The sequence below is a fragment of the Mastacembelus armatus genome, chromosome 22, assembly GCF_900324485.2.
Source record: "Mastacembelus armatus chromosome 22, fMasArm1.2, whole genome shotgun sequence".
NCBI lineage: Eukaryota > Metazoa > Chordata > Actinopteri > Synbranchiformes > Mastacembelidae > Mastacembelus > Mastacembelus armatus.
This window is the reverse complement of record NC_046654.1, coordinates 15,395,550-15,539,728: the sequence shown is the minus strand read 5'-3', so window position 1 is coordinate 15,539,728 and position 144,179 is coordinate 15,395,550. Positions and strand designations below refer to the sequence as shown.

At 39.5% G+C, this 144,179-nt stretch overlaps 8 protein-coding genes across 10 annotated transcripts; 6 read left to right on the top strand and 2 right to left on the bottom strand.

Annotated features, from left to right (window-relative positions):
- Positions 1-57,936: 57,936 nt before the first annotated feature.
- On the bottom strand, positions 57,937-63,578 carry LOC113129212 (semaphorin-4E-like). The gene is made up of 14 exons (XM_026305083.1): positions 63,373-63,578; positions 62,819-62,967; positions 62,249-62,311; positions 62,038-62,133; positions 61,592-61,691; positions 61,376-61,486; positions 61,034-61,182; positions 60,751-60,926; positions 60,474-60,624; positions 60,148-60,370; positions 59,924-60,042; positions 59,626-59,792; positions 59,495-59,544; positions 57,937-59,295 (listed from the first exon to the last, which is right to left on the bottom strand). Exons 1-14 carry the CDS (start codon positions 63,464-63,466, stop codon positions 58,697-58,699), a joined length of 2,247 nt encoding a protein of 748 aa, XP_026160868.1. The 5' UTR covers positions 63,467-63,578; the 3' UTR covers positions 57,937-58,696.
- Positions 63,579-65,309: 1,731 nt separating this feature from the next.
- LOC113127723 (serine palmitoyltransferase 2-like) lies at positions 65,310-83,678 on the top strand. Of its 2 annotated transcripts, none has more exons than XM_026302450.2 (12): positions 65,310-65,675; positions 67,824-68,018; positions 68,914-69,068; positions 70,378-70,526; positions 72,077-72,201; positions 72,720-72,813; positions 73,497-73,602; positions 74,315-74,534; positions 75,372-75,498; positions 77,239-77,374; positions 78,019-78,148; positions 80,852-83,678. In XM_026302450.2, the coding sequence occupies exons 1-12, from the start codon at positions 65,511-65,513 to the stop codon at positions 80,969-80,971; spliced, it is 1,722 nt and encodes a 573-aa protein (XP_026158235.1). In that variant the 5' UTR covers positions 65,310-65,510; the 3' UTR covers positions 80,972-83,678. The 2 variants fall into 2 exon arrangements, with proteins under 2 accessions (XP_026158235.1, XP_026158244.1); XM_026302459.1 differs by having other exon boundaries at positions 65,549-65,675; positions 67,796-68,018.
- A 2,317-nt stretch (positions 83,679-85,995) lies between these two features.
- On the top strand, positions 85,996-91,052 carry LOC113128613 (alcohol dehydrogenase 1). The gene is made up of 9 exons (XM_026304072.1): positions 85,996-86,191; positions 87,135-87,236; positions 88,076-88,217; positions 88,392-88,479; positions 88,962-89,181; positions 89,391-89,651; positions 89,794-89,926; positions 90,469-90,607; positions 90,744-91,052. The coding sequence occupies exons 1-9, from the start codon at positions 86,174-86,176 to the stop codon at positions 90,775-90,777; spliced, it is 1,137 nt and encodes a 378-aa protein (XP_026159857.1). The 5' UTR covers positions 85,996-86,173; the 3' UTR covers positions 90,778-91,052.
- Positions 91,053-92,638: 1,586 nt separating this feature from the next.
- LOC113128622 (alcohol dehydrogenase 1-like) lies at positions 92,639-98,146 on the top strand. 2 transcript variants are annotated; one of them, XM_026304094.2, is made up of 9 exons: positions 92,639-92,856; positions 93,494-93,595; positions 94,173-94,314; positions 94,448-94,535; positions 94,759-94,978; positions 95,402-95,662; positions 95,785-95,917; positions 96,025-96,163; positions 97,840-98,146. In XM_026304094.2, the coding sequence occupies exons 1-9, from the start codon at positions 92,839-92,841 to the stop codon at positions 97,871-97,873; spliced, it is 1,137 nt and encodes a 378-aa protein (XP_026159879.1). In that variant the 5' UTR covers positions 92,639-92,838; the 3' UTR covers positions 97,874-98,146. The 2 variants fall into 2 exon arrangements, with proteins under 2 accessions (XP_026159879.1, XP_026159870.1); XM_026304085.1 differs by lacking the exon at positions 97,840-98,146 and adding an exon at positions 96,271-96,452 and having other exon boundaries at positions 92,640-92,856.
- A 1,584-nt stretch (positions 98,147-99,730) lies between these two features.
- Positions 99,731-103,533, top strand: LOC113128636 (alcohol dehydrogenase 1-like). Its single transcript, XM_026304107.2, has 9 exons — positions 99,731-99,956; positions 100,593-100,694; positions 101,152-101,293; positions 101,427-101,514; positions 101,738-101,957; positions 102,369-102,629; positions 102,866-102,998; positions 103,106-103,244; positions 103,352-103,533. Exons 1-9 carry the CDS (start codon positions 99,939-99,941, stop codon positions 103,383-103,385), a joined length of 1,137 nt encoding a protein of 378 aa, XP_026159892.1. The 5' UTR covers positions 99,731-99,938; the 3' UTR covers positions 103,386-103,533.
- A 5,941-nt stretch (positions 103,534-109,474) lies between these two features.
- LOC113128643 (alcohol dehydrogenase 1-like) lies at positions 109,475-118,791 on the top strand. Its single transcript, XM_026304120.1, has 9 exons — positions 109,475-109,599; positions 110,551-110,652; positions 110,881-111,022; positions 111,283-111,370; positions 111,766-111,976; positions 112,168-112,428; positions 112,584-112,716; positions 116,308-116,446; positions 116,559-118,791. The coding sequence occupies exons 1-9, from the start codon at positions 109,582-109,584 to the stop codon at positions 116,590-116,592; spliced, it is 1,128 nt and encodes a 375-aa protein (XP_026159905.1). The 5' UTR covers positions 109,475-109,581; the 3' UTR covers positions 116,593-118,791.
- A 5,875-nt stretch (positions 118,792-124,666) lies between these two features.
- Positions 124,667-135,398, bottom strand: metap1 (methionyl aminopeptidase 1). The gene is made up of 11 exons (XM_026328548.2): positions 135,236-135,398; positions 134,081-134,132; positions 133,741-133,850; positions 133,158-133,218; positions 129,887-129,978; positions 129,712-129,795; positions 128,752-128,890; positions 127,898-128,029; positions 127,316-127,459; positions 127,137-127,202; positions 124,667-126,711 (listed from the first exon to the last, which is right to left on the bottom strand). The coding sequence occupies exons 1-11, from the start codon at positions 135,350-135,352 to the stop codon at positions 126,548-126,550; spliced, it is 1,161 nt and encodes a 386-aa protein (XP_026184333.1). The 5' UTR covers positions 135,353-135,398; the 3' UTR covers positions 124,667-126,547.
- Positions 135,381-143,464, top strand: eif4eb (eukaryotic translation initiation factor 4eb). Its single transcript, XM_026328648.2, has 7 exons — positions 135,381-135,508; positions 136,655-136,758; positions 138,716-138,811; positions 138,925-138,988; positions 140,062-140,175; positions 142,574-142,713; positions 142,813-143,464. The coding sequence occupies exons 1-7, from the start codon at positions 135,491-135,493 to the stop codon at positions 142,925-142,927; spliced, it is 651 nt and encodes a 216-aa protein (XP_026184433.1). The 5' UTR covers positions 135,381-135,490; the 3' UTR covers positions 142,928-143,464.
- The last annotated feature ends 715 nt before the right edge of the window (positions 143,465-144,179 follow it).

Here is a 144,179-nt window from a genome sequence, read left to right as displayed (position 1 = left end):
AGACACATAGATAAACTTCTCAGGATTGTACAATTGCAAAGGAGAACATAAAGCCATTAGGTATCAGTATATTAACAAAAAATGCATCTGCCAGTTTTTTTCAGGCACATTTTGATGTGACATCATCAAATAGGGGGCAGAAAACAGCCCAAAGATGATTCAGAGCTTATGAGGACATCAACAGAAAACTCTGTTCATGTGCCTTAAACTGCAGGAATCACAGAGGTAATGAGTGGGAAATGTTCATTACCTCAAGATGGAAATCTGCCTGCAAGCTCAGAGTGAAGAATTAGCTGTTACCTCCAATGATGTGGCCAGAGCCGTGAAGCTTATGAAATGGTTGGATGGTTTTACACTCAGATTGTAGGAATAAACATCAGTTTTAATATGAGACAGTTATTGCATGTTCATGGCATTTTAATGGCATTTTTCAGGCTCTGTGTCTGACGTGTTTTCATCGATTACATTTGGGAATTGTTAACAGCTAACTTTGTGTATATCCTCAATTAACATTATCACTATTAGTAGCTACCTTTTGTCACTGGAATATATGCCACAGTACCATCATAGCTGACAGATGTCCATCAAAAGTATCATACAGAAAGTCATACAAAAGGATGTGCAATGCAAGGGTGTGTGCTGCATATACAGTGGGTACGGGAAGTATTCAGACCCCTTTAAATTTTTCGCTCTTTGTGTCATTGCAGCCATTTGCCAAAATCAAAAAAGTTCATTTTATTTCTCATTAATGTACACTCAGCACCCCATCTTGACAGGAAAAAACAGAAATGTAGAAATTTTTGCAAATTTATTAAAAAAGAAAAACTGAAATATCACATGGTCATAAGTATTCAGACCCTGTGCTCAGTATTGAGTAGAAGCACCGATTTGAGCTAGTACAGCCATGAGTCTTCTTGAGAATGATGCAACACGTTTTTCACACCTGGATTTGGGGATCCTCTGCCATTCTTCCTTGCAGATCCTCTCCAGTTCTGTCAGGCTGGATGGTGAACGTTGGTGGACAGCCATTTTCAGGTCTCTCCAGAGATGCTCAATTGGGTTTAGGTCAGGGCTCTGGCTGGGCCAGTCAAGAACGGTCACAGAGTTGTTCCGAAGCCACTCCTTTGTTATTTTAGCTGTGTGCTTAGGGTCATTGTCCTGTTGAAAGGTGAACCTTCGGCCCAGTCTGAGGTCCTGAGCACTCTGGAAGAGGTTTTCTTCCAGGATATCTCTGTACTTGGCTACATTCATCTTTCCTTCAGTTGCAACCAGTCGTCCTGTTCCTGCAGCTGAAAAACACCCCCACAACATGATGCTCCCACCACCATGTTTCACTGTAGGGATTGTATTGGGCAGGTGATGAGCAGTGCCTGGTTTTCTCCACACATACCGCTTAGAATTAACACCAAAAAGTTCAATCTTGGTCTCATCAGACCAGAGAATCTTATTTCTCATAGTCTGGGAGTCCTTCATGTGTTTTTTGGCAAACTCTATGCGGGCTTTCATGTGTCTTGCACTGAGGAGAGGCTTCCGTCGGGCCACTCTGCCATAAAGCCCCGACTGGTGGAGGGCTGCAGTGATAGTTGACTTTGTGGAACTTTCTCCCATCTCCCTACTGCATCTCTGGAGCTCAGCCACAGTGATCTTTGGGTTCTTCTTTACCTCTCTCACCAAGGCTCTTCTCCCATGATTGCTCAGTTTGGCTGGACGGCCAGGTCTAGGAAGAGTTCTGGTCGTCTCAAACTTTTTCCATTTGAGGATTATGGAGGCCACTGTGCTCTTAGGAACCTTGAGTGCTGCAGAAATTCTTTTGTAACCTTGGCCAGATTTGTGCCTTGCCACAATTCTGTCTCTGAGCTCCTTGGGCAGTTCCTTCGAGCTCATGATTCTCATTTGCTCTGACATGCACTGTGAGCTGTAAGGTCTTATATAGACAGGTGTGTGCCTTTCCTAATCAAGTCCAATCAGTTTAATTAAACACAGCTGGACTCCAATGAAGGAGCAGAACCATCTCAAGGAGGATCAGAAGAAATGGACAGCATGTGAGTTAAATATGAGTGTCACTGCAAAGGGTCTGAATACTTATGACCATGTGATATTTCAGTTTTTCTTTTTTAATAAATTTGCAAAAATTTCTACATTTCTGTTTTTTTCTGTCAAGATGGGGTGCTGAGTGTACATTAATGAGAAATAAAATGAACTTTTTTGATTTAGGCAAATGGCTGCAATGACACAAAGAGTGAAAAATTTAAAGGGGTCTGAATACTTTCCGTACCCACTGTATATTCACCTCGGAACAGTAATTCTGTAAAGTCATCCTCAGCACAGCTGTAGTGCTGAGATGAAGTAGCTCTGTACAGAATGTGCTATGCACTAAGATCAAAGCGACTGATGCGTCTCGCTCTGGTCTTGTGTAGAATATGCTACACTAAAGAGACAAGACTGAACAGAACTGCAGGGCGTAAAAATGGGATGTGACAGCATCAAATACCTTGCTACTAAAGTGTGAGAGTAAACTGTTATCAAGGCATTGCATCAAACTGCTTTTGCTGAAATATAATAAAATTGCTTCACACCTAACAGACACTTGTGAGAACCAAATACAATAAGCACTAATATAAAATACACTGAAAATAAACAGGAGCAGGATGGTTCTTACAAATGTAGGATGAGTGACTGGGAACACAGCACAGTGCCCATGTCAGTTCTATGCAGTGTTAAAACTCATGCTAGACTCTTATTGCCTCTCTGCTTTGTTTGTATAACTGGTAGAAATGTCTTATTAAAAAAATCTAACTGCTAATGAGGGCAGAGGCGTTACACCATGTTGATGCTGCCCTTTGTATTCAAGCATAAAGAGCCTCATCCATGATGTTTACTGAAACACTTGACAAGTTTTAATTATAATACTTGGCTCACAGTTTTTTTCCACTGGTGGAAGAGTGGATATTGGGGAATCAGTGTAAATAGTGAAATGTGAAATGGTTGGAGAGTTAGAGATACAGCTATGAACACTCTTTGAATTCAGAAAGCAACTTTCTGGAGCCTATTACTAGACCTGGTGCCAGAGTCTTTTCCAGTCACTTTTAATGGCACAGTTTAAAATAATTGAGGTCTTTCATTTTCATTCCATGAAGTATTTCATAGCCAGCATTGAAGATTAGGGAAATATTCTACTCTGAGTAATGAAACACTTTTATTATCATTTCATGTAAAACATTATTTCGCTAACCTTAACCAAAATGCTCTTTGTTACAAGACCTCTGTGGTTACAATAATAAAGCTATGGTTAAGGTAAAGGTAGGGTCTAGGTTTGACTGAAACATCCAGTGTTTCATGGATCCATCCATCACTTACTTTACTCCTTTATAATTACCATCATCACTAAAGCACTTTTGTCATTTAAAAATAAATAAGTCATTTGTTGTCGTCACTGTCGCTTTTCAATAGAGCTGAACCACAAGTTGTAATAAGATGTGTGCAAAATGACTTAGAGTGTGTTTTTCACCTGGTTTCCTTCAAGCTACTGCTGTGTGTGTTTTTAGATAAGCAGCTAATACACCTGCCAGACTGATTTATGACACTAAGTCAAAAAGCTCATTGTTTAACTGAAGATTAATTCACAACTATTTTAATTGTCCACTAATTCATCTGAGTCTTACCTCAAATATGAATATTTTATGTTTTCCTGAGTCCTCCACAATTCTATACTGAACATCTTTGGATTTTGGATGGTTGGCCCCACAATTTTCTGACCATACTAACAAGATATCAACAGATTAATCAATGAATTTATACCTTCATCCATCATCTATACCCAAATATTCCTCTTTAGGGTCACAGGAATCTGATGGAGTCTATCCCAGCTCTCTTTGGGTGAAAGGCAGGGGTACACCTTGGACAGGTCACCAGTCCATCACAGGGCCATTAATTTATGAATTAATAAAAATGAATAGTTAGTTTCAGCCCTAAAATTCATGGAAATGGGCGAATAGAATGAGGTGTATCAAATACCATCATATTATTTATTAGTTAAGAATAACACACTGACACCAGAAGTTTGGTGTTAGCTTGACTTCCATTAAAGTGACTGGCTACTTTTCGCTGGCGCACTGGGACTCGACTGTAAAAAGCTCCTTAAAGGACACTTCACGAAGCGGAACCAACCAAGGCAGAGAGCCAGGTGTCAAAGTGCAGTGGTGTTCAGATCGACTGAACGATCGAGACAGCGGAGCAGAGGCAAGCAGCAGCCTGTAAACTGGAGCAGACAGTAAGCTGAACGCAACTGACACATACCTGACTAAACGTGACTGGTAGCTGAATACAACAGGAGTGAACAGCATGTGACTTATCACCTGTAACACCCACCCACATACAGACCCCAGGGAGACATGTACCTTGCTCTTTCAAAGGCTTCTTAATATCAGATTAGCAGATCACTTAAATATGATTCAGTCACCAAGTACCTCCACGTTGTCAGATGTCTCTAAAGTGAGTTTCTTATGAAGCACCTGTTCTGTGTCTTTAAGTGAAAATTAGCAGTAATACAGAATCCAGAAGAGAGACGCTGCAATTAAATATCAGGGTGAGCTTTTAATGACAAATTTAATATAAACATACAGGGAAGCTGTTAACTTCATTTTAAATGCAGTTTGAGTGCATGCACAGGAATATATGGATTTTTAATGATTATGCATTAAAACATCATGCTAATTTTTGAGTTCATTAAATCCCAGTAGCAACGTTGCCACCATTCATTTAATTCTGAGAGTTCATTTAACACACAGAGGGTTTATATACCTCCATATCCAGCTGAGCTCATATAGTCACGCCAGAATTACACCAGCTTCTGGATTATTTGTCAACAAAGTCAAAAACTGAAAATAGACAACACTGCCCAATGAAAATGGAAATCTTGTCAAATACAAATGGAGTCAAACCCTTTGTCGGTTTGTGTAAAGTTACTGAGATATTTGTAGGTTCAGGGAGCCTCATACACACACACACAAAGACACACACACACACACACACACACACACACACACACTGTGGGATATACTGTATGTGGAGCATATTTACAAAATTCTAAGCTAAAACAGTGCTTTGTTATGTGGACAACACTGTTTGAAGGTTTTGTTCTGGCAAAAGCTGAACCACAAAAACAAAAAACCTTCATAGAAATAAATGAGGATATGGCATCTATGATTCACTGATGTATTATTTCTTTTATTTCGACTGACTGAATGTGACAACAATAATATGTCTAAAGACCATGCGGGGCTTTACGGGTAGCTTATTATTTTTCACATTACTTTAACTTTCTGCATCCCTCTGTGGCCTTCTGCTCTAATTTGTGTTTCTTCTAGAAATTAATGGCTCACAACAGGACCTTTCCAGTGCATTATAACTAATCCACACAATCATTATGAAGGCCTATTGGGTTTTTAGTCATGCTAGCTGTATGGATCTTCCCCCAGGTCTGATATCTGCCCAATAAAAATAAAAGATTTTTGTGGATTTGGTGGACCTTGCTTTATTCGAGCTTTGAAAAAACATTTCAGTGAGCCCATTTCAGTCAGTCCATGGCTTTGGTGCAGACATGAAACATCTCAACAACTACTGAATGGATTGCCATAAAAAAAAAAATTGTAGAGACATTCATGGTCCCGAGTAGATGCATCCCAATGACTTTGGTCATCCTCTGAGTTTTTCTTTATCAGCACCTGCACTGCAAAGCTTTGACTTAACCTATAAATTATCTCTGTATCTACTATCTATACTGGCACAAACCCTTGCACAGAGATTCATGGTTCTCAGCTGATGTATCCTGTTGACTTTGGGTTGGTTTAGACTGGATAGATTACAATGTCTTTGTGCATCAAGTGGTCTGAGCACCCAAGGTACATTGGATTTCAGTGAATCTGTTAAAACAGAAAATAATCATATATATGCAGTAAATTATATTATGTCAGATGGTACTGCCTGTAAGAATTAGTGTTAATAATGTCACAGAGGGGCTTGATTAAGATACAGTTACATAAATCTAGACTGTAATTGCAACTGTGGATAACTTCCACTGAAATGTGAGAGAAGCAGGGCATGAGGTTACACTCTGGCTTTAACTCATGTCCAGTCCACAACTGTGCTCTCTGTCTCTGTCTGCCTCCCTCTCTGTCTCACTCAGACACACACACACACACTAAAATCTCAGCGTAATTATCATGCCTCTCCTTCTTTCTGTCACCTTCTGTGCATATCCATTCCTCCTGTCTACTGATGCGAATTAACTAAGAGCCTAAAAATATATGTGCGAAGTACATGTGTGCACTGAGACATATCCTGAGATACCCTTGATGAAGCAGCGTTGGCAGCTTCATCAGTCTGATTTGCGTGACCCAAGTGATAAAAGCCTTTTTAACTTTTTACACATAAAAGAGCATTTTGACTTTTTTTTTTTTTTTAACTGAGTCCGAAGCTGAACACTCAGTTGTACTAACAGCTGCAGTTAAGAATCAACATGCAACAGGCCTGCTGGAGACAATAAACAATATGAGCACTAAATTTTTATGATATATAACAAAACAGTTATTAGTTTTGTTAAATATAAACAGTTAGTCGCTATATTGACATCTCTTCTAGATCACTTCCTTTGTGTTATTTTCATAGTCTCTTTTCAAAACCACTCAAACTGCTATAAAATGAATAAATAAAGGCACTTTTAAAATTAGGTGAATAAAAGTTGTGGTCAAGTGCCTATTTTCTTTCTCTTTACAGTGTGCAAATATAAGAGTCCCAGCAGTTTCAGTAGTTGTAATACTATCCTATAGCTAGAAAAAAACTCTGATATTCTTTGGAAAAACTGTCCAGTGTAAACATTATCTGCACGTGCAATTATGGTATGGTTAAATTTAGAGAAAGACCATGGTTTTGATTAGGGAAGACAGTAGCTATGGGTTCGAACAAAAACATTAATTATTGGACTTTAAAAGGATGAAAAAAAAGTTTATCCATGATCCAGACATGCACGGCACATACATATCATCCCTGCTGGATAAAAAATATTTTCGTTATCTAAGCATAACCAGTTTTATCTTGACCACAATGAATTTTGGACTCCGCCCAATGGATTTGAAAGGGTTTTATGTGCCCACAGGTCGGAGACTTTGTCACAAACCATAGAGCCATATAATCCTTCCACTGAATGTTAAACAGAACGCACTGAAAACTGAACAGGAAAAAGGAGTTCATTTGCTATCTACCTGTAAAGTGTCTGTTTGTTTATCCACTAGCATCAGGTCGCACGCAGTGGATGTGTTTGACATTGGCATGGTTTAATGATCACCCACCACACTGCAATCAAGTGACAGCATCACTTTGAATCATTTATGAGGTCAAGCTTACCGTAATCACATCTGTGATTATGTTTCACCTTCGCTTGGTCCTGGGAAACCAAAACCATTAAAACAGGTGAAGAACTATTTAGCAAAGGTCATCGAGTGGACAACTTCAATCTACCTGCATTTACAGTTAAATAATGGACAGCAAATTTAAATACCTCAGTGTCAAGACACATAGCCGGGCACAGAGATGGTAATTTACATGTCATTTCCATGACTATAATCTATATGTAATAAAATGTCATTGACATGACCTTCAATCAGAGAGATGCCTTCGCTGTGAGAGAGTGAAGAGAGAAGGAAAAAACCGAAGATAAGAAGAAGATAAAAACAGGAAAAACATCTATCGAAATACCAGATAAACTAATGAATAGGAATCAGGGCAGATGAGAATTTCAACACTTAATAAGCTTAATTCAGTATGTGCTTGCTTTGAAGATCCAGCAGTAACCAAACTGAACTCTGTCAGAATGCATAAGATTTCTGAATGTCAAGGTATTGCTAAATAATAATTGTTTTTCACAGTTTACAGTATGTGGTAGAAATAAAAACAAAGATTCAGTGGCACTGCCTGCTGAACAGAGCCCAGTAATTGAAGACCAATGGAGACCAGAGACTAATCTTTCTACCAGATACTGCAAGAGCCAGTGCAACAGCAGGCCTACTTTCATGGTATAAATCCTAGAAACTACCTTCATCATTGAGCTTACGGTGCCTTGGTTATGATGTAGGTAAAAAGCCCAATTTGGCGCCAGAGGGAGCAAGACATGGATCAAAGATTTGAGAGCAGCAAGCTGAAGGTCAGGCCTCTGGAGGAGGTGGGAATCAGATGCCAGACTCAAAGAAAAGCCATCAGGTCCCCTTCTGAAGCAGCAGATATAACAGCCATTAGCTCTGGCTGTAAAGCAAAGACTCTACCTGGCCACGTAAACAACTATCTGATAAGGGGCAAACTGAATCTGGAGATGTACTGGGCTCATCAACACAACACAGAAGAAATATCAGTTTTAAATATCAACCCAACTACAACAGAACAGAAACCTACAGCACCGAATCCAAGCAGAAATAACATCAACCATAAATGAATGATCACACTTTTAACACTGACCTCGTAACTGGTTTCTGATGTACACCTGACATTAAAGCAGCATTCACTGATTTTTTTTTTTTTTTTTTTTTTGGCAACTTGGTGGCAGCAACTTTAAAGGTGATGACAGTTTATCTTATAAAGTTGTTGTCATTCTGTGAGCAGAAAAGTTCACAGACAGACAAAGCAACTGTCATGTCTGGCTCTAATGTCTAGCTGCTAATCACAATGTTCACCAAGTACTTACCAACTTTGTCTGCCTGTTGTTTAGTGCTTGACCAGGTACGAAGCAGTGTTGGTCTTCGAAAACAGCTGCTGGCTACAGCTGGAAACAAGGCTGATGAGAGTGTGAACACAACAGTAAAGTTGTGAGCCATGACACCAAAACAATTAGCTAAAAGATGTTCTGGAGAGCTGGAGGCAATGGAAGAGTCAGTATATTTCTCAGTGGTGTCATTATTTCGAGCAGAAACTTTTATTGTCAATATAAAAACATTATGTAATTCAGCTTTTAAGAGTAACTATGCAAGGCTAACAATTGTGTTTATACTGCTGTCTAGCACAGAATGAACATTAGTGGCATGTAAGTATATACATTTACTTAGGTAAAGTACTTCTAAGTTTAAAATAAGTACATTTGGGCTAGGGGTAGAACATATACTTCATATACCTCTGCAGTACGTCACTACATTTCAGAGGGACATACTGCATCTTTTACTCCACTAAATCTTTCTTATGGCTAATTGCAACTTCCTAGATTAATGTTTTATGTGTAACACCTAAGGCTCCAGCAGATCCCTGTGACCCTGGTTAATGAATAAGCGGGTATAGATAATGGATGGATGGATGGATGGATGGATGGATGGATGGATGGATGGATGGATGGATGGATGTGTAACACCTATGATCAGTTTAGAAAATATTCATTATAAATTAGAACAGACCACAGCCCATTGTTAATATTAGCTTTTCCATGATAACATTAAAATGCGGATCACTGTCATGTAACACTGAATGTAGCCAATTTGCTGTATATTCAAATGTTTTATAGCTGCTGCAGACACATGCACTGTAGCAAGATTGTGAATGTGGAACATGTACTTGTTTTTCCTTATGTTAGATTGTTGACTTAAGTAAGAAAACATTGCACCTTTGTGTATCTGTTAGTATTTGTGTTTTAAATGAGTGAAAACGAGGCAATAACTAATGTCTCATTTTCTAACACTCGTCATTTCTTTGTGAATGATTGACAGCACTGAATTTAAGGTACTTCTACTTCTCAACAGTTTCCTCTAAAAAGGCAACGTGACATTTTGCTGCATCTTTAAAGTTTTCTCAGTGTAAAAATGTGTGTCTGATAGAGAAAGAGAGAGAGAAAGAGAGAGAGACTACACAAGTAAAGGCATGATTTATCACTTCTCCCAGGAAGATTAGAAGATTTATCAGTTGTGCTTTATTTTTTTGCTGTAACACAATCTTGTACATATGGCAGAAGTGCCCCCACCCCCCACACACATTAATCACTGATTAATTATTCAGCTTTCAGTTTATGTAGTTGTGATGATTCATCTTAACAAGCTGCTTTCTGAACACATATCTGCTGTTATTTGTATAAGCCCCCAACACTGAACATATTTTCCAGGCTTGTTAGTTTACAGTAATAAATGAATTCCAGTTCGCTGCTTTTTGGGAGTAACAAGTTAGATTGCCTAAAAATTTTTGTTGTATTTTTCTTGGCATACTTTATCTTAATTGGATCATTTTTTGGAAGGCTAAATAGTCCATTTGTTGTTTTTGAGTGTGTTTAGAGAATTTCATCTTCATAGAGAAAAGCTGAAAACCTGTTTTCTGAATTTGATTTGTAAACATTTACTCCGCAGCATGCATGGAGAATCAGCATATGATCACATTTAACCGTTGGGTTTTTTTTTTGGCAGCAGAACAGAGCCACGACATCAAAATATTATTCCTTGACACCAGTTTATTCTCAGTGTAAATTTTCACATTCGGTAAGTGAACTGCCTGACAGAAGTACAAAGGAAGCATGAAAGTTATTGCTCACTCTCTTTCTCACCCAGTCTTCACTTTGCTTGACTCTCTGTGTGGATCACACCCATATCTCTAGATGAAGGCAATGGTTCAGTTAAAATAATGCGCTAAATATGCCACCCTTCCAGGCAGGAAACTGCGATATGGTAAGAATTCACTTAAACTGAAGTAACAATAGAAAGGCAGCTCTTAATGACATGATTAAGGAAGCAGAGCCTGTTTCAGTGTCCATATGGAGACATCCTATTGTTTAAAGACAAACTTCAAAAAAATGTGAAGCTGTGAACCTATTATTTAATGCTATCGTTTAACGAATCTCAGTAAACACAGACACCAAACACTGCTCAAGGTTTAGAGCCTGCAGTAAAAGAAAATTGCTGTTTGTGATGGGCACAGCAAAATGTCCGAAGGGGCTGGTCTGCTTTATGCCCTGTTAGTTAGCTGTGGGCTGCAAATTGAGACCCTTTTTCTTTTTTTAAATTTCTAAGCATTTTTTTATGTTTATTCATGATGGACACTGTAGATAATGACATCCTCAAGTAGTGTCACAATAAATCTAAACATATATAAACAATCTAAATGTATGGCATATCTGTGTGTTCAGATTTGATTCAATCCCTGAGAAGGAGTAGGAACTTTGATGCATCTGTACCTTTCACCTCATAATTTCTTTGCTCTACATTTTTCCAACTCTGTTAACCAGGTAATAATTACAATCTGACTGACTAGATGTTATTTTCTTGCACTCACCCCATACAATACCACTCTTCCTATCAACTCTGGCATTAAACAATCAGGAGACATAGTAGCTTTAATAAAACACTTTTGTTGTACAGAGATAAGGTGTGATGCGAGTTGTCAGGTTAATAGCAGGGTTCTAGATAGAAGATAACACAGCATGACTTTGAATAAACAGTCTGATTAATTTCATTGATTTTTTTTTATTGTTTCCTGTACTTGAAGAGAAAACCTTTAAATATCAAAGCCAAAGAGAAAAGTGAGGAGCAGAGGTATGTGCACTGCGCTCAAAGGATTCCTGTGTTTCAGAGCTTCACTAACAATGTAGAGACTCAGTTCAGCCCCTCTGACTGACTCAAATGTCTTGACAAGCAGAGGAAGATGACAGGAATCCTCAAAAGCGAGTTCCTTACTCACACACACAAAGAAAATTTGAAAAAGATCCAAGTCTGGTCTCATTTGTTTATGAGAGTACTCGTGGTTTCCAGTGGGTGTGCACTATAAGTTTTTGAGGTATATGTCACAGAGATGGACAAAAAAGATGCAGAAATGAAAGAGAAGAGACCGTGAGAGGGAGAGAATGACATAAATAGAAAGCATGTAAGTGCAAGCCAGCAGAGACAGAGAATGGAAGAGAAAACAGAAACAGACACAGAGAGGATGTCTTGGGCTATGCTCTCGGTTTTAGGGCAATTTCCTGTTTCTCAATTTTCTATTTCTTGTCTGTAGGCTTGGCTGACTGATAGATGATATACACACACACGAACAAAGAACAAATCTAAGTATGAACTGTCCCTGGCGCTCAGTCCTGACTACCAGCAGATGAAACGCACACATACACACACGCACACACATACTCAAAACCAGATCCTGCCTTCTAGGCATTGATATTTTCTTCAATAACAGAACTGTGAAAAAAAAAAAAAAACTCAAGGTTTGCAATGCCCTCTCATATTTTTCAAAACCTATCTTAATATTAGTTTGCAAAAAGTCCAAAAATAGGAGCGTGGCAATGTATCTTTCACTTTGACAGCTGTCAGCTTTAGTGTAGGGTATGATGTCTGGCTGAATGTAAAGGCAATGTGGGTAAAATCCTGCACAGGACTTAAAGAATACATATCTAGTTGCGTATTTAAACTGTTAATTTAATTCATATAATAATTATTAGCAGTCTGTGCACAATGCATCAATTTAAAACCACCCATGCAAAGCAATAATGTGTTAATACTGTGTTGATGTCATACAAGATTGTTAAACTGCTGAAACAAACGCTGTTACCACAGGTGCAATTTTGCATCTTTGCAGTTCATTGTCATGGAGGAATTCATTAAACATTGATGTAAAAAAAAACTGTTATGTGTTTTAAAATGTTCACACATGACTTTGTACGTATTTATGCAAGTGTGACAAAATTAACAAGTAGAGCAGTAGAAACGATGAGGGGCAGCAAAGATGCTTCAGATAAGTGGTCTTGCTCTACATGCACAGGCTCATTGCAGCCATGTTATATTCTACTAAACAAGGTAAAACACCATTAACATACAATAACCCGACTACGATACTGGATGATGAGGCCATAGGAGAACAGATATGTCTTTGGGGCCATTAGATCAGTTTTAGCGTTTTGTCAGTTTTGTTGAGTTTAAGATTTGAGCACATCCAGAGTGCTGAATATTACACTCCAACATTTGAGAGAGCACTCTCTTGTTGCGCTTGGTTTGTGTTTCACTTGGAAGTTTGAATTTGTCCTGTCTTGTTCCTGCCAGAGCTGACACACAGAACTGCACGTCTTAGTTATCAAAGCATACACAGGGAAAATGCTAAAGCCGCTCCTCAGAACTGTCTGTACAAACAAGTAAGCTTGTATTTACACAAGCATATAAATCAGACCACTCCATGTACATACAGTATATATCCACTGGCATGGGCATATATAGGTTTACAAGCATCCAACAAGTCCACATATGGTCAGTTTCCTTTTTGAAAATCCCAATAGCAGAAAGAGATGACAGCAAACATTGAGGTTTAGGTTCCTACTGTGGAGCAGGCATGCATGAAAGTTTCCTAGCATGCACTGGTGCAATGGCCTCATGGACACGTTTCCTTTTACATGTGATCCGGCATTGTTACTGGTGTTACCGTATGCTGCATAGCTGAGAACCCAAGATTGCCTTGGAGTTCATGTCAGTAATTATCAATTGGCCTACCTGTGTACTCTACTCAGTAATGTTGTTGCTAATGTTAGTTAGCTAACGCAAGCTGTTAGCTTATTTCAGCTGCTACTAAAGCAGCAAAAAGTCAATTTAGACATTAATGTTAACAGATACTGCTTCTTTCTGAATAAACAATGGCAGAGAGCACAGACTCGTTTGTGGTTTAGGAGCTCCAGGAGAACTTGTACATGAAGTGTAAGTGCAAGTTGACCGCTTCTTCTTTGGTTACTCGGTGGACCATGGTCCATGGTTGTAAATGATATGTAAATCATGGTCTCATAGCCCCTCCCCTTGAAGCCCCCGGGTCAAAACAGTGTCAGAAAGTTGGAACTGAAAAACAGTCATTGGCATTGTAAAAAAAAAAAAAGCGGCATCATACAACAAAGAACATCATCGAAAAAAGAGTTGTCATTGGAAAAAAAACAGCAAGTGTCAAGATTATCACTGAAAAACACACAATAATGCGAAAAGATACAAAAATAAAATAATATATTTTTAATGTCCATTTGCAAAAAAGGTGTTTCAATGCCAAACTTTATTTTCAATGCCAAAACTTAAAGACATCGAGTTGGCTCCATAGAAGGACACATTGTTGGTGAATCAGAGAGGTCACATGAGTCCACCATTAGATCCTAATGACCCTCACCTGAGCTCACTTCTTTTGTTCACCTAACGAGCCTATTCAGACCAAGTGTGAAGTGAAACCAACTCAGGAGTGTGAGTCTAAAGACTCTCAGCTGATTTACATAGTTCACCTAATGAGCCTATGGGACTAGGGGGTTGTGAAAATAAATCGGAGGTTCCATACCAGCTTTTTCTCAGACTAATGAATCCACTTGGATGGGTGGTGAAACGTTTCGACTTCAAAACCAGTCCAGTTGCCATCACTCAACCTCTAGATAAGTTCCCCTGGATGACTGAGAATCTTAACAGACATCTTCCATATGTCATATAAACAGGATTGAATGTATTTCACTTTTGCTGCTCTTGGAGATATTTCTTTGCAATTTCTATAATTTTTCTTGACCCTGTGATCTTGTAGCACCTAATTCTGTGTTGTGGTGAACAATGTAGGCTCTTGGCTGCTCAGTTACATGAAGTCTTGATTGCAAAGCCAGCCAACTTGCTCTGGTTGCAGTGTTTCACTCAGTAATTTAGAGTAGAAACGTTATTTATTAAAAATTAACAACCAGACATTATGAATAGAGATGAAACTGTGACACAATGCAATGTGATTGCACTTTATTTCTATCTCTACTAGAGGAAATTGCACTGTTACGGCTCTCTGGATATTTTCTGGGATATGTTTTTATAAGTAAAATGATTAAATTTGTATGAAAAGCAAAAATGCTTTTTTAAGTAAGTTTCCCACAAGGGCCAGGAAAAGGACAGAAGCACTTAGACTTTGTTATTTCTCCTGCCTCTGCTTTAAACACCGAATGGGCTGGAAGAGAGTCAAACAAGAGGATAACAGAATAAATATAATAAATAAACCTAGATTTGTATCTTGGCAACAGTGAGGACTATTACATCAACATAGATACTTTTAACATACTTTCTGCAGTTCTTTCTAATTAGGCCTCCTCTCAAAAGTCATTCTGGTTCACTGATTGAAGGGACAAGAAAAAAAAATTGCATTGTTCTTATTGTGTTCAGTGGTGTATACAGTAATGTTGTGAGTCAAAAAAAGCAGTGAGTGTGACCCAATAACACTGCCACAGCTGTTCAGATATTACTTTCCCAGCCACTGCACCACTTCTGCTCTCTCACTTCAGGGAAAGAGACAAAGGTGAAGTTGTGTAATTGAACAAAGACGAAAGAATAAAAGAAGAGGAATCCTATATATGTCTTTATCTGCAGCTGCTCTATAAAGATATGGTGCACCTTTGGTATTGCGGATGGATTTATGACTAACAGCTGACATCACCTGGAGATGCTGATTAGCGAAACTGAGCAGGAAACATAAAGAGCTGTCAACTCTCAAAGGCAGTGGTGTGATGTTTCTTTGATGCTCTTGGTACTGTAGCTTAGCATATTCAGACTCACACATGGCTTTTTTTTTTTACTGTGTATGAGATAAACACTCCATTTAAAGATTTTAAGGTACTGTGGCCTATGTTTTGCCTGCGGTTATACTGAAGCCTTTCACTCCCTTAACCATTTTTACATCTGCATGGTTAATCCAAGGCTGAGGAACACAAATTGTATGTATGAGAGCGTCTTTCCATCTGGCAGCAACATGCATTTTGGATGAATGGATTAGAGTGCCATACATGAAGCATAAAATGGGCGTAATACTTAAGATAGCTCTGAAGGTGGTAGAAAAAAAAACTTGGAGCAAATAAAAAAAATTGAAACCTAACAAATCAAACAGTAAGATACCTGTATGTCAAAAGGAAAATAATGCAACATTGGGTGGGGTATATGACAGCAAGGGTCTTAAAAACGCAGTAAAATAATGCTGCACTATGGGGTGTGTGCAGTAGTCAAAAATCAATATGTGTATAAGACAGCACATATTGCACTGTAAAGCTGCAGAAATCCGTAATGGTAAAATAACCATTAATCAAATTTCTGTGTGAAGTGACAAATGGGACACAATTTGTGCCAAACCCACAGAGAATTATCAGTCAACTCTGCATTTCCCCTTAGCTATAATAAACATCATCATCTCACTGTCTTAGGTTTACAGCCTGCAGCTATGATGTTATAGTTCAGTCTAACTGTGCTCATAAACACAGTTTCCAGCAGTAGCAGCAGGTAGGTGTTTTCAGTAAAAATGCTCTGATGGACCCAGTGAGGCAGTACCTGCTCAGCTTCGATCAGCAGAAAGATAAACTTGGCAACCGGCTGGTCAGTATTTTTCAGCCAAGGAGCCAGATAGTTCCTTCTGGAGTTGGAGATGAAAAGAGCGTAAAATATAGGACATCCATTCACCAGGTAGCCAGAAACATAATGTCTGTAAATACACCTTTTGCTAACATGTTCCCTGTAACAGCTTTACGTTTGTGTTGCTGACCTTATGATTGATTTCCATTTTGTTCTGTATGTGGAAGTCAACTTCTTGGGTTATGTAATATACCTACAAATAAATTCTCAAAAAAAACTATGTTAAAGAACAACCTAAAATCTGAGATTTAAGAATATTCACTGCTCTTGTATGATATACAGTATGGCTTGTTGCATCTTATGACTTATTTCTGTAGCTCTGACTATCAGTTCTACTTTTTAGAGTAACACGGCACTAATCAACAGGCCCAACACAGTGACAAACAGTAAAGTTACTCAAATCTATAATGAAGAGAAAACAGGTAAAATCATGATCTCACACTGAGCGAGTATTGGTAAGGCATGGTCGCCTCTCCTGTTATACAATTTAAATAACTCAAGTGAAATCAGTAAAATATCACTGCTAAGAGATACATACTCTTATGTTGATTTTTCCTTTAGAATCCTCAGATATTCAGCAGCTAAAGGAAGTGTGTGCATTTTACATTTTAAGTGTTTGATAGAGAATATCTACATATGTAAGAGGATGAAATCAAAGGTTTCACTCCTAGTGTTAGACATAATACTCAGAGAGAAGCTCGGGGAGAGTGGAGGAATCAAAGTGAAGTAGATAAAGAGGCGATGGACACTCAGACACCTCCATACTCACAAAAGGGTCATTTATAGTGTTATTACAGTGTCTAGTAGGGTCCATCTAAAACGCTGTGGGCCACCGAAATGCTGTTGATACCCAAGGCAACCTAACCAGTAGGTGGGCTATCAAGCAGCTGCTACGGAGAGATAATGGAAACTGTGTGTGTGTGTGTGTGTGTGTGTGTGTGTGTGTGTGTGTGTGTGTGTGTGCGTGCATGTGTACATGTGGGCATTTTTGGACTTTTCTATAAAAATGTAGATACCACAGGAAAAACCTTTACCTTATGTCAGTCCTGATTTCTTTTCCTTCCCACATAGGACCAAAGATTCTTTATGTCACTGAAATATTTTCACCTGGGGCAGTGGATGTTGGAAAAATAGGGTCTGAATTCTCGGACTGGCTGAAGACGTGAAATATGAAGAAAAAGTTCTCATACCAAAACAAATAACTAAGATGCCATTGCCTGTGAAGGGTGCAAGTCATACATATGTGTAATTTTTAGTCTGCCAAGTCAGTTGCTAAGTTTCAGTTGCAGATTTTCTTTTCATTGTCATTAGTGCCAAAGCATCATTGGATATGTTTTTTCGACACATTACACAAGCAAATCCCAAGAGACGAGGACAGCTTTTCCGTTCTTGTCTCAAAGTTTCCATAAATAGAAACTTTGTTCAATGAGTTGAAACTCTGTACAGCAGAAAAAGAACTTAGTGAAAGTCTTTATTTTTCCAGTACTACAAAGACTAGAAATTAATAGCAACTAACCACACCCACTGACCACAGGAATGATAATGAGGAAGCATTTGTGAAATGTATAAAACACAAGTTCTAACAAAAACACCAGGTCAGGTGAAGGTTAGATGCAACTGAAAACACAGGATCTTCCCACAGAAAGCTGCTGTATAGCTCCTGTGCAAAATGTTTTTTTTGGTTTTTGTTTATTTGCTATTCTGAAGCAGGACCAAGATCAAAAAGTAGCACTTGCCACTTTATTGTACAGAAATATGAAACCGTCTCCTACGTGGCGCATAACGAGCACCCTAAAAGTGAGGAATTATTAGGGGACCAAAGTTCTGTGAAAATAAAGCAGACTGAGTTCAGAGGCTGCAAGATTTAACCTCATCTGACTAAAGACAAAATATAGTTGCCTACATGTATATTTCAGTTTTTCGAGTATTGCATTGTAAAAGATGGACATACTGTATGTTTGTAGGGAGTTGGCCTTGCAGTGATCTGGAGGCAACATAAACAGTTTCTCTCCCTAAAGCTCAAATGAAATCTGTCCTCCTGCGGGTCAATATATTTTTATGAAGGTAAAGGCCTTCAACGGCCATTTTCCCAGAATGAAGTGCTCCCTGTTCTACCACGTTCCAACTTCTCCTGCAGGTACAGCTTGTTAGCCCTAATGGTCAGCCATATTTTTCTCAAAGGTTTTCAGCTGCACCCGTGTAAGCTCTGCTCCAAGGCTGTTGCTATTTCTGTCAAAAGCTCTGCAGCCATCTACAGTATGCCGTAAAGGCCGTAAGGACTCACACCCACCCTCTGTCTTGTGATGTCCCTCCCTCCTTCCCTCACTTTCCTCTCCTTTAACTTTGTCTCATTCGATCTCCCTCTTCTTGTGTTTTCAACCCCACTCATTAATTCACAACCTGCAGCCATGTGGGCGAGGGAGATCAGAGAACAAAAAAGCAGAAAACAAGAAAAGCTAAAATGACAGAAAGGTCATGAGCTAAGGGTACATCACTGCGCCATTATGTATTTCTTCTGTGTGTATATGCATGTGTGTTAGAGACATCTGATTCAAATTAATAAAGCGTAAGCTTTTTTGACACTTTCGTGAATGACCACTCATGTGGAAAGTCTCCCAGCCTCAGGATCATAATGCACTGCAAATAAAATGACAAAATACACCACAATAATTAAATGATGGTCATTGAGAGCAAAAATGAAATGAAATATTGTGCATAACACAACACAAGTTATGTGACATGATCTGTAAATGAAGTTCAGACACATTAACACAAGTTGAAGATGCATAATGATTCAAGCGTATGGCCAAACTATACTATCCAAGGAATTGCTTGGCTGGCTTTATGGGGGGCAGGTAGCACAAAAATAATGTTCAGCATCACTCAGGAAAGCTCCCTAGGATGTGTCTGAATTTGAGGTCAAGACAGAAACAAACTCTTGGTCTATATTTGCCGTTTCAATAATGTACTGTCCTTTGGAGGATGGCTAGGGAGTAAACAGTCTTGAGTTGTGGTGAGTTGGATCAGTGGGTGGGAATGAAGACATTAGGATGTATTGTGGTGTGTTTATAACTGTATACATGGCTTTGTGGTCAAAGTCTATGTGGTCCCTAAATGAAGCAGGGATACAGCAGCACACAGGGAGTAGAACAGAAAGTGAACTTATTTGGAGTTTATGTTTCTCCTATCACTGATTGCTGTCTGTACACACCAGGGTTGGGCCTTCCTCTTATGAGGCCAATACAATATGTATCTCAAAACACTGTCAGTGAATTGTTACATTTAAGATATATGTGCAGAAACTACCTGTGTGATACAGTACAATTCAGGTGCAAATTCAATAGAGTGCAATTCAATGCAATACGATGTGATTAGACAATGCAAAGGAAGGATGCTATGCAATTCAATGAGTGTAATGTTCACTAATCAAAAAAATTTGGACCTTTCGCAAACGGGCCTTTTTTCACAAGTTGTGTACAAGTGTTTTCTTTCTGTTTGACGTTTGCATTACAGTGCACTTTAATACATCTGGCTCACAAAACACAAAGAATTAAACTGAATTAAATGCAATATGAAAAACTATGTGCTTAACACTGTTTAAGCAGCAAGTAGGGTAACTTACCAGTCCATAGCAATTTCTATTATATGAAAAAAAAAACCTTACCTGCGTGCAAATAGAAAAAATGTGTAGTATTAGCAGTCACATGCTAATAAACATCTTGACTTTGCTGAGAACTTGAAAACAGAAAAATGAAAGAAGACAATGCCATCAGTTATCAATATCTTGCTCACCACTCATGGGGGTGGAAACCAGAGAGAAATCTGAGCCTGAGGCAGGGATACCAAGGCACTGGCAGACTGCACACATACAGTAGTATTCATCCACATGGTACATACAGTCATGCTTAATCCAAAGATTTTCATCCTCAAAATGTTTGTGTTACCAGATGATTTAAAGATGATTTTTTTTTAGAGTTGATGCTTGTGAAATTAATTCAGAACATCATTCACAATTGATTATTCTGTACCCTGAGAAGTAAATTCGCTGGCTGAAGTTCTGAAAGCAAGAAAGGCAGTGGGGGAAAAGCTTCCTGGTTAAAAGCAAAGTTTTTCTGAACACAGCGTCTTATTCTGTCATGGAGAGATATGTTGACATGCAACACTGTAGTGGCTGATTTGATGCCACCAAAATGTACCACCGAATGTGTAGCATTTATAATAGATTTAAGAATCCATGTGAGCTATAGGAGGCGTCCATGAGCACATGACAACTAATCAAGTTGTTAATTAAAAAATAATCAGCAGTTGCAGCCCTTCATTTCTTTTTGATATTTGATTTGGTCTTACAGATCTTTTTTCATTTATTTTTCCCTTTATATTTGCTCAGCTATAAGTGTTTGGAAAGCAAAGCCAAAAATCAGAGTGTCGAGCTGTGGTTTTTAAGACCAAGGGAAAAAACATACTCTCAAACCCACAATTTTATCTCGTCACACATATTTTCACAAGCTTTTCTTAAATGTGAAAATCTTATAGACACCAGCTACTTACAGGGTAAACATTGTAAATACTGCCACTGAAACTGAAAGCAACTTTCAACTTGTACATTCTCCCTGAAATAAGCTTTGCATACACTAATAACATATCATCATGTACACTTACTTATACTGCCATGTGAAAACTACAAGTTACACTTTATGGACAAAAGGTCTTTTTTCCCAGAAAGGATGTTTTGACTTGTCCTACAGTTTATTAGTAACCACAGGACTTACTAATAAACATTAACAATATCTGATGGCAGCGTGACAGTGAGTCAGCCTGAACAATACCAGGGCCCTGAAACCGGAGTGGCTGAATGGAAATCAAAACTGCTCATTTTATTATTTGCACCTTTGTCCATCCATTAGCTTTACTCTACCTGCTTATTACTGAGGGGTAAGGGGAGGCTGCAGTCAATCTCAGCTGTCACTGGAAAAAAGCCATGGTGCTGTACATGTTGAAGGAGCAGACCATCTACAGAACATCTGCCTCTGGCCTTTTTTTTTTTTTTTTGTAAAATGCCACTGATTTTATGGCCCAGTCCAATTTATTTACTGATTTTATGGTCCAGTCCAATTTATTGCCCAGGTGTCTCCCAGGTATTAGTATTCCACCTCCTCAACCTGGATAGACAGAGCAGTGACTGGAGTTTTGAATCTCCTGAAGTCCACAACTAGTTCCTTTCTTTTATTGAAGCTCAGCTGGAATTGATTGAGCCCAGTCAACAAAGCTGTCCAGTCCGATGGGCTGGTACTCCCTGGTGTCTCCACCCTGTATGCATCCTACAACTGCAGAGTCATCAGAGAACCTCTGAGTTCTGAGTTATATCTGAAGTCTGTGTTATACACGTGAAGAGGAACAGAGACAAAACTGTCCCCTGTGGTGCCCCTGCACTGCAGACCACAGTGACATACTAAGGACTGGGAATGTTGTTCAAATTTCACTCTTTAAGCTGTGTTTTGGACCAGCTCCTAAGGGAAATAGCTGGCTTCTTAGCAGCTATGCAGACACTCTGTCTGGCTACCGTTTGCATAGTTATTTGTAAAGTACTGATTAGAGCAGCTTGAGATCAGTTCAGTTTGCTAGGACACTCCTGGAACCCCTTACTTTTGGAACCACTAAAAAAAACAAAACAATAAAAGCTCGTTTCTGTCACTGTACCCTTCTTTTACATTTGCTGCACATTTACTGCTTTCCAGATTTAGCTCTTAGGGTACATATTTCCAAAATTAGCAAACAGTGCAGAGAGTAACATTGACAGTACAGTTATTTGTAGTCTTCAGAGCCTGAACACACCTCCAGGGTAACTGTGCATAATTTACAGACAGAAAAATGGAAGTGTCATTAAAATGAACTGAAAATCTTGCCTCATGTACCTTACTAACTGCACATTTTGAACTTATACAACCCTGTTTACCAGCACTGAAGACATTAAACTAAAGGTTTAAGATATTATGTATGGTTCCAGACACAGCTTTGGAACTCATCCTACATAAAGCTATGAAGAAGTGTATTGTTACAAAACCTGACTAGTCTCATTTAAACTCATTTTCACTCTGTACCTATAATTGTCATTTTTGTTAGGAGACAGCATGAGTCAAAAACGCTGTGTACCCATGTTGCCAATGATTTGTTGAGTAAACTCAAATATTGACCCGGTGTCTGTCCCCACAGCTGTTTATTGACTGAACTCTGCTGTTTCTGATTTAGAATTGATTGTTCTTGAGACTGTCTGAGCTCCAAAACTCCTCGACTCTTAGCCCTTCGTGTAGACAACCAAACCAAGCAGAATGTTGCAGCATTTTGAAAAAATAAACAAAAAAAAGACCTGCAATATGAAAATATCCTTTTTATGCATCATAATCATGATTCTCTCAATTCAGGTTTATCTGAAAGTCACAAGTGAATCCCTGAAGTATTTAAAAAGCTCTAAATCTCTTTGAGGGTTTATATCTTAAGTCTTAAACTTGGCATGGCATGTCGGCAAAGTCACTGGCAAAAACAGAAAGTGACTAACTCGGTGCAAAGCTGGTATTTCATGACATGGGAAAGCCTGCAGCTTACCTCCAGCACCAGAAATGTGTGTGTGCATGATTTCTGTCAGAATATACTTAAATATGCTATTTTTAACTTTTATAAAATTATGCATTTTTAAACATAACCATGTGAACCTGTACCTCAGTGTCATTAGATGAGATTTTTCAGTTTGTGGCCAGATGATTGATGCTCTGGATTTATCTGTAGCTCCAAACAGAAACTGATTTGACTTGGAAATTAACCTCACAGTAGATTTTCTTTTCTCTGTGGTTTAAGCCTCAAATTACTCATTCAGAATGCAAATTGGCACTTATCAGCTCTTATCCGTCCTTCTGGCTTTTCAAAATAGGAGCATGCAAAACAGGACGGGTAGAGGTGAGAAGTACAAGAGTCCTCTGTGGTTTGTTTATTAAAAATTTGGATGACACAATTATTAAGTGTCAAAACATCCACTGCTATTTCCAGTCTCAATTGTGTTTTAAAAGCACTGAGGGCCATCAAATCTGAGATTCTGAGAATAAGCTCAGCAAAACGGCTAAAACAGAAGATTGATAAGATATTTATTAGTATTAGTGAGATTTTTTTTATTACCTTATTTACTACTACCTTATTTATTACTATACTGTAAGTCGCACTGTAATATTCACTTTTAGCAAAACAGGGACTTGTTGGACAGAAAAACACATAACTCGCATTTCTATGGTATATGTCTATTTACTTCTGGTTGCAAAGTCAAACGTCATGGACCTTATTGGTTCTCACAACCAACTATACATTTCCCAGTTTAATACGTTCACAGTTTAAGGCAGTCACATGACCTGACACTGTCACACAGAGATCCACAGACTGGTAGTTCTCAGATTTCATCCTTAGGGGGGCGTAGCCCTCACTATTGTTACTGATGTATGGACAGCTAATTTGAGATGCGAAATATCCGTAGACACATTGAATGCACAAATAAAGGCAAAACAATTTAAAAAAACGATAGAAAATACCTTCTATTTTAAAACTTTTTTTAATTTGACATGTCCTGCATTTCTTAGTTATTCTCATTTTTATTTTAAAAATTAAAAATTATACTTTCAATAAATTTTGATAGTTTGATGTACTGCCATAGGATCATTTTACGGGGGTTTAAATGACAGAAAGGGGGGCTAAAGCCCCACTAAAAAGGGTCTAGAACCACCCCTGTCCACAAATAAAAAAAAGATTATCTTTGGTGCAATATAAAGTTCAGCATTAACTATCTCACAACTACTTACTTGTGCTTTTGTTGCAGTGGCAAATCAATGTTTTCATGATGAAAATCATCAAGATTTAGTTATTCATTTATTCATGAGAGGTTAGTAAACCAGATAATATTTACATAGAAAAGTCATCAATTTATGTTACAGTTAATTATACAAAAATAATGAAAAGTTGGACCATATGTAGGCAAATGTGTTTCCACTGTGCACACCCATACTTTGTGTTTTATTAAACTGCAGAACATAAACTAATATTTTAAGTTGCATTGCTATGATTGATATGCATTGCATTGCTATGAGTTTAAAATGTTCATATGTAAACTTCTATTTGAATAACTGCAACTTTGCACTACAGAAAGAACCAGCACTTTAGCTGCTTAAAAACATCTGACATTTGTCACACACACCTGTTTCTTCCATCTACCACATCTGTTGTCTTGTCCAATTTGCAGAGTTTATTGCTTTCTGTCTAAACCTGTCCTCTGCTTCCTGTCCATTGCACTTCATCCCAAAAATACCTGCAGAACCTGCTGTCTTCTCCTTGTTTTTATATATTCTGTCATTCATACTAGTTCTGGCTCAGCTCTTCAGTCTCTTCATATTTTTCTTCACCACCTTTCTCTCCCCTTCTCTGAGCATTTCAAGGTTTAATTTCCCTCTAGCACTCCTTCCTGTATAATGTTTTTTATTTTGGTTTGGTCCTGTCTTCCTCTCCCTCTCTCTTGTGCTTTCAGACAGTTTGTTATACGCCTCATGTTATTCAACCATTCATCACCTTTCCCCCCACTTAATATTCCTTTCTTTTTGTCTTCCTCTGCTGATTCATTCTTATATATTCTTTCATTGAAAATAAAGAGTGAACAGAATAGTTTCTTATGAAGATCTTCCCCAAGGACACATAACCTTCAGTTTTGTTATTCGATATGCTAAAGTGTCAGGAAACTTTGCCAAGCTCAAAGCACGTTCGTCAAACTCTGTCTCAACATTCACAAAACTAGCTTCCGTGTTTAGTCTCTGATTTAAAAGAAACATAATCTGACTCATCCTTCATTTCTTATCTGAGCCTTAATCAAAATAACACTGCAGGCTTTATAAGAAGCACAGTGAGCTGAAAGATGCTTAAACTCTATTGTTAAGGGGAACTAGACTCAGGCAATAACCTTTTGTGAGGTTGTCATGGTAAACTACAGTACCCTTACATCATGTTTTTATAAAATATTGTTTAGAGCAGCTTTAAGCCTCTGGTTAACATTTTACATTTAGACATTTTACATAGTACTCTGTATATATCCAACCACATATTCATTCTCTAATCAGCTCATTCTGTTCAGGGTCAACAGGTACAGGATGAAAAGAAGTGTACCACACACTATGTACTGGCTAACTCACTGTGGGCCATTTAGAGTTTCCACTTAATCTGACCTGTATGTACGATGTTATGATTTCACCTGAGGAAACCACTACCGACACAGGGTTACCATTAAAACATACAGTACTATGCAAAAGTACTGCACCAAAAGTAAAAATACACAGGGGATGCTTTTAATATACATAAAGTACATAAATAGTGTCTTTTTTTTATTTATCAACTTCATAGAACGTGCAGTAATGAGAACCAAACCTAAATCTAATCAGTATTAGCAGCTCTCCCCTTACACCAGCAGCAGTTCTCTCACCTGATGGCGTGTGATGAAAATCTAAAACATTCAAAGTGCCTAAAACTTCTGCACAGTACTTTAAATGCACCACCACAGCAAAACTAACTAATGATGATAGTCATGTTTTTTCAGTGGTGTACTCACTTCAGCATAGTATGGGTACTAATGTAATGATGGCTTCTGTGGATCTTCTCTACCGAGCTACCCTAATGTAGGCTAGGTTTGGTTTTGAGTTTTTACAAAATGGATGAAAAGAAACCACAAATTTGTAGAAAACACTGAAATGTAGAAGGAGCTGACTACTCATGCTCTTCCTCACCACCACCACCTCCTCCCCCTCCTCCTCTCCACTCACACTCCTACAAAGTCTGCTTCCTCTGATTAATGAACTCTCCAGCTCAAGGATACATTTATGTAACACACAAATTTATCTTTATGCAGCAGTGCTCTAACCCGAGCAGAGCACATTTCCTGCGTTCCCCGTCTTCCTCATTAAATAGTTAGGTTTTTCCCCATCAGTCATGGCAAACAAGATATAATCCATAACATCAATCACAATCTGCTGTGTACACTAACGTTTCTTAATCAGAGCCAGTTCCAGGTTTATTACAATAGGTCATGTCTTTATTATTGCATCATACATACTCACCATAACATCAATCATGGTGTTGTATTCAATTTAAATTATGCTAAGTCTTTATCATGTATTTGCATTTATTAGATATTTCATTAATCATGGCTAAGTGTATGTACTTTAAAGTAATGCAACCACAGGGGGCAAATGCCACCACAGGGGGGCACAATCCAGTGTCTTCATGTGCCAGTCCCAAGTCCGGGTAAATGCAGAGGGTTGTGTCAGGAAGGGCATCCGATGTAAAATTTAAGCCAAATCAAACATGCGAATCACAAATATGACTTCCATACTGGATCAGTCGTGGCCCAGGTTAACAACAACCACCACTGGTGGTGTTGACCTACAGGGTGCCAGTGGAAATTGGACTACTGTTGGTCGAAGAAGGAGAGGAGGAAGGCGTGTTTGTGGGCAAAGAGAGAAGAGGAAGGGCAGGAGTGTAGGACTTAGTGTAGGGACTCTGAATGTAGGGACTTTGTCAGGGAAAACTAGAGAGTTGGCTGATATGATGGAGAGAAGAAAGGCGGATATCTTGTGTGTTCAGGAGACCAGGTGGAAAGGTAGCAAGGCCTATAGATTAGGAACAGGGTTCAAGCTGTTTTATCATGGTGTGGATGGAAAGAGGAATGGAGTAGGAGTTATCCTGAAGGAGGATTTTGCTAGTAATGTTCTGGAGGTGAAGAGAGTGTCAGACAGGGTGATGAGTCTGAAGCTGGAAGTTGAAGGTGTGATGTTGAATGTTTTCAGTGATTATGCTCCAGTTTGGTATGCAGGACAGGAATGCAGAAGGACAGATGGTGGTAGACTTTGCAAAAAGGATGGAAATGGCTGTAGTGAACACATTTTTCCAGAAAAGGGAGGAGCATAGGGTGACATATAAGAGTGGATGCAGGAGCACACAAGTTGATTACATCTTGTGTAGACGTTCCAACTTGAAAGAGATCAGTGACTGCAAAGTAGTGGCTGGGGAGAGTGTAGCCAGACAGCATAGGATGGTGGTGAGTAGGATGACTCTGGTGGTGAGGAAGATGAAGAGGACAAGGGCAGAGCAGAGGATCAAGTGATGGAAGTTGAAAAAGGAAGAGTGTTGTGTGGCTTTCAGGGAGGAGCTGAAACAGGCTCTGGGAGGTCCGGAGGTTCTTCCAGATGACTGGACAGCTACAGCTAAAGTGATCAGGGAGACAGGTAGGATGTACTTGGTGTGTCATCTGGAAAGAGGAAAGCAGATAAGGAGACTTGGTGGTGGAATAAGAAAGTTCAGGAGTGTGTTAAGAGGAAAAGGTTAGCTAAGAAGAAGTGGGACACTGAGAGGACAGAAGAGAACAGACAGGAGTACAGGGAGATGCAGCGTAAGGTGAAGGTACAGGTGGCAAAGGCCAAACAAAGGGCATATGAGGATTTGTATGATAGGTTGGACACTAAGGAGGGAGAGGTGGATTTGTACAGGTTGGCGAGGCAGAGATGGGAAGGATGTGCAGCAGGTTAGGGTGATTAAGGACAGGGATGGAAATGTGTTGACAGGTGCCACAAGTGTGATGGAAAGATGGAAGGAATACTTTGAAGAGTTGATGAATGAGGAAAATGTTAGAGAGCACAGAGTAGAAGAGGTAACTGTTGTGGAGCAGGAAGCAGCAAAGATCAGTAAGGATGAAGTGAGGAAGGCGGTGAAGAGGATGAAGAGTGGAAAGGCAGTTGGTCCTGACGACATACCAGTGGAGGTATGGAAGTGTTTAGGAGAGGTGGCAGTATAGTTTTTGACTGGGCTACTTAACAAGATCTTGGAGAGTGAGAGGATGCCTGAGGAATGGAGGAGAAGTGTACTGGTGCCCATCTTTAAGAACAAGGGAGACGTGCAGAGTTGTGGAAACTACAGAGGAATAAAGCTGATGAGTCACACAATGAAGTTATGGGAAAGAGTAGTGGAGGCTAGGCTGAAGTCAGAAGTGAGCATTTGTGAGCAACAGTATGGTTTCATGCCACGAAAGAGAACCACAGATGCAATATTTGCTTTGAGAATGCTGATGGAGAAGTACAGAGAAGGCCAGAAGGAGCTGCACTGTGTCTTTGTAGATTTGGAAAAAGCGTATGACAGGGTGCCGAGAGAGGAGCTGTGGTTTTGTATGAGGAAGTCTGGAGTGGCAGAGAAGTATGTTCGAGTGGTGCAGGACATGTATGAGAGCTGTAAGACAGTGGTGAGGTGTGCTGTAGGGGTGACAGAGGAGTTCAAGGTGGAGGTGGGACTGCACCAAGGATCGGCTTTGAGCCCCTTCTTGTTTGCTGTGGTGATGGACAGGCTGACAGATGAGGTTAGACAGGAATCTCCGTGGACCAGGATGTTTGCAGATGACATTGTCATCTGTAGTGAGAGCAGGGAGCAGGTGGAGGAAAATCTAGAGAGGTGGAGGTTTGCTCTGGAAAGGAGAGGAATGAAGGTTAGCCGCAGTAAAACAGAGTACATGTGTGTAAATGAGAGGGACTCAAGTAGAATGGTGAGGTTACAGGGAGTAGAGGTGAAGAAGGTGGAGGATTTTAAGTACCTAGGGTCAACAGTCCAGAGCAACGGAGAGTTGTGGGAAAGAAGTGAAGAGACATGAGCAAGCAGGTTGGAACGGGTGGAGGAAAGTGTCAGGTGTGATGTGTGACAAAAGAGTGTCAGCAAGAATGAAAGGAAAGGTGGACAAGACAGTGGTGAGACCAGCAATGTTGTCTGGTTTAGAGACAGTGGCACTGAGAAAAAGACAGGAGGCAGAGCTGGAGGTAGCAGAGCTGAAGATGTTGAGGTTCTCTCTGGGAGTGACGAGGATGGATAGGATCAGGAATGAGGACATCAGAGGGACAGCTCATGTTAGATGTTTTGGAGAAAAAGCCAGGGAAGCCAGATTGAGATGGTTTGGACATGTTCAGAGGAGGGACAGTGAATACATTGGTAAAAGGATGCTGAGGTTAGAGCTGCCAGGAAGAGGCCTAGAGGAAGACCAAAGAGGAGGTTCTTGGATGTATTGAAGGAGAACATGAGGATAGTTGGTGTGGGTGAGGAGGATACAGAGGATAGGGTTAAATGGAGGCAGATGATTCACTGTGGCGACCCCTGAAGGGAGCAGCTGAAAGGAGAAGAAGAAGGAGTGTATGTACTTAACGTGTATATATGTAAAGGATTTTTTTTCATACAATATGTGCTATGCTGGATTCAACATAACTTTATTATAAACCAATAAGCCATTAAATTTATTTGTTTCATCAGTGATAATGCCTGCAAGGCAGCCCTTGTTCTATGTTTTGCCTTGAGGGCAAACTCTATCAACTAAATTATGGCATGGTAATATTTAAATTTTTAAATTTATCGTTGTTTCTCTGAAGGCCTGTAGAGCACTCAGTGTGATGCACAATAATTATCATCAAGTTCTGGGGTCAAAAAGCATCTTTTTCTACATTTTTCAGGCAGATTTATGGACATTCATTTGTGACTGACAAAGACTTGATTATCTTAATGATCACCAGTGTTTTATTAATGCTGTAGCTCCCTGCTATATGACACTTTATTAAAATTATACACATCTACACATTTCACCACACCAATATGTTCTGAACAGGGTTTTTTAAGTTGACTAGGACTATCATGCGGATGAGGTAGCTTTGGATTTCCATACCCTGTTCTCATGTACAAGCCATGATTCATGATATTTCTCTGATGCCTTAGCTGCTCTATGGCCTGGTCATAAAGAGCTAGAGCACACATGATTTATCATCCCTGTGTGGAAGCAAAAACAGTATTACAGAAGAGTATTGCTCACTTTGCCAATAGCACAGATGGAAAAAAGAAATCACAGAAAAAGGTCTTAGTGCTTGATAACATCAGATGGTCACTCAGGGTAATATTGGCACAGCTTAAATGAAATAAAATACATGGTGCTTAGCTAACATGCTCAAACTCATTGTTTTTGAAAAGGTTACAGACCTACAGGTTAAGGTGCAGGTGGGGACATAAATATATAAGATCAAGTGCACATTTTTCTATGTTGTGTATATCAGTATGTTCTGTGTTAAATATGTATGAACAAAACAAATTATGTCTTAATTGAGACAGATTGAACAGATACTGGCCTTTGTGGGAGATCAGACCATTAACTAGACTGGGTTTATGTGTTTCCAAACTTTGATGTTTCAGTTGCAACAAAGTGATCACTATCAATCAGCAATACATACAATCTTTCAATTTCAATATAAGCTGTGTTTATTCTATGCAAAACTTATTTTGCAGTACCTTTTAAGATAACATTTTATTGTATGTTTCTATTGCAGTGGTATATGTGAAGTGTGTGAGAATTTATTATAGAAAGTATTTGTATTACAGTGACATTTCATGACACTTTTTCTTTATTTTCAATTATATCACATTCTCATATATGTCTTAAAACATCCGAAATGCAGTTTTAGATGCTGGGTGCTCATTTTCTTTATTTATTTTTGTGCTGTTGAGACACTGGAAATCCCAGTCTGTTTCCTTTCTGATTTGCAATGTAAATTAACTGTGAAATGAAGATTTAAGCAGAAAAATAAAGCATCTGTGATAAATCATCTACTCGCTGTGTCCTTGTGTCAATGTCATTCCATTGCACACACACACACACACACACGCACACACACACATTCATTTATCATGCTGTCAGAGAGCACACATGTTTATGACGTGTCTAACAGAGCAGCAGTGGGACAAACGTGTTGAACAAGGTAATTACAGAAATGTCACATAGATGACATGCAATTATAAAGGTGGATGCCTGTGTGTGTGTGTGTGTGTGTGGTTGTAAGTGAGAATATGTGATCTACAACATCCACTGAGGATTAGACTCACTTTAACTTGATATTATGCTGTACTACATGTAACAACATATAAGGGAAAGACATAAGAAGAGGATGATAAGAAAATAGGTTTTCAATATATTCCTGTCTCTACCATAGTTTTTCCTTTTGCTCTCTGACTCACACTTACAATTAATCAACGAGACAGAGTAAAATCATCATAATCATCATCACAGTCGCACCCAGGAATGGCTATTATGGATCGTTATTAGCATAGAAGAGTGATAGAGTGATGAAAATGTACTGCAATTAGAAAATAAAATCTGAAAAAGAGCAAAAAAAAAAAAAGTTTTTATTTTCACTTGACTTGTTCATTCTGGGAATAACTTCATTTCTGTCAATTTATCAGACTGAAACTGGAAGTGTTTAAATGATGGTAATTCATGAAAAGTTTTTTAAAGTTTCTTTTTAATGTTTTAACAGCATCTTAGAGGTCAGATAAAAGTTGGTTTTATTGAAAACATTCATTTTTATTATGTAATACTTTTTTGCAATCTTGACAGCTGCAAAAGCAGTCTGATGTATAGAAAATGTTTCCATTAGTCTGTGACATAATAAGTGTTATGTTTTTCCATTTTGTTTGGTTGGGCAGAACACAGTGTATTGCAGATATTTGATATCTTTCTTTTTGACAGTTTATTAGGAGACAAGAAGTCAAGCTACTGATGCATTTTAGCTCAAGCATTTTTATATCACCCTGATCCTAGCCTTTTATGAACAATCAGATGGTGTCCAGCCAGTGTCTGCCATATCTGATATGCTGGAGCTGAGCAAAGCTGGGTGATATATTTTATCATTTTTATATTTTATATTTTTCATATCAGATCACTGAATAGAGACATCACTTATTGAGGTGTACTATAGGGGGATTTTACAAAACACCTTGCAGCAAGACACTGTGCTGCCTTGAGAACAGTCCTAACTAACTGAATAACAATTCATTAACCTGTTTCAAGGGCTTTTGCACCTCATCAGGAGTTGTGCAGTGAATACTGTATCTTTGTCAATTGAATGTCTAATGTTATGTTAAGAAATACTGCAGGGAATTTACTGTTTTCTCTGAGATTTAACTTAATCTAATTAAAACCCAAAATAGCAAGACAGGCCTATGCCTCACTGAGGCTGTACCAATGTACGGTGGTGCTTCACACTAAGTGTGCATATCAGTATGCTACATGGACACAATGATAAGCAAGTTGAACAAATTCACCCTTTGACCAAAAGCTGTGGAAAATATACAAAAGAAAAATCATGTCTGTCTCATGGTGTCAGATATAGAAAAGGAGAGAGGATCTCTAAGAACACATACATTGAGCAAGTACACAAAGTATGCCATGATCACACAGATGGTGCAGATGGGTAAACTGTTGGTGCTAAAGGAGAGGTTAGAGGATCACCAAAGTTAGTTGCATTTTCTATTTAGTAATAATGTCTTTTCAAAATTTCATTTCATCCAAAAATTTGTCAGGATTAAACACTGAACAGAAGAGGTCGAATCAACATGGGTAAAGAAAAAAAAAAGATTTACACTAATATTGCAGTTTTAATGTTTACCATCTTAGTTTCATGCAATAGGATTTGCTAATCAACAGTAAAACCCAATGCACTGCTGAGGCTGAAATGTAATTAATTTTCAAGATATTTAATAAGTTGCATATCAGGCCACTCAGGAATTTTTATTCACATGCCCAAAACTCATTTGTCTTCTCCATGACTAAAAAAGCCCCAGGTCCATCTAAAATCAACCGAGCTCAGACTTTGATAAACTGATTAAGTGAAAAGTCATTTTTGATAATCAATCATTAGTCAGCTTGTCTAATGTCAAGGATCATTTTCCTCTTGTTATTTTTGCTTTTTTTTTTTTAAAAATTACTCTAAACCAAATTTCAGACAGACAAAATTAAATTTCAGACATCACTCTGAGCCCAGGGAGATTCAAAATTAAAATGAGACAAGTACTAATTTTACCCATTGTTACATGCATTTTCAAATTCCTTAGACAAAATTATAACTAAAACCAAGAAGGCGAGATGTTGGGAACACATCAAGTTGTCAAATGACAAACCTGTAATTTCTTTTCTTCTTCATCTCAGTCTTTTCTCCCTCCCTCTGCTGTTTCTCCATCGCTTTCTCTCTCTACACTGTGTTAATTTCAGTGACATGAAAGGTTCTCTGCAGAACAAAGTCACTCTTGTTTCTTGACATCAAAGGGTCAGCTTTTAAGCAGACTGATGGCCTGATGAAGCTTTAAAGGACAGAGGAGGGTGGGCTCAGCTGAAGAACAGAATGCAGAGTTGACAGAGGGAATAGATGAGAAACAATGCTCCCTTCTCCTCTCCACCTCTTCCTCTTCATTTCACTTCTCCGCGTCATGAGGAGCTTTGTGATGTCAACATTAAATTAATAGGAGCTGCAAGTGAGAAAGAGATCAAAAGGCAGACAGATGGAGGGGAAGATACGCTGTACAGGAACTGTTTATCTCTGTTTATGCCAAGATGAAGTACACTTAAAACCTAGCATCATGTTCCAGAAAAGTCTGGAGATTAAAAGCTGTATACCCACAGCTTTGGTTTGTCATAGAATAAAAGAAGGAAGCTGTGGAAAAAGCTAAATTCTTGCTGATTCTATGCAGATCATCCAAAAGGCCCTGAATCAAGTGACTGGTCGTACTTAGACGTGGTGGTAAGTGATATTTCAAGCACACTATTGATTTACATTAGTAAAACACGTCTTCAGTCATTCAGACGATTTAAATGGAGGAACGTTGTCACTGTGGTATTATTGTGTGCAATCACACTCAACGTGGACAAGAGAAAGAAAACAGGAGAGCTGTCTGAGGAGATAAAGAAGAAAATAACTGACAAGCACAGTCAAGGTAAATATTACAAGACCAGAAGAAGCTGCATGTTGCTGTGACCACAGCTGCTATTATTGATAAGACATTTAAGGTCCATGGGACAGATGCCAAGCTGTGGATGTGGCCACAAGAGGAAAATTGACTCCAGACTGACGAGAGCAATAGTTCAAATAGTGTAAAAAAAGAACTAAACTTTTAAAACAGATACAAGCTGACCCCAAAGATCAAGATACAAATGTGTCCAGTCACACCAAACATCACAGTTTGGATAAAAACTGAAGAAGACTGAGGAACAGCCAACTTTTCAATGAGAACCATAAAAACTGGAGTTAAATGCATGTTGACAAGCTACCAACAGTTTGTGAGAAAATGTCCTCTGGACAGATGAAACAAACTGTGTTGTAGTAAGTCACATTAGTTTGATGCTTACAGAGAAAACAAATGAAGCTTTCAGTGAAAAGAAAATCCACGCCCACTGCGAGACATGGAGCAGCCGCTGTGATGTTAGAGTGTGCTCTGCTGTGTCTGGCACAGGGCACCTTGAAACCAGAGCAGGGCACAATGAAGCTGGAAGATGCTCAAGGCATTCTGCCCAGTGTCAAAGAGCTCAGTCACAGCCATAGCGCACAGCTCCTCCAACAGGATAATGACCCAAAACACTGGTGGGTAGTGAAGATGCCTGCTAAGAGTCCTGATCTCAATCCAGTTCAAATCGAGGGAAAGAACTGAAACTCAGTTAGGAGAAGGAATCCATCAAGCCTGAGAGAACTGGAGCAGTTTGAAATGGGTGTGCTACAAAATATTAGGTTTAGGGATTCTGTATTTGTATCCATTTGATTTTCATTTGTTGTGTTATGTAGGACATTACAATAGAATAAAAACTAATTTAGCATAACAACCAAGAGAGTGAGGACACTGTTGCTGTATAAAGGTGGACCACTATGCAAAAGTTGAAGCCAAAATATCACCAATACAAGGGCCACCATCTTGCTTTTATGACGCATTTTGCAACTGGATTCCATGCAGTAGCAACAAAAGGTGGAGCTGCAGTATCACGCCACCAGTCAGAGCTGTCAAATAACTTATTAATCACAAACCTATCAAAAAATGATCACAGCTACACAAAAATCAGTGTTATTATATACAATGAAGGAAATAACCTATAGGAAAAAAAGTATAATGTAGAGAGGCATTATGTCAGTGAGGGTCCTCATTTCAAAAATGTGTCCAAAAACTGCCGTTGTTCTGGAAAGAAACTCTCTCTCACACATACGCAATGAGCAAAGTCCTAAGAAGAGTTGCACACTGGAATACCAAAAATACAGTGACACAAACAGGCCCTCCCACCTAGCACACACACACACACACACACACACACACACCCTCACACACACACACACACACAGCTTACTTCACCTTGATAACATGGCACTTATCAGTGTTCCCTCATATCGCTGTTTCTCTAACTGTTTGCTCACAAATCTAGTTTTAATACTGTAGTGGAGGTTTTACAGCTCATTAAAATGTAGTGAGGGCATAACTGTCTGGGCTCACTGCTGGGACTAAGTTGTGTGTGTCCAAAATTCAGTTTTACAGTTTTTATCTTAATAATGAAGAGCAAAGATCATGGAAAAGTTGCCCGAAATCCATTTGAAAGCCATATTCTTCTTTAAAAGTAGAATATATATAGATAAGAGTACTTTACTTTTCCAAAAGGGAAATTTCAGTGTGCAGCACACTTCATAAGTCACAAAATAATGAGGGATGTAAGAAGACATAGAATTAAAGGCAAACTATATACAAAGGTTAAACATACATAAATAGACTACTGTGGGCTGAATATAGAATCATGGATTACAAAAGTAGCTGCAAATGTAAAATAATCATCACTAATTATGACAGTTTACACTACTTATTCAAAATATACAACCCATTTCGTCTTTTATCCATTTTTGCTCAGTTTGAACAAAGTGACAGAATTACAAATGGTTTCAATGGAGTCTATCTCTCTCTCCTCCCATTTATTTACACACCAGTGAGATATAAACTGTGTAACCACATGTGGAATCAGCATATACTAATTTCTATAAAGGGTCATTTTAATTTGACTACAATGGGAGAAATGACATAATGTTAGATATATTGGATCCAGATTGCACAAGTCATTATTGCACATAATGAGGGGAGAGAAAGATGGAGCATCAACAGCAAAGGTCCATTAGCCTCTGGGTCAACCTGGATTTAATCTAAATTTAAGCCAAGTCACATACTGTTGAACGTGTGTCGGTGTATACACAGCAACAAAGGGACAATATGTAAATATGGGTGTTATGGGTAAAACATGAGACTCATTGCTGACACAGGAGTTACAGCAGATTAGTGAGGAGCACTTGCTGTGTACTGTATAGTAGGTGGGCTGAACTGACACAGACTGAGCAGGGAAGTGACTGATTGATTTGTCATATATTTCTCATATCTGTACGCAACATGCACAGAGGAAAAGACATTAATAAAAATGTTCAGTGTTTATAAAAAGATAAATACCAGAAGCTCTGGGCAATAATTCTGGACCTGTTCTGAAGAGTATCTGAAGGAGACAGTGACAGTTATGTATGGGTTTGCTTGTTACACCTCAAAGATGAAGTCTGAAATACAGACCATAACTCAGCACCTCTGTAAGATTTTCTCCTTGAATAATCACTTCATTTAGACAGACTGAATGTTGATTTTTAGCTTGGCAGTCAATATTAAGATGTATGTTTAGAATTTCTGTTATTGTGCCAAGTTTGAGGGTGCTACAATCTGTTTTCACTTTGCGAGAGTCAATGAGGCCATACTTTTGCATACTTCCATCAGTGAACTGGAAAGTGCTAATTCAAATGTGATAAAATGAGTAAATGATGGGTGAATTAGGCGTCTGTTAATAATCGAAAATATAGAAATGTTTTCAAGTGCCGCAGGTCACTAATTTCACTTACACAGCGTGGCAATATCCTTAATTACTTTGAGCCATTTACCCAACATAATTTCTCTAGTGCACATATGTTTGTAATGGAAGGTAACCCAAGTAAAACTTCACGTGAAAGAGAGCTGAAATGATTTGAGTGCTACAAAGCAAAAGGATTTAACAAGCAAAAAAAAAACAAAAACAAAGGCAGTTCTAATAATTTCTGTCACTGTCACTGCATCCCCAATGAATGCAGGCTACAAGAAGATGTTGAATCCTGTAAGACAGAAAGGCTTAAGAATGACTTTCACACCTGAGCAAGTCATCTTCTTTGTCTATTTCTTTCTTGGTTTCCGCCTTTTTTTTTTTTTTTTGCCATGTGTCACATTCTCTCTCTTCAGCTCAGTAATAATATAGCACTCTAATGTATCAGCAGTATCTGTGTATTATGGTTTAATGCAACTTACAAGGATATAACTGTCTCTTTTCTAGCCATCTACCAAATTGGATTTCATTCTCATTTTGTATTGCCTTTCATTTGAGCATTCACACAGCATGTGAGTGCTGTTCCCTAGAGCAGAGGACATGACTGCTACATGGCAAAGGCTAATTGAGTTTAGGATGGGTAATTAGAAGCACAACTTGAAATTACATGTTGTTGACATTGTATACAATCTGAATAACGTACAGATTATGGTAATTTTCGGTGGTTGCACAAATTCAGCACCCGTCCTTTTAATCACACAGCACAGAACACAAAGCCTCCTACTGTGTTACAGCTGATTTCGGCTTCACATTTAACCTGCTATTTCGAATTACATGTTGATCAAATCATCAAACCCTGGTGAAACGTTTCTTTCATCATACAATCAACAACCGTTTTGCAAAAACACTGGAATCAGAACAACAGCAAAGACATCATTGTGATGTTTGTGTCTTAAAAGATTTTGGTTTTTACAGGTTGCAATTCAAAATGGGGTGGAGGGGGTATGGGGGTGCTTTCTGTTACCGATTCAGTTTCTCAAGCACGCACACACACACACACACACACACACACACACACACACACACACACACACACCTATGCAGGTGCACATTAATGGACAGTCGAGATTTGTTGAAATTGAATGAGGGCAGCTAGATTGGATTTCCAGGGGAATCTCATTTCAGTCAACTCTAATCTGGGGGGTAGGAGGTTTAAAGTATGTACTGGCCATTACTGTGGTTGCCACAGTGACATGTATAAGTGTGTGATGGGAAATGCAGTTCAGGGGATGAAACTTTCCACAGTAGTGCTTTTTAATTCCGCCACTTGGAGAGTCTATATCTGAGAATGTGTGCCTCTGCCTCTTTTATTGACACTCTGGGGACTGAAATCTGTTTACACACTCGGCCTTCCTTGTGGAGACCAGATGCTAGTCCCCACCATGTAGATCACTGAATCTTGTCTGATGACTTGGCTTAAGGTTAGGGTGAGGCAGGTAGTGTACAGCCAGCTTTTTAATGACTGCCCACTGCAAATGGAACAATTCAAGATGATAATGACAGCAAAATTAAAAAAAAAAAAAAAAAAAAAAAAATCTGGAAAAGTAACAAGAGCTGTAGAGCTGAAAAGCAACTGCAGCTGTAGGTGATGATTATCCATAGGTTTGTCACTTTGCACAGTAATATCTTATCAAATATTAATGGATATTTTAACCAAACATCATACAGCTCAAGGAAACTCAAGGATATGTCATCTGGGAGCCAAAAATTTCTTAGATGTTTACATGACAATCCATTTGGTATTTCTAAATATAACTCAAAAGCAACCAAAGTGGCAGCCCAACCAGGCGTGAATTGATAGTCATAGCACTAATACGGCTATAAAGGTGATTTTAGAAAGATTAAGAAATGTCTACACCCTGGCACTACACTGATAATAATTTTGGTTATATGTCCTGTGGTTCTCTGGTCAAAACCAGGTAACACTCCTGACTTCCTCAACAGGTTGCCACTTCGTTTAAGGTTATCATTTTTTGGTTAAAACTGTATGATACTAGACTGCATGTTTGCTCATATGAATGTGTTGTAATTGAATGAATGTGTACCTTTCCAAATGATCCAACATCAAACCCCAAATTAACTTCAGAAACCTGTGATGTCTACCAGTATTGTTAAGGTCAGTTTGACAGCTAACAAAGATAAAAGACTCTGCTTCCAGAGCACCTTCAATTTTCACATGCTTATGTCCAGAGAGATTACTTTTGTTCTTAAAGCTTTATTTAAACCAGGCCAAACAACATTAAGACACACTCACCAGAAGAATACACAACTAAAGCTGACAAGCAAAAAGATAAAAACAGCCAAGCCTTGATTTCAACTAAATGGATTTGAGACGCAAAGAAATAGAAATTTGGAGATAGAGATGAAAAAAGGAGCGGCGGAAAAGTAAATTTTAGCAGCAACACAGAAAGGCTCTCAACATCTTTGCAGCTGTTTGATGAAAAAGTACAGAGGAAGGCGGAACACATGAAAAGAGAGAGGCAGGGAGGGAGAGTGGTTGAGCAATAGAAAGCTATAAAAGTCCCATTAAGCTCTCAGCCTTGATTGCTCTACAATTAAATGTCCATTTTCTTTGCCTACATAGACAAGGTTGGCAACTTCACTTGAGCAGTTGGTTTACTCTGTGTGCATGTGTGTCTGTGTATATATATATATATATATGTGTGACGGTGTGTATGTGAGGGGGAGGCCACATGCCCGGGTGTAAAAGGGAGCCATTAGTTGTTGAGTCAGAGTGGTGTTGCTAGACACTCACACATCAGGGTGCCAAGCTCCAGTAGCCTGCCAAATTGATTTCAGGTCAAAATCAGTTAATTGAATAAAGACTCAAACAGCTCCAGAGTCCAGTCTCTGTAATCGCAGCGTGTTTACCCCCGGAAGTTCACACGAGCTGTTAAACAATCTTATTGTGTGACAGGGTGTAAAATAAATCAGCAGTAAAGCTTTCACATCAAATTTGATCAACCCAAAGCACTGTTCTGGATTCTAAAAGGATGACATCAAGAGGAGTGTGTGTTGACAAAGCTGCAGACGGTGGAAAACAGTTAATGTCACCATCAAATTGTGTACTTGCATGCAAGGAACTTCACAGAGGGAAGATACTCCATTCAGAAAGCGACATCCCTTCCTCTCTGTTTAATGGACAGGAGGGGTCATGGTCGCGAGATAACTTCCTGGCGAGGGGCACCATCTGATTTTAGATAAATCTGTACAAGATGATAAAACCAACAATGAAAAATTCTGTTTTTCTGTTTGTAAAATACTGGATAGGTTGACCTAATATAATCAAGAAATTCTTAAAATTACACAATCTAACACACACACTGCTCTCTCAGGAACAAAATAACCTGATCATAAAATGAAAAAGGGGAGGAAAGCAACTGCAACTATAATCTAAAAATCAACTTTGTGAGCAAATATCTAAGTCTCAAGAGCAGTCTTATCAATCAATTTAATTAGTAAATTAATTAATAATCAAATTCACCCTTTCAGATGGGGAAGGAGCCAGATGTGGTAAAGCCTGATACATACTCTGCGAGAAGCGAGATTTTTTTCTCGCAGCCCTGGGAGAGAGAACAAATTTCTCATTTCTTGCGGAGTATGCATAGGCCTTTAGGGGGGACACTCAGGAGCCCCCAGCTGAGCACTGCAGTGTGGGTGTTCTGTGCAGAGAACATGAAGGCTGTCCTAATGTGCTGGAAGTCGCTGAAAGGAAGGTTTTGACTGCTGTCTGTGCTTATCACCCCATAAATCTTCATTGTTGTTATGTTTAGGCACTGAAATGATGTGTTATGTTCATACATTAAAACTACTTGGTTATGAGCTGACAACTGATCATTACATATGCGTTCAATCAGAGGGCAGGAGCAGGTTTCCAGTGGGGCTTGGTAGGAGACTCCACAGGAGATCCAGAATGCCCTGGAGAGACTATAAATTTCATCTGGCCTGATATGCCTATATGAGGAAAATGTTGTTGACTTGGATAGTCAACAAGAAATGAAATGACAGAAAGGTGTATGGCTGGATGGAAGGATTCAAAATAATATCATAATGAATATCAACACCAAGATATTAGAAAATAAGCTTCTAGTTTACAATATATCAATTATATTCTGTTCAGTAATCAATTCCACTTTTTTATTGCATAGTACCAGACAGCACACAGCTTTGCAATTGTTAAAAATTCAGTAGGGCCTACTGCAAGTGGAAATACACTCAGTAAGGAGAAAAGAAACGTGCAGCAGCACAGGCAAAAGGGCAAATAATTCAGTTAAATTAGCTTCTTGGAAAAAGCTTGTAAATGACTTTACCTTGTAATTAAGTTATTCTGAGTCAATATTTTTGTGCCAAAGGACGAATGTTTTTTTGTAAATAGGTGTGTAATCAGCAGAATGATGTACAGGCTGTGGCTCAGAGGACAAGATCCATCAATTGATTCACCCACTTGGCCATAATTTTGTCATGACTGCCTAGTTTGCTGCACAGTATTGCTTAGTCACTGAACATTAATTATTTTTCCCCGATATTATTATTTTGTCTGCATTGTGTTTTGGATAATAATAAAAAAAAAATCCTCATACAGGAGTGGTTTGCAAATTCACTACATTTTTATAATATTTCTCCTAAAGCTATTCCGGCCTGCAATTTGATTTGTCCTTATTTATGTTGAACAGATTTTCTTTGTTGTAGCCCTGTTTTTATAGTGTTGTGATAACTCAGTCACCCCACAGGGAACATTAAAATTTTATATGCTCCTTTTTCATTTCTTATGTCACCTACTCACATAGTAGTAAACCAGCAGTTAAAGCTAGAAACTCAAAAACTCAAAGAGGTGTTAATACCGTGTGTTGTACCCATGGTGTTACTACTACAGTTTCCAAACATGAAATTCTGAATGGTGACCTGACAGGGTTGTAGCTGATTTAAGTGCTACAACCAATGTCAGACAGAAACCTGGCCAAAAGGTTTGGGCACTGGTTGCAATTTCTAGCATCATAATAAATTAGTGCTTTTGAGACAACAAAATGAATGTTTATTGTATATCTAGCTTTTATTTCAGCCAGGACTTAACCCACTGAGACCAGGCCACTGACATCGTGGGAATACTAGGTCAGCTGTTTCGGGCCGTGGGTCAAGGGAGGGCCCAAAAGGTCCCGATTACTTTTAAATAATCAGCTGGAATCATTTCTTTAAAAACAAAAAAACAAAAACATATTTGTAAAGGCTTTATATAGCTAACTAGATGTGAATCATATAAAAACTTGTTTTTATCTTTGTAAGTTTTAATAACATAGCTGTCAAAAACTATTTTACTTTCCTTCCCTTTGGTCTGGTTTGGTCTGGTGGCTAATGTATGGTCAAAATCTAAGCACAAATTAACCCATATTTAACATAGCCTGTGCCTCTAAGCTGTTGTCAAAAGTCAGGTGTAACACTATAAAGAGGAAATGGCAAAAAAATAAAAAATAAAAGTTGAAGATGAGTTTATACCCCATAATTACTATCTATAGAAAGCTGAGATATTCATTTAGCTAATAATAGCTTAAACATCTGGCTAACACAGTTACAAACAGGATAGCTCTCACCTAGCTGAGCAGAGTTTGGCACCTGACGTTTGGAACTCAGCACTAAAATCCTGTGCAAACAATGGACAGACACTGAAACTTATGAAACCATTTGGACACATTTTTCTGATGTGTTAAGAAAAAGTTACACTTTAGTGAATAGGAGGCTCCTTTTTCGTGTTTGCCAAATGAAACCCAACAGCAGCCATTACGGTAGAGCGATAGTTACTGCTGTTACATTAAAGCAAAACTTTCTTTCCTCTCAGGAGTAAAACATGGGTTTGGAAAGCTGCAAAATATAATCAACATGTCTTGTGTATTTTTTTCAGTACAAGCCATCTGTCTTTGATGATTCCCTGAATTTTTTTGCTTAGTGCCACCATAAAGTTATGGTAAATTGATTCAAATTACACTTGAGCTGTTACATTATCAAAAAACATCAAATAGGCCTACAATACATGTTTGTTGGAATTCACACAAGGACTGACTTTTTTTTTACTATTCAGGGTCAGGGCCAACAGAGCAGGTTTGCGCTCTGTGGGAAGAGACAGAGAGAATGACCGCCAGCTGCCTGTATCACTTAGCAACATGTCTGATTGACAGGCCAAGCTTATTATTTATTATTTGGTGGTGCAATTAGTTGTGATATTTCAATAATTAGAAGGGATATTTCATTACATTAACCTGACAAAAAATGGCTTCCCTGTTAATTCCATGTGTTAATTCCAATTCAGTCCAATGGATAAAACATGAAAATCTCAGCTGTGCAAAAACTGTTCTTGCCCTGCTGTATCCTGTATTTCCAGCATTTTATAGCCGTGGAGAGACAGTCAGGCTCACCATTGTGGCCATAATCACATTAAAGGACTACAGCGTTATGGCCACAGTAACCATATGTTGTTGTTGGATGATTTAAATCTCCTTCTTCCCTTTACCTCTACATCTCCTCCTGTCTCCTTGCTTCTCTCTATCTTTCAGCCTCATGAATACTTAGTAGCACATCAAATATTCATAGCATACGCATATGACACACACTCACCAGTGCATTGAGATACACACGCACACCCACATAAACTTGCATTCCAACTCAAACGAATTGCACACATGCTCACCCTCGCCCTCTCTGTCTTATGCGCATGAACGCACCCATACACACATATATGTACAACACAGCACTCATTTACATGCTGCAAGAGAAATAACCAGCTTAAACCAAGCAGCCATGAAAGTTTAATACAGTGGGTGTCCGACGGATTCACAAACAGACGAGTACTAAGCCATGGGTGTGCGCACACACTCCGCATCTTTTTCTATTTCACTCACAGCCATTAAAGTTTAATCTACAGGATGTCAAGTGGATTCATTTTATTGAGCTGTTTGTAGCACCTGTATTTTTACACTCCTTAAATATTTAAAATATATTCATACTCCAGGATACAGTCATCATCATCATCAACACCATCATCATAAGGGTTGGGTTAGGCGTCAGGGCTGTTAGATGGCTTCACATTCATCAACAAGGGGAAGAGAAGGTAAAACAGATTTTTTTATCATGGTATTCCCTCAGGCAAAAAAAGCTGTTGCATTTGGTTTTAAATCTGCTGGCAGTACCCAGTACACACCTTTGCTCAAAGAGACGTCTGTGCTTCTTCAGAGGCCTGTGGTTGACCAGTATTAGTTGATATGATTAACTATAAACAACCTGCTATTTAAAAATCAATATATTATGGGATGGGAGAGATATTGTATATAACCATTTTAATTCATGTCCCTCAAAATTGATTTAAAAGGACTAATCAGCATTTTGGGAAATACACTAATTTATTGTGAAATGAGAAAACCGACACCAACTTCACATCTGTGTTCAGTACAGAGAAAAAGCAGGGTGTGGTTAGTTAAGTCTATACTGTACCATAAAGGCATATAACACTGAACTGCTACTTTTTAACAAAGTTGAAAAATCAGCCAACATACAAAGCTTCACAGTTCACACACACTGATATCACACTGTGAAATCAACAATCCAATATATTAGAGGGAGGTATATACAGAGCTATTTCTTTATGTACAGCAATTTATGTCTCTACCCATTACTTCAAAGTTATAAAGTGTGCAAAGCGTGTGCTCTCACTTGCACTGTAAGCATGTAAACATAAACCAAAGTGTTTTTTTGGGGTTTTTTTTACATTTCTGGTATCTAGTCCAACCGAATATAAAACCATCCATTTCTCAAATTGTATTCACAAGTCATTAAACAATCATTAAAACAGTCATTAAAATTCTTACAATAGTAAAAAACACAGCCAAGGATATGAAATATCATTAGTAGAAGCAAGAATGGTTTGGAATGAACAGTAGTGTCCCATAATCAAAGTATTGTATTTTGTTAACTCCATTCACTTAGACCTCCATCCTAAATTTACTATATACTATGTAACTGACTTGTCAATTTGCACATATCATAATTACTACAGCCACCATACATTATTTAACAGCAAAATGTTTCTAATAAACTGATTGTGCAGATTGTTGGGTTTTTTTTTTTTTTGGCAGGGAACTGTCTTAAATCTACAGACTTGCAATGCTGGAACACACTGTGTCTGTGGATGGGGTTTATGTATACATTACAAGCATTTATCTCAATTTCTTTCACACATTTCCGTTTTTTTAATGTTAGGTATTGAGCTTATATGCTCCGTAAAAGCACCAAGCTCAATACCTCTGATTTTAAACTGTAAAAACTGTAAACTGCTGTATGCACATCTGAGTGTGTGGCATTGCATAAAAAGCCATCTCATCCCAACTTCCTTCACATATAAGCTGACAACAGTTGGAAACACTTACAAACCCCCAGTGCCTTATACTATCCTGTTGCATGGTACTCAAACAAACTTGAGGAGCATTTCATATAAAATATATTAAAAAAAACATAACAGCAGCTGTAAACACTGCTCAGGAACAGACCAAAGTGCAGAAGAAAAAAGATGCAGCACTCAAAAGCGTTATTTTAACCAAATAAAAATATAACAAACAGACCTAAAAGTACACAATATTTGGCAAAAGCACACTATGAAATGACTACAGAGAAGGGAACTGTATGACCACACTAACAGCAGTATTTGATGTATTTTATAATAAAACTCAAGCTACCACCAAATACTTCCTGGGGTCTGCACCTTGGAGAGCTCCAAACAGCAACGGCATCAAGATTTTGCTGAGTGCTGACATGTGGGGCTGAAAGGAACCAGTGTAAAAACCTTACCAGATTGACATTTCATTTTGATTTAAAGTCTTAAAGGCTGCATATCATGAACCTTGAGGAGGACAATTAAGGTGATTTTTTTTTTTTTGTATTATAGAATGGTGATGATATAGCTTTCTTTCTGTTGAATGTAGTGGTGGGAGAAGCAGTGAGTTCTTACAATTAATTAGCAAAAGTCTCACTCATTTTTTTTAATTCAAGCAAAAACCATTCAAATTTTTACTTGAGTTATAGACAAATGTATAATGCATCAAGAGTAGTCACCAGACAGAATGGCCCATTTTACCATATTATGGTATAATCATATTTTTTTATAATCAATGATGCATCACTACAATGTTGCAGCTGGTGGAAAGGGTAAATAGAAAGGGGAATTTAACTACTTTATATAAAGTATAGCGTAATGTAAAGGGTGTAACGAATTTTAATAATCGATGAATTATGTTTGATTATCGTAACTGTACAAGGAACACAGATCAAATATTACCTGGTCTTTCTTCCTAAAAGATCCCTCAACAAAGGCAACACTGCCTCTCCATGTGAGAAGCGTCTCACTCAGACAATCTCCCACTGTATGCTGCATGTGTTAAAACAACAACTATCTCTGGATGTGATTCTCATGACATTGTCAGGAGTTTATATGCGAAAGCAGTGATCCACACTGACCTGCATTCAGAATCATCACAACAGTGGTGTGTGTGTGTGCCATTTTTATTGTCAGCAGGACAGACACAGTAACTAAAAGAAGGGAAAAAACAAAACAAAAAACAACATCCTATATAGATGGGAACTGTCTTTAGATATTCACTTGTGCCAGGAGAAATATAGACAGGAATCCTAAAAAAACAGGTTAAGGGTGACATGGGCCTCATGCCTGTGTCTTAAGAGCCAGTGTGGACTGACATTAGATAAAGTCTGTCTGCTCAGTGAGACGCACAAGTTAGTGTGTCAGTTGGCCTGAGAACTGTAAATTGTACTGGATGACTTATTATCGGACCACAAAACAGAAAAACTAGAATAAGAAAGCACCACCATTATTCAATTAACCGTGTAATAACAGTTTAATTATGGAAAACGTGACATTCATTCATCTCAGCTTCTACCATTTATGTCTCTGCAGCAGCTCACCATGTCATCGCCATTTTGTCAATGGATTAAATTGGTTTAAACAGGTCATATTACATGGGAGGCATTGATAAACAATGAAAAACTTGCAATTCACAATTTTTATTAAAAAAATAGATAAAGCAGAGTACTATTATCCAAATCCTGGAACTAAAGGTGTGTGTGTGAAACCTGCATTCTTCAGAAATCCTAGGCAAAACTGACCAACAGTTGCCATGGATAACGCATCATCCAAGTTAACAAATGTGCAAGAAATTTCCATAGATCCTGTTCTCCCGCTGGTTAAACCATATTATATATGGTTAACAGAAGAAGAGTGGCGATCATTACAATATGGTAACCCTGATGACGCCACTAAAACTTTGTTTGGACAAATTATTGTGGCTATAATAAGAACGTTGTCACAAAATTTGCTAATCAATACAACAACCGATGTGTCTGAGGGCCCTGTCAAGATCACTATTGGCAATACACTTACCTGGATGTATGAAAATCTTGTGCATGAGCTGTTACAGTTCCAGGATGACATGAAACCCTTGATGTCCTTGGTTGATGAAGCGGCCACAGACATCATAAGACTTTACTTCTCCACTAATCAGTCCTTTGTTCAGTCTGCAGTGAATGACAGCACACCCAAAGCCAGCCTGATGAAAACAATAGACCTAGCTTGCAATGTGTTAAAGGCATTCCTGGCTCAACACCATACACAGAGAAAGCTCCTGGCTATAGACAACTACAGATTACCTGAGTTCGAGTCACCACGGGCCAGTTTTAAAGCTGTCGAGGAACCATTTATCATAGAGATGAGTGAAGTGCCAGAACCAATTCTGGATGGTGCGTCCACCTCAGAAATGATATTAGACTCTAACCCAAAATCTGAGTGCATGCTGCCACAAATAGAACATTCAGGTGGCACTACTCAGATAATCATTGAAGATGCAGATGCTGTGGATCAAAGTGAGCTACCAGAGGGCTCTCAGGCTGAAAGTCCCAGGAAACAGATGATAGACACTGCAGTGTAAACGGACGTCACCGCAGATCAGGCAGCATCTTTTATGGATCCTCATGTAGAAGACAAACGACTGTTTGTGTGGCTGGTCCTGAACAAGCTCGTCATACGGACATTTAAGAAGGCAAAAGTGGAAGGCACAGGGAACCCAAAAGCTATCTTTCAGCATCACTTTGAAAAAATATGGCCTGAATTAAAAGATACAGATTTACAGTATATTTGTATATTTCACCAGCATACATATTTCCTGTCTCAATATTTGCAACTGCCCGCAAATTGGGCAACAATCCATTTCAGTTTAATTTATTTGTATAGCGCCAAATTACAATAAAATCATCTAAGGCACTTCTAGAATCTGCACCTGAGCATCTGGCAGCTAAGTCTTGTGGCTCCTGAATTTTCACTTTTTTGTCTTAGTTTGCTTAATTATATATGGACATTATTGTGTGAAGAATATTACACACATGAGAAGACCTGCTACTACTACATCAGAGCAGATCAGAGTATATCACCCTATTCCAGCTGAGCTATAGAAGTCTCTCTGTGGATGCTGGGCTGGTGCTAAACTAAAGGCTGGGAGATGGAGATACAAACCTTTCTTAACATCCATCATCATGTGGAATGTCAACTCTACTAAACAAAAGTGATCAGCTGGAGGCATTGGTTAAGACCCAGAGAGCATATTGTGAGTGTAACCTGATGTGTTTTACTGGGACATGGTTGAATCAAAATATTGAAGACTCCTGTGTGGATCTGCCTGACTTCACCCTGGTACATGCAGACAGATGCTAAGGCAAGTGGCAAATCAAAACGTGGAGGACTTGCTTTATTTGTAAACAGGAAATGGTGTAAAATTGGTCATATTACTGTCAGGACATTGAGCCTTGTAGCACAGTGACTTGGTGGTTAGGTCTGTTGCCACACAGCAAGAAGGTTCCTGGTTTGAAACCCATCAGGGGCCTTTCTGTGTGGAGTTTGCATGTTCTCCCTGTGCTTGTGTGGGTTTTCTCCAGGTACTCCGGATTCCTCCCACAGTCCAAAAACATGTATGTCAGGTTGATTGGTGACTCTAAATTGCCCATAGGAGTGAGTGTGAGTGTGTGAGGTTGTTTGTCTCTATGTGGCCCTGTGATGGACTGGTGACCTGTCCAGGGTGTACCCCTGCCTTTCACCCAAAGAGAGCTGGGATAGGCTGCAGCAGGTCCCTGGGACCTTAAATAGGAATAAGTGGATGTAGATAATGGATGGATGGATGGACAGACATTGAGCTTTTGGCAGATGCTCTCAGACTTTATGTTCCAAGAAAGTTCAGTCATATCATAGCTTTGAGACAGATGTAGTGGAGTAAAAAATACCCTAACCCTCTAAAACAGTCACTGATCGACAGGTTGATCTTTATGCCATTCAAAGTCGATCTTCAAGAGTCAAAAATTATTTACTATGTTTCACGAATCAGTTCACTGTTGCAAATATGTTTGCCATAAAACCAATATTCCATTTAACTGATTTTCAGCACTACGCTGTGTACAATCTGCCGAATTTTACCAGAAGAGGAGGAACCTGGTTTGGTTAGCACTCAAGATGGAGGAAAGGCGCTGAAAATTATCAATAACGTATAACCTGCAGTCTTTTTTGTTCACTTTAGTAAAAGACAAGCCTGTTTACCTAATTTGTCATCAAGCTGCTGCTCTCGCAAAAAAGAAAAAACGCAACTTGGAGCACCATCACATCACAAGTCACCCCAAGTGCAGTGAGAACTACCCACCTTTGCGGACCAGCAAAAATCAGTGAGCTGAGGTCTGTGCTGAAGGTCCAGCAGCTACGTTTTATCAGGCCACTGGACGTTAGCTCAATGCAGAGTTGCAGGGTAAAAACAGAGATGGGACGCACATGATTAGTGCTGTCAGTGCATTTAAGGCCAAACTCTGTCTGTGGTATTTCTCAGTTAAGTAATGGAAAACTCACACATTTCCCAAACATGGAGAGACTTTGAGATAATGTCAGAGAAGTCCATGTTGAACAATTCTGTGTCCATCTGGATAATGTGAGGGCTGAATTTGACAGGTGTTTTCATGAAATACATGAAATGGAGGACATTGTGCGATTCATCAGAAACCCATTCATGCCATCTGACACAGAGGCAGTTGCTGTTAAGTTTCCTTGCCAAATGGTGTGGACATGGAAATTACTGAACTGCAAAATAACATTGAATTACAAGCAAGGGCTAATGACAGTCACTTGTCTTGTGGGTCTTGTGAACAGAGAGAAGTTTCCCCTTCTCTCCTCCTGTGCTGTACAGATTAAAGCATATTTTGGCTCCACACATCTCTGTGAGATGGTGTTTTCACAGATGACAATAAAATCAAAGCACAGGACCCGTCTGACAAGCACCTTGCTGATGTGAGAGACTGTGTTTCTAACTATGAACCTAACTACATTGCATTAAGTGATGGGCTGCAGGCACAACCATCACACACTGTGATTTTTTTTACTAGTAAAAAGATAAAGCATTCTTCCACAATTCTGTATGGGATTTTATTTTTTAAACTTCTAAAAGGTATGGTAGATCTTTGCTTTTTGTCTGACATGAAAAGCCATCTTGGCTGAGAAAAGATTGGTGACCACTTCTCTAAAATGTATTAGATTATCAAATAGCATCCATTTCCACTAATAGTCAAATGATGGTATAGACCAGGGGTCTCCAACTCCAGTCCTCGAAGGTCCACTGTGTTGCTTGTTTTCCAACTATCCCTGTCCTTGCAGCTTCTAATGGGCTGAACACACCTGATCCAGGTAATCAGCAGTGGGCAGGGCAGGGATAGTTGGAAAACAAGCAGGACAGTGGACCCCGAGGACTGGAGTTGGAGACCCTGCGTATGGACAATAACTCACTTGGTGACAATGATGCATCAAAATACTCTAATGTTTTGTGTACAGATAGACTAGGTGGCATAACTTTAGTATAAATAGTATGAATATGCGTTATTTCAACACAAAACATTTTAACATTTTCATTCCATTCTTCAAATACACAGTTTTCCAATTGTCCAGTTTTGTTGTTAAAATTACACATGAATGTGAGTCACTGGGTCTGACTAGTTAAGCAGCTGAATTATCATCTTAATATCCATTAAATTAAATGGCAACAGTAAAAATACTGAACTTAAGTGTACAGCATAGCACACTTTCCAGCCTTTGCAGAAAACTTGAGGTCATAGCTCTATGTTGAGTCATTTTAGACTGCCCATGATCAACCCATTTTAAAAGCTATATAGCCATAGGAAAAAGTACAGGTAGACAGAGGGATAGTCTGCTCTTCTCACTCTCTTCCCCCTTTTCTTCATATTACTCCTTCAACTGGATTTCATGCCTACCCCTCACTCTGTCTGCTCTTCTCTCTTCCTTTTTTCCTCTGCACTACAGTCACTGTCTCTTTCGTCCCCTGTCTCACATTTACTATCCTTCCCTTTGCAAATTGAAGAGCGACTCCTCCACTACCTTGACATCCCCTCAGGGCCCTTGTTGAAAAATAAGAACTGATGTTGGCCTGATGCTGGCCTGGTGTAAGAGCGTTCCCTCTCCAAAAACAAATATATCAGTTGTTACAGAATCCCCACTGTGGCTGTGATATAATATCCTACGACTAAGAAGCACTCTACCTTCAAATATAATCCTTGCCTGCTGTGTTAATGTTGTTCATGAGTTTAAAAAGTGGAAAGGGCAAACAGTGGGGATTCTACTTGATCTGAAATTAAAATTACTTTGTGTAAAAAAAAAAAAAAAAATAGATTGAATTCTGGGTGCGATTCTTGAGGAATTTCCTATTTCCTTTGTGAAATGATCAAGTTTCTTGCCCATCCCTCTTTGGGACACATTTTCTATAATATTATTAATATCTAAAGGTGCCATAAAGATGCTGCATTTAAATAATGGGATATTCTGTGGGGTCTTTGTTAGCATATCATGGGGCCATTTATGTCACACCTCAATAAACCTGAAGCACCTTCCACGATAACCTGACAAGACCATAAAAAGACTGGCCTTGGACAGCCTGTTTAGAATTAGTTTAACATCCACAGTTACCATTCCCATGGCTCCAGAAGTAAACAGAAGCTGCTGTTAGGACTTTACTGACTCTAATTAGTGATCATCGCAATAATAGATGCAGGGGTCATCCAGAGGCTACCCTATGATATGCCTGGATAAAACAGATGTAATATCCAAAGGGGTCATTCTGAGGAGGACTGGGAGCTTTGTGCAGAAACATCCCTACATACATTTGCCATAAGGAGGCTGATTCTGGATTTTTACCTTGCAGAGACTGTCCTGAGTTTCCCATAGGAGCTACCAGGTTAAAATGAATGTATCATTTATTATATAGGGCCCACTGTGGAGTAAAAAAGAAGCAGAGAAACAAAGGGAGAACTGGACATAAACTTTATAGATTCTCTCTGAATCATCATTTCTCTCCGTTTTGCTCTAACAAAGCTAAAGGTCTGATCTCAGTGGTGCTGTAAGTGCAGAGATCAGCTTTTTAATACCAATTAAGTTCTGACTATTAAAAGTGATTAATGTTATCACTATAACCTATAAGTGATAGGGAGGGGTGCATTAGGGGCTTGCTTCCATTAGCAAGTTCAGGTGATTCATAAGGACAGGCAAGGAAGGAGAGAAGGGCAACAAAAATGAGAAAGAGGAGAATCAGCTTAGACAGACAGCAGCAGAATCCCAGAAAGTTATGAATAAGTTCATTTTCTGTACATTCATGTTTCTTTATGTGCATGTTGCAGTACGGACTACCATTTTAAAGGTTGAAGGGATGATTTATTTGTAAGTTGTTGTTGAGTTCAAATCTATTACATTGCTGTATGAAGACCTGGATGTAATAATCATTAGATGCAAACATGATAACATTAATATGTAAAGAACAAGCAGCCAAAAAAAAAAAATCACTGAAAACTGTTTTCATCCTATCTGTGAAATGGCACATACACACAACTGAAAATCACCGCCATCAAGAGCTGAGGTGCTTCAGGTTAGCATATCAAATAAAATATCAAAAAGACTCTTTTTGAGACTTTTAATTGCACTGAAAGCACACATACTGAACACACAAAAGAAAAATCTGTCAAAGCTTTTATTTGTTTAGTTTTAAAACTTTCTCTGGCTTTTCTCTGGAGACATCTTAGTTGGTAGTTTATGTATTTCTTATGCACTGGAAGCTGCACAAAACTTGATGCAAAATATCATTTAGCAGGAAAATCTAGCAAGAAAATATTGTTTGGTACGCACTAATGGCATGTAGGCATATGAAAAAGGACAGGTAGGAAGGCTGCCATTTTCATTTGAGGGAAACCACAGTGTTATCATGTTTAACAACACTGGCTATGGCAAAACTCTGGAGCATTATTAATAACAGCCTGTTGCTGTGTCTCCCTTTATTTCCACACCAATGCATGAAAAAGTTCCTATTTTTTCCTGTCCAGCTCTCCCTTTGTTTCTCTGCTTCTATTTTACTCCACAGTGGGCCCTATATAATAGATGATACATTCATTTTAACCTGGTAGCTCCTATAGGAAACTCTGCAAGGTAAAAATCCAGAAATTCCTGTCCTGCCCACTTGTTGCCACCACTGTGTCACTGTGTTCCCTCCTGTGTCACATAATGACCTGGATACCTGTACACATCCAATTCTCAACAAAAACATTTCTCAGCATGTGTGTGTTTATATATGGCACAGCCACATAATGTAACCACTTAAAAACTATAGAAAAGCACAGATGTCAGTGGTGTGACTACAGATGGTTTAATACATGGTCCCAGTATAGTGTATGCTGGCTCATCACCGCCCTACTGGGAAACCTGAACAGCATAGTGGGCCACTGTTAATGTTATTACACCTGTTATTTTAATTCAGTTATTAGGTGACATGTTGTGGTTTTAAAGCCTGTCCGGATAATTACTTTCCAAAGCCTCAGGTTTATATCGTACCTGAAAAATAAATCTATTAGTTATACATGACTGCCATCTGGTGGCAGCATATGAGATCCTCATCAAAAACAGGCTACACATCTAGATGTATGCTTTTTACTAAAACTATGTAGCGTCTTACATTTACTCTCATCTGTTAATCAATACTGTGCTGCTGATCAATGAAAAGCCTTGTTTTCATATACTCTGTTAGGTCCTAAAATTTTCATTTAAAGGTGGCAAATATTGAAGCAGCTGGCTTCACTCCTAATATTCTGGTGTAGGCATCTACACAAAACCTGTATTGATTAAATCCAGTTTCTCATCCTCTGGGCCAACACACCAAAAGACTCTTAAGCAAAGAACTAGCTCTAAGAATGTAGTACACACATGCCTGAGGTAATCTGTGAGTGCGTGCACGGCCAGTATTATAGTACTATAGTACTGAGAATTAACTGCAGCCATTTTGGGGTTGGATTTTTTTTTTTAAATCCACAATGCAGTGACTTGCTATTCTTGTTGCCTCTCTTCATCAGAATTCAATACGTTTATAACTTTTATTTTGATTCACTCAGTTATCGCATACTCTCCTCTTGCTTCTATCATGTCATGTCATGTCAGCTAACTTTCCACAAAATTCCAGAAAAAAGGAAAGAAACAACTATGACAGTCATGCCCCTGCCTTAGAGACAGAGAAAGAAAAAGACAATGACGGCCAGAGGCAAAAGGACTGATGGGAAGACGGGGCCTAGAAAAAGAAACATACATGGGGAGGAGAGTAGAGAGAGAGAAAAAGGGAGAACCAGGACACAGATTCATTCCCCTGAGAACTAATTATACCATCATCACAGAGCTCAGTTCAAGACTACTTTTTCCTTTTTCATTATATCTGCAACTGCTGATAAGACACACACAGCCTTTACACATATGCCCCATCTTGGCACCTAGTGTGAATCATGGCTCACAGAGGTAACTAGCATTCACAGAAAAGGCGAGAACCATGACTGCTGGCATTTGCCTATTTCATTTCTGCAAGTGCAATTTCTCATTTGAATATTTAGGTATTGAAATGCAGCTGATAGCGTGAGTATATCACTGTGTGAAAAAAAACTCACTGCTGTTTTTCGTGTGAAGCAATGCACAATGCCCTCTACTGTACTGGTTAGTCAAATTTAAACATTTACAAAATATGAACACAGATATGTGTCATACACACATGAGTGAACAAGATGACTTTCACATCATTGTGAAGCAAACACTTTACACTACAAGATGTATGTCTTAAAAGTCTTGTGAACCAATGTTCTGTATGTGTTTTATGGTCTTATTTCAGTGACTATAAATTGTAGTTTTTCACTAACTATGCATAAACTAACTTCTCAAAAACACAATCATGTATAAACTTGCAGTTTGTGCTGATTACAGTGTTATCAGACTTTAGTCATTAATATGTTTAAAAGCAACTGAAAAAAAGCACAAATGTAAGGGCATGACAAAATTTGTCCAGGGCCCCAAAACCCCCTCAGACCCCAGAGGGTTAAAGATGAATTGCTCTTTAACCACATACCATAAACAGTTTCTATTAAAACCCATCAACTCCATTGCATCCACAGAGGAAGGCGATAAGGTACAGATAAAACCTTCAGAAACATCAGGTAAATTGGACTTTATGTTTTTAAAGATATAAAGTGCATTTAGAAAGTATTCAGACACCCTTCGCTTTTTTCAATTTTGTTATGTTGCAGCCTGATACTACAATTGTTTGAATTCATTTTTTTCTCATTTTATATATATATATATATACATATATATATATATATATATATCAAACCAAGTGGATGGCATAGTGTACAGGAACATCTGTGCCGAGTATGGGCTGGAGGTCCCAAGGTCAAAATAGGACACACCTCCAAAGGTGGTGGAGAATGACCGAGCTAAGACTTCCAGATACAGACAAACAGGTGATGGCTAACCAACCGGACACAGTAGTGGTGGACAAACAGCAGAAGAAGTTTGTAGTGATAGCAAGTGACAGCAACATCAGAAAGAAGGAACATGAGAAGCTTGAAAAATACCAGGGGCTGAAAGAAGAACTAGAAAAGATGTGGGAGGTGAAGGGAACATTGGGCCCCGTAGTAATCGGGACCCTTGGGGCTGCGACCCCGAAACTAGGAGAGTGGCTCCAACAGATACCAGGAACAACATCAGAGCTCTCAGTCCAGAAGAGCACAGTGCTAGGAACAGCTAAGAAACTGCAAAGAACCCTCAACCTCCCAGGCCTCTGGTAGAGGACCCAAGATTGAGGAAGACACACACACCACCCATAGGGGTGAGATGGGAATTTTTTTTGTTTATGTGTGTGTGTGTGTATGTTCAAAGCCCAGTGGACTAACAGCGACTGTGTAGCCTGTACTTAGACTCACTTGTGTGATGTTGAGGCCCATTTTTCTTTCCTCCCAGCAGGTGAACTGCTCCATGTCCATGCATAAAGTTAAAAAGTCCCAGTTCACTGTGTCGTTAATGCTGCTTTGTTGACAAGTCACTGATCCTCGCTAAGACACTTGAAAACCCCTTAACTAACTTTAATAAGAATGATCTAATAAATGTCGCTTTCCTTTACAGCGTGAGTGTATGATGGGCAGCACACACTATTTTAGAGTGTCTTTTAAAGAGACAGGTCCATTTGCGGCTCGCCAGTAGCGTTGCGATAACCACATCTTACGTACTTGACTATTATTTAATCCAAGGACGCCAACTCCACCTGCCTTCACCTCCAGGACCAAAGGACTGCAGTGTGATCCATGGTCACAGCACAGGTGTAACCGAATTACTGGGTCACGTGATTGTCTTACTGAGACATTTAAATGAACCAAAGAAAACATTAGAGTCATTACTGTTATTATTATCATCAAAAAGACTAACAGAAGAATATTGACTGCCTGACCTTCTGTTCACAAATAGTTTTCATAAACTCTGAACACTGAAATGCCTTTGGCTGCACTTTAGACTGCAGATCATTAAGTATTTGGAAAGTATGTCAACATGTTTTTTCTTAGTTTGTATTATTTTCAACATCCAAACTATAAAAAAAAAAAAAAACAACAGAATATCCATCCATCCTATCTATACTCACTCATTCCTAACCAGGGTCAGGGGGATCTGCTGCAGCCTATCCCAGCTCTCTTTGGGTGAAAGGCAGGGGTCCACCCTGGACAGGTCACCAGTCCATCACAGGTCAAAGCCCAGAATATGTTTTATATATTTAGATTATCCAATGTAGCTGCATTTAGCTTTGATGACATCTTGGCACAGCCATGGCTTTCTCTCATCAGATTTACAAGCTAGTTAATTTGTGACATTTCTTGCCTTCTTAATGTGCTTTAGACCATCGGCCTTCTTGCACAGAGACGCAAAGAGAAAAGACAGTCCATTAATACTTTAAGAAATGAAAGTCAGTCATTGAAAAAAAAAATTCTCAATAACTTTGAATGTATCACCAAGTGCAGTCGCCAAAAGCATCAAATACTAGAATGAAACTGGTTCTCATGAGGACCGCCTCAGGAAAGGAAGACAAAGAGCTACCTCTGCTGCAGAGGATAAGTTTATTAGAATGACCAGCCTCTGAAACCACAGGTTTGCAGCACTTCAGATTACAGCCCACATAAATCCTTCAGTTGAAATGGGAGACATATTTCAACATCACTGTTCAGTGGAGACGGCATGAGTCAAACCTTCATGGTGAAATTGCAGCAAAGAAATCATTACTTTGGAAGAACAAGCAGAAGAGACTAGCTTGGGCAAAGAAACCTCAAGGAATGGACTTTAGATCAGTGGAAAACTGTCCTTTGGTCTGATGAGTCCAAGTTTGATTTTTGGTTCTAAAAGTCTTTGTTAGCTGTAAAGAAGTTAAATGGATGGTTCCTGAATGTTTGGTTCCCACTGTGAAGCATGGATGGTTGATGGTGCTTTGCTGGTGAAACTATTAATGAGGGCACATTTAACTACCATGGCTACCACAGCATTTTGTAGAAAAATGCCACCCCATCTGGTTTGCACTTAGTGGGACCATCATTTGTTTTCCAACCAAACACAACTCTAGGTTAAGTAAGAGCGATCTGTTCAAGAAGGAGAGTTATGGAGTGCTGCATCAGATGACTTGGCCTCCACAATCACCCGATCTTAATCCAATTGAAATGGACTGGGATGGATTGGCTCGGAGCGTGAAGGAAAAGCAGCCAACAAATATTCAACACCTCTGGGAACTCCTTCAAGATTGTTGGAAAACCATTCCAGGTGATTACCTAATGAGGCTGATTCAAAGAAAGCCAAGAGTGGGTTATTTAACATGTTTTTGTTGACTAGATAAACTATTGCATAAGAAGGTGGGTTCAAACTTTTGACTGGAAGTGTATAATTAATAATAACCATGCATCCTGGTGTTACATGGACCCTAATCATGAATATTTATATAAGTGATGTATTTCCTAAATACTAACTCATGGTAGATATTATTTTTATTTTTTTATTTTTGTGTTAATACAAACAGGCAGCAAAACAAAATGTAAAAATGTAGGGTCACTGTATGATCTCATTGTCACTGCCTGCCTCCAGCTCTACTTCAGAAACATGTGCCATGTAGCCTTCTGGGAGAATGAGTATAGATATAACACTCCCAGTCTGCACAGGCTGCTCTTCCTCTTTGTGTTGGTGCTTGGTTTGGTCATAATGGCAAAAAGGCCTCTTGGTGATTAATTCATTGTTGTTGGTGTTTTTGTTGTCATGACCACTGTAGTTTTGCTTGTTTGCCTTTATGTGTCTGATCAGAAATACGCTGCACATGAGTAAGAGCAAGTTGGTGAAAGCAGCCAAGGCAATCACAGCCGTCTTCAGGTTCCTAACAACAGCGTTGTTGTCATGAACTTGAACAAAATACTGGACCACGGTCTTCCGGTGTGTTTTGCCCCTCACTGTTTCCACTGTTTCACAGGTATAAAGGCCAGCATCAGAATAGGAGGGACTGATGATAAGACCCTGGCTGAGCACAGTGTGTTGGGGACCAGGAAAGTGGATGCTGCCAGAAAAGTGCCAGCTGACTGGGAGGTTGGTCTCAGGGGAACACGGCAGGAACTGTGCTACCCCAAGGGTGAGGTGGACACTGTCAGGTTTCTGTTTCACTGAAGAAGAAGTTAACCAACAGCACATTCAGGCTTAAGAAAATTCTCATTTTGAAGTTTCAATTTTTAAACATCTCCTACTACCATATCATCAGTGTAAAACATCCTGTTCATTGTAATGAATGATATATGTATCACCTATTGTGAGCAGCCTCTGCGTTAGCTTTTACAGTATTGCCTAGGGGGATGCTTAACTTACAGTCAGAGGTTAGACACATGCTTATGTCTCCATCAGTCAAGCTCTGAATTCTGCAAGAACAAAAATGCCTCTTTTAAATTAAAGCTTTCAGGATTGTGATGTAAAAAGGATTGTAAGAAATTTTGGCTTACATAGACCCTGTTGATGTACCCACAGCAGACGCACACTGGCCTCTGATCTGGTCCCAGCCACAGTACGGGTCCCTGGCAAGAAGGCAGTCATCGCATGATGTATAGTGGGTGCAGTCTCTAACATTAATCTGAACAGCAATGTTACTGCTGGTGCTGTATAGCTGGCCCTACAGAAATATAAGAGTTTAGAGCCATACATTACTACTCTAAGGTAAGATTTTCATAAATCTCAAGTCTTAAAGAGATCCAGTATTTTATCCACTTAGATATGCGTACAAACTTATGAACTAAACCCTACTGATTTCAATGAAAGCTGGAGAAAGTTGACAGATTGAGGAGTCTGAAACAGCTGCAGCTCCTCAATGATGCGGCTGTCCTCACCATCAAACCTCACTGCCTTCTGCAGCCAACCAGAGTCTGAGGGACAGAACTACTTATTCAATATGGATGTCATAATTTAAAGTACCTTTTGTGATTCGTAATATTGCTATAAAAGCACACCTGCTCATTCCCATTGCATACCTGTACCAATAAGCATTATGTGATGTTGTTGTCCATCCAGTGATGTGACTTGGTCCACAACTATTTTTGAAAATTGTGTCCCCGTCTGGACCAAGAGAGGCTTGCCAGTTAATGGTGTAACCATCCCCTCCATCAGAGGGTGGTTCCTTACAAACAGTAGGGTCTTGTCAGAGAAGTCAAGAGAGGTCATAACACCTATGGCCCGCGTTTCATTACTAATGCACTATAACAACAAGACATATACAATTGGATTATGACACTGTGAAAAAAAAATAGCAAATACTTTTAATGTTTTAGATTGTAATCCTTCTTGGTTTTATGCTTACTGAACCAGGATGGGGGAAGGGCTCCTCTCCTGTGTATGTTTCCCAGCTCCCAGTATCACTCTCAGTCAAAAATCTCCCACTGAATACCTGGTTGATGTCTGACAGCTTGTATGCACATACGGCAGACTTGCTGCAACCACCTGAGGGCTCCCTGTGATGGGTACAGAAAAGACATGCTGTTATTCTCTATTCCTATGGTATGCATAGCCCATATTTATATCTTATAATAATACTGATTAGCTATATGCACTCAAAAAATGAGATGCATGTAACTTACGAGTTGGAGGTGAATGTGGAGTAGAAAATGCTATCCTTCCAGTTATTTTGGTCTTGAACAAGAAAAACATCTTGAACAAGTGTAGGTGAGCCAACATCGCCAAATGGACATTCAAAACGAGCCTTCAAGAAAGAAGTCCATTTCTTCTGTAGAGTCATTTTACCCCCCAAGTCACTCTAAAACAATACATTAAGTTACACGATTGATTTAAACATAGAAATAATGTATATAAAGTTAGGGCAGGTGTACAGGACTTGTGTATGAGATGACTTAAGAGACATACTTTACACACACGGGCAATCCTTGACACGCGAACATTGTCATGACGTTCTTCCACAGCACTCTCAGTAAAGAACAAGATCACATAGTCGTCGTCTCCGCCCTCGCTGTTTTTGTTTGCTTCAACAAGGCTTAGGGAAATCATAGTAGGCTCTGAAAACAAATCATTTGGAGAAAAAAAATGAAGTCACAGGTTTATCAACTAGTTCTGACAGCACAAGAAAAAGCTGAATGTTGTAGTATTGTGAAGGATCGTAACAGGTCAGCCAATGAAACAAACTGTGCCCTGCATCTGCATGGGTTGTTGGACAGTTTAGCTACATGTTTCCAGTTAAGAGCAGCTTACCATTGAACCAGGAACGTTTCATTTCAGTTTTGAGAGGGTTCGGCCCGTGTCTCTGAAACAGCACTTCAGTGTTTAGAAAGTTTGATGAAGCAGCTGTGTACAAAGAGTTTCCTATCAAGCATAAAGGAAACAGTATGTCAACACTTGATCCTCATGTTTTGACTGACAGATATTTGTTAGATGAGAAGAAAACTCCATAAACAGTTGTAGACTCACCATCCTGCAGCGAAGCAAAGGGCTGGTAGGGGTCAAAGGGAACTTTCCCCCTACCCTCCTGCAAATTTCCTTCCAAGGAGGCTTTTCCATTGTTGAAAGTCTGTTAAAGGGGGCATCAATATTCGTGGTCAATTAATCTCAAAGTTTTGTTTGTCTTACTGAAAGGAACAGTTTGATAATTTGGGAAATATGCTTATACTGTTTCCTGTGGAGCGTGAGAGAAGACGATTGAATAAATAAGTAAACCAACTGTTGTCTGGTGCTACATGAACATATTTTACCAAAACAGGCATGACAGTGGTATGAATCTTCTCATTTAACAAAGCAGAATATGCTTATTTCTACTATTCAAGTAGACTTATTTCACATGACTAACTTAAGCATTACAGCATACAACGCAGCAGCTACATAGCTTTAGGTATTTCTGGGAACTCAAAGCTGCCTACCATGTAGTCACATGAAGGGTTAAAAGCGTTTGTCCCACAGACGAGCATTTTACCATCCTCCATTGTGTGTAGAGTCCGAATGAAGTTGTCACATTCCTGTTTAAAGAGTACAAGTTAAAAGATAAAAATATTAGAAACTATAAGCTGTGCAGAATGGTAAAAATGCACCAACAGCTAATGGCATTTGCACATTATTCACTTCTGACTTTACCGTAATGTCTTTGCCCTTGATTTGGCAGATGGATTTCTCTGCTGAGCTGACTGTCCATTTGGCCTAGAAGAAAAGAAAATTAGCATTTTATACTGTAGCTCAAAATGTGAAGTGTGTAATAGTGTTAGAAAACATTTGTTACATCTATTTGTCATACAAACACCTTTTCTGAAGATTTGTTCTACTTGAAATGATTTTGTTACTCTTGTTCCATCAGGTTATGTTTATTTTTCTTGTCGCATATGGGCATTGTATGTTTTTTGATTGTTATGTTACTTTGTGTTTTACAAGACCATTCGTAATATTTATGTTTGAAATAATCAATTTAAGTGAATTTAAATTTAGTCCTTATTCTAATGTCTAGGTTTATAAATCATAACTCATTTTCAGATTAATGTCATAATATATAACACCAATTCTTTCAATGAAGAACTGATAGAGTTCATAAAAAAAACTTTGTCTATTAGAGTTTTTGTTGTATCAGACTTTCACTGTGAAATTCAAAGATTCATTTCCTGCACATACATTGTAAATTGCAATAAATGGTGGTAAAAAGCGCTGCTGTCTTACCTCACTGGTCTTTTTTGTGATGTCATCCAAGCTGAGGGTGAATACTTTCCCTCTGGCTCCAACAACAAGCTGACCAATGTCGTCTCTTACCAACAAAGCACTCAAACGACTGTTTGTTTCAGACTGTTTGAACTGTTTCAAGTTCATGTCTAAAAGAGAGAGACAGATGTTGAATGTTCTATTTCAGATCTATGTATTTGAATAAAGTTTGGTTGTTTGTTCTGTTATTTTCACACTGCATGATCTAAAATGATTTTTTATGTTATGTTACACGCTGCTATACGTAATTATTTTTAGATCACAATTCATTTGTTGTTTGTGTTGCAGTCCTACCATTCAGGCAATGTGCTTTTTCATCTAGGCAACTGGATTAATATGAAATTCAGCTGTATTGTATTATATCTATAGTGATGTATACAGCCGTTAGTCTATAAATGCCGAGAAAATGTGTGACTGTATCTACGCAGCATCTAAAGTCTACATACAGTCTCTTTTCAGAGGTGGTGCCCCTTCACATCTGTATTTCGATTGTACATCTATGGTAGAAGTCTTACTTTGGAAGGGAACACTCCTCCGGGCTTTGTGGTCCCATGCAAGGCCTTCACTCACGATGAGGAGGAAATAAAAGAGCACAATGGGAGCTTTCATCGTGTCCTCTAGAACAGGAAAACCACCTTCAGCCCTGTCACCATCAGGAAGAAATTAAAGTTAAATATTCACCACAATTTAATCTACTATTCAACTTTAAATATCATTCAACAGAAACTATTTGCCTCAACACTGAATCAGTGTCTGCCCGATTTTTTCTCTTCTCATTTCATTTCATACCTCATCACACAGCTGCTAATGTTTTTCCTGTGTTGTCATCTTGCAGTGGGGATTCAGAGCTGTATCAGGCTGTATGTGCAGCCTGTGTCCACAGCTCAGCCACATTCTGACCTGTGGTGTCACAAATCCATCGAGGTTCTGGATTGAACTCCAAAACTATCGAGGATTCTTTTCAGAACGTATTTTCCTAATAAGTTCCCTTCGGTTTACTGGACCTACTTTGTTCTGTTTCTGCGTTTATTGACTGGTTAGGGCGCTAAAAACCACAAAGCGCACTTTAATAGTGATACATTGATGGTTTACATGCGCTAATCTCGTGTCTCGACGTTCATCCCCGAAAATATATCCGTAACATACAAGTTATAGACTGTTCATTATCAGCGGCATTAATGAACATAACCACCAAAGGATGCACGCAGGCCAACTTTTACATTAATTTACGCATTTTAAAAGTCACGACAGCAGGGATTCTACATAATAAACACTGAGTCAACCTTATGTTTCCAAACTACTGCGCGTAAAACCTGAACGCCATTCAGTCATTCTCTGTTTACATGATAATCAAAACTGAAAAATAATCAGTGATCAGTAAGTGCACCCCAAAAATATATGCTACCTGAAAATGTTGTCTTTTGGTTTAAAGTTCCCATCTCTCACTGTGCCATTTATTATATACAGCACAAACATAAAAACACACACACATTTGAACAGTAGTTATTAGTTAATAATATGTTGTTAAAAGACAATGAAAAAACAAGACATCCATTAAAAACAGCCCACCAAACAAAAATACAAACACACCACATATACGCAAACAATATCAATTCAGTCCCACACAGTCTCAAATGAATACACAATCTGTCCATCACTATTTGACAAGGTTTGAAAATGTAAGGTTGTCAAACCATTTCTCAGTGATTTAGGCTTTAATACTGCTCTTTATAAGTCTGAAATCATAGCACTATGTGAAGTTGTGACCACAAGGTTTTACAACAATTATATAACAGTCAAATCAGAAACATTATACAAGTGTCTTATTAGGGGAACTAATGTTAAGTAATAGTTCAGTATGGTTCAGTATGGTTCAGTTACTCTCAGATATTAGGACATTCAAGTAGTTTGTACTGCATATTGTGGTGCTACTATGTCTTCAAACCACCAGAGGGAGTAGCTAAATTGGGGTTTTTACAAAAAATGAAGGTTCTGCCATTTTTGTTATGTAGTAAAAATGATGTCAAGGGCAGTGGTTTCTATTATTACCATACAGAATAATGCACATGAGTTTACTATAGTTATTCACAGTTAGGTAAATAAAATACATGTATTTCTAATTGAATGTTAGCATATAAATGATTTTCAGTCTAATATTTTGATTCTGTTATTTAACAGAATCTGTTATTTTTTTTGTTTTGAACACAATTTGTTCATGTTTTCATTGATTAAATAAGTAATGTCATAAGTAATGGCCTATAAACATGTCTGCTGTTCTTATTGATGTTTTAAAATGCACCAGATGTGTATTGATTGGATTGATCAGATGAATATTTCCTCACTTGACGTTTTAACACCCTCCCTCTCTCTCTCTCTCTCTTCGCCAGCATTACGCCCCGCCCTTTGGTACACGTGAAACTCGTGGCCCCGCCCCCTCCTGCAGGCTCCGGTGTGATTTACGGTCGTTGATTTCCGGTATTTGGCGTCTGGATTTACAGGTTCCGCGCCTGAGCGTGTGCTGTATGTGAGTGAGAGAGAGTTTGTAGTGTGCCGGTAAACGCTCCCGAGGCGGATACTGTCACCGCTTTGCACTTGGAGGCTCCGTGTTCCTTCATGCAAGTTACCGTCGCGGCTCCACAGTCGTTGGCCAGCAATGACCGAGAGCTCCGCCACCAAGCCAGCCAACGGGGAAGTGTGTCCGCAGGTGAAGAACGGACTGAAACCGGAGAGAAACGGCTGGGTGAAGAGCGTCCACCCCTACCATGAGCGGCAGCCCAAGCACCAGAGCCACCCCGGGGAGCAGGAGGAGGAGAAGGAGGTGAGGCCCGGGATGGGACGGGGGGTGGGGGAAGCATCCAATACCGTGTGTACCCGGGCGACCCTCTCTTTGCTGTCACTGTCATCAGGTCCCATGACAACAGCTGTCATTACATGACAACATGACAGCTGTTGTCATCGAGACAGTGAAACCGACAAACTCCATAAAAAAAATCATGGTTTAAAGAGTTTCTGACCATCCATAATGTTACTTTCTCCCTCCAAGCCACAGCTAGAAGATCCTTCTGAATCATTTCCAGACCTTCAATTCGGCATGATCACAACTGCTCCAAACAGCATTTAAATTATTTTGAAAATCATTTTGCTCCACCTAGTTTTATTGGATTTTTTAAAAAAAGGCATGTATCGGCAGGTTGACATGACAGTGATTTATAATCTTGTCCAATCAGTGTCACCAAGTTCACAGTTGTGCAACACCAGTTAAAAAGTTGGACACATCCACTGTTTTTTTAACTCCTAACAGTATATTAAAAAATAATTGTGAGATATCCCATGGTGCTATCAGAGCCAGTCAAACAACTGTCCACATTTCTCTGCCTGATAGTTTGAAGCTTGCATCCTTATCTCTGAGTGTGTTTAGAGGGAGTGGACCGTGTTTCACGGTCCACGTCTTCAGATCTAACTCTCAAACCCTCTTACCCTCTTTCATGGTCTTCATTGGCTGAAAGTGTTTGGCAGTAAAAGTTTTGGATTTACCCACTTAAAGAAACTTGGGTACATTTTAAACTTTACAACTGAGACTGAAACTGGGCTGAGTTATTGGTTAGGGACAGACTGAACCGCTACACCTTTTCAGTTAAAGCTGCCCACTGAGGCTGTGTGCAAGCTGTGTTTCTGAAGAAAGTCAACAGATGAAAGTTCCACCTTTGGGTGCATCCTCTCCCAGTTAGCTGCCCTCTGATTTTGTGAATAAAGGCGCTCTTACACACAGGTATTTAAACTCATTGTTATGTTGTGATAGAGTTTTTTTTATGCAGTATTTGCACTGCTAAGCAAAACAAAAAGTTTTAGTAACCTAAATTCTCTTCTGACTGCTGATTTCTGCAAAAGTGTTGTGGCAGTTGTGTCCTACAATTGCAAACATTTACACAGTGGCCGTCTGTCATAGTAAGACACTAATAATGCAGTGAGGTAAGTGTTGGCCAAATCAAATTATAGTTATCTCCACTTTGAGATTCTTGTGTCACATAAGGGGAGAGACGACGTGCTGGCAGGTTATTCCCATTACCAGACATTGTGGTGCCAGAGAATCAGCTAAGTAATGGGTTACTATCACTGCCTGTCAATGTGAGGCTGGATTTACCTGAAGAATGGTGGTATACATGTGCATTTCAGCTCGCTCAGTGAGTGCACAGACTGACACAGCCGATTTTTCCCGTATTTGACAGTCAAATCTCCCCTCATTGGCCTCTGTCACAGTGTTTTCTGTGCTGTGTGGTTAGTGTACAGCTGTACCAGGACCTAATGCTCTTATCTTCCTCCCACTTAAAATTGGGCTGCAGATAAGTCACCTTTAAGAGAGTAACAGAAAGTAAACTGAGGACTGGGAGAAAGGAAAGGGAGTCACAGGAAATTAGGGCATATGTTTATATGAAGATTATTCCACATACAAAACCTGGTTCCAGCTAAGGAATTAGTATTTACAAGTGAAAGTCAAACTTTTGATGAACCAGACTTGTATGCATGGAGACAGTGTGTACTTTGTATACTTTTTCTACCTAATGTGTGGTTCAGTAATTTGTCATTTTGACCACATCTACATGAAACTAGCTGAGCACTAGTAAAAAATCATATTTTCTTTCTGATTAGAATACTTTTCATGTCTACAGTTGTCATATTTATAGCATTTGTAAGATTTCATACACAGAATATTATAAATAAAGAAATAGTAATTTGCAGGGAAAGGCACTATTATTTTAAGAAACCTTATGAAGAGGTTTTCCCCTGCTCTGCTATTTCATTTGAGCATCTGTTGATAGTAAATTTCTGTTACTAAAACTGTTTTCCTGTATGACACAACTGCACTTGGATATCAAATGCTCTAATGCATTTCTATGAAATATTAAGAAACTAAAAATATAGTGATTTTTGATTTTTCAGTAAATGCTCTGGTTTCCATGCTGCCTAGGTCCATGCAGCATCTCGTCATGGCAGGCTCTATAACCGGCCCTTCGTCGAGTGCTTTGAGGAGACGCCCATGCTGGTGGCGGTACTCACCTACATGGGCTACGGCATCCTGACCATCTTCGGCTACCTCCGTGACTTTCTCCGTCACTGGCAGATCGAACGGTGCCCCATTGCCAGAGAGAGGGAGGAACAGAAGGTGAGAGGAGCCACAGGGACAACACATTCCTTTACATGGAGAATTTAAAATACACAACCAACCAACAAACAGATGTTGAATGGGACTGCTTTACTTGCCTGAGCTCATGACTGAGAATAGAAATTATACTGGCAACAACTGGAAAAATAGATCTGATACATTAGTTATTTTCCTAAGCAGGCTGCATCAATGGGATATTTGCACACCACAAGACTAGAGGCTATAGAACAACCGCTCCTATTTCAAACATTTTAAACGTTATTGCTTCAAGCTAGTGTTTGGAAAGGAAGTGCACAGTTAGAAAACAAAACCTCAGATCATTTGATGCAATCGTGATAGCCCGGAAATAGACTGTAAGAAAAGTGTCTGTGTATGTGCTGAAAGATCCTCATGCCCCACATGCAAACATTTGAAATATGTTCCCTGAGGAAGCATTACTTCTCTTCACAATAGTGTACGGGGTTACATTTTTGTCAACCCACAGCTAATGATGGATTATTAGTGCATTTGGAGTGCGTCCCTGTCCGCTCAGTTTGTTTTCAACATGTTATGTAATGTTTGATAGCGAAGTCCATTGTTTTAAGTATTTGGATATGTTGAGGAAAGGAAGCTTGTGTGATAGACACAGGGAAGGCATTAAATCACCCGAGGATATCCCACAGATGTTTACTCCCATCACTGTGGAATGTTATCCAGGTCGCTGAGTAATGTGCTTAAATGGCAAGACAATATGTCAAGAGATTAAATTCTTTTCTACTTAAGCATTTCAAAAGCATGAATAGCAAACTGTTCTTTTTTTTATATAGATTTAAAACACTACCAGTAACTAACATTTTTAGGGTGACATTGAAATTATGCACCTCCCTCACTGTCTTCCCTCAATTTATCCATCTAGGACTTTGTGCCACTCTACCAGGATTTTGAGAACTTTTACACCAGAAACCTCTACATGCGGATCAGAGACAACTGGAACAGGCCTATATGCAGCGTTCCTGGGGCAAAAATGGAACTAATGCAGCGACTGTCCCATGACTACAACTGGACGTTTGAGTGAGATAGACATATACTCTTTATTCAAGATTGTAAATATTGTGATCTGTCTGTTAACATCAAGATATTCAATCAGGAACCCCCAGTGGGGGACGTGTGTTCTATGGATAATGCCCCAGTCGACAAGGACATAACCTGACCACGGGTTATACATTATAAAACACTTATTCGAAGTGAAGGGTTTTGTTATGTTGTGATGTTCTATGAAAGAGGAAACACTGAAGGCAGAAGTGGTAATTTAAGAAGCTGGAACCAGCAGATGAAGCAGTTTGACACAGTTGCTTGATAAGTGACTTTGTCTTAAAATATTTTTAATTATGTTTTAATAATCAGGCTTGTAAGACATAAAAACTAACACCTGTACCTCACCCCACCCATATAGTCTTCCCCACCTGTTCTTCCTCTGCATGGGGGAGAAGAGAAAATTAGGTAAATCTGTATAATTGAATGCAAAACAATGCCTGTCAGCATGTAATGCAGACCCAGTGGACTATATTGTGTTACACTACATAATGTTTGTTGTCTTTATCCTGCCCATCTTGTGCTTTAATAGTAAGTTATTTTCCATTGGTTTTAAGTAAAACTTTGGGTTTTTTTTTTTTTAACACATGCAGAATTTAGTTGTGTGATATTATTCTTTTAATACAGAAGATGACGAGCCCCCAATCCGATTTCTATCAGCATCATACCTTGTGGTTAACTTTGACCATGAAAATAACTCAAACCCAACACAAGTCAGATGTGCTGTCTGAACACTTACATTGAAACACGTCTCGTTGGTGTAGGTTTTAACACATTATTTATATGTGACCGACATCAATGCAAGTGTGAATATACTTTAAGCCATTTTTATAGTGTGACACATTCTGTATCTTGTTCCAATGAAATCTCAGACTGAACATAACTATCAAAGTTTATGTGACATTAAAATGACTCACATCCCACATTTCATATCTCTGCTCCTCACTGCTGTTTGAAGAAAGATGGAGGAGAGCTGCAGTGGAAGGTGTTCAGCGAAGTGTGTAAAGTTAAACATCACACACTGCAACAATAAGAGAACATGGAGTGCCAGTGAGATAATGAGGGAACAGCTGCATCAAACAATATGCCCGTTTCCACTCGACTCAAAAGACTGGAAAAACAAAGACTTTCATTCTGTTTAGCTTTGCTCTGCACTTCAATCTGTTCTTTAATTAGCTGTACGAGTCATTATTATTAATTACAGCAATAAGCTTGCAAAACATTAGCCTGCTCTTATTGATGTTTTTTTTTTTTTTTCTCTGATTATCTCCTCTCTTCTCCCTTCCAGGTACACAGGTCGGATAGTGCAGGATGTGATTAACTTGGGCTCGTATAATTACCTCGGCTTCGCTGAGAATACAGGTCCATGTGCTGACTCTGCAGCTGAAGTGACCATGAAGTACGGTGTCGGGGTTGCAAGCACCAGGCAGGAGACTGGTACAAACGCACACCAAAACACACCAGGCCCAACCACTGTCACTATTATTTCTGAAATACAACAGCAAGAACGTGCATAGATTGATTCACCACAGTAAACAGAGCATCATAGACCAGTCCATTTATTGTTGCAGTGGAAACCACAGCAAAGGATTGAATCAGTACACAGTCTTTAACTACAATGCCAGTATCCAAGGTTTTACCTTTCATTTCCATTTATCATCTAAGTCTCCTTATGTTTTTCTGTACTGCAGTGTTGGAATATTAGAAGTCCTGTCTGGAATGAAAGCTATAAAGCAGCTATCATATTCATTGTAGCATGTAGTTTAGTTTAATAAACTCTCCCTCTGTTTCTTAGTGGCTCTATTTTTAATCTGGAAACTTGGAACATTAAAATGATGTGGCCTGTAAATTAACTATAAAGGAACAGAGCATCCTTAACCCTTGATCCTTATTGATACTATAAAAACACTATATGACAATCAGTTGTCCTGAAAATGAGCTAGGTTTACAAATTAAAAAAAAAAAAAAAAGAAAATATAGTTATATCACAAATAACCTCTAAAGGATCATAAATTCTCACTCAAAACTCCCCGGATTCTCCCGGAATATTCCTAAATTTCCCTTCAGGGAACAACAAAGTTTCTCTCATTTCATCTCTGAGTTTATGAGTATCAAGCTTAAAAGTTTCTTAAAAATAAGTAAGTCAACGTCGAGGAAATCCAAAGTAGTCACTCCAAGGGGTTGTATTTAATTTAGAAATCTGTGGCTGAAACTAGAATGCAGTGCAGGTCTGATAAGATCCAGGTAAGCCGAGAGGAAGTAGGTCATATAATTATCAGATTTCACTGATAGATTTGAAACAACGCAGGAATACCAGCCCACACTTTGATAAAAAGTTCAGACGTATGTGCTCCGTAAATGCGTAGTGCATGCGTATACTGAACAGTACATGCCACACAAGGAGAGACAGATCGATTCAGTAAGCTCATGGAAGTTGATGCAGCTACTTTAAAAGAAGAGTTGCCTGGCAGGGCATAACTTAAAGAAACAGTTTGTGTGGTGTAGTTTTGCATGGTAAATATGTTTATTGTTTTTCTTTTTGTGTTTTTGATGAGTAGATTGATGCCATTTTCATGTTTTTACTCTGAATATCCATTAACTGAGCCTAACAAAGAGTGGAAGCAGAAGGAAACAGCTAGCCTGGTTCTGACTGTTAAAACATTGTTATTGATCTTTTCATCTGATGTTCAGGGAAGAAAGGAAGTAAGTGTGGTCTAGATGTCTGACTGTTTGTTTTGTTTTTGCCAAACAGTCTTTGTAAGATATGTGTTTGAGGAACTAATGGTCGTGTGTGTGTGTGTGTGTGTGTGTGTGTGTGTGTGTGTGTGTGTGTGTGTGTGTGTGTGTGAGGGTGTGTGTGAGGGTGTGTGTGAGGGTGTGTGTGAGGGTGTGTGTGAGGGTGTGTGTGTGTGTGTGTGTGTGTGTGTGTGTGCGTGTGTGTGTGTGTGTGTGTGTGTATGATGACTTCTTGTGTGTCTGCACCTCAGGTAACCTGGACAGACATGAGGAGATGGAGAAACTGGTGGCTAATTTCCTGGGTGTGGAGTCTGCCATGGCATTTGGGATGGGGTTTGCAACCAACTCCATGAACATACCAGCTCTGGCTGGAAAGGTAAGACCACAGGCTCCTCAGTATAACTGTGATTTATTCTTGCACTACATATTTTTTGTCTCTTCTCTGGAATATATATTTTTCCCAACCAGATTTCCTTTGTGTTGTCAGAGCCTGCTACGCCTTTTTCTCTCTATGTTCTCCATCCCTCTGTCACTGTCACTTTATATTACGTAAATGCCACTTTTTATTAGCGGATGAACTCAAAGCACTGCAGATGGAATATAGATATTTCTCTATTTAGTCAATTTTCACTCTTGACTGGAAACAGTGGAGTGTGGCAGACCTGCTGCTTTACATGTTTGTTCTTGTGAAAGGATGCAAATCTACTGGGAAAAGATGCACATTTCTACAACATTCACTTTCTTTTAATTAGCACACCATGCAATTAAAACCATACACCAGCCTTTTTTAACTAGGTGTGTATGTATAATTCTGTTTGCTACCTCAGATTGATTAAAAACAAATCGCATGCATGAGTAATTTATACTCATTTATGGTGTTCTTATGTCACACAGGGCTGTCTGATTCTGAGTGATGAATTGAACCACACCTCTCTCGTCCTGGGAGCCAGACTCTCTGGATCTACCATCAGAGTCTTCAAACACAACAGTAAGTGTATGCTTACAAACCGGTCTTCCTATCAGTCCATCTTCTACCTGCATTTCTTTTCCCCTGTACACCTGCATCGCTATGTCTAATCCTGTTTGTCAGTCCCTCAGTTTAGGTGATTTGTCTTTATGTTTGTTCATTACTGTTTCCATTATGTCTTCAATGCTCCTGTGTTTTTCAAAGGTCTCTTACTGTTAGTCTGTATAGGTTTTATTATTTGTATTGCCTCATTACACTGATGTACTTACCTCCATTTGCCGTATGTCTTTTCTGTGTGGTAATTTGATCTCAGCACTTTGATTCATACACTGGAGTAGATACAGGGCACACACACTGACGTGGTGCTGCCTCTGCATTCTCTCTGCTTCAGGCTTGGTTTATAAATTAAGTGCTCAGACCAATCTGAATTCCTGTGTTTCATGTTAAATCAGTCAACTATTACTCTGACTTACTGAGACGCAGAATTAGAGAAAAAAGCCATTAATGTTCTAATACACCAAGTTAGTTTTTACTGTCCTGTTGGAGACTTGTGATCTAAACTGGTCAGCATAAGATAGTATGTGCGAGTGTCTTATTCTCCTCTGATGAAAATCCATCTGGCAGCAAACTGCAAGTGTTTTTCTGCCACCGCTGGTGATACCATAACTTTTGTTTTAAGGCAGCTCTCTTGCTTTTTCTGTAAGACATGCAGAGCCTTGAGAAACTGCTGAGGGAAGCCATAGCTCACGGGCAGCCCAGGACTCACAGACCATGGAAGAAGATCCTCATATTAGTGGAGGGCATTTACAGGTAGCCTTTTTTTTTCTCCATAAGATATATGCTTTTTGGGGCTTTGCAAGGAATTTAGATTTTATTGTCCAACACCTTGTTTTTTTTGTTTTTTTTTTTTCTTTTTGACCTTCTGAGTTGTTTCAAGTTTATTTCAATGTTCGGCCACTTTAAAATGCCCACGATTTCCTTCCAAATTTCTGTATGAACGGATCATAAGAAGGGCACAACACAAACATATGAACACAGATGGAGGACTGCAATATCTTCTACTGCTGTTGTATGTGGTTCTATTAGGTTCAGCAGTATCACCACACCCGGGACTGGACTGTTGGTTGAGAGAGCTGATTCAGTGCTTGGTTACCTCTTACTGGTCATACACACAATGACAAAACAGACATACAAACAACTTAGATCGGTTACTCTGTTCTGACTAAGAGGTGCAATAGTCTGCACTATGTTGTATCCTTTTTTGCTCTTGTAGTATTACCCGAGACATTTGTATCATTAACAACATACCTTTATACAAAGTAGGTTAGTAATATATGAGATCTCTAGTTGTCATGCCAGATAAAATCGGTTCAGTGGTTGACATTCCTCCATAGTTTTAAATTAAAGAATCTAGTAGTCATACTCTGTTGAGCTCAGATTTCGTGGGTTGTCAGGCAAGAAGTGAACATGATACACATCAGCTTGACATTAGCTGTGACACTACGCCTTTTCTTCTCTGCAGCATGGAGGGCAGTATAGTACGTCTGCCAGAGGTGATTGCCCTGAAGAAACGCTACAAGGCCTACCTTTACCTAGACGAGGCCCACAGCATAGGGGCCCTGGGCCCAAGGGGAAGGGGTGTGGTCGATTATTTTGGTCTTGACACCTGCGACGTGGATGTTATGATGGGCACCTTTACCAAGAGCTTTGGTGCTGCGGGGGGATACATCGCAGGGAAAAGGGTGAGGATGGAGTTCTGTGGGATTATTTTATGGGCTTTTAAACTTTGTTTCAAATGCAAACTAAAAAGAAAGAATATAGATCAGCGGTAGCATAGCTGACTTAAAGCTCTTACAGTCACAAGGATCCGATACTGTTCCAGTTCAGAAACCTGGTATAAATGGCACATTGATGCTAAATCTGTTCTGCATATTAAGAATGCTTTAAGTGCAGACAGTCTCTCAAGAGCAGAGGTTTCAGTGCAAAGTGACAAAAGACCAGTCATTCCAGAAATCTGAATTTGCAGGCTATTCACTGTGTTCCTGACGTACTAGCCTGTATTTTCCACAATACATCACTATAACACCAACCAAACACAGGTAACCTGAATTCAAGCCATAATCAACTTGTTGATTCCATGAGCTGAAATGATTGTGACACCCTAGAATTGTTGAGGTTCCTAAACCAAACATGGATGAAAAGTCTGAGCTCATGTGTTACAATGATTTGAAATGAATGAAAATGTTTGTTTCTTGTTACTTTCTCTCAACACCTTCACTGCATACCTTTTTTTTTTTCTTTCAAAGAAAGCTGCACCACCAGTGCAGGAATGTGTTACAGGATGTAGCTTACAATGAGATGTGAATAACCTCCATGTCATTGTACCAAACCAGTTAGATGGTTGGTACTTTATGTTTTAGAAGTGAAAGGACAAAAGTAAATGACTATACTTTTCTTAACAAGGCAAAATGAAATACACTGCACTTGATAGTTGGGGCTTTACTATTCTTTTAGTGTGTGTAAAACCAACTGTTCAACTGCATAGCTACTGACATCTCCTGTGTATCTGCTGTGTTTAGGAGCTTATTGAGTACCTGCGCTCCCATTCCCACAGTGCAGTCTATGCCACCTCCATGTCTCCTCCTGTGGTGGAGCAAATCATCACTTCTATGAAGTGCATTATGGGAGAGGATGGCACAACAAAAGGTGAGTCCACGTTTGCACCACAATATTTGATGTTTCAGATAAAAATACTTAAAGAAATCTGTCCTAAAAATGATAATATTGATATACTGGGATTCACGAGGATCCAGATTGACAATGAGTCTGTTGTTAATGTCGGTCATATGACTAAAATGCAAGAAATGCATGGAGACATTTCACGATGAAATAATTTTTTATGTTGCATGTCTTAAAATATGGTGACATGCCCATGTGGAGATTAGTACAGCAAGAAAGTTTCTGACTGACAGGTTCAAATCCTGTTTGAACCTGGGACCTTTCTGTACTATTCAATACTATTTCTGGCTTATTATAAGATCTAGAACAGCCTCTCCTAGCAAGATTGGACATTTTACTCTGCAGATGGGTGCGGGAGCTGACAGCAACAAAGACTATAGGAAGCAAATACTGTATATTCATGATGTACGGTGTGGTTTGTACAGGACTTATTTTATACTGGTGTTTGAGTTGCACCTTAACTGCTGAAGTTCTCACCATTGGCCACCAGGTGTCAGTGCAAACTATGAAACGTAAGGCAGACTCAACAGCAGGCTTGGCTTTCAAAGACTAGTCATTCTGCTAAAGGGAAAGTAGATGTTACACCCATTGTAAATATGAGTTGAACCTCTCAAGCTGTGCACAATTTTAGGTCCTGTACTGGGACAGACTAACCATAACCTTAACCCTTGTCCTTAACCATATGCCAAAACATATGTAATCTATACCTAAACACAACAAATTGGTCAGAGCTCTGTTTGAGCAGCATGCAGACTGGGAATAAATGCTAAGGTCAATTCCAGCAGTTATTGTAGTTAAATCAATTAGCCTAAGGCCCCAGGTGTAGATTTGTCCCTTAATAGAGGATTATTAACTTAGATCACAGAAAATCTGTGACAATTACAAACTCCTCTATCTATTACTGTCCTTAAGATTACTTGCACATGTGGTAAATGCTTCACAACTTTTTATGAATGGATGGCTATAAAGTTATATTCTGACATTTGGTATTGCAGCAGCCAAATATAAGGCCAGTCCACATAAATCTTAGTTAGGTAAGAGTTCACCTCTGTGCTGTTTGTGAACTCTTTTTGATGTTCTATCTCTAGTCCAAAAAAAACACAGTATAGACCTTGTATGTCTTTGTGAACCTAATTTTGCGTGGGTTAAAAGTTCAACTGGCAGAATTTAACGTTTTACTAAACGTAAAAGGCTGGGCCGCAGTTGAATGTGCAAGAATGGCAAATATAAACATGTTTAGCTAAACTCTGTAAATCAGTGAAGAAACATGTGGTAGGTCCGCAACAGCTGCTCCACAATGGCAAACCCAGTCTAGTGCAACAGTAACAACATCCTCCAAAAAACACAGACAAAAGAATAAAATAACAGGCACAGGTTAATTCTCAACGGACGGTGTTAGTCTACATGGCCTTGATGGATGATGTCACACAGCTGATCCAACGACTTGACTGGCAAGTTTCCAACCAATCAGCATTCGCACTGTCAGGCAGGCAGCTCCTGTAACCAGAACCTGTCCAAACACACACAACCCTAAATAAAGCCTTACAGTTGAGGCTGTAACACATGCTTCAACATGATTTTGCTGTTAGCAATTTTAACATCTGATTTAAATAAGACTTTGTGTGAAACATGTTCACATGACCTGGCAAATGCTGGGCAGCAAGCTGTAAATATACAATATACAGCATTTCTTCTTATCATCCCCAGGCTCAGAACGCATCCAACAGCTGGCGGAGAACACAGTGTATTTCCGCAAGAGGCTCAGAGAAATGGGCTTTATCATCTATGGCAACAATGACTCTCCTGTCGTACCCATGATGCTCTACATGCCCGCCAAGATAGGGTGAGCCTCAAGTTTTGGACTAGCTGCTGCTGGAAGACTGGGTATCGGATATTGATGTATTATGATTCTGAATGTCGGGGCACATTGGTATTGGTAAAATAAGTTTCAGTCAGCTGTTCACTACTGATTAAAAATGTCTCATTAGGATCAAGTCAGGTTGAGGACATTCCTACATATTGAGCTGTGTTCTAAAATAAATATTGAGCAGAGTTCACATTCACCTTCAAAAGAGTAGTTTGACTAACAGTGTTTAGTAAGTGAACCAAAAGTGTATGTGTGTGTGTGTGTGGGGGGGGGGGGGGGGGGTATTGAGTATTGAATTACAAATCTATTAATCTCCAAATGCTTCCTAACTGGAAAAAACAATCATAAATATATAAGTAAATAAAATGTACAAATGGGAACCTTCTTTCCCCCCTGTAAGTCTTCAAATCGATACAGCCTACTTTGACTCAAATGACCATCCCTTTTATATACAAAGGTATCTGCTTCTCTCCAGGTGGAACATGTCTGTTCATGACGTGCCATTGTTTGAGTGATGTTTTTCAGCAGTGCACATATTTTGCATTTAGAGTGCCATGGGAGAGGAGTTCTTGTCCTCATGTCATTTCTTCTGTTGTCTCATCATGTTTGTCCCCCTGCAGAGCGTTTGGCAGGGAGATGTTCAAGAGAAACATCGGGGTGGTGGTCGTGGGCTTCCCTGCAACGCCAATCATAGAGTCCCGGGCACGCTTCTGCATCTCAGCCGCCCATACAAAAGACATGCTTGACAGGGTAAATCACGAAAGCTTCATTTGTAGGGATGGGAATTGATAAGACTTTATTGGTACCGTTGGTAACATTATTGATTCTGCTTATCAGTTTGATTCTTTGATTCCCTAATTGATTCCTGATCAGTTTTCTGTGTTAAAAAACACTAGATCTACACAGGTTTTTTCTCAGATTCTGAACACAGTATTCCATCGAAATCCACTAAAATAGTGAAATACATCAAGTAAACACAGTTAAAACACAATCTGTCATTTGTTATATCAATCCAATTGAACTTACAGCTCTTTCAAAGTGTGTATTTTTAATAGTTTGATTAATTATTTTAACATGGATTTTCTGATGCAATTCTGCACAAGACAGAAAAATTGTTCTGTTTAGGCCATAGTTTCTTGTGCCAGGTGTTCCTCTTGTGTCTGCTTTTGGTAAACAAAGTGCTACAAGTGCCTGAGTAAACACTGCTGTATAAACACAAACGAGGGTCTGGCGCAAGACACTAAACACTGCACACACAACAATTTGGTAAAGACAGTATCAGAACTGCGTGTAGTAACAGCCTGTCATCTAAAATGGATCAAATGAGAAAATATTTGCGTGGTATTTGATGTTTTTAGTCAAATAAGGATCTGCTCAGCCTGCTGTGTGGCAGTAATATTGCTAACACAGGACATTTACCCTCCATAAAGGACGTGCTGTTTGGCTGGGAAGTGGTGGCTTTCATGCATTTGTTGCATTTCTCAACATGTCGCAGGTGCTTTGACTATTTCATATTAAGCAGCACTGCTGTCATATCTATTTATGAAATAAAGCCAGGCTGTGTAGCATTTCTCCCACTCCACCATGACTCCCTTCTTGTTTCAAACTTTCACTGGCAGAGCGGCGAAGTTTGAGGTCATGATGGACGTGCAGCTGTCAGGAAAACACGTCGGCATGCATAAGAGGAATTGACAAGCAAGGAGTAATACGATTCTGATTGATCTGAAAATTTGGAACCAGTTTTAACCTGGAAATGGGTCTTGATTCCCGTCCCTATTCATTTGTGAACATTGTTGAAACAGACAGATACTTTACTACAGTAACTGGACAATATTTGGTTTTCTTTGTATGTGAACATGTATCACTGTACGTTCAGCACCTCCATTCCTTTTTAAATAGTATTTTTAGACTGCAGCATCACTTAGATATACACTGCAACAGTATTGATGCTGACTTCCCATGTGTAGCCAGAACTCACTGTACTATGCCCACACAAGGTCTGGCTGCAATTGTTATTATTCAGTGAAACACTCTGGGTTGTTTTGATTTTCTGTAATTAGTCTGAATTGTCAGCCTAAAGATCTGCTGCACCGGCACATCGATGCTCTAACTAAATATAGTTTGTGGGGACAAGTAATTATGGCTAATTATTAGACTGGTACACATATCAAGTCTTTATCAAAGTGCATGCAAAGTCACCGTAGCCTTGTAGCTTGTTAGCTTGAGTCCAGAAGCAGTAACATGCAAACACCAACATTTAAGAGCTGACAAGCTTGTATCTTTACACTCTTTAAAGTTCCAGGATGGTATCATAACCTTCAAGTAGTTAGGAACCAAACCAAGAGATCATGGTAACATTAAAGTCTATTCTAATGGCTACAAAAACTGCCTGTAATAGGAAAGACAAAGGTATGATTGTGTGTCACCTCAGACATCTCACTGAAGTGTCTGACACCTGTATAATGGGAAAATGATCAGTCTGTCGCTCTCGGAGGAATGGTCCAGTAAAAGTTCAGATGAAATGACTCCTGCAAAAAGTACAGCAAATGTCAGCTGGATCACTCAGCAGGTTAATGTGCAGCGTATTCTCAGTTTATTCCCAGCGTTTAAAGTTCATACCTCCACAATAACCATCCTCTTTACTCATTAAGTTAGTCTGCGTACGTGCAGAGGTTTTATTGCTTTTGGCAACATCATTCCTCTCAACAGCTGGAGAAGGAAAGTGGGAGTGTTGTAGGGCTATAGTGCTTTTATCTGTCATGATGTTAAAATCGCTCTGTTAGTCTTCCTCTCTGTATCTTTCCCTTGTACTTTGATGTGTCATGTTGATTTGTGTTACTTTTATCTACCATGAGCTTTCGCAGTTTTGTCTTGTCATTCCCATACACCCACACATATACCTAAGCTCTTTTGTTTTTGTCCTTTTGAAGACCTTTTCATTTTCCCCAACCATATTAATAGCCTAGCCTTAAACAAATGTCAAATCTAAAAGAAGCATCGACAGACCAAGAGGACTTTATTTGGTTCATTCTGTGGCCAAGTGGTGCATTTCAGGTGCAATTCAGGCAACTGTTAAAACTGACATAAATGCATGCAAAGTCACCGTAGCCTTAAGACTGAGTGTTTTCTTTTTGGGTGGAGGTGTCAGCCAGAATGAGTGCTAGGTACGATTTAGATGACATATCCTTCAAAGCCATCACCTCCTTCACCTTAACAAGATGTCCTGCTGGTGACTTCACATCAGGAATGGGGAAAAAACTGGAAAGATTGGCTCTAACTTCAACATCAAAGTTAATGGTCTTTTCTGTTTCAGCTTAAGTTTGTCACTTAATCTTGCGAGACAGGTATGTCTTCCTTTAGAAGAAAGTTGCTTGGCGCAGCTTTATATTTTCTCAAGCCACATATTGCCCTTGACGTTGACAGCCTTTTTTTATTGTATAAATGTCTCCACAGGCTCTGAGTGCCATCAGCGAGGTAGGGGATCTGCTTCAGCTCAAGTACTCCCGACACAGAATAAAACCATGTCTGGAGCGGCCCTTTGACAACAACTTGTATGAGGACATTGATGACTGATGACAAACCAGAGCAACCCCAAAATATACAGGACGGGTCAAGATGGATCACAAGTCTTCCGCACGGACCGAGATGTGCACAGGTGCCCTTTGGTGTTAGTAGCTTGCCATAATGTAACCTCCCAAAAAAAAGAAAATATTTTAAACTATTGTGTAATTCTACTATGCCTTACCTGAACATGTAGTACCTGTGGTCAACACACTGAAAACAACACCTCTGCTTTTTCCTGTGCTTTTTATTTGTTTATTTTGTTTGTTTGTTTTAATAACATTGCGTCTTAAGATTCTTTTGTCAGAGTTTGTGTATCTTTGCTATGCTTGTGGCATTCGTCATGTCTAGTCTTATTATGTATATGGAGTGGACAAGCACCAGCTTTCCAAATCCCTCTTAACATTGCAAGCTGCTGAGATACTTGTCACATTAAGGATCTAAAGTGAACTTTAATGGAGTAAAGATACTGTTGATTGCTATTAATCATTATTCATATTTTAAAGATCAGTGATTAATCCTATATACTGAAAACACTGGTTGTTACACTGGTTGTATGAGTCTGTTTGTTACAACATATTACACAGAATAGGAGTGGAGGAAAACCGTTCTTGGATTAAGGATGGATTTAAGGATTTAGATCTGAAGTGCAATTGGACAGTTTGTTGTTTTGTCTCCAAATGTTTGGTGAGAGAAGTCCTGCATCAAAGAGCTTCTTTTTGGTGGCATTGTGCACACTACAGCCATACTGTTCCTTCAACGTGATGTCTGAGTGAATCACCATTTTTGCCACAAAATATGGTTGTTACTCTAACTTTGGTTGTTATAGACTCACTAAAATTACAGAACCTCAGGGTTAAAGGTGGCACTTCCATCTCCATCACTGAGGTAGCACTATAAGAAGGTTGCCAAATATCAGCTGATGAACCTCGATGAATGCAGTGATTTGTTTCAGATTGTAACCTCTTTAACGCCAGACTCATTTTTTCATGTTGCCTATTTTGCCAGCAAAACAGACTAGAATGTGTCATGGAGATTTGAAACTTTCCTCCTGTTTCTAATGTTTCATCACTGCAAATATATTTGCTTTCAGTTATGCATTTGCATGTGCCTCACGGCTGCATCACGCAGCCTGAGTTCCTAGCTTAATGTAATGTCATGGTTTCTGTGTACACTGTGCAAAAGCAGCAATTGAAAGGAAGATATTCATTTGTCTGCCACTGGTGATTCTTTCCTAATCTTCCATACAAACACAAAGCACACAAGTAAGCAGGTCAACAAGGATTCTGGTGCCGCAGCGATTTTACCTACATGTACCTGTTGATAAAAAGCCAGTATATCTGCAAACTATGCTGCTAGCTCATATTTAAGATTTAATAATATCAGTTTGTTCAACTAACTCTGAATGAGAAGGCGAATCAGCACATTTACTTTACTTCCTTACAGTTGCTTTGCAAAACGTTTGGCCACTGACCACAACACTGTCAGTCAATACAGCAGTGGCATAATTGAAAGGTTGCCTTCTTTAACTATTGCTACATAGCATCAACAAATCCATCAAAACTTTCAAGCATGTCTGTGTCCATCAACGGACGAATGAAAACCTGTTTTTGTCGTGTAACACTCAGCAATCAGGGGCTAATTAGTGCGTCCTTTAAACATGTAATTGCAGCTTTTGTGCAGTAACTGAATTATCAAGTTGGATAATTAACAAAGACATTGCAGCAAATTATAGTATTTTCCACTCCGTGGTGATATCATTTAAATATATGATTAAATGCACCTTAATTATTATTAATTAATTAACCTTAAATCACTCTAATCACGGTGAGTATCATTGTGGAAGTTAAAAAAAAAGTTGTACTAGTGAAAATACCAGTTTTTGTTAATTAAATAACTAACATTGTAATTCAGACTGTCAATTAAGCTATTGGAAATAAGTGTCTGTTAAACTTGAACAAGGAACTGAATCTCTGATTTGGCCAAACTGTTACATGTCTCTGACATCTTTCAGTAGGATTGTTTGTTTTTTTTTTTGTTTTTTTACTGGACCAGCTTGATGCATTTGTACCATGTAAAGTCTTACTTCATATCACTGCAAAGATCATGTTAAATTTTGTTTTCCTGAAAGGCCAGTGTGTGTGTGTGTGTGTGTGTGTGTGTGTGAGGGTGTGTGTGTGTGTGTGGGTGGGTGTGCGTGCGTGTGTGTGCGTGTGTGTGTGTGTGTTGATGCACTTTTGCCAAACTTTTCATCCACCTGTCTATTGCACTCTTGGTTTATCTTGACATTTTGCTGTGGAGTTTTGAGACGACACTCCTTAAATAACAAAAGCTCTAAAAAGCACCCCACATGCTTCCAGTCACACCTGCATGTGCATCCACTGACAAGTATTGTGTAAACACTTGTTTCTCATATTAGTGCGTATACAGTAAGAATCTGTCATTGACGCTGCTCTGCACATATCAATGATAATGTACACTGTTCTCCTAAATGTGACTTTTTTTTTTAAATTTATTTTAATGTTCTCATAAAAATCTGCTTCAGTCCAGCTTTACATTAACATATCTGCCTGGGTTCCAGGAAGGTTTAGCTGTTACTTTAATTGGAGATGTCTGTGTAAGGTCTTATAGAAAAGTATTTAGTTTCTTCATTGTAAAAAAAAAAAAAAAAAAAAAATCCTGAATCTTGACTCACAAATGATTGTCCATAAGTTAAAATCTAAGAGTTACAATGTTTTTCATATAGATACAGAATGTCTTTGTGTTTTTATGTTTGCACACAGGAAAGTCATCAAAAAATTCTAAAACCAAGAGCTGAAAATATATTTCATTACTAAAATATTATGTAAAGATATTTGGGTTATATGTAAGATCTACTTTACAGTTCGCCATTATTAATTATTGCCTCAAAAACAATAACCAGTTGTACTGTAGTAACACTTTAAAGAAAAGTGCGTTTAGTGTGGATTGTGTGTCTGTGAAAACTACAGTATGTTCCCTTAATGAGCTCAGCCGTTAAACGACTTTCCTGAAAAAGATGCACAACAGCAGAAACAATGTCATGCCTTGTTTTTTTTTTTTGTTTTTTTTTCTTAAGGTCTGTGAGCTTTGCTGGTTTTGCAATAGTTGAAAACTATGAAAGGTGGTCCCACTATTTTGTACAAAGTTTATATTGTTAAATTGAAATAACTCTGTTAAGAATATTTTGTTTACTATGGAGTAAATTAGGAAAGATGTTTGTTGCTATTTCTGGCAGCTTTTGTTCACAGCGCTAATGTGCCAATAACTGAGGCAGTCATTTCAGTGCATGTTACCACACAGAGAGGTAATTGTTTTCTGATAGAGTGCCTTTGAAGTAAATGCTTTTCTAAAAATCCCACTGATAAATGTCATAACTAGGATTGTTAAGTCTTTTTTGACATATTTTACTATTTCTTCTTCAGTAATAGTTAAAGTTTGCACTGGGTGTGTTCTTTGTTGCCTAATTCTCATGCATTTGATCATAGAAAATGGACTTTTTTGCAGAATATGAGCAGATTAGTAATATGTGAAGTGTTACCTATGGTAGTAGATTATAAAAACAATTAAAGCAAATCTACGTCAGTTTCATTAAGACTCATCTTTAACATGTAGGTAAATTGAAAGATCTTTAGTTCTTCAAACCACATATTGTATTCTTTTGTACATATTGTATCTAATAAACTGGCAAACAATCATCTCATCTAAATGATGTGTGTCCTGGTTAATGCATATTTACACATTTTGAGTGTTTAAGCTATTTGAATTTACATTTCTATGAAACTACAGAAACATTTCATTTTCATTTTTAACTATATCATCAGAAAAACAAATATTACAGCAAAATTAAAAATCTCATCTGTGGTAGATTCTATACCTAGAGTGGGATTTACTATAAAACATAAAAATGGACATAACTGGGCCGTGTTTTGTTTGCTATAGTTAGCACATCTATCCATTGTCAGTACCCACTTAGTCCTAACCAGGGTCACAGGGATCTGCTGGAGCCTATCCCAGCTCTCTTTGGGTGAAAGGCAGGGGTCCACCCTGGACAGGTCCCCAGTCCATCACAGGGCCACATAGAGACAAACAACCTCACACACTCACACTCACTCCTATGGGCAATTTAGAGTCACCAATCAACCTGACATACATGTTTTTGGACTGTGGGAAGAAACCAGAGTAGCTGGAGAAAACCCACACAAGCACAGGGAGAACATGCAAACTCCACACAGAAAGGCCCCTGATGGGTTTCAAACCAGGAACCTTCTTGCTGTGAGGCAACAATGCTATCCACCATTTCACCATGCTGCCCAAGCCTAAAACCAGACATGTTAGTAGTCACCATCTTTTCTTAAGAGTGACCTGAAGGACTAAATACAGCTCATTCACAGCTCGTTCTGTTTTTCCAGCTTCTTTAGGAAAGCACAAATAAATGATCTGACTTTAAGCCTTTGGCATCAATTATTGATCATCTAAATGTTTGCACGGCTTAAGCAGTCAGTTTCATTGTTCATTGTTATTTTTCAGTGTCAAAAGAAGATGAATTAATTTAAAATAGAAGGGTGTCTTCTTACAGGTCTGGTCCTAATGATGTTTTATCATTTCAAAGCCTTATTTATGGCTAATACACTGGGAAATAAATAGCTGGGTTTGTATATGTATTCACTATAGTAAGGCGGCATTAATTTGGTAATTGACCATTTCTTAAACCATTTTCCAACAACAAAGATGAAAAAAGTGCACATACCTGTTTAAAGAGAGTGTTTACCTGCACTGATATCTAATTACAACATGTCCAAGCAATCAATCTTACAGTACAGCAGTAACCTAACTTCATGCATGTATGCAGTTTACTATGACCACAGGGTGAATTTACCACTCAAAAAAACTGAATACATTTTTGTAATTTCAATTGTTTTCAGAATTTCTATCAAGACAGCCACAGTCTCCACACACCTGATGTCCAGATGTGAAAATCAGAAACTGATAACAGTTTTAGCAGGAAGAAGAATTTGTGCCAAAGTACAATCAAAAACATTCAAGGTCCCTGCCCTGGAGGATTGCATAACACTTTTTCTTGCAGCAGTATTTAAGCCTCAAGCCCAACCTCTCTCCTTCTCACTCTCCACTACTGTAGCTCTCTCGTCTCTCTTTTTCAACATCGCTCTCGTTCTTTGACTTTTTACTGCAAAAATGGCCACAGCTGGTAAGGTAGGTACATAATTCACCAAGGAGATCTTCATCTGCACAACTGTATTCACCCTGAGTGCTGCATAATTGTTTAGGTATAGCTAAGTAAATAAGTATAATTAGATAAGTAATAATGCAAAACATCAGTAAACAGTGATAATTGACTATTTCTCATTAGCATGTTTTACTTAAATATTATAAGTTTGTTAAGTGACCATAGAATATCTTCAGATTTAAGTACATTTTATATTTTTGCATGTGATGATAATTTATTTGGTGACATTTCTGGGTGTAATATGAGCAGATTTTTCCGAATGTTAGTAAAATGTGTTTCAGTGTGCTTGTTTGCAGTATTTGTATGTAATGCTCCAATGATTAAAATGCAGCTGTGGGGAAAGTCAGCATATCTGGGTTTGACTTGGCACACAGTTTGAAACAGTCCAGTCACTTTTTACGCAACTGTAGATATGGGCAAAGCTGAATGGGGATTAAAAAGAGAGAGCGAGAGAGAAGAGCAGTAGCCCAACGATTTATTGATATAATCACAGTGGACTAAAAAAAAAGGCAGACCATTTATCATGTCTGACAACAACTGATTTACTCAGTCATACTAAATTTTCCAAGCATACATTCATTATACTACATTCATATTATATACATATTATGCCAAGTAATATCTGGACTTTAATTCATACTTTCTCCAGGAGCATCTGTATCAGCTTGCCTTTAAATCATTGAGTAGTGACTTTATATTCTTTACTCAACTCAGAACACTAAAATGAAAAAATATGACTGAAATTTCTCAAACTGTGCCAGGTTGTTGGAAATGCACTTCCACATGTTACTCGAGTGGGTGCTTAAAAGGTTTGGGGACACTGCTATGGCACCTTTCCTAACACCTGTCCTAGTGTACTTTACCTGTGGCAGTAAAGTGAGATTTTATGCTGGTGTCACTGCTCTCTAGGTCATCAAGTGCAAGGCAGCAGTGGCCTGGGAGCCCAACAAGCCTTTGGTGATCGAGGATATTGAGGTAGCTCCACCCCAGGCTAACGAGGTCCGCATCAAGGTAAGAAATGTTCATTATCAAAACACACAGACACTCACACAGAGATGTCTTAATGCACTTGTGAGTGACTTTAAATCAATAAATCCTTGTTCTCCCAGTGTTTGTATAGGTTTTCTCCAGGTGCTCCAGCTTCCCCCCACAGTCCAAACACATGAACGTTGGGCTTAGGTTAATTGTTGACTCAAATTTGGCCATAATGTAAATGAATGAATATGACTGTGAATCTTTCTCTATATATGTCAGTCATGTGATCTCTCCAGGATGTACTCCACCTCTCACCAGTGTCAGCTGGGGTTGGCTCCTGCCACCCATGACCTTGGATAGTTACAAGCAGTATAGAGAAAAGATGGAGGGACTGAGGGATGGAGAGGAAGGGGAGAAGCTTCTGCTTTTTAAGGACCTCACTAACCAGAAATTCTATGTTGAGACATCTTTGCACTAAAAGTGTTGTTCTTAGTGTCCAGTGGTTCTCTGCTGGTTTCATACTTGACCCAGGCACAGCCTTGAAGTTCCATAAGTAATGTCAGTATTAAATTACATATCTCAATATAATGTATCTCAATCAGGGATCTCATATGTCAATCTCAATCTAAAGGACTGGTACTACTACTAAACCCACTGAGAGTGAACACTTATATACTCACCTTAATGCAGCTTCTAGCTTCTTATTTGGGTCATTGTTTTAAATATAAGAAAAAAAAAAATATATAAAATGAATATGCATTTTATGGTTACATACAGCTGCATTACTGAGGTTAAAGCTACATGTCCATGTCAAAGTTAACGCCTTCATCCTCAATATAAGTAATTTTATTATGTGACTGTTGTCTTTGGTGCAGATTGTAGCGACCGGGGTTTGCCACACAGACCTGTACCACCTGTTTGAGGGCATGCATAAAGACGGTTTCCCAGCAGTCCTTGGGCACGAGGGAGCTGGTATTGTTGAGAGTGTCGGGCCTGGGGTCACTGAATTTCAGCCAGGTCAGTTAAAGCTTAAAATCATTTGTCTGAGTCCTCGTGTTTCTCTCCCTGTCAGACTTAATGGTAGCAATGTTTGGACCAAACTGTATTTATGGCTTTCAGTCCAGATTAAGGAAACAAACCTGTTTCACAGGTTTAAATCAGTGTAGAATTTATGTTGTTTTTAAATTTCAGGTGACAAAGTGATTCCCCTGTTCATCTCCCAGTGCAGAGAGTGTCGTTTCTGTAAGAGCCCTAAGTCCAACCAGTGTGAAAAAGGATGGTAAGTTCATCTTTTCTACTCATCTCTTGATTCAGTCCAACCAGTGTTTGTTCATAAGGTTGTACATTCATTTTAATAGCAAATAACATTTTATGTAACATGCTTCTGTGTACAGTAACATTGTAAGTGGCACAAGCTACGCCCGGGTCCAACAGGGAACTCGGGAGTAGTAACACAGATCCATTATCTCAACCCCCACACTCTAAAACTGAATAAACCTTACTGTTAGTGTTGAATATGTGAAAGGACAATAGATAGCCTTTTTAAATTATTCCATTTAAGTAAGACAAATTTGTGTTTGCAATTCTGTATGCACAACACAATCTCACTCTCACTGTGATGATAATCAGAATATATAGATCTTTATTTTATTCTTTTTGAACAAATACTTGTGCACCTTAGCACCTTATAATAGGATAATGAATAATGCATACAAATACATGTTGTATTTTCATTTTCATTTGAATAAACTGTGTTCTCAGGACGGCTGACCGTTATGACGTAATGGCATTAGCAGACTCCAGATTTACCTGTAAGGGGAAGAAGGTGCTGCAGTTTATGGGAACCAGTACCTTCTCCCAGTACACTGTGGTTAACCAGATGGCTGTGGCTAAGATTGACCCCAGTGCCCCTCTGGACAAAGTCTGTCTCCTTGGCTGTGGGATCTGCACTGGGTATGGAGCAGCAGTCAACACTGCTAAGGTGTGTATGTCTGGGGATGGTCAATTATATGTTGCTAAAGGGTCATTTGTGCTGTAATAAGCTTCTTTTACACCATTCACAGGTCAACAGATGATTTGAAACATACCTAACTGTCTATGACTGACTACACAGTAGAACTGATGATTATCATGGAGCACTACTAAGACCAGCCTGAAGCACCATGTTGACCAGAGTCTTTGTCAGTGCAGGTGGAACCAGGCTCCACATGTGCTGTGTTTGGCCTGGGAGCTGTGGGTTTGGCTGCAGTCATGGGCTGCAAAGCTGCAGGAGCCAAGAAGATTTTTGCTGTTGACATCAATCCAGAGAAGTTTGAGAAGGCCAAGGTGTTCGGTGCAACCGACTTTGTGAATCCCAAGGATTATGACAAACCTATCAGCCAAGTGCTGGCTGAAATGACTAATGGAGGAGTGGACTACTCCCTGGAATGTGTGGGGAATGTGGGAGTCATGGTGAGTTGGATAAAGAGGTTTACATAAATATTTGATGTAAACTGGCTCAAGCCATATTTCAGCTAACATATCTCAGCTAACAGTAGGCATTTGAACCCCTGTGGTTACAAGCCCACTGACTTTGTGCTGTCTGTCCATATAGCGCAGTGCCTTGGAGTCCTGTGTGAAAGGCTGGGGTGTCAGCGTTCTGGTTGGTTGGACTGATTTGCACGACTTTGCTGCCAGACCCATTCAGCTCATTGCTGGACGCACATGGAAGGGCTCCTTGTTTGGAGGTGAGATGCATGTCAGTCATATACATGCTGATTTAAACCATTACGTTATCATTAGTTTTGATTGGTTAGCAGTGAAATAGGGGTAGGTCTTAATGTGAACTGATCAGAGAGCAGAGAGTGTGAGACTGGACGTGTAGATGCATAAATGTGTCATACTGCAGATAAATGGAAAACCTTTTCTTGGGGCCGTGATGAAGAACAAATGATCACCCCCTTAGTATTCTTGTTAGTTTCTGCTTATTGTCCAATGACCAGCATGATGGGGATCAAATGGAGCAGCAACTGAAAGTTAGTAGAGCTCATTCAGTTTCCAGGTAAGCCATACATCCTCTGTTTATTGACTGGCAAACAAAGGCAGCTGTTAGTTACAGCCACGAGGCTTAGCATTCAATAAATCCTCTAGACCTAGAATCATTTTAGTTAATCTCCGATGTTACCTGTGCTGTTATAGTATCCAAAAGACTATGTGCTTTATCTCCATTCATTGTGTTATTGAGATAATACTGTCTGATTTCATTGAGCGTGTGTTCTCTGGGTGACAGGATTTAAGAGTAAGGATGGGGTGCCTGGGATGGTTAAAGCCTACTTGGACAAGAAGGTGAAGCTGGATGAGTTTATCACTCACAAGATGACTTTGGACCAGGTCAATGATGCCATTGAACTGATGAAACATGGCAAATGGTATGTTTTCATGCATATATATAAATATATATACATATACACATATACATATTCTGCACCATCATGTACTAAGTTGATACTGAAATGAATTAAAAAGTGTAAATCTTTTAATTTCCGTTTTGTTTTTGCTCCACAGCATCAGGACCATCCTGAGCGTTTCTCCTCAATGAGCCCACTGTGTTACTTTCAGTGATATCAGAATCATTTAATGACCTGCAGCTGTGTTGTACTGAATTACAGCACAACGTTTATATGCACAAAACAAGGCAAAAAATAAACATATTTCAAATTATGCTACACACGTGTGCCTGACCCACAACTAGCTACACTATTCAGTGGGTTATATGCATTTTGTGACTGTGAGAATAATCTGCAGTCTTCACACAGCAAACGCAAAAGCTAACGTGTCGACATTTTTATGGTGCAAATAAATGGTCTAAACAGATGTATTTCAGTTTTGTCGTGTGTCATAGAAACTGTGTCTGATTTTCTGCCTGTATTGAGTGTTTCATTTCCATATTGCATTGTGTTTGGTGCGACAAAACAAACAGGTTTAGTTCAGATTTACTCTTATTTGTGTGTGTGTGTGTGTGTGTGTGTGTGTGTGAGGGTGTGTGAGGGTGTGTGTGTGTGTGTGTGTGTGTGTGTGTGTGTGTGTGCGTGTGTGTGTTTGTGTGTATACTGACCTTGGATCTTGGTTCAGAGCCAGATCCTTGTTGCGTTTGTCATTGTCATGGTTGTTTGTCATAGTTCTCTCCCCATATGTTCTAGTGTATCAGCTCCTGGTTTTCCTTGGATTAAGACTTAGGTTGTGTCTTAAGTTTCATTATACTTCAGTGTTTATGTTCCCTGAGAAACTTTTAGTTATTAAATGAAGCATGTTTAGTACTTCTCGTGTTGTCAGACTGCATTTTCAGCCTAGCTAAACACTTAACATGACAGAAGGATCTGGCTCAGCAGACAGATATCTCTCCACATGTTTGAGTCGACACAGTCCATGTGTCCCCTGTTACACCTGGTCCTCAGTGTGCCAACAGCTGTGTCCCCGTTGAATGTAAATGGCTGTCTGTGTGTCCGTACTGTGATACGTTGGTGACATGTCCATGACATTTACCCAACATCTCGCCCAACGTCAGCCTCCCCACACCTGCAACTGTTAAATTTGTCACCTGAATTGATAGCCAAGTGCCTAGCTAGCTAATTAAACAGGCTATACTCCTACAAAGTGGTTGACACACCTGAAGATATTAGTATTAGAAATATAACTTGAAGAAAATGTGATATCATGCTGTTATTTTGTTCGTTTAACTTCACAAGTGAAAAATCTTTCAGAATGAGGCTTCACTGACATATATGACAGATGTAACACTGGCTGGGACTGTTGGAGTTTGAATATCTCTAAAAGCAATAAGTACAGTACAGATACATTGATATAACCCTGTGGAGAAATACTAGTGACCAGTGAACAGTACTTTTTTAAATATATATATAAACTGTAAACCACAAGTTCCATACAGTAGCTTTTTAATGTAAAGCTAAATTGCTACACTTGGCAGTAAGCTAGTCAGAGATGCTAATGATTACAGCTTACTTTGGAGCTAAACACACTGTTTAATTCATTCTTTACACTTTTGTGCTGATTTGTGTTTTGGAAAGACACCACCTGACCTCCAAACTGCAGCACAGCAACATGGTAGTCTATGCACTGCTTATGTTTCTTGTTCACTTAAACTGGATCCTCTTCATGTCTCATTGTAAACATTTGCAGTGAATTCTCATTCATCTGTTTTAGTGTAATTACAACATTATAAGCTAAAGATTCTCTAAGACAATCTTCTCATACTTCAATTGTCGGCTCTATTCATTGACAGTTTCACTTTTTGTCTTCACCAAGTACTGAGGATGAATGTTTCTATATAGCTGCTAAAGGAGCCATGAAAATGTATTTAAGTAATGCCCCAACTTCCCTCTTAAGAACATTTTTAAAGGCACAGCTGGTGTTTATATTTGGCAACCAGGAACTGATAACAGTTTTAGCAGGAAGAAGAATTTGTGCCAAAGTACAATCAAAAACATTCAAGGTCCCTGCCCTGGAGGATTGCATAACACTTTTTCTTGCAGCAGTATTTAAGCCTCAAGCCCAACCTCTCTCCTTCTCACTCTCCACTACTGTAGCTCTCTCGTCTCTCTTTTTCAACATCGCTCTCGTTGTTTGACTTTTTACTGCAAAAATGGCCACAGCTGGTAAGGTAGGTACATAATTCACCAAGGAGATCTTCATCTGCACAACTGTATTCATCCTGAGTGCTGCATAATTGTTTAGGTATAGCTAAGTAAATTGGTGTAACTGTATATATTTGGCAAAGCTGAGCAGGACAGCAAACCAAAAAAAGAGAATAATGGAAGTCTAAGAATTTGTTGCACACAGTGGAATAAAAAATGAAAGCATTTCCAGGCAGCCCACATATCAAATGTGACAAGTGATTTATTCAGTGGTTGGTGTTGCCAAATTTGCTAACCTTACATTAATTACACTCCTATAATATGTCCTGAGCAGCTGAGCAGCTGGATCATTGTAATGACATGTTTTTAAAAAAACACAGTTGCACATACAAACAAATTGAGACCTTCAGATGCCTCCTTGCCTTTAAATCATTGAGTAGTGACTTTTTATTCTTTACTCAACTCAGAACACTAAAATGAAAAAATATGACTGAAATTTCTCAAACTGTGCCAGGTTGTTGGAAATGCACTTCCACATGTTTACTCGAGTGGGTGCTTAAAAGGTTTGGGGATACTGCTATGGCACCTTTCCTGACACCTGTCCTAGTGTACTTTACCTGTGGCAGTAAAGTGAGATTTTATGCTGGTGTCACTGCCCTCTAGGTCATCAAGTGCAAGGCAGCAGTGGCCTGGGAGCCCAACAAGCCTTTGGTGATCGAGGATATTGAGGTAGCTCCACCCCAGGCTAACGAGGTCCGGATCAAGGTGAGAAATGTTCATTATCAAAACGCACAGATACTCACACAGAGATGTCTTAATGCACTTGTGAGTGACTTGAAATCAATAAATCTTTGTAGTAGGGGAGAAGCTTCTGCTTTTTAAGGACCTCACTAACCAGAAATTCTATGTTGAGACATCTTTGCACTAAAAGTGTTGTTCTTAGTGTTCAGTGGTTCTCTGCTGGTTTCATACTTGACCCAGGTACAGCCCTGAAGTTCCATAATAACATTTTAATGTCAATATTAAATTACATATCTCAATCTAATATGAAAAGATTGGTACTACTACCAAACCCACTAAGTGAACCCACCTCAGTTCAGCTTTTAATGTCTTATTTCTGTTCTTTTGGTGCTTTGGTTAGAAAACTTTAGACTACAACTCTTTTAAATCTAAAAATATCCGATTTTTTCAGGGCGTTGGACTAAACTAGATCTATAATGTCACTACGCTTAAGGCACCGATCTCACCACTTCCTGTTCAGGGAAAGGGTTTAGTGAAATGTGGATTGTTAACAAAGCTCATATTCAAATAAAACAAGCAGTGATTGTTGTCTTCGGTGCAGATTGTAGCAACCAGTGTTTGCCACACAGACCTGTACCAGCTTTTTGAGTGTAAGAATAAAGATGGCTTCCCAATAATCCTTGGCCATGAGGCAGCTGGTATTGTAGAGAGTGTCGGGCCCGGAGTCACAGAATTTCAGCCAGGTCAGTTGAACACCAAGTTTTAACATGTGATATTATGTAGAGGGCCACATCAGTTTGGCAAAGTGCCATTCAGGCTGTCTTGAAAGTTGGAGTAAAACTCATTTGATGTGGAAAAACTGTTTTGGTCCTACAGGAGACAAGGTTATCCCTCTGTCCATCTCCAATTGTAGAGAATGTCGCTTCTGCAAGAGTCCTAAGACCAACCAGTGTGACAGAGGATGGTGAGTTCAGCCAGCATTCATATCAAACCAACAACAGTGCATTAACATTTTTACCATGATACCTTCCAGCTTAGGTGCTGTCTGATAATACCACACAGGGTCATTTAGATTTCAATTATTTAGCATATTACTCACAATGATTAATATTTGTTGCAGATTCTAATAGCAATCCACCAATTTAATAAAGTGGTGTATTTTCATTATAATAAATTCTTTTGTTCAGGGCCACTCGGGGCTATGATATAATGGCAGGGCCAGACTCCAGGTTTACCTGTAAGGGGAAGAAGGTGCTGCAGGTCATGGGAAATGGTACCTTCTCCCAGTACACTGTGGTTGACCAGATGGCTGTGGCTAAGATTGACCCCAGTGCCCCTCTGGACAAAGTCTGTCTCATTGGCTGTGGGATCTGCACTGGGTATGGAGCAGCAGTTAACACCGCTAAGGTGTGTATGTCTGGGGATGTTTGACTGTTCAGGATAAAGTCCAGATGGTCCAGTATGTGTCCACTCCTGTAGCTCTCTCGTCTCTCTTTTTCAACATCACTCTCATTTTTTGATGCTCATCTTTACTGCAAAAATGGCCACAGCTGGTAAGACAGGGACATAATTCACCAAGGAGATCTTCATCTGTGGTGTTTTAATGAATTTTCAAGCATACTGTGTAACTAGAGGTGGCATGACTTGGTAATAAGGTCTGAACGGTCATTTGTGGTGTAATAAACTCTTTCCACCCCATACTTAGGTCAGATTTGAAACATAGTGCCTATGATTCCACAATAGTCAGGGAGAACAGATGATTACCACTACATGGAGCACTACTAAAACCAGCCTGAAGCACCATGTTGACCAGAGTCTTTGTCAGTGCAGGTGGAACCAGGCTCCACATGTGCTGTGTTTGGCCTGGGAGCTGTGGGTTTGGCTGCAGTCATGGGCTGCAAAGCTGCAGGAGCCAAGAAGATTTTTGCTGTTGACATCAATCCAGAGAAGTTTGAGAAGGCCAAGGTGTTCGGTGCAACCGACTTTGTGAATCCCAAGGATTATGACAAACCTATCAGCCAAGTGCTGGCTGAAATGACTAATGGAGGAGTGGACTACTCCCTGGAATGTGTGGGGAATGTGGAAGTCATGGTATGTACACTAGACAGAACTTTAGATGAAAGTTTGGTGTGAAATAGCACAAGAAGGCTAATTATACTGAAAGTTCTTTCCCAATAAGTAATATTTAACTAATAAACCACACATGCTTTTAGCGCAGTGCCTTGGAGTCCTGTGTGAAAGGCTGGGGTGTCAGCGTTCTGGTTGGTTTTACAAATTTGCATGACTTTGCTGCCCGACCCATTCAGCTCATTGCTGGACGCACATGGAAGGGCTCCCACCTTGGAGGTGAGTAGCATCAGTTTTCTCTTCTTTTTCCCCAGTTGTTAAACTAGTATTAGAAGCATACAGCTCTTTGCACTTCTTTAATTATATGTGTGTTTTCTGGATGTCAGGATATAAGGTTAAGGATGGTGTGCCTGAGTTGGTTAAAGCCTACCTGGACAAAAAGTTGAAGGTGGATGAGTTTATCACTCACAACATGACTTTGGACCAGGTCAATGATGCCATTGAACTGATGAAACATGGCAAATGGTATATTTATACATTTATATTAAATAAACTATATTATATGTAGAGTTTTTCCATCGTTTATAATGTAATTGCAGTGTTTTCATTTCTTTTTGGATTTTTCTCCACAGCATCAGGACAGTCCTGAGTGTTTCTCCACAATGAGACCACTATGTTTCTTAGAAGAATACCAAAATCTTTTAATGGTCTGCAGCTGCTCTACTTAATCTCAACACAATACACACGGAACAAAGTGCATATAATAAAGACGTTTATGGTGCAAAATAAACGCTCTCAACAAATGCGATCTGCAGTTTTCGTGGCTGTTTTCTGGTTTTGTTTTGAGGTATATCATAGTAACAGCAAGTGCCTACATCATGTAGTGTCATGTTACTAAATTTAACATGGCAGTGTGATGAAAATGTTTTTGTCACTCAATCATCTTTAGTTTAAAGTTACTCAGACCAGCCTAGATATATCAGTGTTTGCTTAAGTTAGTTGGCAGACAGTGTTGTGCATTGTACATTATAATTCTTTTACCAGAATGGGATCTGGGATTTGCATTTGCACTACAAGTGCATTTGTATGTTGCCCTACAATATTACACACGTTTCAGTGAAACACCAGGCACCTTGAATTATGTGATTTTAAAAATTCATAAAATACTTTCTGGACATGTCCTAAACTTGTTGTCTCAGTTAGCTTCTTTATCACTGTGGTTTCAGCCAAAGTCAGAAAAATCTTTTTTTTTTTTTTTAAATAGCTTAATTACAGTCTCATAAACACTGTGCTATTAGTTTTTATCCTTGGACTTGGACCTTTATTTTGGTCCTACTTATTGTCTGTTCCTTGGTCATGATTTACAACTTTACTTTTCTCCTCATTCGTTATTGTTTTCAGCTGCTTCCCATTAGTTTGTATCTTGTGTGCCTTTCACCATCGCCAGCCACCTATTTCTTATTGTGGACTCCATGTGTTTTTTCTCCATGTTGTTCGGACTCGTCTGGACTCTTCTGGACTCTTCTTTTCACTCTATTCTGGTCGGTGTTTCTCCTTCTAAATAGTTGTGCACTAGCTCCTGTATGAATATCTGTATTGCCTTTCATGTCCCTGGTAAACGTATTTGATTTTTGTGTGTTGTCAAATGTTATTCTTAATTACCAATGTCTGTTTGATTTTTTTTTTTTTACTTTGAAATTCCAGGTTTAGCTCTAGCCATATCCTTTTGTTGGTATCATTGGCTGTGGTGGGTGTCTCTTGTTTCTGTTACCTTTCTGCTTTAGAGTATTAGTTTCCTGTTTGTGTCTGCATTTTGTTTCCCTGTTAGCATTTAGCATCCATCCATCATCTATACCTGCTTGTTCCTTAACCAGTGTCCCAGGGATCTGCTGGAGTCTATCCCAGCTCTCTTTGGGTGAAAGGCAGGGGTCCACCCTGGACAGGTCACCAGTCCATCACAGGGCCACATAGAGACAAACAACCTCACACACTCACACTCACTCCTATGGGCAATTTAGAGTCACCAATCAACCTGACATACATGTTTTTGGACTGTGGGAGGAAACCAGAGTACCTGGAGAAAACCCACACAAGCTCAGGGAGAACATGCAAACTCCACACAGAAAGGTCTAGGCTGGGTTTCAAACCAGGAACCTTCTTGCAGTGATCTGGTAGTATTTTCCTGCTTCTTTGCTCCACAGCATCAGGACCATCCTGAGCGTTTCTCCTCAATGAGCCCACTGTGTTACTTTCAGTGATATCAGAATCATTTAATGACCTGCAGCTGTGTTGTACTGAATTACAGCACAACATTTATATGTACAAAACAAGGCAAAAAATAAACACATTTCGAATTATGCTACACACGTGCCTGACCCACAACTAGCTACACTATTCAGTGGGTTATATGCATTTTGTGACTGTGAGAATAATCTGCAGTCTTCACACAGCAAACGCAAAAGCTAACGTGTCGACATTTTTATGGTGCAAATAAATGGTCTAAACAGATGTATTTCAGTTTTGTCGTGTGTCATAGTAACTGTGTCTGATTTTCTGCCTGTATTGAGTGTTTCATTTCCATATTGCATTGTGTTTGGTGGGACAAAACAAACAGGTTTAGTTCAGATTTACTCTTATTTGTGTGTGTGTGTGTGTGTGTGAGGGTGTGTGTGCGTGGGTGCGTGTGTGTGTGTGTGTGTGTGTGTGTGTGCGTGTTTGTGTGTATACTGACCTTGGATCTTGGTTCAGAGCCAGATCCTTGTTGCTGTTGTCATTGTCATGGTTGTTTGTCATGGTTCTCTCCCCATATGTTCTAGTGTATCAGCTCCTGGTTTTCCTTGGATTAAGACTCAGGTTGTGTCTTTTAAGTTTCATTATACTTCAGTGTTTATGTTCCCTGAGAAACTTTTAGTTATTAAATGAAGCATGTTTAGTACTTCTTGTGTTGTCAGACTGCATTTTCAGCCTAGCTAAACACTTAACATGACAGAAGGATCTGGCTCAGCAGACAGATATCTCTCCACATGTTTGAGTCCACGCCTGAGTCTGTGTCGACACAGTCCATGTGTCCCCTGTTACACCTGGTCCTCAGTGTGCCAACAGCCGTGTCCCCGTTGAGTGTAAATGGCTGTCTGTGTGTCCGTACTGTGATACGTTGGTGACATGTCCATGACATTTACCCAACATCTCGCCCAACGTCAGCCTCCCAACACCTGCAACTGTTAAATTTGTCACCTGAATTGATAGCCAAGTGCCTAGCTAGCTAATTAAACAGGCTATACTCCTACAAAGTGGTTGACACGCCTGAAGATATTAGTATTAGAAATATAACTTGAAGAAAATGTGATATCATGCTGTTATTTTGTTCGTTTAACTTCACAAGAGAAAAATCTTTCAGAATGAGGCTTCACTGACATATATGACAAATGTAACACTGGCTGGGACTGTTGGAGTTTGAATATCTCTAGCAATAAGCAATAAGGACAGTACAGATACATTGATATAACCCTGTGGAGAAATACTAGTGACCAGTGAACAGTACTTTTTAAAATATATATATAAACTGTAAACCACAAGTTCCATACAGTAGCTTTTTAATGTAAAGCTAAATTGCTACACTTGGCAGTAAGCTAGTCAGAGATGCTAATGATTACAGCTTACTTTAGAGCTAAACACACTGTTTAATTCATTCTTTACACTTTTGTGCTGATTTGTGTTTTGGAAAGACACCACCTGACCTCCAAACTGCAGCACAGCAACATGGTAGTCTATGCACTGCTTATGTTTCTTGTTCACTTAAACTGGATCCTCTTCATGTCTCATTGTAAACATTTGCAGTGAATTCTCATTCATCTGTTTTAGTGTAATTACAACATTATAAGCTAAAGATTCTCTAAGACAATCTTCTCATACTTCAATTGTCGGCTCTATTCATTGACAGTTTCACTTTTTGTCTTCACCAAGTACTGAGGATGAATGTTTCTATATAGCTGCTAAAGGAGCCATGAAAATGTATTTAAGTAATGCCCCAACTTCCCTCTTAAGAACATTTTTAAAGGCACAGCTGGTGTTTATATTTGGCAACCAGGAACTGATAACAGTTTTAGCAGGAAGAAGAATTTGTGCCAAAGTACAATCAAAAACATTCAAGGTCCCTGCCCTGGAGGATTGCATAACACTTTTTCTTGCAGCAGTATTTAAGCCTCAAGCCCAACCTCTCTCCTTCTCACTCTCCACTACTGTAGCTCTCTCGTCTCTCTTTTTCAACATCGCTCTCGTTGTTTGACTTTTTACTGCAAAAATGGCCACAGCTGGTAAGGTAGGTACATAATTCACCAAGGAGATCTTCATCTGCACAACTGTATTCATCCTGAGTGCTGCATAATTGTTTAGGTATAGCTAAGTAAATTGGTGTAACTGTATATATTTGGCAAAGCTGAGCAGGACAGCAAACCAAAAAAAGAGAATAATGGAAGTCTAAGAATTTGTTGCACACAGTGGAATAAAAAATGAAAGCATTTCCAGGCAGCCCACATATCAAATGTGACAAGTGATTTATTCAGTGGTTGGTGTTGCCAAATTTGCTAACCTTACATTAATTACACTCCTATAATATGTCCTGAGCAGCTGAGCAGCTGGATCATTGTAATGACATGTTTTTGAAAAAACACAGTTGCACATACAAACAAATTGAGACCTTCAGATGCCTCCTTGCCTTTAAATCATTGAGTAGTGACTTTTTATTCTTTACTCAACTCAGAACACTAAAATGAAAAATTATGACTGAAATTTCTCAAACTGTGCCAGGTTGTTGGAAATGCACTTCCACATGTTACTCGAGTGGGTGCTTAAAAGGTTTGGGGATACTGCTATGGCACCTTTCCTGACACCTGTCCTAGTGTACTTTACCTGTGGCAGTAAAGTGAGATTTTATGCTGGTGTCACTGCCCTCTAGGTCATCAAGTGCAAGGCAGCAGTGGCCTGGGAGCCCAACAAGCCTTTGGTGATCGAGGATGTTGAGGTAGCTCCACCCCAGGCTAACGAGGTCCGGATCAAGGTGAGAAATGTTCATTATCAAAACACACAGATACTCACACAGAGATGTCTAAATGCACTTGTGAGTGACTTGAAATCAATAAATCTTTGTAGTAGGGGAGAAGCTTCTGCTTTTTAAGGACCTCACTAACCAGAAATTCTATGTTGAGACATCTTTGCACTAAAAGTGTTGTTCTTAGTGTTCAGTGGTTCTCTGCTGGTTTCATACTTGACCCAGGCACAGCCCTGAAGTTCCATAATAACATTTTAATGTCAATATTAAATTACATATCTCAATCTAATATGAAAAATTGGTACTACTACCAAACCCACTAAGTGAACCCACCTCATTTCAGGTTTTAATGTCTTATTTCTGTTATTCTTTTGGTGCTTGGGTTAGAAACTTTAGACTACAACTCTTTTAAATCTAAAAATAAACGGACTAAACTAGATCTATAATGTTGTTGTCTTCGGTGCAGATTGTAGCAACCAGTGTTTGCCACACAGACCTGTACCAGCTTTTTGAGTGTAAGAATAAAGATGGCTTCCCAATAATCCTTGGCCATGAGGCAGCTGGTATTGTAGAGAGTGTCGGGCCCGGAGTCACAGAATTTCAGCCAGGTCAGTTGAACACCAAGTTTTAACATGTGATATTATGTAGAGGGCCACATCAGTTTGGCAAAATGCCATTCAGGCTGTCTTGAAAGTTGGACTAAAACTCATTTGATGTGGAAACACTGTTTTGGTCCTACAGGAGACAAGGTTATCCCTCTGTGCATCTCCAATTGTAGAGAATGTCGCTTCTGCAAGAGTCCTAAGACCAACCAGTGTGACAGAGGATGGTGAGTTCAGCCAGCATTCATCTCAAACCAACAACAGTGCATTAACATTTTTACCATGATACCTTCCAGCTTAGGTGCTGTCTGATAATACCACACAGGGTCATTTAGATTTCAGTTATTTAGCATATTACTCACGATGATTAGTATTTGTTGCAGATTCTAATAGCAATCCACCAATTTAATAAAGTGGTGTATTTTCATTATAATAAATTCTTTTGTTCAGGGCCTCTCTGGGCTATGATATAATGGCAGGGCCAGACTCCAGGTTTACCTGTAAGGGGAAGAAGGTGCTGCAGGTCATGGGAAATGGTACCTTCTCCCAGTACACTGTGGTTGACCAGGCTGCTGTGGCTAAGATTGACCCCAGTGCCCCTCTGGACAAAGTCTGTCTCATTGGCTGTGGGATCTGCACTGGGTATGGAGCAGCAGTTAATACTGCTAAGGTGTGTATGTTTGACTGTTCAGGATAAAGTCCAGATGGTCCAGTATGTGTCCACTCCTGTAGCTCTCGTCTCTCTTTTTCAACATCGCTCTCATTTTTTGATACTCATCTTTACTGCAAAAATGGCCACAGCTGGCAAGACAGGGACATAATTCACCAAGGAGATCTTCATCTGTGGTGTTTTAATGAATTTTCAAGCATACTGTGTAACTAGAGGTGGTATGACTTGGTAATAAGGTCTGAAAGGTCATTTGTGGTGTAATAAACTCTTTCCACCCCATACTTAGGTCAGATTTGAAACATAGTGCCTATGATTCCACAATAGTCAGGGAGAACAGATGATTACCACTACATGGAGCACTACTAAAACCAGCCTGAAGCACCATGTTGACCAGAGTCTTTGTCAGTGCAGGTGGAACCAGGCTCCACATGTGCTGTGTTTGGCCTGGGAGCTGTGGGTTTGGCTGCAGTCATGGGCTGCAAAGCTGCAGGAGCCAAGAAGATTTTTGCTGTTGACATCAATCCAGAGAAGTTTGAGAAGGCCAAGGTGTTCGGTGCAACCGACTTTGTGAATCCCAAGGATTATGACAAACCCATCAGCCAAGTGCTGGCTGAAATGACTAATGGAGGAGTGGACTACTCCCTGGAATGTATCGGGAATGTGGAAGTCATGGTATGTACACTAGACAGAGCTTTAGATGAAAGTTTGGTGTGAAATAGCACAAGAAGGCTAATTATACTGAAGGTTCTTTCCCATCCATCCATTTTCTATACCTGCTTTTTCCTGAATCAGGGTCACGGGGATCTGCTGGAGCCTATCCCAGCTCTTTCTCAGGTGGAAGGCAGGGGTACACCCTAGGTTCTTTCCCAATAAGTAATATTTAACTAATAAAGCACACATGCTTTTAGCGCAGTGCCTTGGAGTCCTGTGTGAAAGGCTGGGGTGTCAGCGTTCTGGTTGGTTGGACTGATTTGCACGACTTTGCTGCCAGACCCATTCAGCTCATTGCTGGACGCACATGGAAGGGCTCCGACCTTGGAGGTGAGTAGCATCAGTTTTCTCTTCTTTTTCCCCAGTTGTTAAACTAGTATTAGAAGCATACAGCTCTTTGCACTTCTTTAATTATATGTGTGTTTTCTGGATGTCAGGATATAAGGTTAAGGATGGTGTGCCTGAGTTGGTTAAAGCCTACCTGGACAAAAAGTTGAAGGTGGATGAGTTTATCACTCACAACATGACTTTGGACCAGGTCAATGATGCCATTGAACTGATGAAACATGGCAAATGGTATATTTATACATTTATATTAAATAAACTATATTATATGTAGAGTTTTTCCATCGTTTATAATGTAATTGCAGTGTTTTCATTTCTTTTTGGATTTTTCTCCACAGCATCAGGACAGTCCTGAGTGTTTCTCCACAATGAGACCACTATGTTTCTTAGAAGAATACCAAAATCTTTTAATGGTCTGCAGCTGCTCTACTTAATCTCAACACAATACACACGGAACAAAGTGCATATAATAAAGACGTTTATGGTGCAAAATAAACGCTCTCAACAAATGCGATCTGCAGTTTTCGTGGCTGTTTTCTGGTTTTGTTTTGAGGTATATCATAGTAACAGCAAGTGCCTACATCATGTAGTGTCATGTTACTAAATTTAACATGGCAGTGTGATGAAAATGTTTTTGTCACTCAATCATCTTTAGTTTAAAGTTACTCAGACCAGCCTAGATATATCAGTGTTTGCTTAAGTTAGTTGGCAGACAGTGTTGTGCATTGTACATTATAATTCTTTTACCAGAATGGGATCTGGGATTTGCATTTGCACTACAAGTGCATTTGTATGTTGCCCTACAATATTACACACAATATTTCAGTGAAACACCAGGCACCTTGAATTATGTGATTTTAATGATTCATAAAATACTTTCTGGACATGTCCTAACAACTTGTTTTCTCAGTTAGCTTCTTTATCAAACGAATGGGCTGTTGCATCAACACAGTGGTTTCAGCCAAAGTCAGAAAAATCTTTTTTTTTTTTTTAAAAATAGCTTAATTACAGTCTCATAAACACTCTCCTGCATTGATGACAGTTGTAAAATTTCTGTGTAATAATATTATTATATCAAGATAACTTACCGTGCTATTAGTTTTTATCCTTGGACTTGGACCTTTATTTTGGTCCTACTTATTGTCTGTTCCTTGGTCATGATTTACAACTTTACTTTTCTCCTCATTCGTTATTGTTTTCAGCTGCTTCCCATTAGTTTGTATCTTGTGTGCCTTTCACCATCGCCAGCCACCTATTTCTTATTGTGGACTCCATGTGTTTTTTCTCCATGTTGTTCGGACTCGTCTGGACTCTTCTGGACTCTTCTTTTCACTCTATTCTGGTCGGTGTTTCTCCTTCTAAATAGTTGTGCACTAGCTCCTGTATGAATATCTGTATTGCCTTTCATGTCCCTGGTAAACGTATTTGATTTTTGTGTGTTGTCAAATGTTATTCTTAATTACCAGTGTCTGTTTGATTTTTTTTTTTTACTTTGAAATTCCAAGTTTAGCTCTAGCCATATCCTTTTGTTGGTATCATTGGCTGTGGTGGGTGTCTCTTGTTTCTGTTACCTTTCTGCTTTAGAGTATTAGTTTCCTGTTTGTGTCTGCATTTTGTTTCCCTGTTAGCATTTAGCATCCATCCATCATCTATACCTGCTTGTTCCTTAACCAGGGTCCCAGGAATCTGCTGGAGCCTATCCCAGCTCTCTTTGGGTGAAAGGCAGGGGTCCACCCTGGACAGGTCACCAGTCCATCACAGGGCCACATAGAGACAAACAACCTCACACACTCACACTCACTCCTATGGGCAATTTAGAGTCACCAATCAACCTGACATACATGTTTTTGGACTGTGGGAGGAAACCAGAGTACCTGGAGAAAACCCACACAAGCACAGGGAGAACATACAAACTCCACACAGAAAGGCCCCTGATGGGTTTCAAACCAGGAACCTTCTTGTTGTGAGGCAACAGTGCTATCCACCATTCCACCATGCTGACCTATTAGCATACCTTTCTGTTTAAATCAAGCTTTGCAGATCTGCACTCCTCCAGTCTGGTGTTGCGTTTGAGTCCAGACTTCAGTAAGTTAAAAACATCCATCCATCCATCCATCCATCTTCTATACCCGCTTTTCCTGGCTCAGGGTCACGGGGATCAGCTGGAGCCTATCCCAGCTCTCTCTCGGGTGGAAGGCAGGGGTCCACCCTGGACAGGTCACCAGTCCATCACAGGGCCACATAGAGACAAACAACCACACACACTCACACTCACTCCTATGGGCAATTTAGAGTCACCAATCAACCTGACATACATGTTTTTGGACTGTGGGAGGAAACCAGAGTACCTGGAGAAAACCCACACAAGCACAGGGAGAACATACAAACTCCACACAGAAAGGCCCCTGATGGGTTTCAAACCAGGAACCTTCTTGTTGTGAGGCAACAGTGCTATCCACCATTCCACCATGCTGACCTATTAGCATACCTTTCTGTTTAAATCAAGCTTTGCAGATCTGCACTCCTCCAGTCTGGTGTTGCGTTTGAGTCCAGACCTCAGTAAGTTAAAAACATCCATCCATCTTCTATACCCGCTTTTCCTGGCTCAGGGTCACGGGGATCAGCTGGAGCCTATCCCAGCTCTCTCTCGGGTGGAAGGCAGGGGTACACCCTGGACAGGTCACCAGTCCATCACAGGACCACATATAGACACACAAAGACAGACAACCTCACACACTCACACTCACGGGCAATTTTAGAGTCACCAATCAACCTGACATACATGTTTTTGGACTGTGGGAGGAAACCGGAGTACACCCACACAAGCACAGGGAGAACATGCAAACTCCACACAGAAAGGCCAGGATGCGAACCCACGACCTTCTTGCTGTGAGGCAACAGTGCTAACCACTCAGCCACCATGCTGCCCCAAGTTTAAAAACAAAACCTGACAAAAAGAAAAAGATGCCAAGAAAAATGTGGATGAGTACATGTACAAGAGTTATAGACTCTTAGTTCCCACTAACAATATAAAGCTTTTAGAGTTCAGTTTTAGTTCTTTGGGGCAGATTAATACTTCGTTACTCTAAATATGCAGTTAAATATTCCCCAGTGTTCAATACCAGTTTTGTGAACTTTTAGAAAAACGATAAACACCCCAAGGTACATTGTCTTTTAAAAGTCAAATCAAATTTATTCTCTATGAAAAGACCAAGCAAGCAGAGTTAGGGGCAGACAGGGATCTGTGACATCAGGGCTATAGCCTCAGATCTAAGTGTCTAAATAGCATGAAATTCCCGCAGGAGGTGAAATCATGCTCATCTATTACCACAATTAAGCCAACAAAGGGCTTGATTTTTATAAGTCATCTCATATTATCAGAGGTATGAAGTATAACTTGCACAAACCTTTGTGATGTACTGCATAATTATATACAGAGTTACAAATAAACTGTATACTGTTAAATGTAACTGTATTTACAGCACTTGATGTGTTGCACATCATTGTGTTGTAGATTCAGTTTTAAATGGATAATATTGGCATTTCTTACCCCTCAGTATACACATAATAACCCATACTGACCAATTTGTTGTTAGTCAAAAGCTAAAAAGTTTTAACTGGAAAGCCTCAGTTTTTCAGGAAAGATGACAATTTTTGTTTGCATTTTTGCCAAGTGGACCTAGCCAGTGGACAGTATAGTCTTGGTGGTTAGCACTATTGCCTCACAGCAAGAAGGTTCCTGGTTTGAAACCCATCAGGGGCCTTTCTGTGTGGAGTCTGCATGTTCTCCCTGTGCTTGTGTGGGTTTTCTCCAGGTACTCTGGTTTCCTCCCACAGTCCAAAAACATGTATGTCAGGTTGATTGGTGACTCTAAATTGCCCATAGGAGTGAGTGTGAGTGTGTGAGGTTGTCTGTCTCTATGTGGCCCTGTGATGGACTGGTGACCTGTCCAGGGTGGACCCCTGCCTTTCACCCAAAGAGAGCTGGGATAGGCTCCAGTAGATCCCTGTGACCCTGGTTAAGGAATAAGTGGGTATAGAAAATGGATGGCTGGACCTAACTAGCTCCACATGACCAGCATTCACTCCTTGAGTTTTTCTCTGCATACTGGCCTTGTTACTGACCTGCTTCTCTGGGTCTCAAACTGGGCATTTACTTGCTCCGTGGACATGGTTAGTGGTTGCTCCTTGTCTGCGCTCTTTGGTCTGTCTGCCTTCCAGGTTCATAAACTGCTTTGCTCCTTGAACTGAATCAGCATGTGCCTCACTGTTTATTCTACCTCACAGAAGATACTGGTCTTACCTGCACTCTCAGTACTCCCTGGCCCTTCTCCACCTGTGAAGAGAAATGAATGGAAAGTGGCTTTTCAAAGTGTCATAAAATGTCCTTAAAAACAAATGCAGTTGATTAAAATGATGCATAGCCTAAATTTATGTTTGACTGTACACACCGACTGCACTAGTGTATTATTGCTCATAACAGCATATGAGTAGACACAGCTGGTAGCAGAGTCAGAGCTAACACTCTGGGAAAAGCTTTCTGATCTAATTCCAAATCTCTTACATATTAACAGGGGTTATCAAAAGTTTAAAAGAACCAACTTAGTGGAACCGACAGTGGAAGTCTTCACAGAAGAGGCCCAACGATTGCGACACTTTAGATCGACTCAGTGTGTCATAAGTATGTGGCATCATATTTAGAGTTTTTGCTTTTGGTGATATACTGTAATTTGTTATTACAACTGCAGCAGTCACTGAGCCAAAGTGTAAAACAAAGGGTCTGACAATTTGAGAAATATGCTTATTCGCTTTCCTGCCAGCAGCAAGACAAGAAGATTGATAGCTACATCACATCTGTCTGGTAAACATGTAGCAAGAGCCAGCAGCTGGTTAGTATTGCTTAGACTGGAGAGAGGTAAGAACAGCTTAACTGGCTCTGTCCAGAGATAACAAAATCCATCCATCCATTTTCTATACCAACTTTTCCTGGCTCAGGGTCACGGGGATCTGCTGGAGCCTATCCCAGCTCTCTCTCGGGTGGAAGGCAGGGGTACACCCTGGACAGGTCACCAGTCCATTGCAGGGCCACATATAGACACACAAAGACGGACAACCTCACACACTCACACGGGCAATTTTAGAGTCACCAATCAACCTAACATACATGTTTTTGGACTGGGGGAGGAAACCGGAGTACCTGGAGAAAACCCACACAAGCACAGGGAGAACATGCAAACTCCACACAGAAAGGCCGGGATGCGAACCCACAACCTTCTTGCTGTGAGGCAACAGTGCTAACCACTCAGCCACCATGCTGCCCATAACAAAAATTTAAAATCTAAACCTTAATATATCTTGTTTAATCCCGAAAAAAAAAAAGGTTTAAATATGACAATTTGTCATTTTATGAGTGATTATGTACACACTGTTTCTTTGCCTGTAGCATTAAATTATTTAAAGGCAAAGGCAAAGGCAAATTTATTTGTATAGCACCTTTCATACACTACACAATTCAAAGTGCTTTACAAGGCATATAATTACATTAAAAGCATTAAAAGCATTGAAAAGAGCATTTAAAAATAAAGACATTTAACATAAAATAAATTTAAATCAAGTAAAGTAAATTAAAATAAAACATAAAAGCACATTAAGAAAACAAAGATAACAATTATTCGAAGGCAGCAGTAAACAACAGAGTTTTCAGTCCAGATTTGAATGAGCTGACAGTTTGAGCAGACCTCAGGTGTTCAGGAAGTTTGTTCCACAAGTGAGGAGCATAGCAACTAAATGCTGCTTCACTTTGTTTGGTTCTGGTTCTGGGAACACACAGTAGACCTGTCCCAGATGACCTGAGGGGTCTGGAAACCTCATAGGGAACTAATATATCTTGGATATATTTTGGTCCACAACCATTTAGTGCTTTATAAACTAGCAATAAAATTTTAAAATCTATCCTTTGACTAACGGGAAGCCAGTGTAGTGATCTGAGAACTGGTGTGATATGGTCCAGTTTCTTGGTGTTTGTAAGGACTCTGGCAGCAGCATTCTGGATTAGCTGCAGCTGCCTGATTGACTTTTTGCTAAGACCTGTGAACAAGCCATTACAATAATCTAACCTACTGAAGATAAATGCGTGAACAAATTTTTCTGCATCTTGTGTAGAAAGAAAACTTTTTATTCTAGCAATGTTTTTCAGGTGGTAATAGGAAGATTTAGTGATGGATTTTATGTGGTTGTTAAAATTCAGGTCTGAGTCAATGATTACAATGATTTAAGCCCCTTAGTTGCCCTGAAAACAGTTTGCAGTGAAACTGTAAAACAGTAAACTGAAGCTTTATCGCTTCTGTTAAATGTAGTGATGTGCTGAAAGACAGGTTTTCTAACCTTTGGACAGTGTTTGTCGAGGGCAGGGGTGGGGGTGTGGGGGAGGGGTTGCTCGGGGCAGTACAGTAATAGAGAAAACTGGAAGTCACACTCTCTAACAGCCTCCTTCTCACTGCCTGGAAGGTCCAGTCCTTCCTCAGCTCCTCAACTCTTGACGCCTTTTCTGTTGAAGTTTGTAGTAAAAATGACCACAGCTGGTAAGGTAAGTATAATAGAACCAGTTTTGCGATATTTCTATTAGGTTTCCTTGTAATATTACCATGATAGTTGCCTATTGCACGAGGCATATGGCAGCCTTGTGTGCACATGAAGACATCTGTCTCTTAATTCCTATGTGTGTGTGTGTGTGTGTGTGTGTGCAATTCATGTATCTGTGTGTGAGGTTGCATCAGTGGCTGGACTACCATAAGTGTGCAGCCTTTTACTGTATACAGTACATGTCTATGTGTAATTGTTATGCATTTGCTAGAGCCAAACACTCGATTTCTGTGGCTTAGTCTTTCTCTTTGTCTTTTTGCCCTCTACCTCAGTGAAATTATCTCGTTCTATTTTAACTTGGCACGAAATCTGAAAAAACTTGCTTGGCAGTGAGAAGAGTTTACTCAGATAACGTTTAGTAATTACTTGTGTGAACTTTAGACTGCTGCTTTTTCTGAGCTTTTTGCCAGGGGCGGCTTTATCAGAGACACCTTAGCTCTCAGCATGTAATAAAAAAAATATGGGGTTAATGTAAGATCCATTTGTTTGTAATATGATACTTATATGTATGAAACGTTGTATACCAATCAATTTGACACTGAAGTGTAACTCTACATGAATTCTCGCCTTCAATTGTAGAACCAAAACTTACAAGATCCTAGCTCTTGGCATTGCAGCCCATGACAGTTAACATAAAAAGCTTACACCATGCTGTTGTGAGATGTAACAGAATTGCATATAAAATCTTTGGCATTCAACAAAGGGTTTATGGCACTCACAAAAAGATAACTGAAAACTCTTGGCCTGTGCCAGGTTGATATAAATTTACTTTATAAATGCATCTTGAATAGCATTTGCAATTCCTATTGTAGTATTCATTGTGGTAGCTCCTAGTAATAGTTGTCATACTTCTTGTGGAGTACAGTAATTTTATGCTGGTGTGGTTGCCCTCTAGGTCATCAAGTGCAAGGCAGCAGTGGCCTGGGAGCCCAACAAGCCTTTGGTGATTGAGGATGTTGAGGTAGCTCCACCCCAGGCTAACGAGGTCCGGATCAAGGTGAAAGAGCACTATCAAGACACACTCATGTGCATGCACGTTGGTTTGTTGTAAGCAAATGTTAGGGGATGAACTTCTGCTTTGTGCACCTTAAAGGTGCTGTTTAGTGATATAATATAATCCTATAATAAAAAAAGAATCATTGTAATCTTTATTGTGCTGTCAACATTCTCAAAAGGATGTTCCCACAGTTGTCAGTGTTTTTCATTGTGTGGTCATTTGGTGCAGATTGTAGCAACTGGGATGTGTCATACCGATCTGTACATCCTTTTTGAGAGTATGAAAAAAGAGAGCTTCCCAATGATCCTTGGCCATGAGGCAGCTGGCATCATAGAGAGTGTTGGGCCAGGAGTCACTGAATTTCAGCCTGGTCAGTTTTCAGTTGTTCAAATAATCATTTATTGCAAAATACATTTATTTGCATTCTTTTAAGAGTAAAATACAAAGACTGGTAGTCTCTTGTCTGTGTTGAGTACAAAGGTAGAAAATGTGTAGCATGGAAACTTTTGCCGCGCAGGTCCATATCTCAGGTCCATATCTTAGGTCCATATCTCAGGTCCATATCTCAGGTCCATAGCTCCGCCGTTCATAAGTTTATGTAAGATGCAATCACATTGTACCATTTTTCAGGTGACAAAGTGATTCCCCTGTTCATCTCCCAGTGCAGAGAGTGTCGTTTCTGTAAGAGCCCTAAGACCAACCAGTGTGAAAAAGGATGGTAAGTTCATCTTTTTCTGCTCTCTTATTTTAATTCATCTAGGAGATGTTAGAGAGCCATTTATTTGTGCAAATCATTTTATGCCCTATGTTTCTTTGTACCATAGGTACATATAAATGTATGTCAGTGCTCACTACTGTAAGTGACATGAGTGTCCAACATGTTCTGAGATTTTCTCATAACTTTACTGATGTCAGATGACAGATGAGTAAACCCAGAGTCCTAAGACCAACCATTGTGGCTAATGATACCACAGAACAAATAGTTTAGGGCTTTGTTTTTTGCTCTTCAGTTCAGGACATGTTGCAAATATTCAGTGAACACTCTTCACAGGACAAGAAGAACAATCCAGTTTTAGTTCAGGCTATTTATGTCAAAAAATGTATCTCATTCAGGATTGAAACTCAACATGTTCTGAAAGACTCCAGATTTACCTGTAAGGGGAAGAAGATAGAGCAATTTGCAGGAACCAGTACCTTCTCCCAGTACACTGTGGTTAACCAAATGGCTGTGGCTAAGATTGATCCCAGTGCCCCTCTGGACAAAGTCTGTCTCATCGGCTGTGGGATCTGCACTGGGTATGGAGCAGCAGTTAACACTGCTAAGGTGTGTATGTTTGACTGTTTGGGATAGCCTGTATAATTAACCTGACACTGAAACAACAGACATGCCAGTTTTGTTTTCTGGGCATATAAATATGGAATGTTTAAAAATTCTTTTAGCTAAATTTCATTTGCAAAAACATTAAGTAAGACCAGCCTGAAGCACCATGTTGACCAGAGTCTTTGTCAGTGCAGGTGGAACCAGGCTCCACATGTGCTGTGTTTGGCCTGGGAGCTGTGGGTTTGGCTGCAGTCATGGGCTGCAAAGCTGCAGGAGCCAAGAAGATTTTTGCTGTTGACATCAATCCAGAGAAGTTTGAGAAGGCCAAGGTGTTCGGTGCAACCGACTTTGTGAATCCCAAGGATTATGACAAACCCATCAGCCAAGTGCTGGCTGAAATGACTAATGGAGGAGTGGACTACTCCCTGGAATGTGTGGGGAATGTGGAAGTCATGGTGAGTTGGATTTCATTTAATCAGGTTTAAAAATAAAACAGCATTTACCTTAAAAGATTGGGTTGCCCAGCCACAATATCTTTAGATTTTCTAGGCATTTGGACTTGCATCCTTCTGTTACAAGCCCACTGACTTTGTGCTGTCCCTTCATATAGCGCAGTGCCTTAGAGTCCTGTGTGAAAGGCTGGGGTATCAGTGTGGTGGTAGGCTGGACAGAGCTGCACGATGTTGCTACCCGACCCGTTCAGCTCATTGCTGGACGCACATGGAAGGGCTCCATGTTTGGAGGTGATAATTATTTTATTATCATTAAATATGATTATTACTATTGATCAACTGGGGTATAGATGATGGATGGATGAATAAATATGATTACCATATTTGTATATGATAATCATGACTGATCTCTAATGCAACCACAGGGGGCACAATCCACTGTCTTCATGTGCCGGTCCCAAGTCCGGGTAAATGCAGAGGGTTGTATCAGGAAGGGCATCCGACGTAAAATTTAAGCCAAATCAAACATGCGAATCACAAATGTGACTTCCATACCGGATCAGTCGTGGCCCAGGTTAACAACGACCGCCACTGGTGTTGTTGACCTACAGGGTGCCAGTGGAAATTGGACTACTGTTGGTCGAAGAAAGAAAGGAGGCATGTTCATAGGCAAAGAGAGAAGAGGAAGGGCAGGAGTGTAGGACTTAGAGTAGGGACTTTGAATGTAGGGACTTTGTCAGGGAAAACTAGAGAGTTGGCTGATATGATGGAGAGAAGAAAGGTGGATATCTTGTGTGTTCAGGAGACCAGGTGGAAAGGTAGCAAGACCTATAGATTAGGAGCAGGGTTCAAGCTGTTTTATCATGGTGTGGATGGAAAGCAAAATGGAGTAGGAGTTATCCTGAAGGAGGATTTTGCTAGGAGTTTGCACTTTCTGTGTGGAGTTTGCATGTTCTCCCTGTGCTTGCGTGGGTTTACTCCGGGTACTCCGGTTTCCTCCCACAGTCCAAAAACATGCATGTTAGGTTGATTGGTGACTCTAAAATTGCCCATAGGAGTGAGTGTGAGTGTGTGAGGTTGTCTGTCTTTGTGTGTCTATATGTGGCCCTGCGATGGACTGGTGACCTGTCCAAGGTGTACCCCTGCCTTCCACCCGAGAGAGAGCTGGGATAGACTCCAGCAGATCCCCGTGACCCTGAGCCAGGAAAAGCGGGTATAGAAAATGGATGGATGGATGGATGTTCTGGAGGTGAAGAGAGTGTCAGATAGGGTGATGAGTCTGAAGCTGGAAGTTGAAGGTGTGATGTTGAATGTTGTCAGTGGTTATGCCCCACATGTAGGATGTGAGTTAGAAGAGAAGGACACATTCTGGAGGGAGATGGATGAGGTGATTCAGGGTATCCCTAGTGGTGAGAGACTGGTGATTGGGGAAGACTTCAACGGACATTTTGGTGAGGGAAACAGAGGTGACGAGGAAGTGATGGGTAAGTTTGGTATGCAGGACAGGAATGCAGAAGGACAGATGGTGGTAGACCTCTCAAAAAGGATGGAAATGGCTGTAGTGAACACATTGTTCCAGAAAAGGAAGGAGCATAGGGTGACATATAAGAGTGGAGGCAGGAGCACACAAGTTGATTACATCTTGGGCAGATGTTTCAACCTGAAAGAGATCAGTGACTGCAAAGTAGTGGCTGGGGAGAGTGTAGCCAGACAGCATAGGATGGTGGTGTGTAGGATGACTCTGGTGGTGAGGAAGATGAAGAGGACAAGGGCAGAGCAGAGGACAAAGTGGTGGAAGTTGAAAAAGGAAGAGTGTTGTGTGGCTTTCAGGGAGGAGCTGAAACATGCTCTGGTAGGTCAGGAGGTTCTTCCAGATGACTGGACAGTTACAGCTAAAGTGATCAGGGAGACAGGTAGGAGGTACTTGGTGTGTCATCTGGAAAGAGGAAAGCAGATAAGGAGACTTGGTGGTGGAATGAGGAAGTTCATGAGTGTGTTAAGAGGAAAAGGTTAGCTAAGAAGAAGTGGGACACTGAGAGGACAGAAGAGAACAGACAGGAGTACAGGGAGATGCAGCGTAAGGTGAAGGTAGAGGTGGCAAAGGCCAAACAAAGAGCGTATGAGGATTTGTATGATAGGTTGGACACTAAGGAGGGAGAGGTGGATTTGTACAGGTTGGCGAGGCAGAGAGACAGAGATGGGAAGGATGTGCAGCAGGTTAGGGTGATTAAGGACAGGGATGGAAATGTGTTGACAGGTGCCACAAGTGTGATGGAAAGATGGAAGGAATACTTTGAAGAGTTGATGAATGAGGAAAATGTTAGAGAGCACAGAGTAGAAGAGGTGACTGTTGTGGAGCAGGAAGCAGCAAAGATCAGTAAGGATGAAGTGAGGAAGGCCTTGAAGAGGATGAAGAGTGGAAAGGCAGTTGGTCCTGAAAACATACCTGTGGAGGTATGGAAGTGTTTAGGAGAGGTGGCAGTAGAGTTTTTGACTGGGCTACTTAACAAGATCTTGGAGAGTGAGAGGATGCCTGAGGAATGGAGAAGTGTACTGGTGCCCATCTTTAAGAACAAGGGAGACATGCAGACTTGTGGAAACTACAGAGGAATAAAGCTGACGAGTCACACAATGAAGTTATGGGAAAGAGTAGTGGAGGCTAGGCTGAGGTCAGAAGTGAGCATTTGTGAGCAGCAGTATGGTTTCATGCCAAGAAAGAGAACCACAGATGCAATATTTGCTTTGAGAATGCTGATGGAGAAGTACAGAGAAGGCCAGAAGGAGCTGCATTGTCTGTAGATTTGGAAAAAGCGTATGACAGGGTGCCAAGAGAGGAGCTGTGGTTTTGTATGAGGAAGTCTGGAGTGGCAGAGAAGTATGTTTGAGTGGTGCAGGACATGTATGAGAGCTGTAAGACAGTGGTGAGGTGTGCTGTAGGGGTGACAGAGGAGCTCAAGGTGGAGGTGGGACTGCACCAAGGATCGGCTTTGAGCCCCTTCTTGTTTGCTGTGGTGATGGACAGGCTGACAGATGAGGTTAGACAGGAATCTCTGTGGACCATGATGTTTGCAGATGACATTGTGATCTGTAGTGAGAGCAGGGAGCAGGTGGAGGTTTGCTCTGGAAAGGAGAGGAATGAAGGTCAGCTGCAGTAAAACAGAGTACATGTGTGTAAATGAGAGGGACTCAAGTAGAACGGTGAGGTTACAGGGAGTAGAGGTGAAAAAGGTGGAGGATTTTACCTAGGGTCAACAGTCCAGAGCAATGGAGAGTGTAGAAAAGAAGTGAAGAGACATGTGCAAGCAGGTTGGAACGGATGGAGGAAAGTGTCAGGTGTGATGTGTGACAAAAGAGTGTCAGCAAGAATGAAAGGAAAGGTGGACAAGACAGTGGTGAGACCAGCAATGTTGTCTGGTTTAGAGACAGTGGCACTGAGAAAAAGACAGGAGGCAGAGCTGGAGGTAGCAGAGCTGAAGATGTTGAGGTTCTCTCTGGGAGTGACGAGGATGGATAGGATCAGGAATGAGGACATCAGAGGGACAGCTCATGTTAGATGTTTTGGAGAAAAAGCCAGGGAAGCCAGATTGAGATGGTTTGGACATGTTCAGAGGAGGGACAGTGAATACATTGGTAAAAGGATGCTGAGGTTAGAGCTGCCAGGAAGGAGGCCTAGAGGAAGACCAAAGAGGAGGTTCTTGGATGTAGTGAAGGAGAACATGAGGATAGTTGGTGTGGGTGAGGAGGATACAGAGGATAGGGTTAAATGGAGGCAGATGATTCGCTGTGGCGACCCCTGAAGGGAGCAACTGAAAGGAAAAGAAGAAGAATCAGGACTGATCTCTGAATAAGACTTTGCTCTTATTTTGTGATTTTGTGTTTTAGGATTTAAGGGTAAGGATGGCGTGCCTGAGATGGTTAAAGCCTACCTGGGCAAGAAATTACTGGTGGATGAGTTTATCACTCACAACATGACTTTGGACCAGGTCAATGATGCCATTGAACTGATGAAACATGGCAAATGGTATATTTACACTTCTATTCTTTCTCCATTATTCATGATTCAACAAAAACAGTGATACATTTTTAAAAGGTGCAAGTCTGCTCAGTTCTTTTTTTCTTCTCTTGTTCTGCAGCATTCGGACAGTCCTGAATCCTTTTCCACAATAACAGCATTGAAGTCGAGTAATTAAAGTATTTTACCACTATATTATACATAATTTCAGCATACTTGTATAAGTAATACCATATGCATAGTAAAGAGATCTTCATGTTATGGGTGTACCCTGCCTGTTCCCCAATGTCAGATTCCTGACCCCCAAACCCTAGATACAAGGAATAAACTGTAGATCAGGAGTCTCCAACTCCAGTCCTCGAGGTCCCCTGTCCTGCTTGTTTTCCAACTGTCATAGGAACAATTTTAAGTGTCTGCGTAACTGCGTTTAGTTACTAAATTCAGCATTGCATTTTGTCTAGTGTCTATTTTAGATTGCCTCAGACGGGCCTATTTGCATAAGGCAGTGTTGTAATTATTCTGCTGGGAAGGCAGAATTTGTCAGCCACAAATGCCCCTTCATGTCACACAATTTTCTTTAAGAGTCCATTATAAACAAGGCACTATTTCTGTTAAACACCAGGTACTTTCAATTATATGACTATAATTGTCTATGAACTTTCCTTCTGCAATTGCTGTTCTGGTTGTTTTACATAAGAAATGACTGTGCTCTTCTCACTGGCATGAAGTGGGCAGAGCTGAGTTGGAAAAAGATGTTGCACACTTCAGTGCACAATTTGTATGTGACCAACATATAAATCAGAATCTGATGGTAATTTGTGCTCTTCTTTATCTTGACCGGTCACTTTCAATCAAATCCGGCTGCTAAACATTCCCAGAAGGGTCATGAAAGGATTACAGTAAAAACATTTTGTAAATGACTTAGCTCGTTGATTGTTATTTATACGCAATAGCCAATATACACGGGTCAGCCACAGTATTTAAACCACTGACAGGTGAAGTAAATTACAATGATTATCTCATTACAATGGCACTTGTCGGGGGTGGGATATATTACGCAGGAAGAGAACAGTCAATGGACAAATGTAAGAATCTGAATGACTTTGACAAGGGCCAAGTGCCCATGCTGACCCTATTGTTCAGCCGTAGGTGCCTAGAATGAATATGTGAGCATCAGAGCTGGACCAGCGGAAGTTGGTGGCCTGGTCTGATCAGTCAAGTTTTCTTTTACATCAAGTGGATGGCCAGGTGTGTAAGCATGGTTTACCTTGGCAAGTGATGTGATGTGCTGGCAAAACAAGTCCAATCCATGGAGGCCCCACCTCACACCTTACAGGACTAAGTATCTGCTTCTAACATCTTGGTGTCAGATACCAGAGGACAGCTTCTGGTGGAAGGGCAGAGCTGGTTAGGTGCCACTAGGGGGACCAATACAGTATTAGATAGGTGGTTTTAATGTTGTGGCTGATCAGTGTAGGTCAATTTGTTGAGTGAGAGAGGTAAAACAAGATTGTGATTACTGATTGACTTCTACTACTAATGAATTTCATTACTTACTTCTGTTCTTCTATCATGATTCACCGTGAGAATTGTCATATTGTTTCATAGCTGTGCACCAAGTGACATGAAATGGAAAAAAGACCCTTAGTAACATCCCAAACAAGTTGGTCTAGTCTGTCATTTAAGAAATAATGACAACTAAAATGTAAATGTCATTCATCTTTAGTGCTTATCCTCTAGAGGTTTTGATGGGGAGCCAATCCCAGCTGACAGTGAACAAGAGGTGGGGTACACCCTGGACAGGTGTTTATCACAGGGCTCAAAAATTAACATGAAAAAATAAATCTTAAGTACTAGCTTAGTTACTCTTTAATTTCAAGCTCTGTAAAATATATTCTTCTTTGCAGTCGAGTTAAGTAACTTAGCTTAGCAATGGCCAGCATTGAGGGTTAAACTCTGAGAATGAAATATATTCCTGAAATTCTCTTTGCCAGTCTGTGACATTTTGGTGGGAAGCACACAGTGCACAGGTGGGAGAAGTACACACAGATGGGAGTTTATTCAAATGAGGCAATGCAAGCCTCGTTCTTGGTATTTGTGGAAAATGCATCTTAGAAGATGTGTTAGGAATAGACGCCTCAGAAACATGTCTTGTAGTGTCGTGTGCAGCTGCTGCATACTGTATGAAAAGCTTCATGTTCAGTTCATTAAATCCCTGCAGCCACCTAAAGGCAGCAGGGCACATATGTTGATAAATCTGCAGCCTCCAATTTGAGAAGTGCAGCGTCAGAGCGTCATGCTATTATGTGCAGCGTCCACTGTGTTTACCTTTATTAAATCACGTGCAAATGACACCCTGCTGCTGGTGGTGTGTGTGATTATTTAGCAGCAGACTCGCTGGTGGGAACTCAGATTTGAAGCAATACTAACCTGTCCTTATTACACTTATGCAAATGTGTTTTGTACTGGCTGCTTAAACAAAAGGCAGAAATCACCACTTTCTCACCACTAGCTTTAAAATTGCTGTTTTTAAACCTCCACTTATTGAATACGCCTTGATCCAGAGTCATAATAATTATCAGCAAAGTTCTAACCTTTCACTCTTTTCAAAAGTGCTTAAAAGAATTGTGTCTCAACAGCATTCAGCCCACATATCTTACAGTAATCCTTTTTAACCTTTTCAATCTGCCTTCAGGGCCTGTCACTCCTCTGAAACTACATGCACTAAAGTGGTAAATTATCTTCTGCTTATTACGGATTCAGGTTCCACCTCTATGCTCCTATTACTGGATCTCAGTGCAGCTTTTCTCAACATAAATCACTCTCCTCCTAGAGCACTGAGAAACCAATTTGGCATCTCTTTCCTAGTTCTCACCAGGTTCAGCCCTACTTTTCTGAAAGCAAACAGTGTGTTTCCTATAATAATATTACATCCAAATTTTCCGATGTGAAATATGAAGTACTTCAGGGTTCTTGGCACTCTAACTTTTCTTTCTTTATAATTTGCCGCTCCTTTTGTCCAAATTAAAAATAACATTCATGGATTTATGTTGCACTGTCATTGCTGATGATATATGATTGCTCTTGCCTAAAATGACATATGACCCTTCCAAAACAGTACATTAGAGGCCTGCTTGGCTGCTGAGAACAGCTTGATTTTGAAGCTTGAAAATTTCTCATCCAAAATGCAGATAAAACCAATTTTATACATTGAGGTGCTTCTGATGACACATAATATTCATTTAATTGTTCACTTAACTTTTCCAAACTACATACTGATGTGTTTTCAATAATAATGATTGTAAGGATTTTTTTTTTTTTCATTTGCTTATCTGTATGAAACTGCCTTACCTGACATGGAACAATAAAAGATAGAGCAATAAAATTATTTCTGTCATGTTCATTTAAATAGATTGTAAGTAAGTGCCACTTATGATTTGGCATTATTTTAAGATAAATGTATACATAAATGAAGATAACTCTAATGGTTCACTTACTTTTTCTTAACACATTGCTGTGTCACTCTAAATTGGGGTCAGGTCCACCCAAGCTGAGCCTGGTTCCGCTGGAGGTTTTCCTCTCCCCTGTGCTAGCTCATAAAGGGTTTGTTTGTGATTAGGCACTATACAAATTAATTGAATTGAATTGAAGGAATAAGTGGGTATAGATAATGGATGGATGAATTGAATTGAATTTTCCAGGAGTTCTGTCTGGGACTTTGATTAGAGTCCACCAGTGGTAAACTGAACTGATTGGACAAAGTTTAGAAAGGCACACACACTTTGTATTTAAGGCCACACAATTCAAACTGTATGTCAGAATGAAAACCAAGCCATGAAGTCCAAAGAGCTCTCTGTGGACTTCTGTGATGAAACTGCAGGAGAGCATAGATCAGCGCAAGGGTATAAAACCAAGTTTTGCGTGTTCCCAGCAGTGCTGTACCTTAGTAGTTATGAAATGAAAGCAATTTGGAACAAGTAGAACTGTTGCTACAGTTGTCTGTGAAAAACCCAAGAAAAATCACAAATTGTGTTATATTCAATTGGGAATTCTTTATTTCATATGTTACACCATTTGACACACCCTTAAATTGGAACTGTGTAGAGCTATAGAAATAAAAGTTTTCATGAAATGTACAGTATGTCTTATAAACCTCGGCCTATGTACTGTATTACCTCTCTGTGTTTTATTTCATTACCCACATTTTCACCTCTTTTAAAGGATTATAAGGAAAATAAGCACCGTGGATCTTCGAAATGATGAGCAGCAAGTATTCACATGCAGGCAGGGCCCTTTGTTGTGACTGCTGACCTAACTTTGTGAGTAGGAGTCAGGTTGGTGGGTACACTGACTAGTCATCATCCCCACATGCTGCTCTATTGGAGCAATAGTCTGTGAATGTTTGGATTTATTTTAGATGTTCTACACACAAAAAACACTTGTAAAGTTGTCAGGACATCCCCTCTGCTCTGTGTTTATGGAGCAGAAGAAATGTTTATGGTACCAGAGGAAGGATATGGACCACCCTCCAGTCTGAATCTGAATCTCTGTTGCACTCTTCCACAATCTATAACAGACAAACAAGGACTCATTCAAGAGTTCTGCATGTCTCTTGGAAGACTCTTACTATTTTCCTGTTGTTACAGCATTTTTTGAAAAAGGAAGGACATTACAGTTAAAATATGTCTGAAGTTATTCAGTTATTTCCATCCTCTGGACTACAATTAATTAACCTTAACCCTTTTATCTGGTTGCTCAAAAGAAGGCTGTTGTATTTTAATTTGCTCCATTCTTTTAATGGCTGCTTCCACTATAGCACTGAATGGGTTAAATGTCTAGAGTGTTGTTAATGTTGAGCGATGCTAAACCAGCTGAGGCTCTTCAGTGTTGTTTTGTGGGTGATCTGGTACAAAGAAGAAAGTGGCGATAACCAATGTCCTAAAATATTAAGTGAGGTTGTGGGGAGGCAGTTTTTGGAGCCTATTGAGCTGATATTCTCCATGTTGTCTCTTTGTGGCAGTGGGCAGCCCTGGAGGCTTGCTATAAATGGCACCAGCGTCATCGCTGGAGTGGCAGCAGCTGGACAAGAGCTCTCCACTGGCCCTTTCAAGCTGGTGGAGGCCACTGCTGTAGTTATTTTTCATATGGATGATTTGTTCTGGGATGCTGATGCAAGTAGGTTCCTTTTTCAAAACAGTCTGACAGGTAATTCAAGATAAAGATATTTGTAATTTTAAGTAATAATTGTGGAGATGTCTAAAACAACTGTCTCTAGCCTTACATTCAATAGTTCACTGAGTTGTAAGTTTTAGATTTTAGAAATGCCATTTTACGTCATCACTAATTGACATATTTCTACCATGAATGTCTGATATCTAAAGGAAGTAGTTTGTGACAGCCTGATGATATTCCTACACCATCATCTAGTCATCCATCCATTGTGTTTACAGCCACTCTTGTACAGGGTCGAGGAGGCTGGATCCAACACCAGGCTAGTTGAAAGGTGAGGTGCACCTGGGACAGATGGTCAGTTTATCACAGGACTGACAACCATTCACACCCACAGGCAAATTAAAGTCACCAGTTAATTTCACCTGCATGTGTTTGGACTAAACCAGAGAAAACCCATGCAAACTGCACACAGAAAGGCCCACTACCCATTTCACTTCCCATTAACCTCTGCTGTACTTTCTGTGTGGTGCTAAAGCAAATTTAAACATGCTTACAGGACAGGACAGCGCTGCGCCTGCTAAACATCAGCATGGCATTCACATTACGAGCATGTTAGCATGCTGTCATGAGCATTTTGCTTTAAAGCACTGCTGTGCCTGAGCAAAGCCTCTCAGAGCTCACTCCTCGACTTGTTTCCGTTGTCAGGCACAGGTGTGGTGTCAGGCTACGCTCCATTAATTCCTCACTGGAACCTACCACAGCAGTAACAAAGCCAGAATCCAGCTCACATACAGCAGCACAACACATACTACACAAAGCAAACAAATTTTCTACAATAAATATGTGTCCCTCACTCAAAGCCAGGCTCTTGCACAAGCAGCTATTTATTGTACGCTGACAAAAACATGTAGGTGTGGATTTAACACAATTACTCCCCGTGGAAGCTCTGTTGTGTAAGTTATACAACTTGTGTGCACAAACGTTGGATCCTTTGGAAAATATTGAGCTCTATTGCAATATGAAAGGAGTTTATTTACAGGGCATGTTTGACACTGATGAAGGATTCTGCTCACATTCACATATTCACTTTGTTCTAAAAAAGAACAAAATCTGCATCCACATAATGAAACATACATCTCTAATTAGTTTAGACAGAGTTCATTTAGTCTTTACCAAGATACAGTTGTAACAACAATGGTCCCAAATTTGTAGAGGGGCATGTGTGCAAGAAGCTGAAAACGGATGAATTTCTGACTCACACTCTGTCCTTTGAGAAGATCACCAATGATGGTGATTTCATGCATGCTGGGAAATAATTTAAGATAAATGTTGAAGCTGTTTGCTATGTTAATGTGTGTAGTGGTTTCTGGCCCATCTGGGTTTTGTCCGTTAAGACCTTATGCCCCCGTGACCCTAAATAGGAATAAGCGGGTATAGATAATAGATAATGGATAATGGATGGACCTTATGCGTCACTGCTGCCCTCTATTGAGGGCAAAACTGAAATGTGAGAAGTATTGGGAGACAGGATTTTAAAATAATTAGTGCCCTGAGACACCTTTCTTCAAATACCAGTAATGAATTTTAAGCCATTAAAAAAATCCTCTATCCACATTTTCAGCATCGCTGTCATCCTCCAGTTCTGGGTACAGAGGAGAAAAGATCCCGATTCATGCTTAGTTTAGTAAGTAGTCGATTCCCTGTTCAAGTCTGTTCCATTTGAAAAACATGCTGTCAGACACCTCTTTGATTCGCATTTCCACCCAAGAAGGAAGACACTTTAACAGGGAGAACACTGTGGCAAAGAAAGAAATATTCTTTGATCTAGAGAGTGAATAAATAAGGTAGCACGACCAAAAACAGCCAAATTGTATCACTTTTGTTGAGTTAATCAATAAGGACTTGCTGAGTAAATTTTTTGAAGCAGCAGAAAGATGCCTCTTTGTTGGAGAACATCAGTCTGATGTCTATAAGGAGAACAGAGGGTGATTGTTGTATAAGTCGACATGTCTCAAGCAACTGTTTTTGCTTTAGGAGGCTAATTAACATCAAAATATTCCTGATTTTTAATAGGCCCGTTTTATGGCAGACATTCTCAGTTGATCATGAAACACACTGAATATTAATAATAGTAATGATGGTAAAGCTCAGTGGAATTTAGCATATTACGGTATTTTACAGCTGTATTCATTGGCTCATTTTTCTCAATTTACTACACATTCCAACGAGGGCCTTTAAATTTCACATAGCATGCAAGGTAAACACATCCATCAGTAATAACATCTTCCATTAAGTTTATCAGAGCATTACAACAATGGTCATGGTTTTCACAGAATCACGTTAAATAATCATCACACCATCTTCTCACATATGCAATAAAACATAACTAAAATTGGTGCAGTTTATGCAGAAGTATTTCACATAATGTAGAGTAAGACAAAACACTACTGAACATGTTGCAGTACTGTACAGTAAATATGGTTACATTTTGACTCAGATTTTTCAGTCATCTACATTGAATCCTATATTTATACATGACAAAATAATGATTATGATTTAACGTCAATTCACTGGTTTCTTTTGTTCTATAGTTACTGGTACATAACCCAGTGTTTTTACAATTAAGTTCATGATGAGCTAAAATATTAGTCATGTAGGAAAGCATATAGCAAAACATGCTGCACTACTGGGAGGTAATCAAGACCAGACATTGGTCATTTTTGTCTTTCCCTGATCAGAAATAATGTGCAATGTTCATCACGTTGTATTGATTTAATAATGTGTAACTAATCTAATAAGAGACACTGAAGCTTGTGCTAATGTTGCACTGTGGATTATGAGGCCTGAAAACCTTATGACGAGTCTTGATAAATGTGTTATTCTGGTTTCAAATGCAGTTTAGATTAGTTTACTTTAGTTTCAAATGCACTATCCTCCACAGATTTTAAAAAGGGATTAAGACTGACAGATTTCCAGATAGTCATTTCCAGGTAAATTAAACTACTTTGGGGATTTAGATCACAAGTTTATACAAGGACAAAGTCACTGACACAGAGCTACAGAAGAGTCATTTATTACTCCATTAGAAGAAATATAAAGATGGCAAAGAAACTGTGATCACATTAGTCCTCTGAAAATGCAGAATGAATTAATTGCTGCTCGCTTCAGTAATATCCCCACATCAAGGTAAATGGTGACTGTCGAGATAAAGGGAGAAATATCAGATAAATGTGCCTTGAGATGTCTGGCAAGTTTTAATTCCAATATTCACACCTTAAGGCTCAATTTGCTACACCAGGGCTATTGGAGACATGAGACAGAAGAGGAGTATTCGTCAAAGCAAAGTCCATCACTTAAACCACTTTGAGCTCAATGTTCATTACTCTCATTCTCGTTTCCATGCAGATGCTCTGTGGTTGCATCACAATTCTCAGAGAAAGCATGGCTGACGTCCACACTAGCTGTGCACTAACAAAAGCCACACACAGGATGCAGCGACTGATTCAGAATGCTTTTACTGGGTACATCAAACAGGCAAATGAGAAAATAGAAAATGAGTAAATAATATATGATAGTGAGCCAACAGCCTGGTATGAAGCATGTAATTAGATTTCTATTAAAAGCAGTAGAGAAATGAAATGAATAGTTTAACTTTTTGGGAAAGTAATTGAGTTTCTTGCCAGTAGTTAAAGACGATATCTGTTAAATCCAAAGCTAAGCAGGGGGACAGCTAGCTTAGCTTAGTGTAGCTCAGAATAAACTGTAGCTCATTTCTTTAATAACTGTAAAAATGCCAGGTTTTACAAGGTTTTCTTGCATGACGGATTTCTCAGCAATGCACACAGTCCCCTGTAAATCCACAATTTCTACTTTTTTCCACTTTGGTTTTTGTACAAATTAAACTAATGAGATACATATAAATTACTGAGCTTCAGAGGTGCTGGTGAGTGATTTTTGGACTTTAGACAGAGCCCGGCTAGCTGTTTCCACCTGCTGCTGATGCTGCTGCTGCTGCTGCTTTATGTTCTAAGCTAAGCTAAGCTAAATAGTTCTAGCTTCATTTGTAACGGACAGATAATAATATCAATCTTTTCTTGTAACTTTCAGCAAGAAAGCAAATAAGCCTTTTTCCTTAAACTATTCCATTCTATGTCTGTCAATCAAGACGGCTAATTTGAAAACCTAGGGAGCTGACAGATGCTGCTTTTTGTTGGTTGAAATCCAGATTTAAATTTGTGCTAAACCTTGACCAACTTTAATGACAATTTATTAATGTACATTATCTGTTAACAATTCAAACATATATCCTCTGAAGACATATTTGTATTTTCACAACAATGTATTGTCATTCATTATCTATTTAAATGACTAGTTATGGGTGTCCACAGGAGAGACGTTACAGTTGATGCCAAATAAATTAATAAATGCTTATATCTCCCGGGCGTTATGTTCCAGCTTCTGTGACTTTGCTGACCCTGTTTCCTCAAACTGTTTCCTACATATCTACCACCGCTGCTTCTTTTCAATTAATTTCTAGTAACTTCATATAAACTCTGAAGTTATAGGGGATGAGAGAAGAAGCAAAGCATGGTGTGCTAGCTGGACTTGCCCTGAGCTCTATACACCACAGACATCAAGTAGCCAGCCAGTAAAAGCTCTGGTTCGATATGACCCAGAGTTCAGAAGAGGCCTGATGTCAAGCCTGACCACTAAGCAAAATTAAATCTTATAAATACTCTCATGTTTACTTCAGAGGAAACAGTTTTCACTAATAAAGCAATCCACATTTGATATAAGACACATTCAAGTACTTCCATTTAGGTTCAAAGAGTGGTGTCTCTTGTTTGACGTGTGTGCGGGTGCGCATGTGTATGAAACCCAGAGACGGTGGGTGCCCCGTGTGTCTAAAGTCCAGTGTTTGGTGTATTCCGGTCCAGCCTACATTTGGCTCAGGAAATGAGCGCGACCGCTCTCCAGACGGCGAGTGAGGATCTCGCAGCCGGTCTCCGTCACCAGCAGAGTGTGTTCAAACTGAGCCGAGCGCTTCCCATCTCTGGTTACTGCCGTCCAGCCGTCAGGCCATGTCTCGTCTTGCCAGCCACCTGAGAGAGACAGAGAGAGAGACAGACCAGACAGAGAGACAGACAGACAGACCAGACAGAGAGAGAGAGACAGACAGACAGACAGAGAGAGAGAGAGAGAGAGACAGACCAGACAGAGAGAGACAGACAGACGTCTTTAGCTATTACACCATCAATTAAACAGATTTGTGCAAACAAACACTTCAGTCGATATCCGTGAGGTATAAAATGTCTTTATTAAGATGATGGTAAAGCCAAGTCATTCTTAGTATGAGGCTAAAGTGTAAAGGTGACAAAGTTTTTTGCTCCAATTGTCTGGTTTTATGCTAGAGCTAGAACTCTAGAGAATTGTTCTGTTGAATTAAGTTTAGTTTTTAATCATTCAAAATGTGGTTAATTATCAATATTGTGGTCCAGACTGTTTATAGAAAGGCAGTTACACTCACCTTCACATATCATGGGCTCAATGGTGAACACATGGCCAGGCTTCATAACTCCAACTGCTTTGTTTTCTGGGAAGTGAATGAGCACAAGAATCACGCTGTTGCTTGGGAACATTAGGAAATTCAATACCAACTTTCAGAGATTTAGGACTCTGTAGATGGTAGGTATGTTGACTACTTACTGGCATAGTGTGGCACATTGGGAGCAGTGTGGAAAAGTCTGTGGATGCCGTGGCCACAGTAACTCCGTACCACAGAAAAGCCATTGGCCTGAGCATGCTTCTGGATGATGTTACCTAATTCTCTGTAGCGAATACCAGGCTTCACTGTAAAAATGTAAGCAAATGATTGGAGGCTTAATGCTTGAATTTTTAGACTATAGTATTTAACAATTTTTAAAAATTAATAATTATTTCAGCCAAAAAAAAAAAAAACAGACCACAATTTAAGCTCATCTGTGACCATGAAAGATAACTTTTTTTTCTTTTTTTTCCTCCATGGTGAATGAATAAATATATATATATATATATACACACATATCACTTCACTTGTTTATCCCACAACATCATATGAAGCTGTGTACATAAAAACTCTATTGCTAAAACTTTACTGTAAAATCAATATTCAAATACAGGAGAAACCTAAAGTAGTTTGTGGTGGTAAAAAAAGTTGAAAAGCCCACTCATCTGTGACAAGGGCGTCACTCCAATCTCAGGTGAATGAGCACAATCAGTAAGAATAAAAAACAAAGGCTGATATCCTACCAGAGTCGATGGCTTGCATAAGGCATTCATATGTGGTCTGAACCAGCTTCTTTGCTCCTTCATCCACTTCTCCGACAAAGAAGGTTTCATTAAGGTCACCGTGGAAACCGTTGTGGTACACAGTGATATCCACTGTGTAGGAATGAGATGATGAATATGTGACAGTCACTGTGTTACAAGACAATGTCTTGATTCTATCAACTCAAAAAACTACTAAATGTGCCTGAAACATTTGATAAAAGTAGGAAGTGGGTGAACATGGACTTAAGAAAACACTGATCAAGGTTAAACAAAATGTCGCTAAAAACAAACTGCAGATGAAACTTCTCATGGATAAATTTGGAATCTTTCCCCTTAAGTCGAAAAACAGAGGCGAGGATCTGACAAGCAAAGCCCCACTGGTAAAGGTTAATGAAACAATTTGTCTTGTCAGACAACGCAGCGAGAGATAAGTTGCTGGCAAGTACTCCATCAGATGCTCTGAGGGGAGTGGTGGACGGAAGATGCCACCTTAGCAGAAATATTCATAAAGACTCTAAAATTGGCGAGACTCCTGCTGACACCATTTCAAGATGGTGGTACAACTATTTGTCACTGGGGAGAAATCATTTTTCTCCAGTCTCTTTAATAAAACATTTCTCTATATCCAAACTTCACTTAACTATTCACAGAACTTGGTTTGACACTGAGAATATGAGAAGACTTAGGTGTTTAACAGTAGTGATTTAAAGGACGAGTTAATGTAAGGTTTGCTTGAGGGATTTCAAACATATAAAAACATAGACAGTCACTAAAATTTGGATACTGTGACTCTTAATTCCTTAAAACTCCAATGCGAAGTGTGATCTACATACCATTGAGGATATCTCCTTCCTGCAGAGGTCTCCTATCTGGGATGCCATGACAGATGACTTCATTGACAGATGTGCAGCAGGATTTGGGAAAGTTATAGTAGTTGAGAGGAGAGGGGTAGCAGTTCCTTGCTGTACAGGCCTGGACAATCAAAGCGTGTTGGTTATAGAGACAGCAGTGAAGCAATGAGTAAGAAAATCAATAATCTGTGACATATATAACTATCAGTGAGCCTTTCCCCTCACATAGCTGCCCTACGGCCAGCCCTAACCCTATCATCACAACTCTAATACAATAATCATACACGGTCGGCCGTTGTTTTATATGTATCTGTTTAAACATGAGATGTGATGTGTGTACAAGTCAGAATATGGTAAAAATCTAACTGAAGTTGAAGTTGTGGGTCCACAGCACAGGCATCTGTTTACATGTAGCAACCCACTGTTACATTATTTATCAATAGTATCTTATAAATGAAAGAGATTTAAACAAGAGTCTATGGTCATGCCAGCAGCTCTATGAGGCTGTGGTGCTTTGGGCTGAATGAACTGAACATTGGTATGTTAAGATGCTCACAATGACAATGCCAACATGCTAATATTTAGCAGATAATGTTTAATCAGACTTTACCAAATACCAATAGTGTTTGCTAAATAGCACTAAACAGTAGTATGAAGTTTGAAGGTATTTGGTAAAATCCAAAGTAGCGGATTAATTTCAGTTGTGACCTGTTGATGTCAATAGATAAAAATCAGAGCTGGTACGATACATGTTGCACTGGGAACAGATCTCTATACCAAGTCTAAAATCCCCTCATGGTGATAGTAAAGCAAAGGTCAGGGGATCACAACATGAATGTGTGTAGAAAATCTATCTATTACTGGTAGTATGGGGGCTAGATATTAAGTTGTGATGGTTTGGGCAAGGGGCAAGGGAATACATTATGTAAAGTATGTACATACCATGTGCACAGCGTGGTCAATTTCTTCTGTTGTAACACCCGGCTTTACCATCATGGCTGCAAGGTCCAGGACTTCTCGTGCAAGCTGCAAATAACATATGCCCAAGCAAAAATGTAATACATGGAAGACTTGACAATAGAAACAATATAATGGCGACATCAGTCAGATTTATTACCTTGCACACTACTCTCATGCCTTCAATGTCTTCAGGAGAAAGGATCTTAATCTGTGATGTCCCCTTCAGAAACTGCTCAGACTCAGACATCCCTGTGGGATGAAACAAGGACAGAATTCTGGCATCATTCACACATCAATACTCCAGAAAGCTGATGAGTTCACTCAAAGAGAATTTCCCAAAGCAGCTGTTGTCAATCTTTTTAATTTTCAGATGTGGCATTATCCATCACCATCAGCTGGATTGTTAAAAATAATTGGTGGAATTTCAACTGATACCCAGTGTGAGAGAATGCCATGTGGATACTTTACAACCAGGCAGTCAGGTCTGGCACACTGACACTCTGGCACCTAACACTATAGCCACCCTTACTATCAGATTTTACCTTCTGTGGTGTCTGACGCCTGGCAGCTCCAGCAGGTCAAATTCAACAACAGACAATGATGAGAGGAGATTGTGTTTTACTAATTAAACAGAAATCCCTTTAAATAATAAATGCACATCTGCAGCAAAAACTCTACTATCTACAGCAAAAGCCAAGTCTGCTCTCAGAAAGCCATAGCTAGAATTTCAGACTAGGTTGAGCTATTAATGTAGCAAACTTTCAGTGATCCTTGTGCATTCGCGTTTGTTGATATTTGGTCAAGTAAAGGTAAAACCTTTATGGTGTTACATTTAAACACAAAAAATAAGTAACAAGAATGATTTCATTCCCAACCAGTGAACAAGTCTGAAAAAGCGACTTCAATAATTGGACCATCTTAAAGGATTGCCTTTTAATCTAATTTTGGGTCATACCTGTGGGACTCCCTTCTTTAGCATTGCTCTGGGCGTGCAATGTCAGCCCTGTTTAAAATCCCATCTTTAATTTAAGCCCTTTTTCTTATATTTAATAAATGACATATTCTTTGAAAGTTTTTTGGTCAGTTTTGTTAACCTCTGCTTTATTACACCTTGAATACATTACATACAGTGCATACATTTTATTGTGATATTCAAAGTGCATTGCAGTGCTATAGATAAGCAGCTGCTGCTACAGAGACTGCACTACAGCATCACAAGCGCAGGAGCAGAGGCAGCTTCTAATGACACTCGCACTGTGGACTCAGAGGAACAGAGCAGGACTGTTACTGTTAGAGACCAACATAAGGACGGGTTGCGCTGGATTCAGCTTGACAACAAATTGGACAACCTGTATTTTAACTCTAGATTAAACAGTATTCTGTTCTTATACTTTAAAACAAGCTGGTCAAAGCACTGGAGTCATCAACAATTCGCTGATCTATTATTTATTAACTCAACAAAATTATTGCTGGATGAACATGAACAGTTGCCTAGCAACATGGACTTTAGACAGGTTTGTGTACAAGTCAAATAGAGCCCTCCTTTTGACCCGAAGAGCCTACACTGCGAGTGCAACAATCAATCAGACTTACTCATGCTTTGATATAGCTGCACAGAAAAGAAGCCATGTATAAGAAAAATCACATTGTGTGAACATTATAATGCCTTTATAATGGTGCAGTTCACAGTGATGTAACAGTATTAAAAGTTAATGTATGTTTAAAAACAAAACAAGCAAAAAATAACAATAAAATCCAGGTTTGGCTTGAGCTCAACAACAGTGATATCTAACACTAGCCTGTAACTGGGTTTCAGTCCCTGAACAGGCATCACCGGAGAATAAAAGGAGACTGTAACCATGGCTACCGGAGTATGGATCTATGTAGTCAGATGACAAGGATGTAGAGGTTGCCATGGTTGCACAATGAATGACTTGCCCAGAGAAACAGATGTAAATAAGGCAGGCTTCAATTATGGCTTTCTGATAATTAAAAACAAAAGAAGTAGACTGGTCATAAAAACCAAAGTGTGACAGCACAATTGTCAGAAGGTTTACTTTCCCCTGCAATAAATCTATTGCAGTTTTGGCAACAAATGCAGTGGTGGAAACAGATCATTCTGAGATATTTGGGGCTGTTTAACAGGAAAATCAATTCCAGTTCAAGCTTTGATAAAAATGTAATCAGGAGAAAGCCAATGAGGAATAGCATACACTCCTGAGAAATCAATCTGGGAAAAAAGCACCAATAAACAGTGTTTTTCGTTATAACACTGAATCAAATGAACTTCAGTGAAATGATAGAAGTACCAATATTCCTACTCAGAATAAACATCTCTTTCTGAAACTAAGTGCAGCATTTCAGCCACACACACCAACCAATGATTCAAATGCACATTTACAGATTGCTGGTTACGAATGTTACTACATTGTGTCATGTCTAACTCCGTTTACTTCTTAGAATAACACTTTCATAAAAAAAACAGTTGTGTCTTGCCATCAATTTGTTAACTGAGGCTAAATGAATAACAAACTAGTGACAGAACAGCATCTAAGAAGTTACTGGTGAGTAATTTGCACTTTCAACTGCAACAACATTTATAGAAGTGCTAGTCTTGTTCTTCATCCAGTTCTGTCTTCAGCATTGGCAAGAGGGTTACAAGATACCAGACTACTCAGTTGCTGTCCAATGATCTCATCTGTGTTGTCATGCAAAAAGTATATAAAAGCCCTGTACAGATGACTACATAGTTTATGTTACTGTAACACAGGTTACTGTCTAAGGCACTGCTATTATGGGTTCCTTACCATTAGTGGTATTAAAACTATCTGTGGTGGTGGTTTCTATGGTAATCAGAGCAGGACATTGTGATATTTATTCTGTAAATGGGAATTCTGGCCCCAGGTGGCATGACTGAGGAGTAACCAAAATCATAAATAATTAGGAAAACCAGGACATATCTCATGCTAATCTCCGACAAACAGTTGTTGAAATATCTTGCTCAAAAGTACAGAACTAGACAAAGAGACCACATTGTTTTAGTCCTGCAGCTCATGTGGCAAATTATACCCTGACCAGTAAAATCTATGAGTATTAGGTGAATGTAAACACCTCTTAAAATGATTGTCTTGTTTTTGCATGTGTTTTGCATTTTCAAACAGACTCGTGTGTCTATAGTGACACAAACAAAATTACTACAAATGCTACACAAACTTCAAACTGTTTAACTAGCGTTTCCCATGATGGCAACGTGGTGTTCAAATATTAAATATATTTGAGAACAATAATTTACAAATCATTTAATTTAAACACTTGAGCTTAAAAAAAAAAGATAGCAAAGCTGTGAGTCAGGACTGACCCAATATGATGAAGAAAAAAAATATATTATAAAGTTTATATTATGTTTTGTGAGAAAGAAGTGTGGTTACCTCTGGGATGATCAGCATAATCGGGTCTTTGGATATTACTGGGCACAAGCCTCATGGGAGTCTACACCAGGAAGGGCCAATGAGATAATTGTGTTACATGGACTCCACATAGATCAGTACTTACATAAGAAAACACCTGAAGCAAGGCACATTTTTTCCTATAAAAATAATAAACCTGTTTTCTGTCTATCCTCCACTGTAACGTATTCAAAATAAATATGCAACAACCGGTGACTCTGTTTTAGATTTAGTCTTAAAAATACACATTGAGGTGTATAGTACACAGGAGTTTGTATAATGCCCAAAGCCATTCACCTGTGTTAATAAACTGGCATGCTTTCAGCTGTTTAGCGTGCAGACTTATTTTACAAAAGGGTAACATTTAAAAAGTTGGTTAAACATTAAAGAAAGGTTAGCTATGCTGAAACTTTCTCTACCTAGTTGCTAAAAAACATTGGTGACAAGAATCAGTTTAGCACCAGTGAACACAGCCAAACAGAGACAAAGGCAATGGCACTATTGATGTCGTTCTAAATGAATCACAGACGGTAAAATCAAATTTTTTTTAGTAGTACAAACTTACCAGAGGGTAGTAAGGGCGTAGTTTTCCTGTGTAGCGGTAGCCTGGCCACGGGTCTGTGTTGACCTCCTTCTCCATACAATTCTTGGATTCATTCTGGTTCTTGTCTTCCTCTGGCAAGACACAACACAAAGTATCTAAAGCATCTGGCACCTCTGTGTCAGTGATCAATTGGTATCATACACTCTTCACTTTCCAGAACATCATGGATGGGTTATAAACTTATAATTGAACCAAAAACCTCAAAAATGATGTGTAACTTATTTAGTTGAGGTCAGTGAGTCCAACACAGGGCAAAGTGCATGATCAAAGTGCATACTGGACAGTGATCAGTGACACCTACTTGCTTTTTTGTGGAGCAGCTTGTGAGAAGCCCAGCTTCCTTTGAAACATTCCTAGAAATGAAAACACAAAGTAATGAGTAAGTATAGTGACATAAAGATACAGTATATCTATCCAAAATACACTTAACTAATGTGTAATAATCACGTTTGTGGTCAATGAATTTGTGCTGATATATAACGTATTATTTACATAATTATCACTGTGTGTGCCTTTATTGAAGAGAAACCGTAAGTATAACGGGCAGGGTTGGGGTGCATGGCAAAGACATGTAGGGTCAAATACCATGGCACCATTCAAAGTGTCACCCAAACCAAACTTTAGTCAAACACTGTATTAGATCTACTCTGTGCTACAGAGAAACATGCACTGTAATGCATTTTTGGCTGAGACCATTCAAATGTAAGTGCCTGCTTAAAGAAACATCAACCACAAACCTTGTTAATACTAGAATATTATTTAATATCATTACTCTCTCCATGAAGGAAAGGCCACTGTGGTGACACAGGATCTGTCAGGACACCTGGTCTGTTCAGACCCTGCTCAGCTGTATGTTAACACCAGAGAGCAGTTTCTATTAATAGGCAAAACTCGACCAAGTGTGCAGGCTCGCCCATAAGCAAAACTGACAGATTTGTGAATGGGGTTTGGTTTAGCAGGACTGAAAGCACCAGGATGTATTTTGGGTCAAGCATCGTGGCACCAGGGGACCTGTCACACAACCTGTGGTAACTTTACGACCCAGATATCACTGTTTGCAGTCTACAGCACTGGTAGAGTCTCTGGTTCCTACACAATGCGCATTATATTTTACCCTGTCACGACAATAACTTCATGCTGTGGTACTAAAACAGATGTATCACTCACTTCAGCTAACCAGCCACCAGGTAACGTTAGCTAGCTAAAGGTTTTGGCTCGGCGTACAGTTACAGAGACAGCATCAGTTACAATCGCCCACCGGATCTCTCACCCTCAGCGGTCTGCGAAGCACCACACACCCAGGAGTCGCTGGTTCAGTCAAACTAATGTGTTTTTAGCGCTGTACCTAAACATATCTACCTAGCTTGACAGCTAGCAGCCTCGTGATGAGACACGGGGCCCAGGTGTGGGGCCACGGCCGACATTGAACCCGGACAGCCAGAGAAAGCAGCGGTACCTGTGAACAGAAATAGGAGCCTTGGATACCAAGCTTGATACATGTGGGGCACTGAAGTTTGGCGTCCTTGCTGCAGCCCTCTGTCTCACACTCCCTTCTCACCTCGGTGCTCGCCATGCCTTCGTCTGCAGCAGAGGGGTGGAGTCCGGACGAGCAGCCAGCCAGCGGCGGCACACGGCGCATGTGCGCAGCGGGCTCGTCACGCCGCTCCGCTCGGTCCAATCAATAGAAACTTTCCTAACAGAGATTTGTAAGATGGCGACGGCCGAACCGGTGAGCACTTTTTCAAGAACATATCAAAACATTTGGGGGGCTTCGTGCTTTGATGGTGGGGTCACGGCGTCTGTAAAGTGTTTGTCTGTCTTTAAACATTAGTCCTGAGGTAAAGTCTCGCGGTTATTGTCATCACATGTGGTGTTTTGACCATTTTAAACCGGGTCTTCTGTGCCACGACCTAAGCGTAAAGAGGAATGGTTGTGTGCGGAGGTCTCCCAACTTTAAGGCTGACGTTACAGCGAACTAACTCACCGACGTGCAGCACAGACAACCTCAACAAAACCGGCGGCTGCGCGGTTGTTTCGGGTCTCTGTTAAAATTCATGCTGGAGAAACGACGTTTTTTTTTTCTAAACACTTATGTTTATTTTAGACTATTGAGAAATTCTTCGTGAGGAATAATAGGTTTGTTTGTGTAGCTAAAAGTGCAGCTGTCATAATGAGTTGTCACCGTTTCCAACTCACCTCTAAGCTACTTTAAGTTTTAGAGCAGCTATTTTAGTAGCTAAGTTTAACTGAGACTTAAATTATATTAAACGACTAGAAAGACAACTTCATAAGTAGTTTCCCCGGTACACGGTGTTTGGTGTCTGACATTAGGGTCTTAATGTTATAGATGTGTAACTTTGTACCAGGCTCGGATTAATTAAGGCGCTAGACACATGAATGGAAATTTCGTGGTGTTGTTTCCCTACAAGCATCTTTGGACGGACTCAGTCGAGTCTAGCAGCCAGCTTTCCCCCGCCACTAGCGGGTCATATTAGCCCTGAGTCACACTTAACCAGAGCAGCGTCACAGTGAAATGTGTACCAGATGTTCGCATCGGGTTTCATAAGTAAACGCCTGCGTCACAGAATTTCCTTTTACGATAATTAAATGTTATTTAGGAGATTGCTTATCTCATTTGAGATTAGAAGCAACGCCATTGTGTTGACAGCTGGGCTCTTTCTAAAATTTGACTTGTATTTATTTGTACCACCGAAGGGAAGGGTTAGTGTAGCTAACCAACAACTATAAAGTTGTGCTGCAGGATCATTTCTGCGGTTACAAACACACTATGAAAATATAATTTGAATGGGCAATAGAAAGCCCTCCTGCCACTTTGTCTTATTTGTAGTTGACTTCTACCCAACTATTTCTTTAGGAAACAAACCCAAGTCCAACCCACACTGATGAAGATGGAGCTGAGGAGACTGGACAGGAGATTGTGAGCCCAGAGGCCTACATCAAACACCCACTTCAGAACAGGTTATGGTCTACAATTATCATGAATTTAATTAATTACAAAACGCACACAGTATTTGATCTAACATCTTAATATTTCAAAGTGATGTAGCAGGTACAATGTCCAAAGGTCACTCTCTAAAGCAGTCATCATCACTCTGTGACATCAAATCACTTATTAATTTTCTTAGTAAGCAGAAAACAGGAATGATTGTGATATTATTTTAATACTAATAGGTGCTTAAGTAAGCAAAAATGTGGGGTTTTGCTTTCTGCTTTTTGTCTGTGTAAACTTTTTTTAGGTTTTGGACTGCTGGTCACACAAAACAAGAAGCCAAAAGATGTCACCTAAGTTAAAGTCATGTAAAAGCAAGTGGGGCTGCAACTAACAATAATGTTTATTATCTGTTAATCTGTTGATTGCTGTCTCAGTACGAGTGGCTGATGTGGGTATGTGTATGGATGTATAAATGTGAAAATGAAAAAAACTTAATGCATCATTATCTTCCAAAAAAAGATTTGTGATTTATGCATCACACAATTGTTTGACCAGTAGACATCGTGTGTAAACTCAGTGACCCTTTGTCCACGTAGCTGAATGGGATCAGCTCATATAAAAGTGAAGCGAGACCTTCACCCAAAACAAGAACTTCTTCTCTGCTGTATTCACAGAGAGAAGCTGGGCATTTTCTTGATTTTTAACTTTATCCAGCAGCAAACTTTATGATATTGCATTTTATATAAATGTATTTCAGTGGTTACCTATAGCACTGCTACTGTCTGTGTGTTTACTGCTCTTCCTGTGTTAAATTGGCTTTCCTCTCACAGTCCAAACAGATGCAGTACAGTAGACTGGAGACCTTTATATCCCCACAAGACTGTGATTGTCTGAGATAGCCTTGTGAACTGTTCAATTGTTTTCCTCTGAATCCATACTTTGATATGTGCCAGCTCCATTTTTTGCTGAATATCAATAAGCAATGAATGAATATTTTTTATGTATATTTAAATTCCACCTGCATATTATTATCCTAAAGTGTGAAAGAAAAGAGCCAAGCTTAAACAGAAAGCCAGTCTGCTAAAGGAAAAGCTGGACCCTAAATGTTTTATTGGTGCCTCACAGCTCCTATTGTGAGCTTTGAAATTCAGTGACAATTGGCAATAACTGTTGGTTCAACTTAAATGGTCAAATAACCAGAATTGCTGACAATGAAAGTGGTGCAAAATGACTAAAATGTCCTTATTTTTCTTTGTTGATTCCAATAGACCAGTAAACAAAGTACAGTGGAAACGATACAAGTCTACCGCCTGACATTTAGTAATTTTTCTACAGGATTGTGGACTGCATGAGTCTACCCTACAATGTATTAGATGGCAAAGTAACACCCTGTACAAGTCCAACAAAGAGCCTATACAATATGTAATCCCTCAGATTATGGCCTGTAATCAAGCATTCAAATGTTTTGCCAGACAGGCTAACAAGGAATGCACAAATGTACCATAAACTAAAGCCTATTGACAGCTTACTTTTCAGACTGTGTGGTAAGTGTATACAATTCAACCCCAGGGAAATAATTTTATATCATTTGACTTACTGGTATTCTATTTCTGACATTGATTTGAACTGATCTCGTTAAAAAAACACCACCTATGCCAACTGACAGATTAGCTGCTTTAATGTATTTATAATGGACACACAGTCACACTTTTCTTTATTATTCCTTAACCTAAAGAGCTTCAGGCAGTTGCTGAGTAATAATATTCAGCGCTAAACAAGTATGGCACAGTGTCACAATTAATTGGACCAAGAGAGTGATGGGTTAATTTACTAAACAGTTTGTGTCGGCAGCATCCAGGTGCATCCATACCTCGCTCATTTGCTCCGAAGCTGAGTGGTTTTTGGTTACTCCTGCTTACCTCCTCTTTAATTAGGAGCTTGTTATTTCTATGCAAATTCTCTTTTCCTGTTTCTGCCCAACAGATGGTCTCTGTGGTTCTTCAAGAATGACAAGAGCAAAACATGGCAGGCCAACCTGCGACTCATTTCTAAGTTTGACACAGTTGAAGATTTCTGGGCGTAAGGCACAATAAATCTCTCTTTTTTTCTGTACATCCATGGAGTGACTGAAGCACTAAAATGTCAAGAGTGCATACAGTTGTCAACAGCTGGTTTTGCTCTTTTCATTTCAGTCTCTACAACCATATCCAGCTATCAAGCAACCTCATGTCAGGTTGCGATTACTCTCTTTTTAAGGTTGGTTTGATTTATTTACCATTTATGTCAATAAGCCAGGAGTGAGGGGTTAAAGTGCACATTCAAATGTAATAAAAATCAGGGTTTTGTTACTTTCACATGTCAGTATTCTCTCTGGTGCTGAGAAAGGTAATTCATATGTCATATTTCAGTGTCCACAGTTGCATTATTACTATGTTCAAGGACAGGAGTATTATGCTCAGTGAAATTAAAATAGCCATGTTCATAGCTATATCATTTTTTCTTTATGGTGTAATACCACATTTACATAGATATGAGATAAAACATGCACATTTTATGGAGACAATAGATAGGATGAGAAGTAATTTTTGATAATTAGTTGAACAATGGTGGTCTCACCATTCTGTCAAACAGTTTTTTTTAAATCACCATTGAACTGATATTGTAATAGTTTAACAAAAGCTTACCAATTTTTATGACAATATATTCAGCTATTTAAGACCAAAACGACACCTAATTGAACTGACAAGATAAAGAGTTGCAATCAAAGTATCATTGCTCGCGAGCAGGCAAACAAAGACAGAAGTGGGCAGGATTATTCTGACTAAATCTGTCTGTACCAACACAGAGCTCATCAGCTTAAAAGAGCTCATTTAACCAGATGTGATAATAGAAAATAAGAAGTCTGGGTGGAAGTTTTCACTGAGTTGAATGGCAGGAGGCTGCAAGCAGTACTAATTATACTGTTTGAGGTAGGTGATGATAGTACTATGCAGTAATCAAATATGCAGTCTTTTATCGGTATGCCTTTATTGAAATGACGAGCAGAATCAACTATGGCAAAGACTAACTAGCGGGTGAATTGGTTTATGAGCAGCATTACATGTCATTTTTACTAATTTTACATGTGAAACTAATAAAAAGTAACTGTAGTTTTCCAGCTGCAAACTCAGATTCACAAAATTTTTACTGTGATTATTTAAGAGTTAAGATAGTAATTTTTTTTCTTGCAGGCAACATTGAAAACCTGTTGAAACCTTACCTTTGGTGGCTATTTGGCAGTTGTGGGGCATGTTTGGAATGTGTATTGACAATTTCAACCACTGCTGCAGGATGGCATTGAACCCATGTGGGAGGATGAGAGGAACAAGCGTGGCGGACGCTGGCTGATCACATTGACCAAGCAACAGAGGAGATTAGACCTGGACCGCTACTGGCTAGAAACTGTAGGTTTGGCTATGGCTGCTGTGCTTTGTATTCTGTGCAGTGTTGAGTGTCTGAGCAATATGATGAATCATTTCTTGAGCCTTTTCCAAAATTAGTGCTTTTATCACCTTCTGGAAGCTATAATTAGTTATATTAGCGATTACATTTATCACCGTCCTGATAAGGGTCATTACATCCACTTCTCATACTGAATGGAGCCAACATTGTTGTGATGTTCTTGTGGTTTTGCACAACAAAGTCTACAATGATAATCTAAGTAAACAAATTATTACCCCGACTAGATCTGGAGCCACAATACCATCAAATGAGAGCATCAAAAAATTGGGCTGTGAAAGGCGTAATCTAAATTCACAACTATAGGTAGGGGATCCAAGAGAAATCATCACAGTCAAACAACAGGTGGTTTTAAATGGTGAAAACAAGTGAGGAGGTTGAAACATTGCTGCATCTACATCGTACTGTTTACTTACAGAACCCCAGTGGGATGTACTAGGCATGTCGTTCTTGTAATTGTGAGTCAGATATTTCTGGAATTTCTGATGCTGACTACACTGACTGGCACTTTAAAACAACTTCAAACTTGTCAACATACTGTTTGCAGAAAGCTAAAACTTAACACAAATATGTTTGATTTAATATATTTTCCTGGAACTACACATTTGTATTTGGTTTCTTTCTTAATGAACTGCTCAATATGTAATACAATATCTTATTATTTCAGCTCATGTACTGCACATTAGTCATACTGATTGTTTGGTTTGTATAAAAAAAACCTGATTTTAGTTTTATTACTTGAAAAAGCTACAGTGGTGTGAAAAAGTGTTGGCCTCCTTCCTGTTTTCTTATTTTTTTGCATGTTTGTCACACTTTGTTTCAGATCATCAAACAAATCTAAAGTAACACAGGTAAACACATCATGCAGTTTTTAAATGAAGGTTTTTATTATTAAGGGAAAACAAAATCCAAAACTACATGGCCCTGTGTGAAAAAGTGTCCCCCCCCCCCCCTCCCGTTAAAACATAACTTAGCTGTGGTTTATTACACCTGAGTTCAGTTCCTCTAGCCATACCCAGGCCTGATTACTGCCACAACTGTTCAAGAAATCACTTAAATAGGACCTGCCTGACAAAGTGAAGTAGACCAAAAGATCCTCAAAAGGTAGACATCATGCTGAGATCCAAAGAAATTCAAAAACAAATGAGAAAGAAAGTAATTGAGATCTGTCAAGTCTGGAAAAGGTTATAAAGCCGTTTCTAAAGCTTTGGGACTGCAGCGAACCACAGTGAGAGCCTTTATCTACAAATAGCAAAAACATGGAACAGTGAAGAACCTTCCCAGGAGTGGCCGGCCGACCAAAATTACCCAAGAGCGCAGTGACGACTCACCCAAGAGGTCACAAAAGATCCCACAACAACATCCAAAGAACTGCAGGCCTCACTTGACTCAGTTAAGGTCACTGTTCATGATTCCACCATAAGAAAAAGACTGGGCAAAATGGTCTGCATGGCAGAGTTCCAAGACGAAAACCACTGCTGAGAAAAAAGAACATAAAGGCTCGTCCTCAAGCTGAAGCAAACTTGGATTCTGCAGCAGGACAATGATCCAAAACACACCAGTAAGTCCACCTCTGAATGGCTGAAGAAAAACAAAATGAAGACTTTGGAGTTGCCTAGTCAAAGTCCTGACCTGAATCTGATTGAGATGCTGTGGCATGAACTTAAAACGGCGGTTTGTGCTCGAAAACCCTCCAATGTGGCTGAATTACAATTCTGCAAAGAATTCAAAATTCCTCCACAGCGCTGTAACAGACTCATTGCAAGTTATCGCAAACGCTTGATTGCAGTTGTTGCAGTTAAGGGTGGCCCAACCAGTTATGAGGTTTAGGGGGCAAACACTTTTTCACACAGGGCCATGTAGTTCTGGATTTTGTTTTCCCTTAATAATAAGAACCTTAATTTAAAAACTGCATGATGTGTTTACTTGTGTTATCTTTGACTAATATTTAAATTTGTTTGATGATCTGAAACAAAGTGTGACAAACATGCAAAAAAAACAAGAAATCGGGAAGGAGGCCAACACTTTTTCACTCCACTGTATATTGTAAACTGCTGCAACATAACATGTTACTGGTACTCAGAGTTTTACTTTTGGTTGCAAAAGTGAAGTAAATCCATAAAATGTAAAAGCTGAGAATTGCAGCATTGCTTGTTCTAGCAGACCTAAATGAAACACTTACACAGCTAATAGCTCAAAGCTCAAAAATCTTGCTGCCTCAAGGTGACAAAGCTAACAGTGTACAAGGCCTTCCTCTTTTATGCATCTGTGGAGGAGTTACAGTTAAATTCAGAGTCATCGTGTCATGACAATAGCTTTTATTCCTCTACGTGCCATCACCAGCTCCTGTGCTTAGTCGGAGAGGCCTTTGACGACTACAGCGATGATGTCTGTGGAGCAGTGGTCAACATCCGTACAAAAGGAGATAAAATTGCCGTCTGGACATCAGATTATGAGAACCGGGAAGCTGTTACACACATTGGGTGAGACAGGTCTTCAATATCAGTTAGTTTTTATACTACATGTGATGAAACTCTGTGCCTCTTTTTACTCTCTCTCTCTCTCTTATTTCCGATCAACAGGAGAGTTTACAAGGAGCGCTTGGGACTTCCCATGAAAATGACTATTGGCTACCAATCCCACGCAGACACAGCTACCAAAAGCGGTTCCACCACCAAGAACAAATTTGTTGTTTGAGAAGTGCCCTATGTGCCTCTTTCATTTTCTTGTCTTATTTGTTGTTGGTGCATATGTTTACTTTGCTGCAAAGACTCTGCGGAATGCAATCTGGAAGAAAAAAAAACAAAACAATCCAAGACTAGATGCCAAATGTTTCCATAACCTGCCCAGGACTTGAACCACGGGAAAAAAAGAAACCTGGAAAACTGATTAACATGAATCTTTCAAAACACTAAGAGGTATGACATTTGGATGACATTTAGAGTGCTGCATACTCTGCTAAAGAAATTGGTGATTTTTTTTTTTTTAATGGCAGGGAATTCTGAAATGCAAAAAATGTATATTTCTCCCATTTTTTTACAGCATTGTTGACTTGCTGTAATAATGACATTAAACCATTTTAATTTATTGTATTAATTTGCCTGCATATTAATAGATTGTTATACCTTTTATGCTTTTTTTTGCCATGAACTATTGCACGTAATCAACCTTTTTAAAGTATTTCATGACTCATATTCGAGTGTTAATATAATTAAAATGTTGGTTTTGCAAATATTAACATAAATTGTGGAATATTTTTGCAACCTGTAATTGGTACATTTGTGTGATTATGAATGCTTTTTAAATTGCAGTGGTGCATTGTAGGAATGATTTGTAGTGTTTCAGTTTTATCTACCTTACATTGAAAGGTATAAAGGCTGAGGACCATTATCTTAGACCATTCAGTAGCTTCCTAGCGATTATCTATATTTCCACTGTATAAAATCAATCTTTATAAAAAAAAAAAAAAACGGCAACATCTATTCCTGTGCTTCCCAACAGTTAGGAATTCTCTGTTAGCCACAGCTGCTGTGAAAGTGACAAACTGAAATCCACCCACCCCATCATCCTGAGATCCTTGAAAATGTCATTATAAAAGGACTTTAAAAGAAAGGTTATTTGGCCAACACTCAGTTCATTGCCATGAGGGCGGCTTTAAAAATGTCACTTCAAAATGACAAAAACCATCACATTCTCAAGGATCTAAGTTTTTTAAGCCAGAAGGCAAAGCATCTACATCTAGAGCCCACTTGGTCTGATGATGCATTAAGTGCGTCTAGTGGGAGCTTCTTAGGCTCTGTTGAAATTACACCATGCTTGTGGTAGTAACATTTAAGGGGTGGCCAATTATTAGGTAAGATCCCTTGCAAGCAATGATAGTAATTACAACTGTTTTATAGAGCAGACACAAAGTGCCTAACAATGAAAGCAACAAGCCAATAAAGCAATT

Bases quoted from the DNA above. Each gene is read 5' to 3' on its own strand.
- LOC113128643 (XM_026304120.1), top strand. The intron at 112,429-112,583 runs GTGAGTTGGATT...CCCTTCATATAG, and splicing joins TGGGGAATGTGGAAGTCATG to CGCAGTGCCTTAGAGTCCTG. The intron at 112,717-116,307 runs GTGATAATTATT...TTTGTGTTTTAG, and splicing joins GAAGGGCTCCATGTTTGGAG to GATTTAAGGGTAAGGATGGC.
- LOC113127723 (XM_026302450.2), top strand. From the start codon at position 65,511: ATGACCGAGAGCTCCGCCACCAAGCCAGCCAACGGGGAAGTGTGTCCG. The intron at 72,814-73,496 runs GTAAGTGTATGC...TTTTTCTGTAAG, and splicing joins CAGAGTCTTCAAACACAACA to ACATGCAGAGCCTTGAGAAA. The intron at 73,603-74,314 runs GTAGCCTTTTTT...TCTTCTCTGCAG, and splicing joins TTAGTGGAGGGCATTTACAG to CATGGAGGGCAGTATAGTAC.
- LOC113128636 (XM_026304107.2), top strand. The intron at 102,999-103,105 runs GTGAGTAGCATC...TCTGGATGTCAG, and splicing joins GAAGGGCTCCGACCTTGGAG to GATATAAGGTTAAGGATGGT. The intron at 103,245-103,351 runs GTATATTTATAC...TTTTCTCCACAG, and splicing joins CTGATGAAACATGGCAAATG to CATCAGGACAGTCCTGAGTG.
- metap1 (XM_026328548.2), bottom strand. From the start codon at position 135,352: ATGGCGAGCACCGAGGTGAGAAGGGAGTGTGAGACAGAGGGCTGCAGC. The intron at 133,851-134,080 runs GTAGGTGTCACT...GTGTCTTGCCAG, and splicing joins GCTGCTCCACAAAAAAGCAA to AGGAAGACAAGAACCAGAAT. The intron at 129,979-133,157 runs GTAACCACACTT...TTCATCCCACAG, and splicing joins TTATGCTGATCATCCCAGAG to GGATGTCTGAGTCTGAGCAG.
- LOC113128613 (XM_026304072.1), top strand. The intron at 88,480-88,961 runs GTAAGTTCATCT...CTGTGTTCTCAG, and splicing joins AACCAGTGTGAAAAAGGATG to GACGGCTGACCGTTATGACG. The intron at 89,652-89,793 runs GTGAGTTGGATA...CTGTCCATATAG, and splicing joins TGGGGAATGTGGGAGTCATG to CGCAGTGCCTTGGAGTCCTG.
- eif4eb (XM_026328648.2), top strand. The intron at 138,989-140,061 runs GTTGGTTTGATT...CCACTGCTGCAG, and splicing joins GCGATTACTCTCTTTTTAAG to GATGGCATTGAACCCATGTG. The intron at 142,714-142,812 runs GTGAGACAGGTC...TCCGATCAACAG, and splicing joins GAAGCTGTTACACACATTGG to GAGAGTTTACAAGGAGCGCT.
- LOC113129212 (XM_026305083.1), bottom strand. From the start codon at position 63,466: ATGAAAGCTCCCATTGTGCTCTTTTATTTCCTCCTCATCGTGAGTGAA. The intron at 60,371-60,473 runs GTAAGCATAAAA...TTGTTGTTATAG, and splicing joins CCTTCCCCCATCCTGGTTCA to TGCATTAGTAATGAAACGCG. The intron at 59,793-59,923 runs GTAGGGTTTAGT...ATATTTCTGTAG, and splicing joins TCCAGCTTTCATTGAAATCA to GGCCAGCTATACAGCACCAG.
- LOC113128622 (XM_026304094.2), top strand. The intron at 94,536-94,758 runs GTGAGTTCAGCC...TCTTTTGTTCAG, and splicing joins AACCAGTGTGACAGAGGATG to GGCCACTCGGGGCTATGATA. The intron at 95,918-96,024 runs GTGAGTAGCATC...TCTGGATGTCAG, and splicing joins GAAGGGCTCCCACCTTGGAG to GATATAAGGTTAAGGATGGT.